General features: G+C 33.4%; 9 protein-coding genes and 1 long non-coding RNA gene across 18 annotated transcripts in view; 5 read left to right on the forward strand and 5 right to left on the reverse strand.

Annotated features, from left to right (window-relative positions):
* The window catches only part of LOC128165209 (probable methyltransferase-like protein 24), a 27761-nt gene extending 12166 nt beyond the window's left edge, over positions 1-15595 (reverse strand). For 2 of the 3 annotated variants that reach the window (XM_052829476.1, XM_052829477.1), the window contains exons 1-5: positions 15256-15595; positions 12199-12237; positions 9040-9173; positions 6916-7044; positions 5741-5815 (exon numbers count right to left, since the gene is read on the reverse strand). In XM_052829476.1, the coding sequence (XP_052685436.1) occupies positions 5741-5815; positions 6916-7044; positions 9040-9173; positions 12199-12237; positions 15256-15369 (491 nt within the window). In that variant the 5' untranslated portion in view covers positions 15370-15595. The remainder of the gene's footprint in view (positions 1-5740; positions 5816-6915; positions 7045-9039; positions 9174-12198; positions 12238-15255) is intronic. The other variant, XM_052829478.1, reaches the window with a different exon arrangement.
* An 8888-nt stretch (positions 15596-24483) lies between these two features.
* Positions 24484-31491, forward strand: LOC128168037 (collagen alpha-1(XIV) chain-like). The gene is made up of 3 exons (XM_052834107.1): positions 24484-24576; positions 30559-31114; positions 31359-31491. Exons 2-3 carry the CDS (start codon positions 30636-30638, stop codon positions 31396-31398), a joined length of 519 nt encoding a protein of 172 aa, XP_052690067.1. The 5' UTR covers positions 24484-24576; positions 30559-30635; the 3' UTR covers positions 31399-31491.
* A 16312-nt stretch (positions 31492-47803) lies between these two features.
* On the forward strand, positions 47804-49987 carry LOC128164525 (uncharacterized). Its single transcript, XR_008240957.1, has 3 exons — positions 47804-47932; positions 48047-48076; positions 49682-49987. It is a non-coding gene; the product is annotated as an uncharacterized LOC128164525 (long non-coding RNA).
* A 5725-nt stretch (positions 49988-55712) lies between these two features.
* LOC128167369 (uncharacterized) lies at positions 55713-73995 on the reverse strand. Its single transcript, XM_052833055.1, has 5 exons — positions 73848-73995; positions 73334-73468; positions 69418-69529; positions 56818-56882; positions 55713-56661 (listed from the first exon to the last, which is right to left on the reverse strand). Exons 1-5 carry the CDS (start codon positions 73858-73860, stop codon positions 56480-56482), a joined length of 507 nt encoding a protein of 168 aa, XP_052689015.1. The 5' UTR covers positions 73861-73995; the 3' UTR covers positions 55713-56479.
* Positions 65043-69263, forward strand: LOC128167368 (uncharacterized). The gene is made up of 4 exons (XM_052833053.1): positions 65043-67324; positions 67522-67672; positions 67935-68284; positions 68376-69263. The coding sequence occupies exons 1-4, from the start codon at positions 67178-67180 to the stop codon at positions 68589-68591; spliced, it is 864 nt and encodes a 287-aa protein (XP_052689013.1). The 5' UTR covers positions 65043-67177; the 3' UTR covers positions 68592-69263.
* A 1992-nt stretch (positions 73996-75987) lies between the features above and the next one.
* On the reverse strand, positions 75988-100476 carry LOC128165720 (protein FAM135A-like). Of its 6 annotated transcripts, none has more exons than XM_052830517.1 (24): positions 100362-100476; positions 96539-96618; positions 96327-96406; positions 95998-96137; positions 95323-95393; positions 94815-94991; positions 94341-94367; positions 91462-91564; positions 91077-91224; positions 90705-90754; positions 90080-90235; positions 89894-89967; positions 89444-89604; positions 88808-88915; positions 87217-87237; positions 84460-85360; positions 82915-82974; positions 82608-82714; positions 80823-80914; positions 80643-80737; positions 80375-80526; positions 79881-79991; positions 79419-79535; positions 75988-79089 (listed from the first exon to the last, which is right to left on the reverse strand). In XM_052830517.1, the coding sequence occupies exons 2-24, from the start codon at positions 96613-96615 to the stop codon at positions 78884-78886; spliced, it is 3234 nt and encodes a 1077-aa protein (XP_052686477.1). In that variant the 5' UTR covers positions 96616-96618; positions 100362-100476; the 3' UTR covers positions 75988-78883. The 6 variants fall into 6 exon arrangements, with proteins under 6 accessions (XP_052686477.1, XP_052686472.1, XP_052686474.1 ...); XM_052830512.1 differs by having other exon boundaries at positions 84097-85360; XM_052830514.1 differs by lacking the exon at positions 94341-94367 and having other exon boundaries at positions 84097-85360.
* Positions 100477-102302: 1826 nt separating this feature from the next.
* Positions 102303-112932, forward strand: LOC128167492 (probable E3 ubiquitin-protein ligase MID2). The gene is made up of 2 exons (XM_052833248.1): positions 102303-104170; positions 112764-112932. The coding sequence occupies exons 1-2, from the start codon at positions 102303-102305 to the stop codon at positions 112915-112917; spliced, it is 2022 nt and encodes a 673-aa protein (XP_052689208.1). The 3' UTR covers positions 112918-112932.
* LOC128167490 (uncharacterized) lies at positions 106109-111680 on the reverse strand. 2 transcript variants are annotated; one of them, XM_052833247.1, is made up of 6 exons: positions 111545-111680; positions 110217-110314; positions 109834-109969; positions 108923-109360; positions 108660-108835; positions 106109-108382 (listed from the first exon to the last, which is right to left on the reverse strand). In XM_052833247.1, exons 4-6 carry the CDS (start codon positions 109245-109247, stop codon positions 107240-107242), a joined length of 1644 nt encoding a protein of 547 aa, XP_052689207.1. In that variant the 5' UTR covers positions 109248-109360; positions 109834-109969; positions 110217-110314; positions 111545-111680; the 3' UTR covers positions 106109-107239. The 2 variants fall into 2 exon arrangements, with proteins under 2 accessions (XP_052689207.1, XP_052689206.1); XM_052833246.1 differs by having other exon boundaries at positions 110217-110280; positions 111545-111619.
* Positions 112933-118943: 6011 nt separating the features above from the next.
* LOC128167513 (uncharacterized) lies at positions 118944-121421 on the forward strand. The gene has a single exon (XM_052833271.1). It carries the CDS (start codon positions 118966-118968, stop codon positions 120967-120969), a length of 2004 nt encoding a protein of 667 aa, XP_052689231.1. The 5' UTR covers positions 118944-118965; the 3' UTR covers positions 120970-121421.
* A 3293-nt stretch (positions 121422-124714) lies between these two features.
* On the reverse strand, positions 124715-128555 carry LOC128168134 (carbohydrate sulfotransferase 15-like). The gene is made up of 7 exons (XM_052834240.1): positions 128340-128555; positions 127707-127908; positions 126650-126775; positions 126074-126230; positions 125520-125691; positions 125214-125361; positions 124715-125074 (listed from the first exon to the last, which is right to left on the reverse strand). Exons 1-7 carry the CDS (start codon positions 128553-128555, stop codon positions 124842-124844), a joined length of 1254 nt encoding a protein of 417 aa, XP_052690200.1. The 3' UTR covers positions 124715-124841.
* Positions 128556-136997: the final 8442 nt, after the last annotated feature.

Below are 136997 nucleotides of genomic sequence, written 5' to 3' on the forward strand. Positions count from 1 at the left end.
AAAATTTAGGCCCCTCCTTACCCCTAGGGGTTATGATTTAAACAAACTTGAATCTACATTACTTGAGGAAAAATACAGTTTTTCTGGCCAACTGGTATTTGAGAAGAAGAATTTTAAAGACTTTTTTTCTATATTTACTCCACTTTGAACAAACTTGTATCTATTCTACCTAAAGCTCCTTCCACACAAGATGCAGCTTTTCTGGTTAAATGGTTTTTGAGAGGAAGATTTTGAACAATTATTCCCTACATATTCCTATATAAAAATTTGACCCCTGACCCCCCCCCCCCCCCCCCATTTACCCTGCCTAAGGATGCTTCCCCATAAGTTTCAGCTTTTCTGGCCAACGGAATTTATAGAAGAAGATTTTTGAAAAATAAGAGCAAATTTTCAATAATTCAAACTATCTTCTTTATTAAGAGGGTGTGACCCTTAATATGAACAAACTTGTATTCCCCTTGTCCCATTTATGCATTGTGCTAAGTTTGGTAGAAATTGGCCAATTGATTTTGGAGAGGATGATGAAAAAAAGTCAATTTAAGACAACAACGACAATGATGACACCAATAGACAACGCACAAATTTTTATCAGAAAAGCTCAGGCGAGCTAGAAACAGATTGAGAAGTAAAAAACACCTAGAATACTGTACAGTTACACGTATGTCAGATTTTTGAAATGCTTTTTAATAATACAGATGAAACGTCTGGACTCCTTGAAGAAAATCGGTAATAAGGTCAAGGACAGTATGGCTTACTTAAATTGTTGGGTTTTTCTCCTTTTTTTTTGCTTATTAGATTTAAGAGTTTCCACTTAGGCAGGCTATCTAATTACAATGTACAACTGCTGAGTGTCATAATACTTAGATTTGATTTCAGTGTACCAGTATTACTGAGTAGTCCTTCCATTTCATTGATCAATTCATATCAACATCATACATGTATTTGCCAATTCACAGTCAAAAAATTTCAGAGGCTTGTCTTGTTACAGATTGCATGATAGAACACTATACACATAACCATGAAATAACTGCCTTTATACACAATAGCAAGACTTTCAGCAGCAATGTTTTATGTTTTTCATACAATTTTACAGCATTTTTGTTAGCTGATAATGTGGTTTAGAACTCTCACTGGTCACACAAAAATTGTGCACTCATACAGAAATAGCATCATAATAAACTTTTCAATACCAGTGAAAAATGTATGTAGTTAAATCATACTGAAACTTTAACTTTGAATCTGCAGATTTCAGTGCAGTTTTGAATAACTCAAGACTGCTCTGGTCTAGAAAACTTGAGCTACTGTGTTTTCATCAATATTTGTTGCACACCAATTTTCATGGATTTCATTCTTCAGTTGATGTTCATCTCAGTATGATGCGAATGGTAGAAAAGCTGCATGTCCTTAAATTTACATATCCTCAAAACTAAGAATTTAATCAAATATGGTTTTCACAGAATCTGTTTATAGTTAATTCCCTCTATTTTAATATGGGACAAGTTTAATTTTTTGAATTGAGCAAGCACGGGCCAATAATTTTTTTTCATTTTGAAGTTCAATTAAAGTTCACAATTTATACTCTCTACTTGAATTTATTACGGATATTTCCTGCTTTATATCTACATCAAAACCAGTGAATCAACTCATATTTAGTCATCAACTATAACATCTTATCCAAAAAGATGTACCGGTAGTCACCTAATGGTGAATGTTGGAAAACCCAAAAATATTTCATCGTTCTTGACTTCAAACTGAATCCGGGATCTAACTGATTTAGGGGCATTCTCTTCATACATGCAATGCATGTACTATCATAAGAAGACATGCACCTTGAATATGCTTTGGTTATTTTTTGTCTTTCCTGAGCTAGTAAGGATTGTAATTAATCTTTTGCTTACAATTCTACACTCCCTCTGTATATCCATCATCAGTGCCTCAAAATATTTTTGTTTTCTATATAATGACCATATTAAACAAAACAAAAATACGACTCAACTCTCTCAAGCGTAATACAGATGTTACGTGGATATTGGTGACACGACCATCCTAGGGCAAACAATCGACTATTCATTATTTAGTGGCTTCAGGATCACAGTGTCAATTTCATCATGGCTGTTTTTTTTTGTTGGTTATTAAAAGCTTACAGTAGACAATCCCAAAAGTTGATTGAGTGTAGCCATTTGTGCAACATATAAATTTGATTAATTCTACCAGAGGCTAAAAAGGTCACAAAAACCTACTGCTAAATGACAAATCAGTTACTGCTTCAAAGTAATCATACTTTTAATTCCTTGTTTTTCATTCAAAATTTGAAAAATTTGCCTACAGATGATGAATTCAAGACTCCATCCATGGTTGATTAGTTAGAAAACAAATTTTTGTTTATTTCCATATGCTGAACTATCCACTAACAAATTGTTAGAGTTGATCTACCTGGTCAATTTCCAACATTTCTACATGTACTTTTTAAACCATAAACACAAAAAAGGGTGTTTGTACTTGATCCGAATTTTGAATGAATAATGTCCATGAAACGGTCTATGAATTTGCCCAGCCTGTTGATAATTTGTATTGCTATGTACTTTCCTCTTTGTTCTGATCAGAGTTAGTAGAAAAATATGATGATCAAAACAGGTTTGATAGTCGTCAGTTTTGTAATGTTGGAGCAATCCCATCACATTATCATTTATTATATGAAAAAAGAAAAAACAAAATTTTACAGAAAGCTGTCTGCTGTGTAACTACATAACACTAAGCTAATCTTGCATATACATAAAATTTGATTTGTCAATACAAATACTCAATAATATTGAATATCATGTAAAACTTAATAAATAGCAGTTTACAGAATATATGTTTTTAAAAAAAAAGATTTTACCGCTAAGTTTGTGTACACTAACACCAACATACACATGCACAAATAGCAATGCTACATCCCCTCATGAGGGACAATACAAGAGGCCCAGAGGCCACATCGCTCACCTGAGCAACAATTGCCTTAATTCTGATCAAATTAGCATTATACAGTATCAAAATATCTTGACAACTGAGTACAGTAGATCTTGCTAAAAACCACTAGGGACTGTGATTTTGCAAACTTGAATTTACACTACCCGAGGATGCCTCTACACAAGTTTAAACCCTTTATGGCCAAAAATTCTTTAAAAAGAACATTTTTAAAGATTTTCTCTATATATTCCTAAGTAAAAATTCATCCCCCATTGTGGCCTCACCCTACCCCTGGACTATTATTTAAACAAACTTGAATCTATATGATCTGGGGATGCTTCCACTCAAATTTGGGCTTTCCTGGCCTAATAATTTTGAGAAGAAGACTTTTAAAGATTTTCTCTATCTATAAAAATTCATCCCCCATTGTGACCCCGCCCTACCCCCAGGGACCATGATTTGAACAAACTTGAATCTACACTTCCTAAGGATGGTTACATGCCAATTTGAGATTTCTTGGCCAAATATTTTTGAGAAGAAGATTTTTAAAAGATTTCCTCTATATATTCCTATATAAAACTTAATCCCCCAATTGTGGCCCCACCCTACCCCCGGGGACCATGATTTGAACAAATTTGAATCTACACTACCTGAGGATGCTTTCACTCAAATTTGAGCTTTTCTGGCCTAATAGTTTTTGAGAAGAAGATTTTTAAAGATTTTCTCAATATATTCCTATGTAAAACTTGATCTCCCAATTGTGGCCCCACCCTACCCCCGGGGATCATGATTTGAACAAACTTGAATCTACACTCCCTGAGGATGCTTCCATTTCAATTTGAGCTTTTCTGGCCTAATAGTTTTTGAGAAGAAGATTTTTAAAGATTTTCTCAATATATTCCTATGTAAAACTTGATCTCCCAATTGTGGCCCCACCCTACCCCCGGGGATCATGATTTGAACAAACTTGAATCTACACTACCTGAGGATGCTTCCATTTAAATTTGAGCTTTTCTGGCCTAATAGTTTTTGAGAAGATTTTTAAAGATTTTCTCTATATATTCTTATGTAAAACATGATCCCCCTATTGTGGCCCCATCCTACCCCCGGGGACCATGATTTGAACAAACTTGAATCTTCACTATCTGAGGATGCTTCCACTCAAATTTGAGCTTTCCTGGCCTAATAGTTTTTGAGAAGACTTTGGCTCAGGTGAGCTAAAAAAGGTTAAGTTTACAATATAATAAGTTGTTAAAGTTGGTTTCTGGAAGAAGAGACTTTAAAAATTTTCTTAATAAATATTGAAATTTTTTTAAGTTTTTTAATCTTTAGTTTTTAAGATCCGTGTACAAACATAGAATTGTGGGCAAATCTCTGTATCTTGCTTATAATTCGAAGCTTAACACTCAAATATGGTTAGTAAATAGAAATTGTAATAATTAAAACACAAGAAACATGCACTATAACAAATAAAGAACACAATTTATTTTTTCGAAATGAATCATATATATACATGTACATGTATATACCTACATATTTCCGACAGCGATATCAAACTCTATTTAAACTGAATAAACTCGAGAAAATGCCGAGCATCTCAACAAAACCTATTGCATTAATATACCATTACGCAAAATATAATGCCGAATTACCGATAGAATGAATTGTATTTCAGTACTTTTTTGATACATCAGATTTTGCTTAATTTGCGCAGGTAAACAGTTAACTGTTTGATTTACCGAAGTCTGTGTTTGATTTGATACGTAAAAATCACAAAATACAGACGATAGTTCCCAGGTTACAAAGCATAAATAATGAAAACGAAACGAAAATCAGAACAAGCTAACACCAACGTCATGTGTGAAAACTGTCGACGCATTGAAATATTTAGCCTCAATTTCATCACAAAATCGGCACCAATATATTTTGCATGTTTCAAAAATTTCCCTTCATTCGCGAACTGTTGCACAACAAGCAAATTCATCATAGTCAGATCGACCCTTTTCGTATAATGTCATGGCTGCTTTAAACAAAGAACCTCGTTTTAGATGTATGGAATACGAGTCTTGGTAAAATGGGTACGCAAACCCGGGCTGTGGCAAAATAAAAGCCGGGGCAGATCGGCAATCATCAATTCCAAATACGCATTATTTTGCAGCAATATTTACAGCAAATACAAATATACTGGTCCATCAAATATCCTGAAATTTTAATGAGATTGGCAGATTAATAACTGCCAATCTTTTGTTTTCCCCAGGCCAAGTCTTGTCTACCCATTTTACCGGATGCCGAATCCGAAGCTATTAAACTGATTGAAACACGCCTTTCCTTTATTATTATTTTCGTAATAACTCAGATTTGAAACAGAATTAGACCTTAATTTTTGCAATTTATATTTTCCTTCCCATAAGGATAATTAATGCTAAACTACGTTGAATTGGAATCAGTAGTTCTTGAGAAGAAGATTTTTTAAAATGCACCCCCCTTTTTCTACAGTTTCAAGGTTTTCTCCGCTTTGAATACAGATCGGACTTTTATTTCTGCAATTTATATTCGCCCTCCCATAAGGATGCTTTGTGCCAAATTTGGTTGAAATTGGATAAGCGGTTTTAGAGAAGAAGTTCAAAATGTAAAAAGTTTACAGACGGACAGACAGACGGACAGACGGACGGACGGACAGACGGACGACGGACAAATAGTGATCAGAATAGCTCACTTGAGCTTTCAGCTCAGGTGAGCTAAAAACTGACTTCACTGTAGGCATGAATTCATTATAAGTGAGTTTGCTAACCTGGGATCAAAGGAATGGACTTCACAATTATACTTTTTCACTATAGCGTCATCAAAGCTGAAATCAAACTGGATTCTGGAAAGACATATAATAAAGAATATGGTTTAAATTGCATTCCATTAAGCTGTGTTTGGAAGGACATTTAGAATAAAACAAGACCTTTAATCCAAAGAATCTTCAAGCATTTAATTGGCATATAATTCATCTTAATCAAATTTCACATTAAGTGCTAAGGATACGATTTTGTCAAATCCAGAACAAATTTTTCATGTGAAAAGAATAATCAATTTCACATAAAATTTTTATATCAAACTCATGCGAATGCTCTTCTCTTCACATTAAGATTTATAACTGGCTGCATGTTTACAGAAATCCTTGTGGTATATGTCTGTGGGTTAAGGCAGCTTCTTACTACCTTTAACATTACCCTATATAAACTATCCACCATAAACTTTTCATCAATCTTATCATTCACCCATACGTTTAATGGACAGTCTACTGGTAATTCAGTAAAAAATTCTCAGTATTTATTATCACATAACCAAATCATAGTATACCACAATGACTTAAGTGTCTTAGAATTCTTACATAGTATCAATAAAATGGCTGCCAATGAAATTAATTAAATCATTCAAAAATCCCCCTGGCAAAAGAAGTAAAATGAAGCTGAAATTTGATTTAATCTAATTATCTTTGTTCTCTCTTGATGTAATGTACTTTCTCCGTTAAAATGACCTCCAGAGTCCAATGAAATAGAACCATTTAAAAAAAAACCCTTGTAAAAGAAGTAAAATGTAGCTGAAATTTGATTTAATCCAATCATCTTTGTTCTCTCTAATTTCTCTGTTTCCTTCGCAGCTTCACTTACGTGTTGAGTGTGTGAGTGTGTGAGTGGACATTTTGAAAGTTCTGATTTAACAATATTAAATATAAGTAAGGGCACTGTAGCTGCACACTACTTTGTATGACTTGTCAATAGTCAAAGAAACTTTTGTCAACTACTATGAGTATTTGCTACAATAAATATTTGATAACATAGATTGTCCTTGAAAAAAATTGTTGCTCAACCTACTCAGTTTTGACTACACTAGCCGTTTTCTGGTGAATAGACTAAATTTCACTTTTTACCAAGAAAAAATAGACTAAAGCAACACATATAGCATCTATCTATTTACCCATATGAGTAGACTAGACAGTTGTTTCTTGGACGGAATCTGTAATCATCACAAAAGTCCCATCCGCCATCATCCAGCTTTCCTAGGCGGATGACTTTCCGGCAGAAAATCTGTAGACTGTTAATATATCTGAAAAAAATAGGTGCGATATGTAGGTTAGGTTTAACCTTATTAACATTTTATTTCATATTTTCCAGAGAAGTTTATATGATTTAAGTTTTTTTTCCAAATTCAATGAGCTCTGGAATTAGGTGTGCTCTCTCTTTCTCTCTCTCTCTCTCTCTCTCTCTCTCTCTCTCTCTCTCTCTCTCTCTCTCTCTGTACAAATGACTTTTTGTTCAAAATCACAAAATTAAAAAAAATCAATAAGCAAACACATTTTGTTCAAACAAAGAGGCATGGAATAATGACTGTCCAGCACACTTTGATAATTGATTTCCCTTCAATAGTTTGTCAATGGTTGTGCTTGTTTAGGTGTATCAAGTATCCACAAATATCCTATGGTTTTCAGTAGCTGTTTGCTAATCCTCACAAATACTAGAGTACATTTCAAACTCACAATACAACAGATTCCTTAAACACACCTAGATGATTGAAAGATGTTTAACACATTGACAGAGTTTGAAAGCTGGTATATTGTATAGTAGATAGGAATTCAATACATGTACTCAGTTTTATAGTTCAATAGTGCACATATTGCACTGCCATAGAACATTATTGACTTCATTACCATTAAGGCATTGTCTGGTACGTACTCGGAGACATTGGGGACATACATACAAAAACCCAATGTCTGATTGGGTAGAGTGCAAAAGACAAATGGCATATAATGTTTATTCTAACCAATGAAATTGAGTCAAAACTTTTTTGGTTAAGTGTAGAGAACTCGTTTCAAATAGCTAAAATAGATGCACGGATCCTAGCTCCCTTGACTAATAACAAAAAAGAACAATTTTTGTGAATGTTGCAGGATAATCTCCTCATGGTCTATAGAAATGTTGTTTTGAAATGTAAAAGCTTCATCTCTTAAATTGCCTCAGATTTTAAATCTCAAAACAACATTTGGAAGCCAAGAAGGTAAAAATGCTGCAACATCATGATAACAAGAACTTAATTCCAATTTTTTTTAATGTAAAATTTTAGTACAATTCATTTATTCAAAGAATATTTTAATAATATATTCAATTTTTCTAGGGTAATAAAACTACCAGGTATAATTACTGATATTAAACTTAAAGAAAAAAGCAGCGTTACAAATGAGTTTGGGAGATCTTTGGAACAGCATACAGGAACTCTTAGAAACATAATTGTTGCAATACTCAGTGTTATGACTGGTATTACCGTACATGTATCAATATGTGATGATATTGATATACCGGTACATGACATATTTCATAATAAATATTATTATCCAAAATTATATACCTAAATATCAGTATAAAATTGGTAAATGTATTTTTTATATCTGATAATCTTCTCATGACATTCATGATTTATTGGAGAATAACAGTCATATATTGTGGCATTTCTTGATCTTGGTCATACCTGTAGTGTAATGTATGATAATGTTAGAATAAATCATAACATAAATAACATAATCAATGAACCCCAAACGACTTTCTGTGAATGACTGACTGCATTTCTTGACCTTGGCTATAACTCTGCATGATATAATGTATAAAAATAAATCATATCACAACTATAACCGTACATGTATCAATATTTGATGATATTGATATACCGGTACATGACATATTTCATAATAAATATTATTATCCAAAATTATATACCTAAATATCAGTATAAAATTGGTAAATGTATTTTTTATATCTGATAATCTTCTCATGACATTCATGATTTATTGGAGAATAACAGTCATATATTGTGGCATTTCTTGATCTTGGTCATACCTGTAGTGTAATGTATGATAATGTTAGAATAAATCATAACATAAATAACATAATCAATGAACCCCAAACGACTTTCTGTGACTGACTGACTGCATTTCTTGACCTTGGCTATAACTCTGCATGATATAATGTATAAAAATAAATCATATCACAACATAATCAGTGACCCCCCCCCCCCCCCCCCCCCCCCCCCCCCGAACCCGTTGAAACTGACCGGTGATAAAGATCCCCCAGGGCTCCCTGGTCCATCTTCTGCATGGCTTCTTTGGACGGTAGAACCACTGTGTCATTGTGAGGGTCAGGGTATCCCTGGCGGTACTGGTCAAGTTTGGAAGGAGGCTTTGTTATCTGTTCATATGTAAAACAAAACAGAGGTGTCATTATTTGTTTTTATAAAGTGAAATTTTTATACATGCATATACATGTATTACAATATAGAGGTTACATGATACCAGTATGTTCATATAATAAAACAAAATAGATGTTTCATTATCTGTATATTATAAATTACATAAAATAAAATACAGGTAGATGTTTTATTATCTGTTTATATATATAAAACAATATTTACTAGCTATAACTTCAAAATGACAGAAAGAAATAATTCAGATTTTCTACATCAGACAGTTAGTGAAACAGAGAGAGCTTTATTTATATAAGAATTATTAACAAATATGAAAGTTTATTTTTATGACATAATGTATGGCTAAATAGTCAAATATAGTGTTTTCTTTTTATGTTCATATCTGCATTGACAGGAAATTTCAATAGCAAAACTGCATGCCTTCATATTTATTTTGAATTATAACCATTACCTACTTCTGTTGTTTAAACTTGAAACTGATGTACGCGTTTCTAATTTTACCTAGTTTAGTCATGACTTGACATGATCATCATTTTCGCTTTAGCATTTCATGTTACGAAATATTTTAAGTTTAGACAGTTATTTTTATTTCACAATGCAACCATAAATGCTAGCTAAAACTTTTAGTCCATGTTCAATCATTCCAAGTTCATTGTGTTCAATTAACAGTGTCAGAATTTCTGTATCACAAAAACTATTACATGTACAATGATTTCAATCAGATTCACTTGATACCAACTTCGACTTCTTTCACTTAAACATATTGACTCAAACTACATGTATGTCCTTATGTGAAGTTTATAATATTCGATTCCCCACATTCTACACATGTATATAAAAACCTCTACACTTGTAACACTCTACACATTTATAACTGCATGACTTAAACTTGAGCATCACTTGATACATAATAATAATCCGGATATGATTAAAAAAAAATCTCAAGGGCAACTATATAAAGTTGGTAAACAACCTCTTTTTAACCGAGATTTATAACCTTTTTCTCTATCTCATTTTATTTCGTCTTAACTCCACTATAAAGTATTCTTCCTTTAAAAGTAAGATTTGAAGAACAAACATGAGCCTGTCTACATTCTATTACCCCAGGGTCTTAATTCAGTTCCTCATGATCGACTACAGTGAGTTAATTGGTCTTGGTTGTAAATACACACCAAAGAATACTTATACATGAAGAAGAGGAAAATACTGGGTAAACACTTCAAAAGTTGAAAACTTGAGTGTTGTAATTCTGTAAAATCCACTCTGTATACACAAATACTTGTGGGATAACAAACCAAATTTATATACATGTAATACAGGAAAGAGAAAGAGAAGGTTGGGGGGGGGGGTGTTAATGATTGCGTCCCACAAATTTATGCCATCCTACACTATTTTACTTTACATTGAAACGTGCATTTTTTTTACACGAGTCTTTACACCATTGAAAATTGAAATGCCTCTTTGTATGATTTAACAAAGAAATGTTGTATATTTGTTCCTGACCCAATTTATAAGGTCAAAAGAAAGAACAACACTCCCTGTCTTTTTGTTACATACAAACATTGAAGTGTACGTTGCTGAGATCTGGTTTTAATATTTTCTGTCATTATACATGGATAGCATTAAACCTGAAGTAAATCAAAATTTAGATGTAAATGGTACAGTTAATATGTCAAAAGTTACAATCCAAACCCTAATCGAATAAAGCCAGAAGGGCTATATGATAGATTTGATCACGCCCCAACTGAAACTATCACCTCATAATATAAAAAAAATTATACCTTATTACTTCTATTTATATAATTCTCAGCAATTGTACAATTAAATATTTCAATATAAATAAGCAAACCCCACTTGCGCCCCAATTATACGTCATTTGGATTTATTGGACGTACTGCATAGTACAAAAATGATATGTACCCAGAAGTGTTATCAGAGGCAAAGACACTGAAAAATGTAAATATCTATACATGCATGTATATACCGGGTATTTATCTATATATTAAAGGTCTCAGTCAACATATTGCATGTTATTTCTTCAATACAATTAGTGACACTGACTCATTAGAATCATTTTAACAAGCGCATGGACTTTGTGTAGTTGCAAGTCTCAGCAGCAATGTTACGTACTACGTAGGCTTGTCTATTTCATTGCTGGCCACTCAGCCATGGCTCTTTTGAAATCAACAACAAGATTTGTCTGGCTTTTAAGCCAAGACTACCTAATCTTTGCATATTTCACTTGAAACCAAATTTAATATTTTAACTTGTTATGATGCAACAAATTGATAGCTACGCCCTACCCGAAGTCCAATTTCTTGTTAAGGTGGTTCTAAATATTTCTAGAAATAGAAGCTGCAAGATGCTTCCCGTAAAGTCAATGTCACCACCAATGTTAGACAGAAATTAGATTTATCTTAATTGGTACAATCTTCTGATAAATTTCAGTGAAATCAGCTTTGCGAATGCAATTCATTTTGCATCATCAAACCATATAATATATTATCAAGAAGTCTAGTTTAGTGATAGAAAATGCAGAGAATAAAGCAATTCGAGTGCAATACAGGAAAAGGATGTTCAGTAAAAAGTCAAAGTTATCGTATGCTGATGCATGTACAGGTACATGTATAAATACAGAACACAGTGTGTACCGGTATTTTAGAGAGAAAAAAATCTAAGGATGAATGGGAAACTTCAATACTCCTTTTAATAAACAGTTAAATTAAACCTTACTTTAAATTCTTTACCATAATTCTCAATTTTTGTTATCTATAACAATAAGTGTATAGTTCGATTAGCTAAGTCTCAAATTCAATACCGGCTGGGCCGGGTTTTTATACTTTTTAAATTTTAAAATTTATTTCATAAAGAAAGGTTTTATATTTTGAAAAAATGAATTCTGTGAGGATATCTCAATTTGCTGTACATTGTCATTCATCCATATATTAAATACATGTATCAAATATCTCAGTGTCCCATTCCACCTCACTTTAATCCCACGCAACTTACATGAACCTCATGTGCATGCACACTAAAGTCACGGTGATCCTATGGAATTGGAGAAAATCACCAAATAAACATGTGGATAAATATGGCATATACACATTCATACAATGGGAAAATATGTATATATAAGCATTAGTGCCCCTGCTCCCAAAATCACGCTAAGGTGGAAATTTTCCTTGATCAAAAAATATTTTTTAGAGTTACCCTATATTAAACAATTTTTATCAAATAAAATAATAAATTGAAAAAGCACAAATACCATATATATATTAACAGTTCAAATTAACTATGTGCCAAAGACACGTATTGTATAAAAAAAATTAACATATAAAAAAACATATAAAACACCATTACTGTGAATTATGGTAATCAGGAATCGCTAATGAGACAAAATGCTGAATATCTACACACGCGTACACAACTTTTCATTTTGATTCCAAACTGACAACTTTGCTTCAGAAAAGAAAGATTTATTTGCTTACACTTCCCTGAATAACCTAACAGAATATCATGACAATTAACACAGAATCATTATAAGACATTTTCTCATTATATTGTTGACTGATTTAATCTAATAACTGCAGGTAGACAATTGCCAAATTTCTGTTCACTTAGTACATTTTTTGTAATACATATAAACTTAAACTTGTTATGAAGTTCAGGTTTGATTAATTTATGAATAAACATAGAAATTGCAAATTCTCATCATATTTCATTTAAAACAAAATGCTTTTTATTTTGTATTTACCAAAACCTGTTGTGAGACATAAATACATGTGATCATAATACATATCACAAATTTAATTTGGTTGGGATACATGCAATGGTATATCAAACAAAATTTCAATTTCTTCTTTCTAACATGTTGTAAACCACAGCACTTTGTGTCAACAAGCACCTGCAAACCTAGTGAAGATTCAAAAGTTTCCTTTATACTTATATCGATAAATTGATCAAACTTATCATTCAGACTGCACTTTCAGCTAGTCTCTACCTCTGTTTCTATTCACTTTATAACTGCAGTATGTGGGAGTGAAATTATCTCCTCTCCTAATATTTTTTCTCTCGATTTTTTTATACATAATTGTTACAAGTGCATTTCAAATTATGATATATTGATTCTTCCACTTATCTTTATGTTTCTATTATTCATTTCTAATTTTCTATACATGTAAATTTGATACCTGCATGTCTAGTACACAGTAATGTTCGAACATACAGTGCATTGATCAAAATCATTCACAGTTAAACATGTACTCCTATTTCTCTTATTAAACTGCTAAACTTTTTGACATCCAATGCTATTTTTATTTTTTTTCCCTCGCGTTTTATCAGATGTAGAAAGAATTCTTTGAGATATTTCGACTGGTTATTTTAATTCATCGACCATTGACCTGGTTCATGTGCTATCTAGCTGCCAAAACATTTGGTAATTAAAACTGAACAACTGCAACATGTAATATTGAGACAATTCAGCAGCATATTGCTTTCAGGTCAATTACATTGTATACATGTGTATGTGTATTTATTATTTGACTCTAACCTGGTACATTCAGTTTGCATGTACCATGACGTGTATCTTTGTGACAGTCCAGCGCAGAAGAAAAAAACAGTAGTTCAGTCGGGAAGTACCATTTCTTGCCATTTAATGAAATAAATCATAACTACACAGAAAAACTTAATGGTGGCAAGGAAAGGGATTTGCCGACTTGGCCAGAATTGGTCTACAGTCAAATAGTCCTGCAAATTTCAGTAGAATTGCTTATCCACCAAACAACTATACAAAATATACTCATGCATATAACGTTAAACTGGATTAGAACATTTCTTCAAACTGTTTCATGGATGTAATTTAGTTCTTAAATTTGCATGTAAAGTGAAGGCATGAGGAAGGTTTTTTTTTCAAAAGATCAAATCTTGTAAATCCTTACATCTTTTAATCAGAAAAAAAGAAGAAGAAAATCTGTTATGATATCAAGTATCAAGTGAAAACAAGTAACCAGACTGAATGGGGGTTCGTTGGGAACCTACTAGCTATAGTTCAGCTTCAAATCTACCTGAATTTAATAAAATTTAATTTGTACATGTATATATAATTCCGATCAGGCAACATGGTTTTATTTCTTTAATATGTGATTTTATTCTGAAGTACTGTACACAACTTATAAGGTACAAAAGCAATGCAACGACAGGCAACAAAAAGATTCAAATCTAAAACATGTCAGTACAATACCTGTATCAATGATTCGCAATGAAAACACATTTCCCCCCTATTTTCTACCCTATGCATTATTTATTTAAAGACCTGCAGATTATTTATTTCTTTTCAATGCTGGTTTCATGAGGTTTTTTTTCTATACTATGTCAACTTGTCAAGACAATTTTACACTAACAGATCAAACGTTCTAGTTTTGAGGCATGAAATCTACTTATGAATAATTCTTTTATCAACCGAGGTCGGAGGAGCATGTAGAATTTTTTTTTTTACCACAATTTCCCTTTGGTCAATGTTGTTATCAATTTCTGCTTTCATGTGGACAGTGCATACTTCACAAATCAATGAGATAATTAATCGGTGGCATTGTATACAAATACGTGTCAATTTAAACGGGGTCACTGGAAATGCTAGCCCATTCAAATTTGTAGGGGAGAAAATTTAAATACAATTCCAACAATACCTTCAATTAGAAACATGATCCTGCAAGTTTAAAATATGAGATTTCAGAATAACTATTCAGGGACGTATTATATTGTGAAATTTTAATTCATAAAAAAAATCGACTTCAAATCAAGTTTCACCTAAAACTGAAAGAAATTATTAAAAGTAACAGTTCAGATCGAATTATTTTAAAGGTACAGTCCATATGTCTACAAATAATTCATACAATCTGCCATGCTAATCAATGACAATGAATGATTTATAAATAGACCATATTGTGCATTGTCAGTAAACATGCACAATGATGCAATGACCATACTGTTTCGTTTTTGTTTCAATGCGGCATGTTTGTTTGGTCAGCCAACAATAAATTGTAGCAATTATAAAATATTTGTTCTTACCGCTTCAGGCTGGTTAAGTCGTTGTAAAACATTTGGCCCCGAGCGTAGAATATAGACAATTGTGAAACTTGCCAAAAATAGCAAGATCAACAAAACTGTATTTCTGCCTCTCATGGTAGCAATAATACGCTCTTCCTATATATATATTTTTTTTCAATGTGTGTGAAATCGACACCCTCCGACACACAACTCCATACACACAATTCTAAATCATGGGCTATGGACTTTAAATCTCCAGTTAATCCGAACTAAATACACCAAGACCTACATGTTTTTCTTGAGAATTTACACGTGTGCTCTCTTCCTCTAGCTTTCGTACAATGAGTGTGAAAGCCAAACCGGTGACGATGCAATTCGGGCTACTGACAATTCGCTTCACAACAGCATGCATGCACACGTGTTCTTTTTATCACAACAATCTTAGATATGCAAGAAAATATCCATAGAATTAACCAAATGACAGAATTTTAAAAATATCTTAAGCAAATTTGATGAGGTGAATTTTGCATAATAAAGGAAAAATACTATAGGCTAACAAACATCCCGGCTGCAAACCATCAAATAAACAAGTTATGTATTCCATCAAGCAGGAAGAAAGTTGTTTTTTTAAATTCAAAAGTATCCATATAACGAAAATGCATTCTTAAAGTTAAATTCTTAAAGGAATTGAGGTTACGATAAACACTATATATAAGGTTCATGATCCAATCAACTGTGAAGAGAAATAGCAATGGTGAAAGTAGCCATCTTTGTGTTACCCCTTTGGCGTTTGGAAGGTTCTGTTATATAGTTGTCGTTAATGTATTATGCAGCTGTGCATTCCAGTGTTAGACAATATTTTGTTGATATTGCCTAAAATATCAAAATGCTATATAAAATGCCACATAGATGAACTAATAAGAAAGGCATAAAATGGTGACTTAGTTTCCTTGATTTTTCTAATTAATATATATATATATATATATATATATATATATATATATATATATATATATATATATATATATATATATATATGGTCCGCTTTGTCTGGACCCTGTTTAGTTATTTCAAAGTTTGGAATCCACAGCTGCCCCTAGTCGGTGAAGTGACGCTGCTAAACACTTTTCATGGAACAGATAGGAGCATTACCTATCTATAATTGTCCAAATACTAAGGTTTCCCTTTTTGGTTAGTTTAATTTTACAACATGTCTTCTTCCATTATGATGGTTCTTTCTCCATCTCCCATATTTTACCAAAGATGTCAAATTGCATATTGGCAACCGTGTCTCTGTCCGCTTTCAATGGATTCTACAGGGATGTTGTCTAATCCTGGGGTCCGTGTTACAACGCACTTTGAAAAAAAATTCAAAGTGCGTTAATTTTGGGACCAAGTCTTTAAAAAAAAAATATTCAAAGTGCGTTGATATCGACGATAATAACGCACTTTGAAAAAAAAATGTTCAGGGTTTAACCGAAATAATATATAATTTTAGAGACAATAAATAAATAAAATTTTTAAAAAATTGACAATTTACGTAAAGAACAACTCGGAAGATTTGAATTATCCAAATATGACATAAACTGCACCGCTTAGGAACTGCATTTTCCTTTTCTTGTGTATGCACCAAAATTACTAATTATTGGGTACATTGTGCGGTTCCGAAAACGAAAATTATTTAATTTATCTATAGTTAATGGAGATAACGTATAACATTTTTCAACTGTCTTCAATTGCATGTGCTTATAAACAAACATGATGTGAAAAAAGGATACGTTAGTTATGGTTATCAAAAACAATATAATCTTTTAGAGGATCAGTGGAGGAAAAAACTCACACTCTAATGCTTATTTTTAATTTTATGATAATTTAATGTTTCACGGTCAATGTATATGTAACCTTTTTTATAATGAAGGGATTTATTTTAATAGAATTTGAAAAGAGGGTCTATGTTTAAATAGCATTGGAGAAATTATTGTTTGACCAGCTCGTTTTCACTTAATTTACAACAAAGCGTATTTCTTTTTCCGATTTTATACATTAACCCTAGCTAAGTTGCTAAATATCATGTATGTTTTGGAAGGAAAATAGAGGGGTATGGGGACCTTCTTCCTGTAATCAATGAAAGGAAGTATTCTGGTAATTGACTTGTATCTTTGGTTAGCCCCCACCCATATTCCCGATTTTAAAGACGGTAAATAAGATTCATAGTGTTAACAAATCATCATACTATCAACAAATTAGGAATTTAATTCCAGAATTTGTGATTTATACATATTTTTTTTTTCAAAGTGCGTTAAGTGTCTCGATACTAAAAAATGTTGATGTACTTTGAAAAAAAAATTCAAAGTGGGTTAACTTGGTCCTAAATTAATTGAACGCACTTTGAAAATAATTTTCAAAGTGCGTTCATTTTGTCTAAAATTAAACGCACTTAAATTTTTTTTTCAAAGTGCGTTGCCACAGGCCCGTTTCACTAAAAGGCGTAAGTTACAACGAAACTTAAGTTAGATCTCAGGCCGTGCGCCAAAAAAAAAAATAAAGATAAAATAACTAACGATGACACGGTATAGCATCGCATCATCGCTGTCGCAGCATCGCGTCATCGCTATCGCACCACCGCGTTATCGCTACCATATCATCGCGCTATCGCACTATCGCGTCATCGCGCTATCGCTTCATCGGGCTATCGCACCATTGTCATCGCATTGTCGCGCCATCGCATCATTGTCATCAATATCGCATCATCGTCCTCGCACCATCGCTTTATCGTCATCGCACCATCGTACTATTGACGCATTTGTCGATGGTGCGATGATGCGATAGTGAAGTACATTTTCTATCCGGATTCCATACCTCCCCCCATTATTTGGTGATTATTTGCATTGGTAGGCATTAAGCTACAAATCTTATGGTAGTTTATGGCAGTTGCTCGGGAGTGCAGCGTGGTGCTGGACCCGTGAACATGTGAAAAGAGGGCAATTTTTCCAAATTTTTAGACCATCCCTGGCTATTCTATCTAGTGTTATATGTAAGTTGTACTTAATTTATTCTGAATTGTCTAATAAATTCCCAAGACCATGTGTCCCCTGCATGCAAACCAATTTTATCAAATTTAAAAATCCAGTAAAAAAATACGATAACAGATCTGATCACTATCTGCTGTACATTTCCACGATAAAAAATAAACTATCCTTTGGCACCAAATACCAATGCTTTGTAAAGTATCTAATGGAATAACTGCTGCGAACGCTAAAGCCAATTTCCCGCCTACATTTTACACCCAAATATTTCGGAGTTTTAGCAGATATTCAAAGACAAGGTTATCAACTAAAAAGTTAAATCAATTATATTAAAATAAAATTTGCAGTCAAATAATTATTTTTTTAAACGAAAGTTTTGCTTACGATGGGTCTTAAAAATTCTTCTTTGAAATCGCTCTCTATGAGTGAGTGAGGAAAACATTATTTAGCGGCCGATATGTGCATAAAAACTTCATAATCACATTTTTTTTTTTAGGTCTGTTGACATATGAACCCCCCCCCCCCCCCCTTGTTTTCTCTCAAACAATGGTACATGATGTAAAAAAACAGAACTATTTACAAAAGTACAAACGCAAGATCAAGTTGAGAAGAGTAGAACAATTATCATTTTTAAAACATTTCTTTTAATGATATTTCTTTTAAATGATAGAAATTTTCGATTGACAGAATATGAAACTGTATAACCCACAAACCACACACGCTCGTCTAAACAATCGCTCAGACTATGGCCACGTTGGGACAAATAATTTCGGTCACACTTGTTTTTGATGTTCTTATTAACTCCTAAGAATTTATCATCGACAAACAAATATTTTGCATATTTTGCATTGTGAGTTGATAGAATACTACAATGTATTTTAATATTTGGTTAAGAAAAAGGGCAAAAACTTCATCTGGATGTATAAATAAATATCTTTTAGAGTGTTTACTGTTTTAAATAAAAACAAGCGAAAAGCTGTCAATGTGACAGCAAACCGGGTTTTTTGTTACATGTATAACTGTATCCATAATCCATGTCAACCCGTATCCAGTGAAATGGAGTACCCTATATGCAACATTTTGCCAAAAATGAATAAGTTCAAAAGATATAGTATTTTTTCCAAAAATTATTGGAAATCAAAATCCTAGCAATATGCACACCTCTGATATATGTACAATTAATCTGCAAAAGAACAACTTCCTATCTTGAGAACTGTGAGAGGAGTTATCCGTACAATGAGGGTTCCCTGTATGCAACATTTTGCCAAAAAAATGACTAAGTTCAAAAGCTGGTATTTTTTCGATAAATTATCAGAAATCAAAATCCTATCAATATGCACACCTCTGATATATGTACAATTGATCTGCAAAAGAACAACTTCCGCTCTTGAGAACTGTAGGAGGAGTTATCCGTACAATGAGGGTACCTTTTGGCAGCCGCCCGCCCGCCATTTTCACCATTTTAATAACCGGATTTTTCCGTTGGAAAACCCGGTTAAAAATTGGTACGGATTGCTTCTCTTACATTTCAACATCAGTGTTCAATATATAGGATAAGGACAATGAAAACCATGAGAATCTTGTCTGATCTTAATAAAAATTGCAGAGGCACATCTTTAGATTGTGCTCAAAATCTGTACAAATTTTTAGACTAATAGTATTCCATGCTATGGTGGCATATCTCTGCCTCTTGGTTGCAATTTACAATTTATTTTCTATCAAATATGTCGACATGCAAGATAAATATGTTGACATGCAAGATAGTTATGTCAACATGCAACATAACTACGCTGACATGCCAGAAAATTGCTATCAAATGAGAATTATAAAAAATCCCCCAAAATCTCAAATATTGCCCACATGTGACATCCAAGATGCTAGATGCTACTTATTTATATCGAAATACAACTTATTTATGTTAACATGCAAGATAAATATGCTGACATGCAACTTATTTATGTCGACATGCAACTTAATTTGTTGACATGCAAATTAGTAATGTTCACATGCGACATAAATATGTTGACATGCAAGTTATAAATTGCATGTCAACATAACTAAAATGTAAGTTAACATATATAAGTTGCATGTCAACATATTTATCTTGCATGTTAACATAACTAAGTTACATGTACATGTCGACATAAATAAGTTGCATGTCAACGTCAATAAGTTGCTAGTCGACATTAATAAGTAGCATCCAGTATCTTGGATGTCACAAGTTGGTGACATTTGAGATTTTTTGATATTTTTTTTATAATTCTCTTTTGATTGCAATTTTCTTGCAAGTTAACTTAGTTATGTTGCATGTTGACATAACTATCTTGCATGTCAACATATTTATTTTGCATGTCGACATATTTGATGGAAAAATAACTTGCATACAACGGGGCAGATATATGCAACCACAATACCATGCAGTAGTAAAAAAGTGTATAAAAGGGGGAAGGGGCAAAGTTGTTTCTACAGATAGACGGACAGGAGGGTGATTCCAGTATAAATATCCCCTAAACTTCAATTGCGGTGATATAACTACGAATCTTAAGCCATGAGATTAATTGTCGTTGGGCTTTTATAATGTTTACCTTCTCAAACATTTTCATAACATACATTTTGGTCAAATACGTATTTTAAAATTTTAAAAAACTAAACCTGTGAAAGTATTTTGATTAAAATGAGCTTTTATCCACAATAATATCGACAGGTGTCACATACCACTTTAAAACTGGTCTTTCTTACCCTTGAGGAGAGGAACTAATAAGTTGCAAGAACTTGTTTCCAATTTTTTTTAGTTATTCAATAAAATATGTTCGAAACAATACGGTCAACGTGTATATATTCTTATAAAACATTTCTTCACGTTGAATCTAGAAAAAACAAACTTATTGAATTGTAAGGTTAAACGAGAGTGTCTCTTTTGAAAATTATAAAAATAATGAACAAATGGTCAGAGATTTTGATGTAAGGATGAAGATTTGCAGGGTGTTGTGAAGATGCGTTCTTTTAATACACATCCTGAATGTAAAAGCTTTAAGTAAATATCAAACTTATAATACTCAATTCAACAGCTGACGCTTATACCTATTGCGCTACGCTGCAATTCATGTAAATCGTGATGAAAAAAAATTCTTAACGTTATTGTTAATTTCAATGTGTTTTTTTTTTACAGTAAGCACGTCACAACATGAACGTGTACCACACCTCCATTAAACTTAATTTGATATTTTGTTTTCCTTTTTTCTTTTAAAAATTCATTCCTTGTTCGATAATTCTGTTATAATTTTGTCAAAAACATGTACATTGAATGAAAAGGGTTGCCATTCTTAAATTCTAAAAAAAACCTATCAAGATCGATTTTATTAAATTTCTTTTTAATCTCAAACCTTTATGAGATGAAGCTTAAAAAGTGCCTTTCAAAGATATTAATCAAGTTTAAAACAAGTTTATAACATATATAGTTATTCCCTTATGTTATATGAAATAAAAGTACTGAAAAGCGATAGCAAGCTTGTTTTGAATATTTGTATAAGGATTTAATATTGAGTTTATTTACAAGAATAGAAAAATATCAACAATTCCTCAATGAAAATCTATTATCTTTCCGTTCCTTTATACCAACGTTTATTTGCTATCAACAATATTTTTATGTTATTTTGTGCAAGAAAGTTCATTTAAAATGAAGTGTATTAAATTTAAACTCACATGGTGCCGAGTTAAGCATTCCTTTCGTCTTTCGCGTTGTTCGTGAATTTTAAAAAATTTTCAGAGCTATGATGTCAATCTAAACTTAAGTTGAGGCTAATAATTGTGTTTATGGTGTACACCACGGCCCTTAAACGAGTGAAAAAAACAAACATTTTTACCCGTTTATATCGTCCTCTCAATAAACTTTAAGCAAACTGAATGATCAACAATAAACCATTAGATTTTTGTGAAACGATAGATATGACATTTTTGGTCACAAACTATTATTTAGTAAAGGAAAAGTTACAATATTTTAGCCTGATAATTAAATCACTTTTCTTTATCTTTATACAGACATCTTCGTCTAAGGTAGGTGAAGATGGCAGCGATCATCAAGCCTTCTTTAATTGGTCTGGGCCATTTCAAAATATGGATACATTTACTATACATGAAATTGTTTTTAGCACTTTGAAACAGATTGTAAAGATACTACAATAGCGATTTTTCCACAAATTGTAATATGTGATAAATGATATCATTTTCTACCTTATGTAAAATAAACTACAATCTACCATCTGTTCTTTAATGTGGGTCTTTTCAAAGAATCAAAATGCAACAAACTTTGCTATTGGAGTTTTACAAATGTAGATTGGCACAATGGAATCATTCAAAAATTGAGAAAAATGATAGTAACGGTAACATAAATATGTGTGTAAGATTTTGGAGGCGCTCACTTTTTACATTTTCTTTTATGTTATTTCTGTTATTTCTAATAATGTACTCCTATAAAGCTTTATTGTAAAGCTTTATTTTACCACAACGTCAAAAAAGCATAATGGCATCGCTCACGTACTAAACATAGGAAAAATCGTTTCAAAAATGACACTTTAAAAATCTAAATACTTTATATGCATTTTGTTTACTGTGTTCAATTTTATAAATGATATCGAAAACAATTCTTACAAATAGGTATCATATATTACTAAACTACGGGGAAAAAATGGGCAATCAAAACTTAAGTCGGTCACCTTAAAATGAAAACAAGCTGATGCAGTCAAAGTTATGAAAATTTCTCGAATATGCCAATTTTAAGTATAATCAAAACCCGGAGTGCTTTATTTGGCTCCGACCTAACATGAAAGAGATGAAAAGATCTTGAAAAAAACTCAGTATTTTTGCGTTAAAATTAGTTTAAACCGTTTTTTTAAAAAATGCTGCGAGCCAATTTCTGGTTTTGCAAAGATCAACACCATAATGACAAGATTATAAAAAATATCTTTTATATTTATGTATATATTATATGTAGGCCTACCTAAATTTTCAAATCCCCAATATATACTAATGTCGGAACGTGACTTTTGCGTAATTTTAATTTCAAAAATGATGTTTAAGTGTTGTATTTAGTTGAATGCCTAATTAAAAACAGAAGTAGTGAATATTTCCTCTCTTTCTTACAATAAACACTCGTACTGGTTACACTAGTTTTGTTATTTGGAACTGTCCAGAGTTAAAATACCGAGTAATTTCTTTGATGACGGAAAGTCCAGTACATCTAAACCACGTCCGGGAATCTCCACGGCGGATCTCAAACTGACGCTTTAACACAACGCGCATCTTTAAATCAAACATACAATTGACACAAATTAAGTATTTACATCACTCTCACACCGGTGATTCTTTGATGACGGGATTGACACCAATCATAAGCAAAACAAACAACATCTACATCTATACTCTATAGCTCAGCCCAAGACCCTCGGGGACTTTGAAGAAAATGTTTTCAATTAACAGTCAATAAGGAAAAACATGAGATTTTTCATTTTAATTACAATGTGACAATTTTGTCATACATGTACAAATTTTGATTCTTAATCATCTAAATTTTGTAAGAACACAAGTACATGAAAAGTACTCTGAGTTTTATACTAAATGTGTCAATGTGTCCTTCTTTTACAATGAGCGCTCTGGGGACATATTATTCACAAATGTTGTGAATTTAACTAGTGGTATCTTAAAGATGTTTATGAATTGAAAGTAATTCAAACGTGTGCTTAACCTTGTATTGTATTTTGTCAAATAAACATGTATATTAAATTTCTACAAAAACAACCGCTTACTCTTTATTACAAAACACAGTTTTAGCCATCACGATTTATCAACAGACTGAAAGAAAATATAGGCAACCAATCATAAAAACACTACCAAATGAGCTAAGTTATTCACTATTAGATTCAAATTTCACGTAATCATGACATAAAATTCTGGTTTTTTCAATTCTACACTGAACTTCTTTTCAAATTTGAAAATAAGAAGCATAAAAATCGTTGCTAAACTGCTTATCTAATCAAGCTGTTGGCAAACAGATTTTTACAGACTTTGCTATAAATTACCATCTAATAGAGGTAAGAATTGAATAGATTGTCATGATGTCTGGACGTATTATCTGTCATGTCTTGGTACTGTTTAGTTTGATAGCTCTCCAGAATGGAGTAAAAGGTAATGATTTCTTCTTACATTCTTTGATGGAATTGATATAAATATATTTTACATCGTACGAGAAAATGTACATTGTATGTTTCTTTTTCATTTAAACAACGTTAAGGTTTTCAAAGAGATAAGAGCAGTGTACCAGGTAAGTTGTTGTTTTGTTTAATTAAATAAATCTAAAAAAAAAAAAAGGAAATCAATTAATACAAGGAATGGATTTTATTTGAAGAGCCTAGTTCCTTGTTCTTATAATGAAAATTAAAAATCTTTTGATCGGTTTCAAATACAAGGATAAACAAAAAATGCAATATCATCTTTCTTCCAATGCTTAAATTTTATGGTATTAAACAGGAATTCTTTTCTTTAGTGTGGTCACAATTCTAATTTGGAATTATTTAATCTAAAAATAAAAAATGGATCAATCATTTGAATTAAAACCATTTTATCTTAATAAAAAAATTGATCAACTATTGACTGTAAAAATATACCTGAAGTGATAATATCAATATTTTAGAAGGGTAAATTTTCATGAATTAGTACGGGGAGAGGACGTCATTTTGTGTAATATAGAACAATATTTGTCTCTTTTGTTTAGTCGTTTATTTGCACATTTGATTTATTTATTTTGGTAAATGTAAGGTAAAACTTTATTGGCTTATAATGAAATATGTTTATATTTGAACACTGTCATTTCTTCTACTTTATCAGACAGTCCTACGTTTGGTTTTTGAATTGTGCTTGAAGCACTTACAATTTAATTCGCAAAAATATTATTGCTCTTTTTATGATTTTCTTTCAATATGATTAGATCAATAATTATTTCTAATAGATGGTATTCTCAATATTTTAAAATATTCATAAAAGTAATTAAGAGAAAGAGATAAAAGATACACAGAAATGAATAAGTATTTTTGTTAATTTACTCGAAACTACGTTTATTTAAATTCTCACTTCTTTGTAACTACTCGTAACTTTGTGTCTATTTGTAGTTGGTTGGTTGTATAATTGTCAGATTTTCATTCATAGGTCGGAAATCTTCCTCTGGTAAATCTGATACGAAAGAGACTAGGGGTTGCCTGGTATTGGAGTATCGCTCAATTTCATGAACGTTATTATCTTAAATAAACGAAAAATTAATGTCGATAAGAAACAAAAAGAGATTTAGGAATTAGAATTTTAACCGTCCAATCATCTGTCTATCGATCTGTCTATCTTTACCGCTAAATCGACAATACCATCTTTATTTATCTCTCTAAACATATTTTCAATTCAATCATTTTCATCATTTCAATCGGATGCTGGCATTGCATGACTTGTTCAAAAATATTTTTCTGTACCCTTAAATAAAGTGTAAAGCATTGCTAGTTCGAATTTTAACAAGTAGGGTAGTATCAGATAGAAAATCGTCAAAATATCTTTGTTTTGGCGGAAATATTGAATGGAAAGTGCTTTAGGTGCCATTACGTACTATTTCTTCTACTGAGCCACAATTTTAAGCTATTGCAATTGGCTTTCATGCCAGTCTTACCGGCCAAATTCACAAAAATGAGCAAATCATGGTTTCACTAGGTTTAACGGTTGTAAACTATAGTTTACGGAAACGGACAGATAAATTCAGTTAACGACGTTCATCTATACTTTACATTTGTAAACCATAGTTACAATATGTAAGGGGGCTGTGCGGCAATCTTGTACATTTGAGGATAAGAATGTAAACATTTCTTGAACTGGCTTTATTCTGCCCGAAACTGATCAAAAACGTTGCAAAAAGATATAAAAGCAATAAATACCGTATGAAGTTCAACGTGTTATTTATTTGAAAAGTGTGCACACAAGAACAGGATAATGCTTTTTTTAAAAATCACTAAGAACAGCTGTAGAACTGCGCAACTACAGACTTATTTTGAAGATTTAAAAATCTGAAAAAAATATATCTGAAAAGATATTGATTACTCATTATAAATAGTGAAAAATACATCTCTTCCAAGAAAACAACTGACTTATCTTGAATTAGTTTTAGATAGGGAGGTTTCAAAAAGTGGAAAGGACTGTATTTAATATGGTCAAATATCTGCATCACCCCCCCCCCCCCCCCATTTGAACATATTTGTAAAGAGTATCGTATCAAAGTCTTTATATACCTTTGTATAGAGGATGTCACTCACATCAGACTTGATATGTCATCATTTTCAAATATCTGGTCACCAAAATGAAGTAATTCCCGCAAATTTGCAAACAAATGAAAATATTGCCATTTTTTCTTCATTTCTTTGAAAGTAAAGAGTACAGGTCTGCTCAAGTACGATTTTATATATATTTTTGTTCATATAATAATACACATCATAATTAAAAATGGTACTTAAGCAAGCATGCGCTTGATGTTTCCCAGTTGAAAAACCATCGAAAAACGCCCATATTTTGCTTCAAAACATTAATTTACCAAAACATAACAATCTTCATGACGTCCTTTCTCCATTATGACGTCTTAGATTATGAACATCTTTAAAGTCTACCTCTCTATTTCTAAATATTAAATAAGACAATAATTTTCGTCTTTTTCATTGGTTGAAAGTTCATCACGTGATATTCATCCTTTTCCAATACCGACGCGAAAGCGCGTCCGCGGAATAATAGAATCATTCATTATTACGAGTGTGGGATAGTAAAATTCCACAACGGGACAAGATTCAAAGTAAAGGACGAGGCTGTGCCGAGTCTTAGACTGTGAATCTTTGTCCCGGAGTAGAAATTTCACTATCCCACACGAGTATACAATAAATGATTATTTTTCTCGCATTATATTACCTTAAAAATGATGTTTGACAATTTCTGTTATGACGTTCAAAAGATTACTTTCGGTTTATCCCTCCACGTGCTTCAAATAGTGCAAGTCAAAATAACAGCATACGACAGGTTTTGGGTTTTTTTAAAATTAAAAATAGGATAAATTGTAATTAATTTAGCAAAACAATTACTTAATGGATAACCTCAATCCATCATATTGCATTTCCCTACAACAGAAACGTTTGTTTACGTTTTAAAACGGCATAGTAATACACAGTATAAGACAGAAAAATCTCACATTGCTGTCTCACACCGGACAAACCGATCTCACACCGGTGATAATGCGAGAATATGATATCGCACGACTCAACAGTATCAACAAAAATAGGTAATGTAAAGATAGTGTACCAAAGGGAATTTCAAATACAGAATACCAAAACAATATTTTGCGATTAATTTCCATATCATTCCCTTGATCTATAACCACTAATTTTCATTGTTTTTTTTTTAAAAACTGATATTGATAGTATAATCTCTGTTAGTCTCGTTTAACTAGACGCTCGGCTGTCTCTGTTAATATCCGACAAGCAAGAGAACCCCCTTTCTGCTAGTTGGAGATTTACGGAGACAGCCGAGCATCTGGTTGAACGAGACTAAATCTCTGTTAATATTGAGCGTCATCAAGAGGCAGATGACGTCATAGTAAGCTATGCAGCGAGATCGGCCTCTCGCTTGTTATATTTATATCACTGTAGGCTTTTAAAAAATATGACAGCGTTGTAAATAATGTCATAATTATGTCAGTAGTAATTATTAAAATAGGAATAGCTTGAATTGGCAAATGATGCTTTGAGTATTTAAAAGGATAGCAGATTATTTTGATATCGTATTGTACTGATTCCCTGAATCTTTTGTCTAAATTTTTGACAGCCATAACTGTGTGCGAGTTGTTATATGATATGACTATTATGGACTTCATTGCAGGGTGAATATTTGGCATATAGTTGGAACAATGTGTATTTTAAATTCCGATTCCATGATTTTTCAGATAATTTATGACCTTTTTTTTAACTTAAAATTCTGTAGTCGCGCAAACCATGCATGGACAATGTTTTGAATAAATAAATATTAACCCCTTCACGGTAACTGCGGTACTGCTCTTTTGCAGGGCAAAATGACATGGTTTGGTGAAATATGACTTAACGTCAATTGTTTTATTTACGTCATTTAATTATCCACCTACTGAAATTTCGGAAAAGTATATCATTTTGCCCTGCAAGAGAGCAGTACCGCAGTTATCGTGAAGGGGTCTATTGTTTTGCCTCGGACTAGAATGTATCGACGTCATTGGATGAATCACGTCACGTGATTGCCTTATAAATTTCTTTACACGGCAAGCGTAGAAAATTTACACGGCAACATGGCGGACGTAACGTTATTTGGGCTGATTTTTTACACAAACGTTCAACCATATATTTAATTTTTAAGCCCTAAAATATTTAGAGCACTTGACCCCCCACCCTTTGCCCGTGACGTTATATTATGATTCTACAATGCCATCAAGGTTTGCACAGACGACTGACGAGGAAGGTAGAGAATGAGAGAATTAAGATATGAATTTAATTGTTTTATATATTTTTTTTTCCATATCAAATTTTAGGTCCTTGACAAAACAAAACACTTATTAGGTTTGTTACTGACTGTTTAGAGAAATGTGTGGGGTCCGCCTCGCCTTCTATGGAAATTACCGACCCCACAAATTTCTGTAATAAGTCAGTAACAAACCTAATAAGTAATATTAGGGGCTTACGTGGCTTGTCCCTAAAACTGAAAGACTATCAGACCAATTCTCATTTACTAGTATCTCAAGACAAAGAAACATTACGTTATAACTTACAGAACCAAAAATATTGCAAATACCAAGACTTTTTAAAACGATATCAAGAGGTTAAAAGTGTTTTTCTAAATATCTCAGAAAACGATAAAGATTTTGTTTAACATTATCGAGGAAAAAGTGAAGTTTAACAACAATTTAACCATTAATATTGGTATGTTACGCAATAAACATCTTAAATGGCCACCAGCATTACATTTGAAAAAAGTTGTTAGGGTTTAATTCTGAACAACAATACCATCTTCAAAACTATCATAGCAACTCCCTTTAGGTAGCTACACATGACAGGCCATCTTAAACTACTTGTCTCATTCATTTCAAGACAAAGACATATTTTGTTATTATTTGTAAAACATTTTTTTTTCAAATACAAGACCTTTTTGAACGATATCAAAATATAGGAATCAGCACCATGGACCTATAGGGACCAACAGCAGGGATACTGAGGCATTTAAACAATATAAAGATAAATAAGCCAGCCCCATAGATGAGGGGACTTAAAGTCTTTTCTAGATATCTAATAAATGATTTACCTTTTGTTATGCATTATTCTAGAAAATATGTTATTCTTGACGTTTTTGAAGTGATTGGCGTTTTAGAAAATAAAATGTGTATATTGTTTTGTAGATATTAGACTTAAATTGACTTTTAAAAAGGACTGGCTGTGACAAAGAGATATAAATAGGGCATTAATCGACAATTTAATGTTGAAAATTTGATGGAAGATATGCTCGTTGCTTGCAACGGGATCACATTTCTAGTTATTTAATGACTTAGTGTTTTAAAGGACTACATATGGTTTGAGCCTTAAATGGCCCCCTCAAATGAACATCGTCATTTTACTGTAATTCTTTGTTTTATTTGTAAAGATATATATTTAAAGTTTTTTCATATTCTCATTTTGATTACGTGCTCATAATTTAAAAATATGACATCATAAAGGTTACCTTTCCCCGCCATTATTGCATTTATGGCCAAAACTGGATTGTTTTCAAGCAGTTTCTCTTTTAAAAAACATTGAGCAATTGCTTGAACAAACAGAATATTTTCATCAAAGATGTATCTCTTCGGTACTTATAAGTGACAAAAAGTTCGTTCTTGTTCAAAGAGTCGCTCTATATTTCTCATTGGAAAAAAGAAAAGAAAAATATCAATTTTTGATATTTATTAATTAGCAATAACTTGGGACAGACTATAAAATTTTTACGATATAAAGAGTTATACAAATAGCATAACTTCTGATAACAGATAATGGCAGTGAGTGCATATAAATCAAATAAATAGGTGAAGAACCTATTTTATGTCAACTCTACTAAAAAATAACACAACAAATTAATGTACCTGAAACAATTTTATAAATAGCGAATTATAGGGGCCAGATTTGACTAGTACCATATTTAGTTCTTTGTAATCAAATACTTTTGAATTTAAATCTGCCTTTGTTTATAGACCACTGGCCTGCAAAGGTGGACATATCATTTGTTTTGGATGCTTCTGAAAGCTTAAGTCTTGATAATTACGAAAAAATGAAAGGTTTCGTGAAAAGGCTCCTTGATGGAGCTGACATTGACAATGGAGATGTTCGAGTAGGCATTGTGTCATACAGCACAAAAGCCAATGTAGAATTCATGTTAAATTCTTACAACACCAAAGCTGACGTGTTTGATGCTGTGAATTCAATGTCTTGGAAGTATGGAAGTACAAATACAGCTGATGGCCTTCGAGCAATGCGTGAAGAGATCTTTAGTGAAGATAATGGAGATAGACACGGAGTTCCAAACACTTGCATCCTTATAACAGACGGTGTTTCCAACATCAATTCCAGGAGGACAATCCCCGAAGCTGAGTATGCAAAAGCAAGTGGTATTCATATCTTTGCTATTGGGATCGGTCTCAAAGACCAAAGTGAGATAAATGAAATGGTCAGCAAACCAGCAAGCACTAACGCTTTTGCAGTGAGAACATTTGATGAACTAGAGGATCTAGATGAAAAAGTCTTACTAAGGTAAAAAAAAATAATGTGCATTACTAATTAACGGGTTTGAAATTCCTTTCTTTAATTGTTTTGATATCTCTACATTTTCGTAGATGACTTTTTTAAACATTTTAAAAAATCTGATATATATTAGGGTTCATACGAAACTCAGAAATTTAAATTGAGAATGCAGAAATTCGATCATATTTAGGCAAACCAATTAAAAGAATATTCATATGCGTAGTTAAATTTTCACTTTGCTTCTTAACTGTAGAATGAACTTTCTGGAGAAAGCTGATACAACAGAGAATTGAGATGCGCCTTAAACTTTTGGGTTTTGTACACACATCACATTTCTGATAAGAATAAACTACAAATAAGCAAGATAAAAAATATTTCATTTTAATTCATTTTTAATTAACTGTATGTGTTAACAATCATTAGCGGATGATATTGTAAGTACTAGTATCATTATCTACTTATTGATCTACTTTAGACTTAAGACAGAGCATCATAAAATCGTTTTTATTTCTCAATAATCCCAGATGTGTCCCGGATAAGGTTGTCTACTACCAATGCATCTAAATTTGGTACATATTTCACAATATTTCCAAATGAATTAATAAATTAAATTGATCAATGCGATTTGAGATATTTATAAATCTAGTAAGTAGCTAATTAATGTTTAGTATTCGGACATTGATATTGCAAAATCGCGTTGCATTTCTGTTGTTTTTTTTCTTCAGAGCCATTGGAATTGGGAGACAATGGGAACAACGATATTAAGATTGTTTTAAAAACACTCTTAAGAACCCTCAACCCCCAACCCCATTCCACCCCCCAAAAAACATGTTAATTAAAATTTCTAAGTTATGATTCATGTAGGTTCAAATTAAAGCCCCCTTGCGTTTGAAAATGGAAATGGATAAGTCAAACAGATTAAAAGAAAACAAAGTCTGTCAGATTTTTGTAAGGCAAAGAAATGATCCTTTTGGTTTTGATGTTCGTTTATCCCTTAACTATTATGGTCGGAAAGGAAAGGAAAAGCAGGCAACATTTTTTTTGAAAAGTTAAATAGAAAATTGAATTTTAAAAGAGTTTGCCCTCCCTTTTTTATGGGAAGCATGACAAGTGACAGGGGCGTCGGAAAGTATTTGATAATGGGCGGCGAATTTCATCAATGTGATGGGGGGGGGGGGGGGGTTGACTTGAAATTAAGATATTCTATGATGTGTTCAATTATTCTATAATTCAATAAATTATATTGTCACTAATTTGATTATCTCATTATCTCTGCTACAAGAAGCTAAGCAAAATTGTACGTTATATTTATTTATTTAGTTTGACGACATAAAATGTGTTTCAGGTAACGCTACTCGCATTCATATGGGTGTATATACAAGCAACAATTTTCATTCAACTTATAAGGCTCTGTTGCACATCAAAAACGTCTAAAAATGGATATCCATGAATACGTCGCATGTACTGATCTAGAAATCCCCCACCCCGAAAATCCGCGCATGCTGCCCAGACACTGTATAAATTGTTTGCAAATATTGATTTTGTGATATTTACCTCTTTAAAATGAACCGTAACTAACCATGGGTAGCCAAAACGGATTGAAACATTTTTCTTGATTATTCAGTCTGGCTATCTCTATAGAGCTATGATTAACAATAAGTTATAGCCATATAATAGAGGGAATCATATTCGATATAGTCTGTCCAAGGATAGCGATGCATTGCTACACATTTGGACGATTTGTAATAAAAATATACATACATGTAAAAGAAATGCAATTGAAATTGATGAAAGGGATATGTTCCAAGATAACATCATTTTTTCTTCATAAAAAATTGTCAGGAACGAAAATATTCTTTATGGCTTGTCTTCTTTGTGCTTTGTCTTTGAAGCAATAGTCTTTTTTGGTTAACGCTTCCTTCATATGATTTTAACAATTTTCATAAAGGAATACAATTTTCAGTAAAAAAAAACGTTTAGCAAAGCTTCTTTACAACTAATTTGTTTTTTGTGCAAAAGTTTTTGTTTTTGTGCTGTACATTCATCAATACCTTTTAAACGCATGCGACTTACATAAAGAAAACCAAAAGTCGGTATATAATTTGCTCAAACGAATGGGATAGTAAATTCATCTTTTCTTTAAAATAGATGAAAACAAGTGGAAAGTTTTAAATGTAACTGCAAATCGGGTTTCCTTTTGAGTGAAGAGAATCTGTAGTCGATTTGTTGACCCTGAATTGATAAACACTACCTAAGTCCGACCCCGACCTTAAATCATCGTGGTTATAAATCTATTCCAGTATATTGTCATAGTTGTCAAAAAGTGCATATCTGTACAAATAACTACAAATAACTTCGCATCTTGAAAATTGCATTGGCGCTATCTGGACAAATAATGCACCCTGTCTGTAATAGCTATGGAAAACAGTTCAAAAGCTGTCATTTTTCTCTTAAATTTACAACAACAAAAATACTTATTGCATTTATGTACAATTGAACCTCGAAACAAAAAAATGTTTTTGTCTTGAAAACTGAATAAAGAGTTATCCGGAAAATAGAGAACCCTTTATGCAATATTATGCAAAGAAATGGCTATGTTCAACGGCTGGTATATTTTACATAAACTATCAAAAATTAAAATCAAAGTAATATGCACATTTCTAGTACAATTGATCTGCAAAACAAAAACTTCCTGTCTTGTAAACTGTAAAATGAGTTATTTGGATAATAGGGACCCTTGAGGCAGCAGCCCGCCAATTACCGAATTTTTCCTATATTTTTTAAAGCTACCACTTAAAACTGTACAAATTATATTTATACAAATCGTATTTGTTATTATAATTAGCCTAAGATTGTATGTTACCTATAAATCGTACCTATCAGGGCAGCGCAAGGGGGTTAGAAGGTTAACTAGAACTGTCATAAGGGGACGAATACCCCTTGCTAGGCAAATTAAATTTTTCAAAAATTAATAATATTTTTTAGGTAAACTTTATTGTAAATACACATGTAATACTTTTACAAGTTTCTGTCTCCGATGCTATATTTTAGTTTTTTATAAAATAATTCCTTTTGTAGTAAATGAAAATAGCCTTTCAAAGCTCCTGTGGAGAAAACCGTGCATATGTTTTATATCTAAGTCTTGACAGATGCAATAGGTCGTTTTTAAAATTTTCCTCTTTTTCTACTATGGTATAATGCATCTCTATAACTCAGAAAACTAACCACATATGACTATGCTTTTCATTGATTGGCTAGTTCACTTGGATAAACTTGCAAAACATTATCATAATTTGCATACTTTCAGTATTAAAATGTAAACAGGAGAATTTAAAATATAAACAATTTTTAAAATTGCCAAAATACTACAATCGTTGTGATCAATGTTTATAATTCAATTTACAAAAATGGCCTATATGTTCACTTCATCAATTTATGACTTCAAAGTTTAAACAGCTTCTAGGTATCATTTTGCAAAATAATTCATTTCTTTGAATGATACATTTCATTTCTTTATAATGATAGAGACTTTTGATTTATATGACACTACCCCTTTTATAGATTATCAATTTTCCCAAAACACATGTTCATCTAAACCATGGCTCAGAAAATGGCCCCGTTGGGATAAATGAGTTCGTCCCAAATGTTTTTGTTGTTAGCTCACCTGAGCTGAAAACTCAAGTGAGCTATTCTGATCACATTTTGTCCGTTGTCCGTCGTCCGTCTGTCCGTCCGTCTGTCCGCCTGTAAACTTTTTACATTTTGAACTTCTTCTGTAAAACCGCTTGGCATATTTCAACCAAATTTTGGCACAAAGCATCATTATGCTAGAGCAAATACAAATTGCAGAAATGAAAGACTGATCTTAATTCAAAGCGGAGAAAACCTCGAAACTGTAGAAAAGGGAGGTGCATTTTTAAAAATATTCTTCTAAAGAACTACTGAGTCAAATTCAACGTAATTTAAGATAAATGATTCTTATGGAAAGGAAATAATAAATTTCAAAAATTAAGGGCCAATTTTTTTCCGAATTTGAGTTATTACGAAAAAAATAATTGGAAGGGGTGGGCTTCGATCAGTTTATAACTTCGGGTTCGGTATTCCATATCTCAAAAACCTCTTTGAACGTATGGTCACATACCACTATTTTTACCCCGTGCTCATTGATCAGTCAAGTAGTTCTATTCTAAAACTGTATGTTTTTTTCCAAAAATTCCCAGGGGTGCTAAATGGGCGAATTTGGCGCCTTTTAGGGCATGGATGGAAAGAAGAAGGTTTGAAAAAAATACTAGCTAAAAATAATTGGGAAAATCGATCTTTAAAGGCGCAATAGGAAGGGTGTAAAGAGGCCAATGTTTACAAATATTCCGAAGTGAAAGTGGATATTGCAGGGTAGGGGTTATTGTAGGGGCCATATCTCAGCTCCCTCTCGATTGATTTTCCTGTCCTTTGGAAATGTTGTTGGACTAATGTTTGTCTGTCATTTTGCCAAATTTGAATAGATTTGAGCCGGTGGAATTTTTTATATGAATTTTTGTTTTATAAAGGAATAAGAGGGAAAAATAATTGTGGTCTGTGTCCTATCAGGTCAAAAGTGAAATTGCTTATTTAGGGTTTTATCCCCCATTTCTTAACAAATATCAATCGTTTAAGGTAATTTATGGAGAAATTGGGCCTTTTGTTCAATTATGAAAATTTAATTTCACCAAAATAGAGGAAAAATTGGGGGTGGGGGGTGGTTTTATTGTTGGGTGATTAGTATGACCCGCATATGCAAATGAGGTAAGTCGTATTTCTATGTAACCATGCGTCGGCACTATTTTTGTCGTCTGCAACTTTCATTTCGTGGCTATGGACGAATTTCTGACAAAATACAGAGAAAAAGTGCGCTCGGGCTCTGCTCCTAGTTTGAACGGTCAGTGTCGCATCTGGACTGGTGCTAGAAGCAGCAACAAAAAATATGGTGTTGTATGCTACAAGCATCCAGTAAAGAACAAGTGGGTAACCATGCATGTACATAGACTCAGTGTCATGCTACATCATGGTTATCATAAGTTGGATGCATCCATTGTTGCATCACACTTGTGCCACAACAGGCTGTGTGTTGTTCCGGAGCACATCACTCTGGAACCACATGGTATTAACAACCAGCGACAGACCTGCCGAGCTAGGGGCACCTGCCTGGGCCACTTTCCGTACCTGCCTTGCAGACTTGACCTCATTATTGACATGAATTGAGAAAACAAAGAATATAGGTAAGTTTATCATATTTATTAGAATGTTACACCGCTAAACATTGGAGAGTCATGCATTTCTCCTCACAATAATGGTTTTAGTATATGCCTGATGGCACATGATGGATTCAGTTCAATTAAGCTATAAGGTTAGTAAAAGTCAGTATCATTCATAAAATGGGTATAAAGTCATTCAGTCACATCCTGGGCGAGGCCTCAGATGATATTGGCATGCTCCTCTCCTGTGGTAGGGATGATCACGTGCTGCAGGTAGGTTCATATCCAATTGTCCCTTCCTGTAGTCTGACTTTGTCCGATGTTCCTGTCGATATAGATGGTGTTCCTCCATTTTCCTACCCTGCTGTTTGTTTCTTCTAGTCTTAATCTTTTCCTTTTTATGGTATTCTTGTCTGTAGAGGAACTGCTGGTCAATCCTGGCTAGTCGTCGCTTGCCGGAGTCTGAGTATTGGACACCGGCAGATTCACACTTGAGTCTGGTTGAGGTTCCTGGTAAGTTATTCCTCCTGTGAATCATGGAGTGCAGACGGCCTTCCATTGTTCTTGAGAATTTCACATTCTTGGGCATGTTAGCACTTGCAGATCTATGGTAGGACTCGTTGGCATTGGTGTCAGTCAGAAGTTTCATGGCAGAGATAGCCTCCACGCTCAACTTCATTTTCAGAACTTCTGTCACAATTCTTAGGTCGTTGTCATTCATTTGCAGGGCGGTGATCCTATAGATGGCAAAGTTGCGGCTAAAGTTCCACCAGTTGAAGACCACTCCCCCCTCACAGACCAAGGAATAGGCGGCACACATAGAACAGTCTCCGTCATAACATGCAACAGTTGCCTCCAGGACTTTGGGTAAGAAACTGCTCATTTTCTCCAGGTCTCTGTCATACTTGGTGAATAGCTTTTTCACTAACATGGAACATCTGGATTTTAAGTCATTGCTAAACACCCTTTGTAACTCTTTCTTTTCTTCTTTTGTCTTAGAATGGTACATTTCATCGCTGTATACTGCTCGGTTGCTGGCACGGAACTGTGATTGCCCAAGATGGACATGGTCTGCTAGGCGCTCTACTTTCCACAAGGGATGAAGAGCCCACATGGGATCGTCCACTCCTTAGCACCTTGGGCATCGCCGTCTGTGGTAACATACCGGACTAGAACATCTTGCAGGCCAAGCTGAGTGCCGATATCCTTTCCCATCTCGTATTCCGAGAACGGAGCAGCCGGAGACAGGTTTGCAGTACATTCCGCATGACCGCCAGGACAGTCCACCTCCATGCCTTTGCCGCGCAGCCATGCACCAGTCCAGCAGAGTTTGTTCTGTACAGTTCAGGCAAGTATGTACTTTCTATCTGTATTTGTTTCTACTGCCAGAGAAAAGGCTTGACTGGCATTCTGGCCGGGGGTCTTCCGACTAAACATGACGCTGCTGTTGTACCTTGCATCTGTTGAAATGTTGATGATATTTTCAGGGTGTCCTCGAGTAACGTTAACCTGTTTGACTTTTTGTATCTTGTCATTCATGTCCAGTTTGTTAAGTTCTGTCATTTTTCTGCTTGTTTTGCACAGGAGTGTCTGCATGAATGATTTGCTGGGAGCAGGTATGTCCAAACAGGTGAGGAGTTCAATTATCTTTTCGGCCCCGATGGCAGTGTCTTGAATGGCATATGCGAGAGCGATGTTGGTTGCTGATGGATTACGGCCTGGTCCCTCTTGATGAATCTCATGATACAGGTTGAATGTCGGAGAGGTAAACGGACAATTTGCGCATTTTATCTTGTACTTCCAAGAGATGCCTAGCTTTCTTGCCTCGAGTACAGCAAAATTTGGCATGGGGCAGGTGCTTGAAGTAGTCTGATGAATATGGGCTGTGCTCGTCATCATATCTATCATTTTCTCCTCACTCACTACACGTTGTCCCCCTTCATATTCATTGCTGTTGGCATTTTGTAGGTATCTGCAGCTTTCTGACCGTGGCCGAAGAATACACGAGGATCCACTCTCCCCATCACAGTCGGGAGTTATGTAGGATTGGCAGTCTAAACTTGGTCGTGTTACCAGGGCATGGTCCCCAGCGGATAGCCGGAGAAAGGAGCGTTTACGAGTTGTCTCTTTGTCCTCTGATGAAGCCTTGGATCTGTTAGTATTACCTTGCCGAAAAAACCTCCTGCTGGGCGGCTTCCTTTGGCGGAGTTCCCTGCCTTTGTTCCATGGCCGTTGGTTTTTCTGAAACATTTTGATAACTTCTGTAAGTACTTTCTGCTTGCTGTATCAAAGATGGTGTGATGGATTCCTTTATTTCTATCATATTTATAGTCTTGTATGTTTGACAGTACTTCAAATGGCATTTTATACCTATCCATGTCATCTAAACTGTACCCAGAGCTAATCCATTTTGACCTGTAAGTGCCACTTCCTCAAGTTGGTTGCAGTGGCCATGTTTGATTATCTGCTTACAACAAAGGGATTACTTGCTGTTTATTTACTAGCATGTCTGATTTCTATAGTATATTAAATGTAAAAATTTTACATATTTTTTCCAACTGAAAAATCTGTGTCTACATATTTTATTTTTGGGCTTTTCTGGGGATTTATAGCCTTATTTGGGGTATAATTTCAAAAAATTATTAAAATTGCATAATATTAATCTTGATGAGAAAAAATGTCAGATGTCTTTGGGCAATAAGTTGAAATATGACATATTAAAGTTTCAAGGAAATTGATTATAAAATAAGGTCATTGTGAGTACTTTAGTGAAGTGAATTTTGTGTGAGATGCTGGTGTTGGCATGCAATTTCAGCTATTCCTGTACCTTTTTTCAGGGGCCCATAACTCTAGTGTAAGGAGAAGGATTTCACCGAAACTTCTAGGAGACATTGGAAATACCCACAGGTGCCAACCTACCAAGTTTCATCTAAATCAATAAAGGTATGTGAAATTATTAGGTCACATACCACTATTTTTACCCCGTGCTCATTGATCAGTCAAGTAGTTCTATTCTAAAAATGTATGTTTTTTTCCAAAAATTCCCAGGGGTGCTAAATGGGCGAATTTGGCGCCTTTTAGGGCATGGATGGAAAGAAGAAGGTTTGAAAAAAATACTAGCTAAAATAATTGGGAAAATCGATCTTTAAAGGCGCAATAGGAAGGGTGTAAAGAGGCCAATGTTTACAAATATTCCGAAGTGAAAGTGGATATTGCAGGGTAGGGGTTATTGTAGGGGCCATATCTCAGCTCCCTCTCGATTGATTTTCCTGTCCTTTGGAAATGTTGTTGGACTAATGTTTGTCTGTCATTTTGCCAAATTTGAATAGATTTGAGCCGGTGGAATTTTTTATATGAATTTTTGTTTTATAAAGGAATAAGAGGGAAAAATAATTGTGGTCTGTGTCCGTAGTTAATGGGTCAATCTGACAAAGATGAATTTGGTTGTTATGGAACAGTTTGCGTGCGAAAAGAATATTTGAAACATGAAGGTACATTAATGCCGATTTTGTGAAGTAAATTGAGATTAAATATTCCAATGCGTTGACATTTTTACCTTTGACGGTGGTTTTAGCTTGTTTTGATTTGCGTTTCGTTTTCATGAATTACGGTTTGTAACTTAGGGGAACTATCGCCTATATTTTGTAATTTTTACGTATCAATCAAACATAGACATCGGTAAATAAGACAGCTGACTGTTACTTGCCGAAAAAAAGATACATTAACAGGTACAGTACTTTAACAACTAAAGTACAAATTCTTATGGTAATACGGTATGGCCTTTGCCTAATAGTTGATTACTGCAATGTGTTTTAGGCTAGTTGTCAGTATTTTCTCTAGTCTATTCAGTCTAAACGTAGATTTATTTCGATGATGGAAATACAAAATGTGTACATGTAGCAGAGACATAGATAATTGTTAGCTCATCTGAGGTGAAATATACCAGGGACGTATATACTAAGTATATAGTTAGTATATACGTCCCTGAATATACAGAGAAATATCTTTAAAAATATTCTTTTCAAAAATCAATTGACCAGAAAAGCTGTAACTTGTGTGGAAGTATCCTCAAATATAGTAGATTCAAGCTTGTCCAAACCACGATCCCGCTGGGGCCCCAATGGGGGATTAAATTTTTAGATACAAATGTATAGAGAAAAATCATTAAAAATCTTCTTCTTAAGAACCAGTTAGCCAGAAAAGCTGTAACTTGTGTGGAAGCATCTTCTAGTGGTGTTGATTCATATTTTTTTCAAATCATGATCCCCGGGGGTAAGGTTGGGCCACAATGGGGGGTCGAAATTTTTACATAGGAATACATAGAGAAAAATCTTCTCAACAAAAACCAGTGGGCCCGAAAAGCTGTAGCTTGTTTGGAAGCATCCTCAGGTAGTGTAGATTCAAATTTGTTCAAATCATGATTCCGGGGGTAGGGTGCGGCCACAATGGGTAGGTCGAATTTTACATAGGAATACATAGCGAAAAATCTTTAAGAAATTTTCTTCTCGAAAACCAATTGGCCAGAAAATCTGTAACTTGTGTGGAAGCAGCCTTAGGTAGTGTTGATTCATTCTAGTTTGTTTAAACCATGATTTCAGGGGGTAGGATGGGGCCATCATTTGGGGTCAAATTATGTTGGTGCGTGTATTTCGGTACGATCTCTACGTAATGGTTGATTAATGCAACATGTTCTATGAAGATGCTCAGCAATTTCAATTTAAACGGAGATTATTCTCGCTGCATGCTAGAAATATATAACTAAAGTATATATATGATGAAAAATAAATTAAGTTTTTTCTTTGTTTTAGTGCAGTTTTCTCTTGTTTATTTGTTTACATATTACTATAATTTTACTAACCTGAGAGTCAAACTTGAGTTATAAGCAAGATACAGAGCTTTGCGCACAATGCTACTATATGTTTGTACACAAAGCTGAGGTCATGCTTTAGTTTGTTTATATTTTAAATGCAACTATGCTGAATAGGAAATACCAAGTTTAAAAATCTTAAGTTGAATGTAATAAACTCATGTGAACAAAAACATGACTCAAACTAAGCTATGTATCTTGCTTATAATTCTACGATTGACGCTGAAATTTTGGTTGATCAATAGAAATGTCTTGCTAAAGGGATGATATGCTGTAACTACTTTCTGGTACCCCTTCTTCAACGATGAATTGCATAAAATCTACACAAATTTTTGATAGTTTTTTGAACACAAGTAAATGAAATTGACGCCCTTTTAAACAGTGTCCATAGTCCTGATACTTTATTATTATTATGAGGATAAAACATTTTCGGTGTTCTTAAAAAATTATTGCAACGGAAAATCATTTTTGTTTGTTCACATTTGTTGTTTTTTAATAAAGATAAAAATAATGGATGGGCCTTGGTACAATAGAGCGACATGCCTGCCAATACATTAATTTGAATTATAGGTTTAACATACGTGACAACATTTTTCAGTTATGTTTATTCTTCAATCAAGTGAGTAAGGATATGAAACGTCATACGAAATGAATTCATGCCTGGTAAATGACAATCGTCTATAATGCAGAAGGCCAATTAAATTGTTCAATGTTTTTTAATTTGAGGAATTGAGGGCATTCATTCTGGTGCATTGAGGTACTCATTTCTTCTTTCACATATAGGATTTTTTAAAATACAATAACTAGTAAATAGTGGAGGGAGAAAATGTACCTTTATGCACTCAGGTATTTTAATCGTTTTAAGCTCACCTGAGCTGAAATCTCAAGTGAGCTATTCTGAACACATTTTGTCCGTCGTCCGTCTGTCCGTCTCTCCGTCTGTAAACTTTTTACATTTGAACTTGTTCTCTAAAACCGCTTGACCAATTTCAACCAAATTTGGCGCAAAGCATCCTTATGCTAAGGTAAATATAAATTGCAGAAATATGATCCCCGGAGGTAGGGTGGAGCCACAATGGGGGGGGGGGGGGTCGAAATTGGAATACATAGAGAAAAATCAAATCGGTATGCCAGAAAAGCTGCAGCTTGTGTGGACGCATCCTCAGGTAGTGTAGATTCAAGTTTGTTGAAACCATGATCCCGGGGGTAGAGTGGGGTCACAGTGGGCGGGTCGAAATTTTACATAGGAATAAATAGCGAAAAACCAAATCTTTAAAAAATCTTCTTCTCAAAATCCAATTGGCCAGAAAAGCTGTAATATGTGTGGATGCATCCTCAGGTAGTGTTGATTCATTCTAGCTTGTTCAGACCATGAATTCAGGGGGTAGGGTGGGGCCACCATGGGGGTCGAATTTTTACATAGGAATGTAAAGAGTAATATCGTCTTTTCGGAAATCAATTAAGGAGGGAGGTATTGCTTGAGTGGAAGCATCTTCAGGTTGAGTAATATATATAGAGAAAATAAATTTGATCGTTCCTTAAAATATATAGTATATAGTATTACTAATATGCAAACATATTGATATTTGTGGCCCTGGATAATTTTTGGGCCACACAAAGGGTTCAAAGTTTGATGTGGTTTATATTTATATGAACAGTTGTTTAACTAAATATTTTTTGGACAATGGTAATGCTCAATATGTGATATAACTATGAAATCATCTAGTTACAAAAGGGGCATAAGAACATGGGTAGAAAATTTTGAAAATCTTTTAATACAGGATCTGTTTTACTCATTCATTGTCCCAATATTTTGGATATGACTTCATGAACCTGATTTTATTATGTCTAATGTTGCTCAGGGGAGCAATTTGGCCCATGGGCCTCTTGTTCTTATTAGCGCCTAAAAATTTATTATTTCCTAACAAATATTTTGCAATGTAAGTTGATAAAATACCTATAAAAAATATATTTGGTTCTGTAATTAGGACGCAAAAACATCTGGATGTAATAATAGAGTGTTTACTATTTTAAATTTACAAAATTGTTAGGGATTAGCTCCTTTTCTTTTCAGTGTTCAATATAGGATAAGGAAAATGAAAACTGTAATAAAATCATGAAATCTTTTCTGATCTGAATAAAAATTGCAAATCATCTGATTGTCAGGATATTAGAACCATTTTTACAAGAGCTTGGACTTTTGGTAGTTGTGTCAAACAGCAATGTGACGTAGGCCTGTCCGTTTCATTGCTGGCCACTCAGCAATTGTTCTTTGAAATCAACAAGATTTGTTTGGCTTATGAGCTAAGACTACGCAATCTATGTATATTTCACTTGAAACCAGCGTCATTTTAATTTGTTTTGACGCAAGAAATAGATAGTCACATCCTATCGAAAGTCCAAGGTCTTGTTAAAATGGTTCTACATGCAGGAGTTAAAAAAATAATAGGTAGGACAAAGGTGGGTCTGCAAACAGACGGTAGACAGACAGGGTAATTAACTCACCTTAACTTCGTTTGCGAGGGGGGGGGGGGGTTATAACAACGAATTTATAAGTAATGAGTTAAAATCCCAAATTTTTCAAATTTTAAATTTTCAAATTCTTACCTGTCCATAAAATTTTAAAATTTCAAAGTTTTAATCCGGTGAAAGTATTTTGATTATAATGTGCTTTTATCCAAATTCAGGTATCTGATTCATAATAGCCCAAGATACAATGAATCTGGATGTATAACAGATGTTTATGGGGTTAATCCTCTATATTTAGGAATGGTATGTATGTTTAATTAAGTATCAGTATCAAAGAGCAAAATGTGACCTAATAACTTACATTTTCAAATTCTTGAATAGCCCCTCCCCCGTTTTGCTTTTAATCTATATAAATTCAATACAATCTATACAGTGTAATATTTGTGTTCAATATTTTTTCTATTCCAAATAAATGTATCTTCCCAGCAAAGCATTTATTAATATTTTTAGTATTTACTTTTTTCATTTTCCAAAATTTGCTTCCCCCCCCCCCCATACACCTTAATGCAATCTGCGTATGTATTAACATTTTTTAACATTTCTCTAAGTAAATCCGTTTCGACTCTAAAATGCTTCGAAAAATACATGCATTGGAGTATTTAAAGGGACTTGGGCATGAGATCAAAATTTTTTTGTTTTGTTTTTTCATATATAAAATGGATTATTTGCGCATTTTTAACTATTGACCGAAATTTAAATGTTAGAGTTCAAGTTAAAAGAGAAAATTTTATACAGAATCAAAAATTTATTGATATGTAAATAAAGCTCTAGTATAATATTTGTTTACAAACAATGTAAAGTAGGGAATAACCATGCATTTTTAGCTCACCTGAACCGAAGGTTCAAGTGAGCTTTTCTGATCACCTGTTGTCTCGTCCGTCCGTCCGTCTGTCCGTCCGTCTGTAAACTTTTCACAGTTTTTACTTCTTCTCTAGAACCACTCAGCCAAATTTAACCAAACTTGATACAGAGCATCCTTATGGGAAGGGGATTCTAAATTTTTAAAATAAAGGGCACAACCCTTTTTAAAAGGGAGATAATTGCGAAACTGCGAAAATTTTGGTGGGTGTCTTAAAAAATCTTCGTCTTAAGAACCACTGCACCAGATATGCCAATATTTACACCAAAGCTTGTATATATAGTAAAGATTCCAAATTGTAAAAATCGCGGTCCCTGGGTCAATACTGGGGTCCCAAGAGGGGTTCAAAGTTGATTAAAAAAGACACAAATTTAACATAGAAATATATCGGGATCCAAGTGATCGGGATCAAAGATCATAAATTCAAACAACTTCAAAAAGGTGTGGATCTTAGTTTTTACGAAGTTTTGATTTAGGAAAAATAAAGGAACAAAAGATTAAAAATGGTTATGGAAAAAAAGTAGGGATCATTGATAGACTTTATCAACTATATATAGACTTTCCATGTTTTTTGAGTTTAGTCAAAACGACAGATGATCGATGAGAATGCAAAATCTAACATGCCTAATGTCCTCATTACACCTGCAATATTTTTATTTGATGAATCGATAAAAAAGCCTTTAATGATTGAAATACAAAACAGATGCCAATATCATCTTTTAATTATTTAACGAATATTTTTCAATTTTTTCAGTGAAATGGGATTTTTTTTTACTGCAAATGGGTATTTTAGAGCTTAAAATTCAGTCTCATTTGATGTGAAAAATAACTATGAATAAAAACATGCCAAAGATAAAATTGTTTCTTCTTTTTATGTAGTGTTTAATATATGGCAAAATCTTGAAATATATGAGTTTTACAATATTTATTCAGAGTTCACTTCATAATAAAACCTTTCGAAATAAAATGATACAAGGACTATTGTTCAGGTGAGCGATTTGTGGCCCATGGGCCTCTTGTTTCGACAATGTGACTCCTGGAAAACAAGGTTAACTGATTCAATATGTTCATAGAAAATATTATCAACAAAAGAAAGCAGGATTTGAATGAAACTTACACTAAAAAAATACATACAATTGCAAGATTTGTTTACAAAACAAAAAAATGCAAACTCTATTTTTTGCTTATAACTCAATATTTGACTTTAAATTTTTCACAAAGCATTAGAAATATCCATAATTACCATTCGAAACATTAGAAATGGAAATACAAATTTTCAAATTTTTAAGCTCAAATTGTGTCTCAGTCTCTTTCATTCGTGATCAATACTCAAGGTTAGAAAGTTAGGTCCTAATATGGATCGGATATATTACTACTAACAGTTGTCCCATACAACCATTAAAACTCAAGATCTGATTTACCGTTGAGGAGAAGAACTCGTACGTTGCAATTTAAAAAAAATTAAATATATTTAAAACAATGCAGTTCACTCGAATTTTTTTTTCTAAAACCTTTTTTTACTGTGCTTCAAGAAAAATTGCCAGTGCATGGTAAGGTTAAATGATAGTGTCTCTTGTGAAAACTATGAAACTAGTGACCAAATGGTAAGAGATTCGGATTTGAGGGTAAAGCTCTGAAGGTTGTTGTGAATATGAATCCTTTTAATACGCACTGGCTTCAGCAGATATCAAACATACAATCAGCGGCTGATGCTCATACCTTTTTGCGCTACGCTGTTATACATGAAAATCGTGATGAAAAGAATCCATGCTGTTATAGTTCATTGTAATGTTTACTTTGAAAGTAAACATTTCAAAACATCAAGATGTTTATATTACACACCCTAATGAAATTGATTTTATATTTAGTTTTCCGTTAGTCTTTTAAAACAAAATCCTTCTTAGTTTGATAATTCTATTACGATTTTTATCATTAAATGAAAAATAATATGATTATTGTCAGATTAAAAAAAGCGATCGAGGTTGATTTTATTTACCAATTAATTTCTTTTTACTCGAATGCCTTTATAAGTTGAATTCAAAAAAGTGCATTTTAAAAGATATATATCAAGTTTAAAGGATGTTTCTAACATACATTTTTTGTAATATAAAAAATTAGTACTTGAAAGCGGTTAGCATTGGCGACCTTGTTTGGATTAGTTGCATGAAGTTTTCATACAGTGTTATGGTTGAGTTCATTTGCAATATACGTATATTTCCGTTCCCTTAATAGCAGCGTTTATTTGCAATCAGCAATTCGTATGCCGATCATGTGCAAAAAAGTAGGATACATATCATGTTTAAACTAACAAAGTGCCTAGTAAAGCAAACTTTCGTCCTCATGAGGGTTTGCAAGCTACATTGTGTGTCGGTCGTGACTTTCATTCATAATATTTTCAGAGCTGTGATGCTAGTCGTAACTTGAAGTTAGCTATTGTGTTGATGGTTTACGCTCTGGCTCTAAAACATTGACGGCACATGGGTGAAATAAAAAAATATTTTAATCTTTTAATATCGTCTTCTTTATAAACTCTTTGGTTGCTGGATGGCCAGTAAATTAACCATCAGCAACAAACACAATTATAATGACTATTGACAAGGTAACTAGTAAATCGCCTCCTTCGCGACCATTCTACAAATTAGTTTTAAACATCTTTAAAAAGTTTTTTACGACACCGGTATATCATATGTATATATTATACATTGTATGTAGATATACTAGTATCTAAATCTTCAAGTCCCCAATCAATACAGTACTAGTACATAAGACGTACTCTAGTTGAATCCTATGCTAAATATAAATGGGTTTAAGTGTCCCTCATTTACAATGACGCTCTAGAGACATATTATTTACAAATTATTAATGTTGCAAATTTTACCAGTGATATTTTGAAGGTCATTTAAATGTGTGCTTAGCTTTGCATCGTATTTTGTCAGATACGCATGTATTTGATACATGAATACTAGTAAATGCTTACTCTTTTTTATGCATCACGAGTTATGAACATATTGAAAGGAAATATAAAAAGCCAATTATAAAAACTACAATTAAATGAGCCAAATTATTCAATATTGGATATAATTTCACGAAATCGTGACTAAAAATCTCGTTTTTAAAATAAAAAACTAACTACTTTCCAAATTTTAACTAAAATGCGCAAAAATGGCTGCAGTAAAGCTTATCTAATCAAGCAGTAGACAAACATCGGTTTTTACAGACTATCCTATAAATTACCATCGACTACAGGCAAGAATTGAACAGGATTGACAAGATGTCTGGACGTATTTTCTGCCTTGTCTTGGTACTATTTAGTTTGATAGCTCTCCAGGATGAAGTTAAAGGTAATGATTCATTTCCTTTCACGTACTTTGATGGAATTTATATTAATGTATTTTATCTTCAATGAAAAAGATATACAGTGTATATAAGTAATGCTTATTTTTCTCAATGTTAAGGTTTAAAAAGAGATGAACGGAATATACCAGGTAAGTTGTTGTTAGTGTTTTGTTTTCATTTAAAAAAAAAAATCTTTTTAAAATAAATGCCTTAATCAATCAATTATACCAGAAATTTGTTTTATTGGAAGAACTAGATTTCTCGTTCTTCTGTAAACATTTCAAAATCTTTTAATCGGGTTCAAATTAAAAATACAAAAATTGCATTAATCCTTCTTCCAATTTGATTTTTTTATTTGAGATACTTAGAAAGGATTATATCTGTGTTATCTTAATAATTTCCAAACAACCCTCGTAGTAGGTGGGGATTGGGTTTTTTCAGTGTGATCAAAATTTAAATTAGAATCATTAAATATTGATCTGAATAAAAAATGGATCAAATATCGATTGTAAAAAAAATACTTGAAGTGATAATGTCAATTTTTCGAAAGGTAAATTTTCATCAGTTAATTAAGGAAGGGGGACTGTTGTTTATTGCAAGACGAACCAATATTTTTCTGCTTTGTCTCGTCATTTATTTGCATATTAAGTGGCTGTATGAGGTTAAAGAACATGGGTGAATAAGGCGTGTAAACTGCCTATATAAGGATAGATAAGATAGTATAAAAGTAAAATATGAACAAATCTCATAATTTCTTTCTAAATTATTGAAAACAATGTATATTTACCACAATATAGATTTATAACCTTAAAATATGTTAAATATTTGGAATAGGTTGATTTAAACTGGCGTATGCGTGTCAAAACCTCCAAATAGTGCCAATTTTAGAACTTCAATGCCTTTTCTTTTATAGAATGGGTCTGAGCTCCATATTTTTGTCATAGTCTATAAAAGGTTTAAAGGAAATCAAACCGATTTGAATCAACAAAAACGTGGAGAGATGACCCACTATACTTTAGAAAAGTCATTTTGTATCCCAAAAATTTATCGTTTTAGAGAAAATACTACAAGTCCGTAAAATCGTGGCTGAAGTTGCCTTTAGCATTTAACAATGAACTGTGTTTTGAATGAAATGGCTCAGTGGTTAGAGCACCAGACATTAGGTAAAATTATATAGCTAGGGTTTTTAGGTTGTGGTCTTCGATACCACCAAAACTTTAGAATTTACTTTTTTTTCTTATCTTTTTTTATATTTAAAACTGAATGTAGTTAGAAATTGTGCTTTTGTAAACTTGTAATATAACATCATTTAGTGTATTTAATTGGAAAAAAATAAATTTGAATTTTTTTTTACGACAAAACCAAATGGGCATTTGCACTATCTTGTTCCCCCATCTCCTTTGTTGGCTCATAATCAAATCTGCTTATTTTTTAGATGGTTTTAGATGTTTCTGCGTTGGGTTTTTGAATTGTGATTGAAACACTTAACACTTTAGATCAGAAAAAATATTAATGCAGTTTTAAATGTTTTTTTAGCATGCTTGGATCTATAATCAATTGTTATACAAGTAGATGGTATTCTCAATACTTTGAAAAATCAATGAAAGTATTAATGAGAAAGAAAAAATGCAAGGAAATATACATACAAATGAACAATAACTTTTGTTACTATTATATTATTATAAATTGTTAGTTTGAATATTGTCGCTTTTTGTAGTTGGTTGGTTGTATTATTGTCAGATTTTCATTTACAGATCAGAAATCTTCCTCTGGAAAACCTGATACAAAAGAGACTCGGCAAGTGCCTGGTATCAGAGGTATCGCTGGATTGAAGAGACGCTATTATTCTACATAAACGAAAAAAATTGATGGCGATCAGAAATAAAAAGAGCTGAGAGAAATAAGTTTTAGAATTTTGACAATTCAATCATCTATCTGTTTATCTGTACCGTTAGAACGACAAAAGGTGTCATCCATCTCTTTACCTATCTAAACTTATTTTCAATTCATCCATTTTATCATTTCAATCGAATGCTGGCATTGCATTGCTCATTCAAGAAATAGTTGTCTGTACCTTTATATAAAGTGTAAAACATTTGTTTATTCTATCCAGTCGTCAAAATTATCTCTTTTTTTAGGGGGGGGGCGGAAATATTGAATAGAATCCGCTTTAATTAGCCACCTAAGTTGTACATTTTTCATTTCAACTTGTTAACTTGTTAGTTTTAAGCAATTGGCTTCCATGTCAGTTGAACCGGTCATCTGCTAAAGGTACATGCATATGTGGCGTATTTTTTCATGCTAACAAATATTTGATTGATTGATTTATTTAAATAAGTTATATAAAGATATAGTATTTATCTTTTATAGAGTTTATATCATTCGGGTTAAAAAGATATAGAAATAAATAATTTTTATAATTATTATGGAGTAGATAGTAAATCCAGCATTTGAACCCCGCCTTAAATCGGTCACGTGATACCACGCTCAGTTTATCACAACAACAATGGCGACGACAAGAAAGATAAATGTACCGTAAGGTTTGACAGATTTGGCAAAAATCAAAGAAAGAGACAGACCATGTTGAAAGATGGAATAGGAATTACAGCCGAATTAAACTTAAGTTTATGATGAAGTTGTAGGGGTTTTGCTAGTCAGTTTCGTACGTACTCCACGTGTTCCATGTCTTAACGTTATAAGTTATAAACCATAAGTAGAGGAATTTTTTTAAATCAGTAAAAAATAAACACTCTCAGTACATGCATTCCTCAGGGAGAAGGGGGGGGGGGGGTAAATCACTCATTTTACCGTGTCGTTGATGATAAAATCGTATTTCATCTTTATTACAAATAATAAGCAATTTATATCGTTCTACATTAATGAAGAACGATATAATAATGCTTCAGGTATCATCTGATATAAGAATTATCTAATTCAAGACATGAAAAACGTGATTCTAATTTGTAAACAAACTGTTCAAATGCTAGGTTTTCCCGCACTCATGCGCAGTGGCGTTACAAATGGCGGATCACATTAATATTCATCAGATGTGTAGCAAAGTTTCCAGACAAATAACAAAAGAAAGAACATGTTTTATGGGCCTAGAGTTTGTGAAACGTCTAATAATAAGAAGCACGATGTATATTTTTACTCAAACACATGTCAAAATTTTTACTCCAAATACGCCACATATACCTTTAACAAATTTATAGCTCGACGGAAGTGGTTGGTATTGCATTACGAAATTCAAATGACACAGTATCTTGTGTATGTAGAAAGATATCCAGTAAAGAATGTAAGTTTCAAATATTACAGTCTATCTCAGTCTACTTCTGACCATGCATATCTATCTTCCATCAATTTTTGATGATTTTTAATAAAAATAAACATACCTGTAAAAGAAATACAATTGAAATCGATTAAAAGGGAATATATCCAAGATATCTTCATTGAACAATTATCCCTTTTCACTCATAAAATTTCACTGGAACAAAAACAATTTTCTTACGGAGATTTATAATGGGATATGTTTACATCTTTTCTCCATTCGGGAGTACTCGGGATACCTCGCGCAATTTTTTAACGTTATCATCCGGGCTTCTTAATGGCTGATGCAATGCAAAATCTCCGTAGACTTTCAATTTTGGGATGTATATTGAAACCTGAAGCGGTAGAGGGGGCGTTTCAAAATAGATAATCTGGACATTTCTCATATTAGTGGATGAACGTAGTTTGAGCACAAAAGTATTTACTATTATTGAAATATCAAGCAAAAAGTGGTGGAAGCAAAAAATCGGGACAGAGTATAGTGAAATTTTTGTTACATTGATATGATCAAGTGGATAAATTTTGATTCGAGATTCTGAAAATGTGAGTACCTTTTACCAATTTTTATCACATGCAAGATTATTGCGAGTTTTGCGAGTAGCTTGTTGACGCGAATATATCTCGCCCCGTACTAGTCTTACCCAAACAGATGTAGATAACAAATCGGATGTAAATCTCGAAATCCAGTCACAAACCAGGTTTTCTGTGAAAAATCGCGAAATAAAGTTGTCGCAATTAAAAGGCGGTTTACATTAGATTGATATACATCAAATTGGATTAATTTCTAATGTGTTAGTGTTTCTTTGCTGTATTACGCTCTCTGTTACATTCTCAGGGTGTTAAATATTCAAAGTCTGTCCCAAGATATTTATGCTGCAAATTTTGACGATTTTTAATAGAAATACACATACCTGTGAAAGAAGTGCAATTGAAATCGAAGAAAGGGAAAATTTCAAACATATCTTCATTGACACATTATCGTTTTTCAGTCGGAAAAATTCACAGAAACGAAAACTTTGTTACGGAGATTTATAATGGGGAATGTTGACATCTTTTCTCCATTCGGAAGTCACTCAAAATACCTCGCACAATTTTTCCTCGTTATCATCCGGGCTAAATGGCTGATGCAATGCAAAATCCTCGTAGACTTTCTATTTTAAGCCGTGTATTGAAACCTGACAAGCTAGAGGGGTGTTTCAAAAGGGAAATCTTGGGATGTTTTCACACTGTTGAATGGAAATCGTCTGAATCAAGAGGTATTTATAAATATCGAATAATCTAAGAAAAAATGCAGTAAAAATATCTTGGGACAGACTATAATACTACGTGTAGTATGTTTTTTGGGTTTTTTTTTTGGGGGGGGGGATATCAGTGGCTATCCAAAAGGTTAACTGCATTACCCCTTTCCGGCTATTTTTGAGAATGGACAGCTTTTCCATCCATTATTTTTTTTAAATGGATACCTACAAGTAAATGTATTGTATTGCTTTTCAGTCTAGTATTTTATCCTGTATAAAATCCGGAAAGAACAAAGAATTACTAATCAAAAATGTTTTCGCAACATCAATTCACAATGGGGAAGGCCCACTGCACTTTTTCATCTTTCTAGAAGTTTTATATCAGCGCAGTGAGGTACATTTTGTTCCTTTCCCATAGGGAAAGGTTTTGACAAGATACATTGACCAACTGAATAAAAATGTACAAAATGCGCTTGAGTATTTTTCAAATGCGGGGCTGAGCTAAATGTATATGGGTATTGAACATAAACAGTGCCCGATACCATTAATAATCATTGTGATGTGTTATATATCTCCCGTGATTGGTTTATCTTGGATGAAAAAAAAAGATTCTGTAAGATTACATATACATGTAACAAATAACAAGTACGACGCGAAATAAAAAAAATTCCGGTATTTATTTTTTATTTTTATTTTTTATTTTGCCAAATGACTAAGGGTCGTATTTCACATAATCCATGATTCTGGTGTTGAAGCAGAGCTCTGTAGGTCATCTTGTAAAGATGTATTCTTTTGATGAACATTCTGCGATGTGAAAGCTTCAGCAGATATCAAACTAATGACATACAGCTCAGTGGCTGACGATTTATATATCTATTGTACTACGTTATACATGGAAATCGTGGTGAAAAGAATATATATACAGTTATTGTTAATTTTTATGTTTCTTTCGAAAGTTAGCACGTCCCAACATCAAGATGTACCACATCTCCTAATAACCTTGATTTGATATTTAGTTTGCCGTTGGTCGGTCTTTTTAAAAAATGCTGTTACGATTTTTTTTGTCAGAAACATGAATGAAAAATTTTGCCATTGTTTAATTCTAAAAACCTATCAAGATTGATTTTATTAATTAGCTAGTTGTTTTTCAACCTTAATAAGCTGAATTAAAAAAAAACAACAACTTTAAAAGATATTTATGAAGTTTAAAACAACATACTTGGATGGAATAAAAGTACTGAAAGTACTGGGAAGCTGTGATCAAGCTTGTTTTTAAGAAATCTGCATAAAGATGACATTTAGTTACGGTTACCGTCGGGTTCATTTACAAGATTAGAAAATAAAACAATTTTGTATAATAAACCAATATATCGTTGTTCATTTAATACAATCGTTTATGCACCAAATTTTGCTATATATCTGGAGTATTACAAATGTAGATAAGGACAATAGATTTATTAAAACATTTAGAAAATTAACCATAAGGATGGCATTATTCTGTTCGTGAAATTATGAAGGCGTATACTTTTAACATTTTCTTTTATATTTTTTCTTAAAACATACTCCAACAAAACTTCATCTGAGTAAACAATAAAACTTTCCTTTAAAAATCTAAAATTAATTTTATAATTATTATTATTATAATTTATAAAGCGCACAATTTTACAAATAAAAATGCAATCAATGGTGCTGTACACACAAATAAAATACATAGATTTGTTATACATGCAGAATTTAAAAATGTTGTCTATGAAGAGTTCACAGTTTTGTTGGGGTTTTTTGGGTTTTTTTTTTTTATATATGTATTTTGTTTAATGTGTTCAATTTCATAAATGGTATCAGAAAATAATCTTCGAAGGACGAACACACCGTATAAGTAGCAAATCTCTCTCTCTCTCTCTCTCTCTCTCTCTCTCTCTCTCTCTCTCTCTCTCTCTTCAATTCAATATATACATTTTAGTACAGTAGCTATTTATTATCTAAACATATTTTCAATTCAACAATTCTTATCATTTTCATCTGATGCTGGCATTGCTTGGCTCGTCTATGAAATATTTTCTATATATTTAAACAAACTCTTATTCTCAAGGGGATTTAGTCCAAAAATAGCAACGACCATCAAGGCTCTTAAAAGTTTCGTAAATGATGATTTTCTGACGAAGGCAAAGACAGCCGCTAAGGCAGCAACGTCCATGGTTTGAACTCTATCCAAAAACGGGTAAAATGTTGTATAAACTGTCTTTCTTTCGGTGGAAATATTGAAAGAGAAATGTTTTAAGGAGTCTCCGGGGAGAACGTTTCAAACATACGATTTCCTTTTATTTTTTTTATTTACAGTGAAAGGTCAACTTCTGAGAAATTTTAACTATGTGCAAAATATAAAGTAGGTTGACTGGATATGTTATCTGTTTGCCGCGCTCAAATTTTGGTCGTATATCCGAATCTCATTCTACATGTATATAGGATTATATCGGAAAAAGGGGGTTTTCATTTTCAATTTCTTTTGTAAAAAATTACAAACATACGATTTCTTTTAATTTTCAACGATGGAACCGCCCCCATAGTTTGGTCCTATAAATTTGTCGTGTCAGCCAGTTTACATATAAAATAAACGGATCAAAATTAGCTAAAATTTAAGGTTAAGACCTAGTAAACGATTTCAGAGTGTATATTGTGCTTGAACCATTATGGCGTCAAAATTGATTTGAAGAGTCTTTTCCCCGTACTTTACGGCTTTAAAGGAATTATGCAGAAAAGTAAACAATTTCTTGACATTCTATATTAAATCATGGAAAAAGTAATCCCGATACCTATTTTAAATTTAACATCATTTTAAAGAGGTCAAGAGCTTATTCAATTCCGTTTTTTGGAGAGACTGTAAGCATTCTAGATATATTTTATTAGTAAAAAATGGACAAAACTCCGAAATTTGTTCCTTATTTCCTTCATATTTCATTGAAAATGACAGTTCAAAACATGATCTTTCATTGTGTACCAAACATTTTAGCCCCGGTACACTCTATCCAACAAAGCTATTGTTATGAAGCATTCTTCTAACCCTGAAGGCGCCTTTCATTTACTAGATCTTAACCTTAATTTTATTTGCAATAGATTTAAAAGTTCCTAATTTCCATTCACACAGAACAGGAAAGAATCGTGCACATGTTTTTATTTTGCAAATTATATTTTAAAATTATTGACGCTGCAATAAAAAATGCACGACGTTTATCTTAGTCTCGTTCAACCAGACGCTCGGCTGTCTCCGTAAATCTCCGACGGCTATTATGGCGTCATCATAGTATGACGTCATGGTAACGTTACAATAATATTATGTTTATGTTCAAATCAGTCTAGATAAACCAGTCAAAGTGTTCAGACGTGTTTTCATTTCTATCTGACTCAAAGACCACTATACAATCGCGACATTTTGGTGCCGTGACCAGGATTCGTCGGAGTTTTACGGAGACAGCCGAGCGTCTGGTTGAATGAGACTACGTTTATTTTTGTCAATTGTTACATCAAAGTCTCAACTGACGTCATCGTAAGGCGTTGACTCCGATGTGGATAACGTCGATTTTGAAGAAGCGGCCAAATGACTAAAATACTTCTCAACATTATTCTAACGATACTTTTCATAATAATTAAAAACAATTTTATGATCAATATTCTTTTGATAAAAACGATACATGATAACCTGTAAATTTGAACAATTATTTTGCATTTGCGTTTTTCGACAGTAATGCGCAATATCATGCGCAGAGGGCGCAAAATTTTAAACCCGCAACCGGCCTTAAATGTTCAATCCATCCAAACTGTATTCTTTTTTATTGCGGCTCATTTTAAGCTATTGGCTTTCATGTAAGTTTCACTGTGTCTGTAAACTGGACGGGAGTGATAGATATTTCTACACAAAACTTAAATGACAAAGTATCTTCATGTGTATAGAAAGGTTTTCAGTCATGTCATTTTCCGCACTTGCAGTTTCGTCTAATGTTTCGGAGATGTCCAGTCTTTTTCATAGTTGCTATTACCAGCATACGTCATGTTTGGAATCGTATAGTGGGATGAGTCTCTATGACTGCCATCGTCCGAGTCGTCCAACGATTGTGTAATATTTTCGAGTTGATCCGGAATTTGTTGATAGTTCTCCAAAGGTATATATCGATTGTCTGAAAAGATCCCGGTATGATTGGATAAGATTATGTGACTAAAGAGCTAAACATAATAATTATATGAAAGTCGCACGCGTTAATGTTGTTAGTTTTAAGTTTTCATACGGGTTTGCATTATATAAAAGAAGTGCTTTTTATAAAACATGTGCTTACCGCTTTCCTTTTCGATCAATTGTTTTCCAGGAAGCTCATAACTCCTTCGTCTTGTTTTATTTTTGCTGAGAAAAGATAAACAATGATAATAATAATTCATGATAATGAAGGTAATGATGTCTTATATTTTAAAATAACGTTCGAGAAATATTTTTACACAGAAAAGAGCTAAAGCCACGAAAGGTCAAAATCAGCCTAATTTTTTCATGAAAAATGAAACAAGCCAAGGAGGAAAATAATAATAAAAATATTACTTATAAGTAATGAGCTCTAAATCTGTAGTACACAAAAATTATTGTATGACGTCACAACTGCACTGTACACGTCTAAACACGCGCTCGTTGCTGCTTTTCATTAAAAAAGTATCAGTTTTTTCGTCTTTACTTCAAATTTTCGTGATGGCCACACCCTTCGAACAAAATAAAGAATATGTCATTTTAAAGGACATTTAAAAAGGCATAAATAATGCCTACTTTTATTTTGTTCGATAGGTGTGGCCACGTCGAAAATCGACTTTTCTTTCAGCGTCAAAATCCTCAGAACGATAAAATCCCGGGGAAACCCTATTGTTTTATATATAATAACGGTGTTACAATGTTGGTCTAATTGAAAAACGGTTTTTATTGCAAATACATGTAAATAAAATGTTTGGGATTGCTTTATTTCTTAGTTTTATTGGGAATAATAATATATTAATGAAATATGGTCGTTCCATTCATAACAGGCCCTATATATAGCGTTATAGCGAGCGCAGCTTGCTGGCGCGCAGCGCCGGCGAGCGAAGCGAGCTCTAAGAACCAGTGTGCGCGGGAAAAAGAACGAGCAAAACCTACAGTTCATCAAACAAAATTTTTTGTCTACGTCCCATAATGCTCTCTAATGTTTTCACCCGTGGTGCTATGCCAAAAATGGCAGACTTTTAACTCGTAATTTACAGTAACTTAAAGTTTGAAGACACGTTTTGAGTACCGCATATGCTTTGGCGAGACTCAAAAGATTTGTTACATGCTTCCATATCTTCGTATTGAGTCGAGAAACGTAAACAAAGACGAACAAAGTCATGGATGACGTCACAATGCACTCGCGCTTTATTTCCCGCGATAAATTTAGAGGTGGATCAAACATCTGTAATGCCTGTACTAGCTATTTCAGTATAGACTGCGATACCTGCCTCATTGACATATGATTTGTTTTTAATCTTTTTTTTAATATAGAGATTTTATATATATAAACTAGCAAGAGCCATACTTTACTGTCATAGCGATCCATTTTTAAGCTTATTGTGCATGCATGTACAGTAGGCAGGTAAGTATATGAGAAGGGAGGAAATAAACAATAGAACATTTTGAACTAAATAAAAAGGAATAAAATGAAAAAATAAACAGGTAAAAAAAAATATGTATATATTGCATATAGTCAGACTTTTGAATTTAAAAGTGGGAAATCACACACCTACAAACAGGTACCGGTCTCTCTCTCTCTCTCTCTCTCTCTCTCTCTCTCTCTCTCTGGGTAGGGGGTTGCGCTGTATGTATCATAACCATTAAAATTAGAACCTTTGACATACTTTTTGTAGAGCAATACTCTCTCAAAAATTCATTGACGTTGGTTGATACCTAAATAAAACTATAAGTTGACAATGACGCAAGGTATGTGTAATTCTTGCTGCGCTCGCCAGAACGGTAGCACCGTAAAACATATTAGCGAGCGCAGCTCGCCGGCGCGCAGCGCCGGCGCGAAGCGAGCTCTACCGGCAAGGCGTGTGTGAATAGAAAATTCGGACTATTTGCACATTCATTCAACGGATTTTTTTGGCGTCAGTAAATCGGACCAGTAATGCATCGTTTTAATCGTCCCAGTAGTTCCCTGTAATCATGGCAATTTTTATCACTTCACACTCTCACGAGAATCAGCAAGACAAATTTAGACAGTAAAAACAATAACGATGTAAGCGACATACAGTCAATGTTACCTCTAAAGTTCACCTCAGTACACTTTCAATCAAAAATAATCGTGTGACGTCACAAACGTTTACACATTGATCCGATATATTTTTTCGGAGTCAGTAAATTTTGACCCACAATTCATAGTACCAATGGTTTCCAACCTCACGTTCCAACATCACGTTCTCCCGAGAATCAAAGTAAAACCTTTGAAAAGCTTATAAGATGTGTAATTTTAAGAACCTCATGCTTTTTAAGTAAATAAAACAGTATACTTCGCATACTTTTATTTCTCAAGGGAATTTTAAAGAGTAAGACGACACTTAACCAACGTCAGCTTTGACGTCACAATAAGCACTGATAAGGGGAAATTACTCTAATTGAAGTTATTGTAAATCTGCTGAAATGACCAAAATCCTCTCAAAATCTTGCAAAGGCTAAGATAAAGAACAGCTGACGAATAAGGACATTTCTTCAGATACAGGAAACAGTTGTAAATTGCACTTATTTGGATGAATGCTCACAAATATTTTATTCACTATAATTACGGTAATTTCCTGAAACGTAACGTTATACGTAGCAGCGCCTTTTTTTAAAGGGGTGGGTGGGTGGATGGCAGCCTCATCCAAAAAATCTTTGCAAGCAAAAAGAAAAATAAATCATGAAAATTCTAATCCTTCAGCTCTTTAGCAGTTCAATGGTTTCTTTATTTTCACTTCCATTTATTACATGCGAGGGGGGGACAACACCATGTTCTTTTAACATGATAAGCAAATATTTTAAAGCGTAAACTAAAAATAAAATTAAACATTAATTATTTTTTTTAAGTGGAGGGGCAAATCCATGGTAAGTCGATTTTCTATGTATAAATTGACAAAAATGAAAAAAATTTTAGCATGGGGGGAGCTCTATGATGAGTCAAGTTTTATATGTAAGTTTAAGGAAAAATGTCTACTGCAAAAAAAAAGGGGGAAATCAATCATAACCACAATCACTTTAAAAGAGGAGATGCAGTGCAATGAATATTTATATATTAAAATCTTTATTATTTAACAACATTGTATCTGAGATTAAACTATTGTTCTACATATAAATAAATAAATTATAACAAATTTTATAAACTATGAATAATGAAAATTTACTGAAAAATAGGTATGTTTTATTTTTTGGCATTCAAATTTCACGTTGTTAATTTTATTTTATTAATTTATTATAATTCATTGTTTGATCACATGCTGTGCTCGCCCCAACGGTCGCACCGTAAAACATATTATATTTTTTTTTTTTTTTTTTTTTTTTTTTTTTTTTTTTTTATTGTAAACAAAGATTAAATATATAAATCATTTTATGAAACATTTACTCTCTCACTTCTCACATACTCACATTTTCATCCCATATTGTAATATAAAATAAAGAGTAGGGTAGTTGCTTGTGATAGTTATGCCTATGCAGTAAAACTGCAATCCATGTGAAAAAAACCAGACAAACAAACCAAAGAAAGAAACAAAAAACAAAAAACATAAAAATATTAAATTGATGCATTATTGTACACATGTTAATTCTAAACTGCCAGATGATTAATAAAATCAATCCAAGGAGACCATGCTTTTTCAAATTCGTCAATTTCTGATTTCTGAATATAAATATACTTTTCAGTCTTGTATCTTTGATTTAAATAGTGTAAAAGCCCTAAAAAATGTGGCGTCTTACTTTGTTTTAAACATAAAAATATATAATGTTTTGTATATAGGATTACAAAGTTTAGAATTCTGTTCTCCCAAACAAGGGGATAAACACCAAATAATACATTACAAACATCAAAATTAACATTTTTGTTGCATTTCTCGTATATAAGTATACTAAGTGCATTCCATAGAGGCTGGATTTTCTTGCAAGTTGCAAAAACATGTTTTATAGTTTCAGGCATATCATTACAGAACGTACAGCAGTCAGAGGTAGTAATTCTGATTTTCTTAAGATAATATTTAACAGGAAGAATTCTATGGAGAATTCTATATTGTAACCAATTAATAGTTGAATCATTGGTAGTTCTAAAACATATTTTAAACACATCATGTACACAGAGATCATTTGGCAAAATATCACATAGCTCAGCATTCCATTTGCTGATAGCTGTAGGTACACAATCATTTAAGGTTAAACATATGTATATATGCTTTGTTACTTTTTCTTTCAAAAAAATAGACTCATAATAAAATGGCATAAATGTAGTGCAGTCTCTCTTCAAAGTAGACTTATCAATAGACAAATATGTCAAGTATTTTGATATTGCACATATAACACTATTGTTTTCCCTTGGACTGAAATGTCACATTTTCATTGGTTTAAACATAGCACGTGATTGCCTCATATATCTCTATATTTGTTCTGTGAGAAATAATATTAGGCAATATGGCCGTTATTGGTTGACGCTTCGCTTACTCATTTCGACATTTCATAGTATTTTATACACAAACTGCATGCCGTAAGTTCTTAAAGTATTTGGAGTAGTTGCCCTTTAAAATTCTTTAAAATTAGAGTAGTTGCCCTTAGAATATTGACGTCACATTGTTTTGTCTGGAGCAGAACAAAATGGCAGCGTCGAAATTTGCTCAAATCTCTGCAGGAAAGAGAGAAAACATTTAAAATTGAATAGCAACAACACATTGTAAGTAAACATGGGTGAAGGAAAGATTTTGAAAGAGTATTTGAAAGGTGAGATTGAAAATTTTGAAGAGTTTAAATGAGTTAAATTGGACGAGATGTAAGGCATCTTGTACATGGCTTTGCGCAGATCATCGCTATTTGTGAATAAATATGTAGCTTGATAGTCCTCGAGAAAACAAAACACTTATTAGGTTAGTTACTGACTCACTACGGAAATATATTGGGTTGATCAATCTCATAGAAGGCTCGGCTTCGCCTCGCCATCTATGAGATTAATCAACCCAATATATTTCCGTAGTGAGTCAGTAACTAACCTAATAAGTAATATTATATAACATTGGAGGTATATATGAAAAATGGAATCTTTCAGTAAAATCTATTCTTGACAATATGTTTCCATTTTCATTCATAAAATCTCCAATGATTTTAACCCCTTTCATATACCAATCTTTGATAAATACATATTTACATGCAATTTTTATATTTGGGTTGTACCACACAGGAATATTGAAAACATTCTTGGTATTTAATGAGCTTTTAATCATTTTCTTAGTATAGCATAGCCAAGAATTAAAAACATCTTGCCAAAAAATATTGTTTCTTTGAACAACCATGCATGATAGAAAATCATCACCAAAATCAATAAGTTTTTTTGCAAAATCATTACCATTTATTGATAAAAAAAAGTCCATCCATGGTTTGTAGCCTTGAGTTAATTTCTTAATCCATGAACATTTAAGAGATGCCATGAAATTAGAAATGTTAACCATTTTTAAACCACCCTTTAGGTAATCGAGAGTAACAATTTCTCTCTTAACTTTATCACACTTTGAATTCCAAATGAATTCGAACAGGCTCTTACTAAGAGATAGAATGACATCTTGTATTGGATTTGGAAGTGAAATAAACAGGTGGTTAAGTTTTGGAATAATCAAACTTTTTACAACCGTGATGCGCCCAATGGGAGTTAAAATTCTCCTCCTCCATTGTTGAATTAGAGAAAAAACTTTTGGCAGTTGTTTATTATAATTTAGTGATGTCATTTTATCTAAGTCGACAGAAAATTCTATTCCAAGTAAATTAAAAGAAGTGGAGCCCCAATCAAGTTTCCAACGTGAATGGTGAAAAACTTCATTAGAAAATTTTTTAGAACCTATCCATACAATTTTTGTTTTAGAGCTGTTTATCTTCAAACCTGAAATGTGTGAAAAAAATTCTAAAGTATCAAGAGCTGCGAAAAGTGACATTGGTGAACCATCTAAGATGAGTGAGGTATCATCTGCATACTGAGAAATCTTATGTTCATTGCCATTAACAATTATACCTCTAATATCAAAGTTTTGTTTTATGAGAATAGATAAAATTTCTGCACATATCAAAAATAAGTAAGGAGCTACTGGGTCACCCTGTCTACATCCTCTTTGGATTTTGAACTGTTCTGACAGGAAGCCACATTGTAATACAGAAGCCTTAAAATCTTTGTTGAGAATCTTTATCCAATTTATAATATTATTTCCAAATCCAAAGTATTCTAGAGCTTTGTATATAAAGGACCATGAAACAGAATCGAAGGCTTTCTCAAAGTCGATAAGAACTAAAAGACCTGGTATGTTTTCATTTTCAGTGAATGACATTAAATCATAAATAATTCTAGTATTTTCTCCAATATATCTTCCTTTAAGAAAGCCTGTTTGTGTATCAGATATAATATAGTCTAGTGTAGACTTAATTCGATAACTAATACATCCTGATATAAGCTTATAGAGAACATTCAGAAGAGTGATGGGTCTCCAGTTTTTCAAATACTGTCTTGGTTTGTCACCTTTTGGTAAACATGATATAATTCCCAATCTCTGGGAAATAGGAAGTTCCTTTTTCAGAAAAATAAAGTTGATTGCATTTAAGATAAAAAGTTTTAGATCCTTCCAAAAGAATTTAAAGAATTCAACTGTAAAACCATCACTACCTGGTGATTTGTTATTTTTCATATTTTTTAGAACCTCAAGAACTTCTTTTTCAGAGATTTCAGCTTCTAACGAGCTAGATATATCTGGTTCTAACTTAGGAATATCTACTTTAATAATTTCTTCAAGGTTAATATTTATTAAATCTGAATCAGCACATGTATATAGATTTTCATAGAATTCTTTGACGTGATTCAATATATTCGATTGCTTGTATATAATCTCCCCTTCTTCAAGTTCTACTTTTTTGATAGTTTTGTTCAGAAAATTCCTAGACTCCAAATTTAGAAAATATTTTGTTGGTTTTTCTCCCTGCTCGATCCATCTTGCTCGAGATCTTATGAAATGGCCTTGAAGTTTATGTTTTCTTAAATTTTCAAGATTTGATTTTTTTTGTTCTATTAGTTCAAAATTAATGTGTTCTTGAGATTCTAAGGATGTTATTTCATTAACTAGGGAGATTTCAATCTCGGTCGCACCGTAAAACATATTATATTAGCCAGTGTTCTGACCGATATTTTTTTCTATTAAATTGTGGAACTTCACTTATTAATATGATGATGCTTGAAATAAAAAAAAATATATCATATAGGCATATTGTAAACTTTCGATTGATGCTTTTCCGAATTCCTACCATCGGCACCGTGTCGCCATGGTCACTGTTTACTCAACGGGAGATAACTCGATAACTCGTAGGCTACTAGATTTCACATAGCCAAAATTCTGTTCAAGATTGCGAAAAACACAAGCTTAGAAGATGGAGGACACATAGATATAGATATACCATGATATACACATAGATATACCATGGATACAACGACTTGAATGTACGTATCAATTTACACAGATCATATAGGCCTAACCACTTTACATTAACTGTAATAACATGGTTCATGCACATTCATGACGTCTGCATCTACAATACGTAGTGTAGGTCTATTTATCGAAGTCGTCATTTAGAGTAATGTTAAAGCAAACATCCCATATTAAAAGTTAGTGTTATCATTTTAAGTCAACGATAATCTATGAAATCAATGTGTAAACGAAATCAGATCTCAGACAACGAAATGTACTTACAATTGAACATAGGAAATTCGAATTATAGCCTATATAACAAATATTTACATGATCTGCATCTAAAGTTCTGTACCGTTATGTTTGTAATTTTACAATACAAAATCAATAAAAGTTACCATCAAAGGTGTAAATCTGGTAACTCCATGCGTTATCTAGTGATTTTAATTAACCAGATCGATCATCGTCTGCAATTCATCACCTACACTGTTTACATAGGAAACGAAAATGAAAATACAAAGGGAGTGTACTAGGTTTTTTTCCCTTTGAGTTACGCCTCTTGAGAGAGAGAGAGAGAGAGAGAGAGAGAGAGAGAGAGAGAGAGAGAGAGAGAGAGAGAGAGAGAGAGATATTCTTAGCATATAGTGAGTTTACAGCGTATAATGCATGATATTATTTGCACGTTTTATCTATCAACTGCTTTCCTATGATTGTATAACAGGGTAGTGGCAGGGTGGGAAGGGGGAGGGAGGGGGTGCTCTCCCATTTTCTCACGCAGTAAATATTTATTTCCAAAATATTACAAATTGTAAATTTAATTTTAAAATTGCCTTAAATACTCTGGGAGCATGTAGAAAATTGTAGTGAAATTGATGGAACTAAAATTACCTGAATCCAGACTTTTTTTCTGGAGATTTCTTTGTTTTTAGCGGGTGGGGTTGAAGGGGCCTGACACCTATTTTTGATAATTTCCCTTTATGTGAAATCAATACATTTGAATTTCCAGGGGAGGGTCCGGACCATCCCACTCTAGATACGCGAATGCATCAATGTATTTAAAGTTTTATGAACCAACTAGTATTGCAGCCACCAACAACCACCCCCCCCCCCTTCCCCGGTGATTCGGATTTTGTTGATTAGTGATTTTTTAAAATTTATTTTAATGTTTATTTGCTTGTCAAATAATTTGCCTCTTCAAAAAAAAAAAGATGACATGTCTGACAAACATGAATAAAATAACAAGCACAAAACTAATAAACCACTCACTCTATTTGATATTGTGATAATTAGTTTATTTACCTTAAACGACAGTGTAAGTCTGTCCTGATATAAAGCTAGAAATGTTACACAATGTTTTGTGATTATCTAGTAATGATTCCATAATGATGAATCATAATAATAGATAAATGTAATTTAATATACTATGTGTCGCTGATGTAAAATTTTAAATAGCATTACTTGAAGTCTTATACTTGATATTTTTTATCGATGAATAATATTTATTTTATTTTTTATACTTGGCCTCTAAATATTGGCGAAATGATGACATCTATATGTATCAGTATTTTTTTTTTGGTTCATAAAGTAATGTCATTATTGAAAAAAAATGTGGTATAATCTTTTTCTGCCATTCAGTTTTATTTGTGGCTTTAACAGCATAATTCCGATAATTTTCGACGCTCATACACATACTCAGTAATAAAATGGTGTTTTCTCAGTCAGAAGTTTTTGCATAGTCTTAAGATTAAATACTTTACGACCGAAACTTCACGACTTTCCTTTACAGAATGCCCGGTGGTGGACCAAAGTTTTTTCCATGTGTACTGTGTAACAAACGGACAAAGCCACGAAAGAGACGTAAAATAACAACACAGGAAACTCATTTCCTTCAGAAAACCTTTCTTATTACAGTCAAAGATACTAATGACACATTGTGCAACAGATGTAGGCATAAATACTATGCTGCAGAAAGACAGAAAATTCAAGTTGTCGCTAAAAATGATGAAAGCAACGATGAATACATTCCCACACCAAAACGTCCAAAATCCAGCGCTCTATCAAGTCCACCCTCTATCTCTTTGTCGATCCCCTCTACCCCTAAAAGTCATGCACAGTGCTTTTTGTGTAAGCGTCCGGGACCAAAGCTGGTGGTGGTACCATCAAACACGAGATTTGATGTGTTCATGAACTGTGAGATTATTGTACCAGCGGGTAGTCGATGTTGTCCCAATCATTTGGAAAATGGTGAATTTAAAGCCGATATGTTGCATAGCATAAAGACAGCAAATAGCTCACTCCTTAGCAGGACGTCTATTACTGAACTGATCAAAAGTTTACGAACAGCTGCACAGCAAAACGAAAATCGCAGAATTGATTTTGAAACATCGTCCAACCTGACAAATAATGATTATTTGAATCTGACTGGAATATGCAAAGACGCTTTCGATGAAATCTGTGCATCAGCTTTAAAAGATCTTAGAAACACACCCGCTAGGACCACACGAACATCTTTGGGCATTTTCTTATTCAAACTGAAATCTGGACTTTCCAATAAAATACTTTCAACCATCTTCAACATTTCTAAATCTAGTTTGCGTCGAGCCATAGCATCTGTAAGAAAGTCTCTCGTTGCATCTTTTGTTCCACAGAACTTGGGTCTTCAGCATATATCACGTGAAGAGGTAATTGAAAAGCATACGAAACCTCTAGCGCAGACATTGTTTGGAGATATTGGGAATTCACAAGTGATTTTAGTATTAGATGGTACTTATATCTATATCCAAAAAAGTAACAATTTCCATTTCCAGAGACGTTCGTACAGTGTCCACAAAGGAAGACCGTTAGTGAAAGCGATGGTGGTCGTAACGACAACAGGCCATTTTGTAACAGCGGTTGGACCTTACCTCGCAGATAATAAGAACAATGATGCAAACATCCTTACCCATATGCTAAAGTCAAACTTGGAAGACATTAAACACTGGGTGCAAGAAAATGACATATGTTGTCGACCGGGGTTTTAGAGATGCAATAAGTCTACTGGAGGATATGGGGATAAAATCAGAAATGCCATGCTTCATGAAACGAGGGGATAAGCAACTGTCGACAGAGGATGCTAATGCTAGTCGTTTGGTTACAAAGGTAACTGAAGTTTTTATGTTTAAAACTGCTCTAATTAGATTATTCTAGTATCAAAATTCAGCTTGGTAGATTTTGATTCTTACATCCATGACAATATTTTTCTTAATCAATGAAATATTTAATTAAAACTGTTAAAATATCTGATCATAATTATTAAACAGTTATATAGTAATATTTTTTTATGTTTTCAACTAAAGGTGCGATGGGTAGTGGAGTCGGCGAATGCCCGAATAAAGAGGTGGAAGTACCTTGACAAAGTTCTCCCAACAAACCAAGTCCCTTACATTGGAGACTACATAAGAATTGTCTGCGCCATCTCTAACAAATTCTTACCTCCACTATCACCAGGTATTTAAAATAACATATGCATTATGCACGACGCGGAACTAGAATTGTCTTGTAAAAATTCAGACTTGTTCAATGCAACCAATAAAGTACAAGTAACAGAATTGGCCATGTATCCCTCCCCCCCTCCTCCCCTGGTAAACCCCCCCCCTTCCCGGTAACAATTTCTGGTTTCGCGCATATGCATAAAGCTTTTTACAGGAACTTTTCCACCGTTGTAATAAAGTGACATTTCAGTTAAATTATTTTGATTGTTTCTAAATAGCCCATGACGACGATGTTGCAGTGGCGGCTAAAATGTTGCATCTTAGTCGTCAGGTCAATGTGCTGAAAGAGCGAGTGGAGGCAGAGAGCTTGCACAGTAGGAAATCCTCGATGTGGAGAGATGCTTCAACCATCGATGATTTCCCGAAAATGACCGAGGAACAGCTACGTGAGATGACATGTGGGTCCTACCAGCTTAAACTCTCAAGGTGCTACATCCAAGAGCACCTTGACGGAAACCACGACATCCTCGTTCATAGAGAAGATCCACAACTTCTAAAAGTTAAGATGCAGAGCAGACACGTGTCTTCAAAAGCACATGTCTTGTGGATATCCTACAACGAAGTTGAGGTATGGTGTGAACTGTTTATTTGTTAGTAAAGTAATTAGAATCACAAAAAGTTTTAAAACCTATTAACTGTTTGTTTTTCCTTTGATTCAGGTCACAGCATGGTATTGTCTGTGTAAGACCGGGGCGAGAGTGGTTGGTGTGTGTGCACACGTTGCGTCCGTCCTGTGGTATCTCGGGTATGCCAGACACAAACAGGACTCTTTGAATATTGGGGTTAGGAACTGGGGGGTCTATGTCGAAGACGCAGCCAGCCTTCCAGAACCAATAGACGCATCTGACAGCGAGGACAGCACCATAGAAGAATGAACACTTTAAAATTTACTTTTGCACATACTTTGTATTGGTAACGTGGTCTCTCAGTTTTCTCATTATAGATGTTTAACTATTTAAGCAACATTGGTTTTTTTTCCCAATTTATGAACAATAGTGAACATATTTGATGGCAAAAAACAGATAATGATAATATATAATATTTAGCTATGATATTCTTATTTACGTAATTGCATTTTTTACCCATATAGTAACAATTTTATTTCATTGCGCTAGACTTATTGCTTAAAAGTTATTGTGCACACATAATAGTACTATAGTATATGTTTCTCTTGAAAAGATGGACATTTTAAAGTGTTGCATTGGATATCCGTGAGATAAACGGGTATATGATCTTAATGATGCATTCATTTATTAATTATACCACATGCAATGTATATTCATGTTGAATGGTTTCTAGTTTGTTGAAATTGGTGCAAAAGTGTTATTGTTATATTGATGTTAGTTGTAGTATCATTGATATTTATTATCAACTCTGACATGTAATAAATGTGACGTCAGTCACGTCATTGAACGTTTGTAATTTTAACATTAAACAAGCGCTCTTTCCATGCGTCGTTCAGCATGGATAGGGACCAAACCAAACCAAGACTTTTATTTTTGTGAAGTATATTGACCTGAGATTGTTTCCTGGTTATATCGTAAAATTCGGAGACTAGGCTGATTCTGACCCTTCGTGGCTCTAGCTTTTAATTGAACTAGTATGATCATGAAAATTCTCTCTGCTCGAAGTCCCCATTGAAATTTCAGAGGCGTCGGATGGTGATTGAAATATTTCATATTGAATACAATAAGGACATACCTCTGTATTTGTCTGTGTAATTCTACAGAAACCAACAGGAGCAGAACCAACGTCACAGCCAAAAAACCAGAGAGTAAAAGTGTGGACAGGGGGTAGGGTTCCAACTCCACGGCTACAACATTCTGTACAGTCAACTCAAAGACTTAAACAATCTATACAATCAATTTAACAGCTTGAACAATCGGTTGCATCAATTCAATAACTTGAACAATCCATAAAATCAATTCAGCAACTTAAGGATTACGTTTACTCAGGGGCGCAAAAAAAATCCACTAATAGGAACGAAAAACTACTTATTCTACATTGTAGCCCCACTATTGTGGTGCTATTTTTCACTTTCAAATAAATAGGTCAATGACCTACTTTTTCTGCTAGTGACCTCTGAATGTTTTTTGAAAAAATTGTCAAAATTGTCCACCATTTTCAAGGTTTTCTTTATTTTGTAATTATTAGAAATAATAAAACAATTTGTAGGTTGGGAAATGATAAAATACGAATAGCTTTACTAATTTTATATTTGACTGAATCGTTTTAAGCTCATATTTTAAGTTTAATTTAGTCCGAATTTCCAAAACTGTATACCCATTTTTGATCAAGTTTTACAAAAAACTGACTAATAGGAGCTCTAAACCATTGATTGTCTAAAACTGTTTTTGTTGTCTGTATTCTGTTGACATTAACATTATATATTTACATTCTACTGTGTTTTTCCATTAAATTCCCTGATGTTTAAATGCCTCTAAATGCAACCCCTGTTCACTGCGTATGAATTTACGAGTAATTTACATAAGTAGTTCTCAAACAGTGATTTCTATGTTATCGGTTAAAAAATGTATTTCATGAATGTTGTCAAAACACCATGTTTTATAATTATTCAACAAAAAGTTGACTTTATTGTTAACAGCAACATTTCAAGAGTTATTTATCATGGATTATATTTTCATGCTCGTCGATCTCATCTCAATAGTCTATGTGAAAACCAGTTTAAACCGGTTTTACAAAACAGCTGTTCTTGCTGTTACTTATTCACTCCCTCCGTGATCTGCACTTTATATCGATTTATATAAGTAAACAATTGATTTCTTCAGTAAGGGAATGTAAATATAAGCATTGGATGATTTATTTTTGACGTCGTCGTGTCAATAACTGCCGTCAGGTGAGCAGACAAATTATCATAACGCGCTAACGCGCGTTATTCAATTTGTCTGCTCACCTGACGGCAGTTATTGACACGACGACGTCAAAAATAAATCATTCAATGCTATAATAAGGTCAATGATCAAAATTTCGAGATATTTTATCTTGAATCGATTTTATGTATTTGAAACGGTTGAAAGAGTTATCTTCCCTTGTTTGTATTTTTGCTATTAGTAATTAATGTAAATAGTGTAATTAAAATGTCAAATGATTAAAAGAGTTATTCAAGTATTATAACTATATAAAAACAAAACAACAAAAACAGTTATTGAAGTTTCTTATTAGTCAAATAGACTTATAAATTGAGAAAGTATGTTTGGCTGTCGTTAAACACTTCTGTGAGATATAATACAATTGATTTAAGAGTCAGATGGTGTCGATACCATTTAGTTGTTAATATTGTAAAGTCTGTACAGATGACTCATACGAGAAATAATCCCTATATGCGACATACTGCATAGGAGAAAATCACGTCGGTGAATTCTGTAAAGATGAAACTTTGGATAATTAAAGTTGATTAAGTTGGGTTCTTTATCAAGTAACAAATTGATAGGCCTACTTGCATTACCAAGTGGCTGAGCGACAAGTTGCATTGCCAGGTGGCAAGGGCGGTTGGCAAACATAGAAATAGCCACAAGGCAGTGGCTTATATATATCTGTATATATTGAGAATTACCACAAGGCAGTGGTTAACCTATATCTGTATATTTTGAATTAAAGCTTTTCCGTACATCATAGAGGCACTTGGCAAGTGTCATTTTACTCTTCGTTTGCATTCCCTATAAAACTCGGGTGAACCGGGTACGGACTGAGACGCTTGGTCGAGGCCGCGACACGTTACATATTTTAAAGATTTTTCCAATCGCGTGCCAGCCAGTGATATAAATTTATAGACGAGTAAATACTACCATAAAATATGTAAAATGATACGAAAATACATATTGAAACTTAACTTTTGCAATTACATTGCAAAAGAAAGTTTTTAAGAGAAAAAAAGAAAATGAAAAAATTAGTCCGAATTTCCTCTGTTTTAATATAAATCTACCTTTGTCGGAGCATATCTTCCTCAAATAAACAAATCATGGATATCAATATCGATATTTGTTAATAACGTTGTTATTTTGTTTTTTTAATTCAACTTTGGACTTCAGATATTGAACTTTGTAAAAACATTTTTTTTGAAAATCTCAAACCCTGAGTAAACGTAATCCTTAAACAATCTAGCCCCGCCGTCACCAAACTTTTTATATCTTTTAAATCAATCAACTCAGTCCTCAACTCAAATCCCTCATAAGAAAAAGTGCATATATTTGAGGTCAAAACTTAGACTTGAGACTGAATATTGGCTTTGGGATGCTGATGACAGCAAGGCCTGTACAATTGACTCCACGGCTAAAACAAATCAACAACTAAACAATTTGTGCAATTACCGCAATGGCAAAAACAAATCAACAGTTTAAGGAAACAATCAGTACAGTTAAGTCAACAGCAAAAAAGAATCAACAACTTAAAAATCTGTACAATAAACTAAACAGCCAAAACAATACAATGGCTAAACACTCTGTACATTTAATTCTACGGCTAAAACAAATAAACAGCTAAACAGTTTGTACAATTAACTCAACGGCTAAAACAAATCAACAACTAAACATTCTGTACAGTTTAATCCACGGCTAAATAAAACAATACCTAAATATCATGTACAGTTTAATCCACGGTGAAAACAAATCAACAGCTAAGGTAAAACAAATTAACAACCCAACAATCTGTACAACAATTTACTCCATGGCGAAAACAAAACAATAGCTAACATCCTGTACAGTTAACTCATCGGCTAAAACAAATCAACAGCTAAAAAATCTGTACAATAAACTCCATGGCTAATACAAATTACCGGCTAAACAATCTGTACAATTTACTCCCCGGCTGTTACAAATCAACAAACATTCTGTACAATAAACTCCACGGCCAAAATAAATCATGAGTTAATCATCCAGTACAGTTAACTCCATTGCTAAAACAAATCAACAGCTAAACAATCTGTACAAAAACTCCACGGCAAAAACAAAACAATAGCTAAACATCCTGTACAGTTAACTCCACGGCTAAAACAAATAAACAGCTAAACAATCTGTACAAAAACTCCACGGCAAAAACAAAACAATAGCTAAACATCATGTACAGTTAACTCCACGGCTCAAACAAATCAATAGCTAAACATCATGTACAGATAAATCCACGGCTAAAACAAATAAACAGCTAAACAGTCTGTACAATAAACTCCACGGCCAAAACAATGCAATAGCTAAACATCCTGTACAATTAACTCGACGGCTACAACAATACTAGTATTATGAAACATCAATTCAAGTCCACAACCTAAAAGTAGGTATGATCATCTCCAAAGCTGAGAAAATCCAAACATTCATTCAAAAGCTAAACAATATGTACAATTATCTCCAAATATAAAGGAAACTAGACGATTATGCAAGTTATCTAAAAACAAAAAAATATGAATCTTTTCATATTTTTGGGGGCGGTCGTTACAACCATATTTTTTCTTCCCTATATCGATTGATAAGATCTGCAGTAAAAAAATTATGTTCATTTTATTATAAGAAAAGAGAGTTTATGTTTGTTCACTGATAAGCATGTTGCAATACAAATTTCCTTTTCAAATGTATTCCTAGAATAAAAGTTCAAACTTCGAATCCTCTACCTTCTAAACATTTAGATCCCTTCCATCCCAACTGACACCCGGATGTACAAAGTCCCGTGGAGTCACATGTGATGTTGACTTTGCAGTTTCCACATTTCTGAGAACAATTTTGGCCGTACATCCAGAAACCACAAACTATAACAAATATTTTGTAAAAAAAAATAACAAAAAATCATGAATCAAGATGAAAATTTGCTTTTCATAATTTTGCAGGATTCAATTAGGAAAAAAATTTGCATGACCTCTTCGGTATCATGAAAGAACCTTAATCGCTCATCATGATTATCTATATCATTTTGTTAATATCACAATGGAATGTTATCATCAAATTCACGTCGTACGTCTTTTGAACCGTATATTTTAGTACTTGTCCTTAGTTTTTTTAATATCACCCGTAATTGTGATAAACAAAAAATTACTCTGCATGTCTATTATAAAAAAAAGGATATATAAAGTTCTCAAAAATTCATTTATCAGACAACTAACGCATTTAAACCTTTAACAAATACAGTACCTTGTATTGCCATATCAAACAATCTTTAATCAAATGCCGGAATCACTTCCCAAAAATACACTAGGAAGGAAGTGAATAATGTGCTCTTATTTGGATGATAAAGTGTGTATGTATTCTGTTCTAACTTCTTCCGTTTTTGTTTAGTTTCCCCCAAAGCTGCATTCCTGTTTATACGGCAAAAAGTTCAAAAGCAATAACATTTAAGTATGTTAGTGTTACCAAAAAAAATTCCAAATGTAATGCAACACGTTTTTTCCCCATATTTGTCTTGTTTACAAAGGCTATTGAAAACTGAGACCCAAAGACACTTATACCCGGGGTAATTTTTCCACAGCTTGAAAAAGTTTGGGGTGTTTTTTTTGGTAATCTCTGATGACCTCAACCCGTTTAAAATTGATCTTGATGAAAATTGACCCCAACCACAGAGTTTTGTTTTTTTAACTGTCTTTAAACCGGAACTTGCTATTAAGCCGACATGACTTATTTTTTTTATGATGATCTGTACGATTTATGATCATACACCATTAAGAGTAAGAACTCGGTATCCTGTTATTAAACTGTGTAACTCTAAACTGAGGGGTTGGGATGAAGTCTGACTAACACTTTTTTCTGGAAATAGAATTCTTTTTTATTCCTTCTTGCATTTGGGCCAAAATTCTTATTTTAAGTTGACCATGAAATGTGACACTCGCAGAAAGTTTGATGTCTTTACGGTCAGATTTTCTAAAAATCTGTTATTTAAATGTACCAGAACGGAATACAAAAATAAAATGTATTTATTTTAAAACACTGACAGCCCAAACACTTCCTCGATCGAGATACACAGATTGTCATCTTCCCCAATGTAAACTTGACATTATGTAACATCTTAAAATTATTATTTATGTTCTCCTTCGTTTCACTCATCCGAACATAAAGTATTTCTATTCTAAGTATTTTATAAATAACAACAACACAGGTGTTAGAGTGAGTGAGCTATCAACCAGTTCGAAATCTGACAGCATAATAAATAATAAATGACCAGTTTTCATGTTTTCCTTTACATCTCTCCAGCATATGTAAAAACGTATTTCTGAACTACATGTTGCATATTGTGTAACGATGTATACCAATATTTTTATTAAAAATGGAATTTTTGAAATATAAATACATGTATCACACAAAACATAGCGATTGTACGTGAAAACTTCACTTTGAAAAAAAATAACCCTGTAGCTACATATTTTTAGGTTTAATTAATATAATAATTCTGGAAGACCTAATCATTAAAATACTTCATGTTTTCGGCAGATTGTTTTTAATTAAAATTGAAGCCGCTCGTGTAAACAGGTAACTCTATAGAGAATATCTATGAATGAGCTGTAATCTTTTAAAGGAATAAATTAATATAAGATGGTCGGTGTAACAAACAATTTTGACCCGGGGGTCATTATTTCAACGTTGAATATTGAAACCAAAGGTATTGAATAAAGAGCCTAGTCTGTTGAAAATTGAAACCGGTTCCAAATTCAATTGTTGTTTGTTGTTAAATTTGGAACCGGTTTCATAATCAAAATTCTACGATGTGGGTCAATTTGTATCTTTTGACAACAGTTTTGGTCAGTTTTTCGCGTGGACAAGTCAATTCAAGAAATGTTTATAAACAATTTTGGTCCACACATGTACAAGATGGTCGGACACTCCCCTTAAATTAATTTTAAGAAAACTGTGCACGCATCCAGACTTTTTCACAGGCTTTGGCGTATTATATTGAGTATGACTTCGTACTAAACGGAGTACGTCTTCGTACTATACCGAGCATGTCTTCAACATACGGACATCGTGCTAGTTCATGATAAATCCTTGGAGATTGTCTGAACACCTTGGAATTGTATTGAGAGCTAAAGAAAATCTCGCGATAAATGTAAAAGAGCTGCTCTTGCATTCCAACAATAAATACGATTAATTACATGTAGTATGATCGAACTTTTGCCCAAGTGTCTAAAACAAATGTGTATCTGGGGTTTTCTCTCTCTCTCAACCAGCAGGAGAATGATGGGGAACAAACTAGCCTTTACATAAATGTTTACCGATTTTGTTACGCTTACACATCCAACAACTGAAACGGTAATTGTTAACTGCAGACAAGAAAACTGTGTTCTTAGTTTGCTTTTTTCCTCAATATATTTATTAAAATGTGTAATAGTATAATTATGCGATTTTTCAGATCAAATTTTTTTTCTACATGAACAATATACATATTCTCTAGTGTCTAAAAATATGATCAACCAAAAAAAAAAAACCAATATAGATCCAGGCAAACTGTAACTTTGCACAAACTTAAGAGTTATGCAAAAATCACTCTCACTCCAAAAGATAAGCAATAAATAGTAGAGTGAACAAAAGCCTATCTTATACAAGAGCTTAAAACAAAGATTTTTGGTGTGAAAGTTTAGTAGAAAAAATGTGCATTTTCTTTAAATAGGAAAATGAAGGTTATATAATAGAAAACAAAAAAGCATAAGGAATGTTCCATTCACACCCACAACACAATAAAATAACAAAGAATATCTGATATGAAAGTAATGGACTTTGTGACGGCTCGAAAAAAGTTGTGCATAAAAAATGGACTTATAAAGGACATATTTAAAGAATGACAAAGAATTCCTGAATTGACAATAAAAAAATCAAAATGGATAACACAAATGTACATTACTTACATATCCTAGTATATCTCTACAGATGTACATGTACATTTCATCCAAGAACAGATACTCATATGACAACAAAATGCCTTGCATTGCCCGTTATAATTAATATCTCTATGTACAATCATGAATTTGTTGTACATGCCTATAAAAATACACACTACCAAGATCCCAAAGATACACAAATAAATATAGCAGATTTCGATCACTCAAATTGCAAGTCTATACACATAATATTACAGCTATATAATCACAACTGGTGGCACATATCACAGGCTTCATACAGGACTCAGTGCAAAAAAAATTTAAAATCTTATTTTATAAGACAAAAACACTTAATTCTATACAACAATGCAATTCCACTTTCAGCACTAAATGCCCCTTAGTTCCCCTGGACTAGAACATATATACAATGCCATAGAAGTACCATCAGGTTATTGTGAAAATACTGTGCTATCCATGAGGAATGGAGATTAGCTAAGCTTGTGACCCCTGCATGCAGTTAGACACTTCTTAGACTTTGCAGAACATGGCAAAAAAAATTATATGCCCCTTAACTCAAAAACTTTACAGTTTTAAAAACTGTATAACAATTCATTTTTTAAATCCCTTTTTTTAATAAAGAATGCAATTCCTAATGTTTAAAAAAACCCAGAGTAAGTTCAAAAAACAAAATTTACAATGCCTGAATTACATGCAATATGGTTCAAATACCACTACACATTGAATAAAGTTTCAACCCCATATTGAGCAAAACTTGCATCTAAAATATATATATATGTAGCATATGTGTCATTCATAAACAGACTGTAAAAGACAGACATTTTGTTGATTCCAATAACGGGTATGCATGTCCCATTTAGATAATTATGCAGTTAAGGCACATTGCACAATAGAGTGTATGGGCATGTATGTCTGATGATATTAATTTCATATGTAAAATATTGCAAAAATAAATAGTGTCACTTTTATTAACAAGTGAATTTGAAAAACTGTATTTGTATGTTTTACATATATCAATGTTTGCAACAATGATCAAAATGTTTTACATTAAAGCTGATGAAAAACCTATGTACCAGTAGTTCATATGAATTTGCTATATTGAATTTTGTAACTGTGTCTGAAATAAAACCCAATGAATACAGGATTTAAAAAAATATACCTATATATGTATTCAGATATTTAAAAAATTTGAATGGCTTTCTATTCCTTAGTAATTTATATGTGAATAAATACACAAAAGATGTTTATTTTGAAAATTTTTTTTTGAAATGACCTTGTGTGAAACAAAATGATAAAAACCAATTTTCTTTGAAATGCACAGACCCTTAGCTAGTGCTGCATACGCTTATAACCTGCTGATTTTTTTTCTCTCATAAATAATTCGTGCCCCATCCAGATTGGCTCCTTCATTCTTATATAAAAGAAATCTCATCAAGTACATGAATGCAAACACATGTTCACATACAGTACCATACTGTAAATTCCTAATTAAACGTGAGGTTTTAATATTCGCGATAAATAGCCTGTCTCTCGAATTTTAAAATCTCGCTTTTAATTTTGGGACACATTTCGGCATTCGCGATTTTATGTTCTTGCGATTTGATGGTAAATCGTTGAATCGCGGAATTAAGTACTCGCATAAAAAAAGGAATCTACAGTATTTGTTTCACTCCAAAATAAAAAGAGTTTCACTTTCTCATTGGCAGACAGAAAATAATTAATATATTCGCGAAACATAAAAAAGTTCAATGAGTTTTTAGTCATTGAGTCTAGGGGAGAATGACAAATTAAAAGTATGATAATAGTAAACTTTAAAACTCTGTGTTTACACTTTACACTCGGACATACTATTGGCGTATACATACATTCCATAATACAGTTATACTGTTTCTAGAATACTAGAGATACCAGACTTTACTGATGGTTAGAAAATCATATCACTGTAAACTGCAAATCATTGTCAAAATGTACAATATCTCATATTATTCTTTGTTACCTTTAGAACCATTGTAATAATTCATACTGAATCAATATCTATACCATCCTTATAGATGTACACAAAATATGCAAACAAACACTCAACATGACACAAACACACCAGAAACCTCATATGTTTAGTTATAGAATAATACTTGAATTGTTTCGTTTTTCATTAAGTAAATTTTAGAAAGAAAAAAATTGAAGCTGAAAAGCTATGTAACATCAATAAAATTGGCGCAAATATGAAAAATATTCATATCACAGACATAAATACAAAATTCTGGGACTTGAGTAACAGTGTTTCTATTCAAATAATGCACAGAAACTTAATTAAAATCAAAAGATTAATTGAAATCAACACAGCATTCATTTGAAATATCTTAAACCAGCAACAGTCAGGAACTTCTCTATAAATAGTTCTGAGTCGAGAACGGCAATGTGAGCTGCACGTCCAATGATTGTGTTGGCAGTGTTCGGTAGAGCATGAAATACGTCGTAGCGGACCAGTTTACACCTGGGGCTATTGACTACTGGGGTCAAGATGTTGGCCACCATTTCACTATATATTGCACCTAAATAAAGGTCAGAGTCATTTAGTTAATCCAATGGAAAGCAAAAGGATTCAAGAGTCTGACATTCTTCTTCCAATTACAATATTTTAATAAAAGTTGGTTTCAAAATTTTAATCTTAACATTTCAACTTTTTTGTTTTACAATTCTTACTGAATCAATTTCACATATTACTGATCTAATTCACATTTAGCTGATTAATAAAGAATAAAATAAGTCAATAAATAAAAATTGTTGATAAGGCAGTCAAAGCCAATCAAACTATTGCATTGAACCAGGGTTTGTTTAACAGACATAGTTGATTTCAAACATTTTTATTAAGAAAACATACCCATTACAGAACTATCTCGTTGAGCTGACTTGCACATCTCGATTCTTGACGAATGGTACGGAACATAACGGTCCTGAGATGATCCAACTAATAGGACATGGCGGAACAACTCTAAACCTGTGAAGATAGTATGCCATCAAATTTGTTATTGATATAATAACGGCCTCAGGGAGATTGAAAGACGAGTTCATCCAGGCACTGATTAATTATCAGAATGAATGCAACATCTTAAACCTACATGTATATAAACAGCTAGTGGTATTAACTCTATGAATTCAATCAATCATATGAAAACTACCGTTTTAAAAAGAATTAAATTCACAACATTAAGAAACATTATCAAACCATTTTGAACTTGAGTTGCTCTACTCTGCATTATGTATTCACTGATTTAATTGACCAATGTAACATGACCTCATTTCAATGACAAATGTCACATGACCTAGTTTCTTTGACCCTGACCTTGTTTTTGGCTGAGTTTGTACAGGAAGGTTTGGCGGGGATCTTGGTGATCTTTGAGTGACAGCTGCAGTAGAGACCCAGACTTTTTCCACTTCTGCATAAACCACATCCCTGAAAAAAAAATAACATCACTTGGTTAATTTATTTAGGTGAAAATTTTTTAAATACTAGGACGATAATTTTGTTGCATCTATACTTAGGCCATCCAACATGCAAAAGTATTTTCCTTTTTCAAATCATTATCTAACCACTCCATTCATGCTTTAATTCGCCATATATACATTTTCATTGAAGTTAAGTTATCTGATAAACATCTGAACTGCAAAACTACTAAACAGTTGCCTTCTGACATATCTTGCATGATAGTTTTAGTTTGCTAAAAAAAATTAAAGCCATTAAAATTGATTGTTTTTGTAGCTTTAAGTCTCTCATCCATACTTTAGACCTCCAAATAAACGGACTACCTTCATCTGTCCTCATTGAGTGAGACTCACCCATGTTAACCAGCCCACTGTTGTTGTACAGAGTCCCCAGGTGAGGCCCAGAGAGGGACAGGAATGTATACAGTTTAGGAATCAGGTGACTAAGCTTGGGTAGAGTTATCACAGATCGTATAATCAGGTTTCCGAGAGAATGTCCCACAAAACTGGAACAAACAACACTTCAATCAGAATACATATGATGATTTTTTTCCTTCTCTATACTCTTTTTTTGAAATATATTATGTTTGCAAAAGTCAAAATTCGTTTCGGTATCATTTACCTCACACGTGTTGGTGTAAACCCGTATAATTCGATAAAACTATTAATCTCATTGGCTAGTCGATCAGTCATCAAGTCAAAGTCAGCAAAAGTATCCTATAAATATAAAAAGATTCAAATGTACTGTATGGACACACTTGTACACAAAGCTTCCATTTGAATGGCTACTACCTGCACCCACCTGGTTACGCTCCGACATCAAGAATTCTATTCTATGACCTGGCAATGCCATTTCTATGTACGTCCTTACTAATCTTAAATCAGCACTATTTCCTAAAACAAATGAATATATATATGAATATGTATAAATACAATACAGCAAACTGGCCCTAATACTGTTACATGTAGCCTAAATTGATAGTGATGGCACTGGCTTTGTCTGCCATTAATCTATCCTCTAGGAATGCATATCTATCAAACTCTCTCCAGGGCTCATCTAAAAATTTCTGACTAACTTTTTGATAGCAATAAAGCTATTTGAAAACATTTTCTATCTTTTACTAATTAAAGATTGCCATGCTGTTTAGTCTCACATTATTAAACACAAGATACACTACATAATCATCTACATGTATTCATGCAGTATCAATATTTTTAAGTCTTTAGAAGAAATTCAGCAAAGTATCTGCTTTCATTTCATTTGGAAAAGAAATCAGTTCCTTCAATAAATTTACAGACATTTACAGACATTATAAATCAATGGAGATCCTATAGATTTAACAAATCTTGGAGTCTGATCCTAGCCATGTAATCTGTGAACACATATTATTGAATGTGCCCCATCCTTACCAACTAATCCATGAACACACACCACTAAATGTACCCCATCCAAGTTCTCCTTACCATCTAGTCCATGAACACACACCACTAAATGTATCTCATCCTTACCATCTAATCCATGAACACAAACCACTTAATGTATCCCATCCAAGTTCTTACCATCTAATCCATGAACACACATCACTTAATGTACTCAAACCTAAACAACTAATCCATGAACACACACCACTAAATGTACCTCATCCTTACCATCTAATCCATGAACACACATCATTTAATGTACCTCATCCTTACCAGTAAATCCATGAACACACCACTAAATGTACCCAAATCTTACATTCTAATCCATGAACACACACCACTAAATGTACCCGATCTAAGTTCTCCTTATCATCTAATCCATGAACACACACCACTAAATGCACCCCATTCTTACCATCTAATCCATGAACACACACTACTAAATGTACCCCATTCTTACCATCTAATCTATGAACACACACCACTAAGTGTACCCAAATCTTACCATCTATTCCATGAACACACACCACTAAATGTACCCCATCCAAGTCCTTACCATCTAATCCATGAACACACACCACTAAATGTACCTCATCCTCACCATCTAATCCATGAACACACACCACTAAATGCACCCCATTCTTACCATCTAATCCATGAACACACACTACTAAATGTACCCCATCCTTACCATCTAATCCATGAACACACATCATTTAATGTACCCCATCCTTACCAACTAATCCATGAACACATACCACTAAATGTACCCCATCCAAGTCCTTACCATCTAATCCATGAACACACACTACTAAATGTACCCAATCCTTACCATCTAATCCATGAACACACATCATTTAATGTACCCCATCCAAGTCCTTACCATCTAATCCATGAACACACACCACTAAATGTACCCCATCCAAGTCCTTACCATCTAATCCATGAACACACACCACTAAATGTACCCAATCCTTACCATCTAATCCATGAACACACACCACTAAATGTACCTCATCCTTACCATCTAATCCATGAACACACACCACTAAATGTATCTCATCTTTACCATCTAATCCATGAACACACACCACTAAATGTACCCCATTCAAGTCCTTACCATCTAATCCATGAACACACACCACTAAATGTATCTCATCCTTACCATCTAATCCATGAACACACACCACTAAATGTACCCCATCCCCATCGTCTCCACTCTCCTCATTGACATGAAAGTACGGGTGCACTGATGCCAGGGATGAAAACTCACTATAAGACATAGAAGACAGTTATTTATAACAATTAACATCTGTTTACAGTTTATAACTGTGTGGATGTATAGTAAAACACTAATATAGTGAAGCAACAAGAACAAGCAATTTTGATTCATTTAAAATTGTCTGATCCAAAATTTTAAAATACAATTTTTAAAGATGATGGAGACAAAAGTAATTTGGCTGCCAGCATACCTGTAGAGTTGTCCATGATACTGCATCTCTGTTTTCAGCTGTTCTCTTAACTTGACAAAACTGCAACACAATAGCTCCCATCATAAACATAATCCATGAAGGAACAAATCAAGTCATTTTCATAGATGGTAAGCATACCGTGCTGTAAGACCAAACTCAAGCAAGGAAAACTTGCTGCAGTATAAATAAGTGCATTTTGCTGTACCAAGGAAAAAGAGACATAAATTTTCAGTAAAGAAATTATTTTTTTCCAAAATACAAGAAAGTGTATAAAATCTGACTTCTAAAGACACCACATTTTCAATGTATAAGAAAATTGTTTAATATTACATCAGCAAATTAAAAGGAGAAAGGCCTTTTTATTCTTCATGCTTTGATTTAAACCTTTAGGGATTACAACAATATTACCAAAAGGAAAAGATTCAGAGAAATAAGGATTTATAAATGCACACAAGTAAAGTTCACTTAGAGAGCCATGCTTGAATAGGAAACCTTTGAACCAGTGATTATCTCAAATAAATATACCAATACAGGTACTCATCATCTCACATATATCATGCCACTATATTAATCTCCTTGTAGAATCTATATTCATCTATATCCTCATTGACTTCATTCTATGAGAGCCAGGAGATGCTTGCACGGATTTAAAGATGGGAATGAAAATTTGGGGACCAGCCACCTGCAGTGCTCTTGGAATTACAAAGAAACTGCACAATGAGATGCAATGACGACATGAGGGGTGGGAAAACTGTAGGATCTGGTGAAGCAAATGGAAAAATAGGGAGAATTTGGAGAAGTTAGTACAGGCAAATGTTAAGCTTTTAAAAATGCTTGGATCACCAATATTTGTTTGCTGTATTTCTCTCAAAAATTCCATATACAATAATCAAATAGGTGCATATCTTTAACGTAGTATACAGTGTTTATAACTATATTGTTAGGAAACATTAACAACTATTCAATTTTTGTGCTACCTTCTGAATTCTAATTGTGAGTTAAAACTAAATTAATTAAACATTGCAAGAAAAAGTTCTTGCAGAAAGTATATGCATATATTGAAAAGCAAGCTTATTAAGAGAAATACTACAGATAACTCCATAGACATCAGAAAAGTTAGCATGCAGAAGTTTAAAAGAAGACAAAACCAAATATTGGTGATCACAAGCCATTGAGTTGTACCTTAGAGTACTGTGGCCGATCTGAGTGACCAGCTTGGGTCTATCGTGATCCGAGTATTTGGAAAGTTCAGGATATGAGAATGAGGATGACACTCGAGTTTTGTGGCTGCTATATGCCGACTCGGAATCATGGGATTGCATTGAATCTGGGGGTGATGAGACCCTATCAATGCTGGATATAAGATTGGTATCACTGGCTGCTCGATGTTGAAATAATGATTTCTCCTTCAATTTACCTTCAACAGACATCATCTTACCCAATGGCCTTTTAGACGGGCTACCACCATGTGGCCCTATTGAAGACTTAGGAATTCTGTCATATTCTTGCTTAAGAAATTCTATGACTGTTAACTTTTTGTCATACCCTGGTTCCTCGTGATTCGATCCCTGAACGACGATGCCACTATCCCTTGAAAGACTTTGGGTATATCTGTTCGAACCGTTCACCGCTTTGTTGCCTGGTGGTGACACTTCCTTCTGCGGTGAATCAGGCTCCTCCCCATCCTTATGTGTATCTACCACAGCATCATGACCATTAGGCACATGTCTATCGTCATCACTCACATTATCATTGTTTTTCTCCTTTTTATTTACGTACCACTCTTCATCTTCATGTGCCTCCACTGGTAAATGGTCATTAACAGTGCACTTAACATCGTTAAGTCCAAGTTTCTCCATCACCTGCTCCTCACTGAGGAGACTTGAGGTCTCTTCCCCTGAATTTAAATTAGAATCACTCTTTATTCCTGAATCCCTATCATCTGACTTCCCATCTCCTCCCAAACTCTCCGACGTGAGATCATTTTTGGAGTCTTTCCCATGAGGCCTGAGATCGTCCTGAATCTGTTGGAGTTCTTTAGCAAGCAGAGCAGACTTCACTTGTCTCCGTCTGCTGTAGGGAGATTCTACAAAGTCTGGTAGAGAGGTGATGCTAGTTCTACTCCAGGAATTCCTAACAAACAGGGATGGCATAGAAGAGGAGGATGAAAGGTGATCCATTTTGTGCGCTTCATCACACAGAGTCCCGAGCTCCACCGAGTGATCCACCACAGACCCCGGCGAGTCTGACCCAGTTTCCTTTTTCCTGTAGCCAATCAGAGCACAGTCTTTGTGGGCGTCTTTCTGCGTCAGGGCGTCGACCTCTGACATGGAGTATGAGGAGGGCCTCTTGAAGGCGTCGGGACGGATGCTCTTGATCAGTTTCTTCCTCTGCTTCTGTTTGGAGTCCCCTGGTTTGGCAAACTTTTCTCTCCCTTTCTGTCTCTCTGTAAACATGAAGTAAGAATACAATCAATGAAACAATGCAGCATTTGTTCTAGTACATTACATTTAAATAAAAAAAAAAAGAAAAACACTGATTCAATTTCTCTCTTTTTCTCTCTATTGGGTACTTGCATTTATATTAAACCAATATTTTCCACTCATCCTTAGAATTTGTAACATGTGTCTACTTCTTTAAAATAAAAAGGTTACAACTCAATTCAATGTTTAACCAATGGTGGCAAAAGATGTCTAATATTTGCAAAAGGATTAAATGTGTACACCTAGTACATGTACACATAGGGAGCAAGTAAAACTTTACACACAGTAATAAACTTCTAACCTGAGCTACAGCTATCTAGCAGTGTATACATACAATTTCACTAACAACAGGCCCATGGGCCTTCGTTGCCACATTCCTATGGGATTGTGGGATCACTGACCATAAATGGGATTATGGGATTGGTGACCATGAATGAGATTATGGGATCAGGTACCTTATAATATTTACATTCTACTGTGTTTTTCCATTAAATTCCGTGATGTTTAAATGCCTCTAAATGCAACACCTATTCACTGCGTATGAATTTACGAGTAATTTACATAAGTAGTTCTCAAACAGTGATTCCTATGTTATCTGTTAAAAATGCATTGCATGAATGTTGTCAAAACACCATGTTTTATAATTATTCAACAAAAAAGTTGACTTTATTATTAAAAACAACATTTCAAGAGTTATTTATCATGGATTATATTTTCATGCTCGTCGATCACATCTCAACAGTCTATGTGAAAACCAGTTTGAACCGGTTTTGCAAAACAGCTGTTCTTGCTGTTACTTACTCCCTCCCTCCGTGATCTGCACTTTATATCGATTTATTTAAGTAAACAATTGATTTCTTCAGTAAGGGAATGTAAATATAAGCATTAAATGATTTATTTTTGACGTCGTCGTGTCAATAACTGCCGTCAGGTGAGCAAACAAATTATCATAACGCGCTAACGCGCGTTATTCAATTTGTTTGCTCACCTGACGGCAGTTATTGACACGACGACGTCAAAAATAAATCATTCAATGCTATAGAAACTACTGGCATGTAAGAGAAGAATTTTAAAGTCAATGTAGCATGTTTCATCCAAATCTTTACTAACATTTATTAATTAATTTTGTTATTTTAGTTTTAATTATGCATCCATTTTGATAAAAGATTACCAACAGGGAGAGAATTTTTTTTTTTAGTGCAATTTCATAATTCAGCTGGTAAAGGCCAAGCAGTGCTTGCTTGTTATGATTAAGTGCACAGTCTCAAAAATGTCCTAATGTAGATCTGGATATGCAGTTATATACTTTGCTTTATACAGCCCTTTCCTGACACCCAAAGTTTTTCCTATGGGCATGAATTATACATATCCCAGTACTTTTCCATGAATCATAGTTTGATTAACTTTGAACACTGCACTATTTCAAGCAGTTTTCTGCTCCTATCCCTGTGCAATATAGGGCAAAACAGAGATTTACAAAATATATTCTTCTAGTATTCCAAAGTGTTCCTATTTTACATGTAAAATTTTGGTTGTAGATTTGTCTCGTAGCTTCCAAATTGTTAATATTCTTAGACAGTTCACAATTGATGGATGATGGATGAATAGCAGACAAAGAAAGCAAGTCGGAGTCACAATCGCGCGATTTGGTAACTCAGGTGACCTAAAATTGTCTGCTTACATAAGTCTATGATTAAAAGGAAAATGAAATATATATGTACTCTATTGACTCATTTACACTGGCTTTAAAGCTTCTCTAGATCAGCGAGGTAATCTGACACTTGTCAAGCATTTGTTGCCAAGCATTGCTTCCACTAACCTGTTGTTGCAAAATTCTCCTCTGTTAATGGAAGGCAAAAATAGAAGAAAAATACAATTGTAATATCTCTTTTTAAAAAATCAACTATAGATATTGTTGCCCTTTCACTGCTTATGAATTATTACATAAATCCCCAAATTTTACAAATTCAATTCTATATTATATACACATGCTCCACAAAGTAAAGGTAAGAAAAAAAAACTCAGACCATCACAGCATGCACATTTAGGCATTCTCTCCAAAGAGTGTGTGGTGATTGTGAACCCACAACTGCACAGTGGACCACTACATCTTAATGGCGACCATTATCACAAGACTCATACTGAGAAAAAGCCCAATTTACATAATAATTCTTAAGATTTGTATCAAAGTCTTCCTATGTTTCTTTGGGACTGCTACTTTTTTTTTTAAACAGACTGACATTTTAAAAAAAAAATGAAAGAAACAGCTCTTATACCCAATCCTCTCATTTTGCTTGACAGTGCTACACATTATAAGTGGCAAGGTATGCATTAAATACACAAAATAATTTAATTAAGGGCTTACTTGCAAAAAAATCATCAGATCAAACTTCCGGCATAATTATATGGACATCTATTTCTTTATCTTTAATATCCCAACAAATTGTTCAACACTATATTCAATTGCCCAAAACTTGAAGTTCAAAGGGCCAAAATTCCCAGAAAAAAATCGGAATCAGTAGTACTTGGTAAAATGCACATCTACACATTGTGTCCTAAACACCTACAAAGTTTTTTGATATTCTGATCAACTGTGTAAGAGTAGTTTCACTTAAAAACTGTTCAATAACGTATTCAACATAAGGCCAAAATTCCAAGTTCAAACGGCAGAAATTCCAAATAACAAACCGGAATTGGAATACGCATATCTACACATTGTGTCCTAAATACCTATACATAGATTTACACTATTCCATGCAACAGTGAAAGAGGAGTTGTGCTTATATAAAATAAGAATGACAAACTGACTGACAGATAAATGGTCAACAACGACAGTCAAAAACATTTTACCCCTTAAACTTTGTTTTAAATGGGGTAAAATAACAGTTTTCATAACCAAAAAAAGGCTAAAATACAATTTTTATTTCCATCAAGAAATGAAAAAATCTCAAGCATCTATCCTGCATTATACATTTCTCTTTATTCTTTGCTGTACCAGAATTGCTTTTTCCTATCCTAAACTTAAATCGCTGATAGATTTGTAAAATTCCTTTGACACAGCATTAATGCAAGTCTAAAGACCTGCCTTAATCTATAAACTTAAATTAATCACGACTGAGTGACAGTCAAGCATTCTAAAAATGTGAAAATAGTGTACCTGGTGCTTTCTTAATTAAAAATTACAGGTAAATTTTCTCCTTCTAAAAATGAACTAATCACTATCAACATATAAATACATGGGTAAGATTTAGTCACACACATAAGGCAGTGAAACAGCACAAAACAAAACAACAGACAACAACACCAACAACAGAAGAAAAATAAAACTAGGATGCATGCATGTTATTCTTGGGAGAGGCAGTTACCATAGTAACCAAAGCAAACAATAGATCCACTTCCTGTTTACTCACCGACCAATCGCACTTCCCCTAAGTCGACAGCCATATTGGTGTCGACTGAGTCGTGCGATGGCGTAGGCACCTGAAAAAGTTCCACAATGGAACGCGCCGAGGGGGGATCTAAGGATTAACAGATAACATGTTATGGGAGTGGATGTAACAATATGAGTGGTGGCAATGCGGTTTACATAAAATGCAAATTAAAAAAACAAAAAAAGCTGCAGATTTCTCTTCTTTTCTTTTTTTTTCTTTTTTATACATATATCCATTCAAAAATCTACAGAAATTCATACTGCTATAGTTGAAATAAAATGTTCATGATATAAACAAATAGAAAAGAATCAAAAAATACGTGTTGATGTTCATTATGAAAAGGATGATTTTCAAGTCAAAATAAAAAATTTCATGATGTGAATAAATTAAAAAATCTTAAAGATATTGGTGTTCGTTATGAAAAGGATGATCAAATTTAATCACTATTCAGTATTCTCTAGCTGAATCATATAAATTAACAATAGCAGTCTTGTGTAGCTAATTCAGGATTTTAACAAAATTTATGAACAAGGAACAAAAAACAAATACGTTAGAAACATATAATGCAGTTAGTAGTAAATGTGAGCATGGTTATTGCTGCGCTGTGATACACACCTGATGTCGGGGGAGCATGGTCACAGTAAATGTCCTCAAAGATGATTGGTAGGGAGGTGTAGTCCCCGTCCAGCTCGACACACTCCACCCTCAGGGGTGGCAGACTCTGCATGCAGCCTGAACTCTTCACAATGTTGGCAAACTCTGCATGTCCATGAAAACTGATAAACACAGAAAACCATTTAAACTTAATGCACATGCATGAACTCACAATGTACAAATTTTAATTTAATTTTTGATACCCCCGAAAAAGAAAAGGGGGGGGGAGGTGATGATCAAGATGTGCTTCTGACACATAAATGACCCAAAACTAAACATGTATCAACTTTTTTAAAAGAGGCACACATGTTCCTCAACCTTGAAATACTACTTCCAACATGCAACATTTGATATCAACAATTCATTTGACCAGTTTTTTGTCTCCAAACCAATGATTTCCAAATAAAATACCTTGGTTCATAACAGGACAAGCACTCTGGTTTGGCGTACTCGTGGGTGAAAAAGGCCTCCGCCAATCTCTTCACCTACAATCAACAACAACAAATCCAGTATCAGTAATTAGTTGTTTTGACCGATATGGAAAAGAGATTTTTTTTTAAAATCCTTCAGGGATGACAGAGATTCCTATAAACATACTCTTCCAGTGTGATGTTCTTGAGCTAGCTGTACCAAGACGTTCTTGTCAAGGGAGACAACTTCTATGAACTGGGTCCACAGGATGACGTTTTCGGCACACAGCTGTGTGATATCCGTGGTGGCGGTCTGTAGGAGATCCTCTTCATTCTCAAAGTTCTACAACACAGTTAAAATACTAAATCATACACGAGTTCTATTAATTTTTAACCTTATTTTCAATTTTGTTGAGAGGAAAAAGTTTAATTTGGGTTGGATGCAACCCTCTGGTTTTACTAACACATGAATTTATATGATATTCTCTTTTCTTCTTTTTTATACATAATTATAACATTTTCTGAAATACAAATCTCTATTACATTTTTATGTTACATGTATATTGAACATATTTCCCTATACATGTATTTATTTTTTTTAATTCCATCTTATCAAATAAAAAAAAAAACAGTGTAATGACACAAATGCCCGCCACCACACAAGCTTTCAGAGAAGTGCGTGTCTCAGGAAATCACACAGGAAACAACACTGTGAATCAATGAGGTCAGCTACATGTAGATTCTGAATACTTGAAAATAAAAATCAGCTGTTTCATGGATGAAGTAAACACACTGCTGAAACACGCCTTTACCTGTAAGTGGTTCACAACAGTCTCTAGTCGCTTGTGACAGTCTTTGGTATCTAATAAATATCAACCAATTAAAATTAAGAAGTTACGATGATTCAAATACACATGCACTTTACAGGTCATTTGTTACGGTGAAGTATCATAACATTTTCAAAACTCTAAAGAATCATTAAAATTTGAAGTGACCTATTCTCATCGATTGTCAATTTTTAAAAAGATCCTTAGGATTTAAATTCCTCAATGAAATAAAGTGAAATTCATAAAAATTAAGCCCTTACAAAAACTAATGAATTCAAAGTTAATTTAGCTGGATTTAAAAAAAATGAACCAGATCCTTGAATAAGTTCAAAAGTAAATGCACAAATAAATACAAACCTAAAGAAAAATCTGTTCCTGGCATCTGTGTTAGGAAGTTGGAAAACATCGTTTGTAAACTCTCATATGATGACAGCAAGATTTTACACAAGCGGCGATGAATGTTCATTGCATAGTGCAACTTCTTGTCAAAATTATTGATGGGCTCCTATAAAAAGAACAAGTTCTTAACATCAGTTACATAATTGTGGTTAACTAAGAGGTGTGAGAGAGAGAGAGAGAGAGAGAGAGAGAGTCAGAAGAGACAGACACACACACACACACACAAAGGAGAGAGACAGAGAGAGAGAGAGGCACAGACAGACAGACAGACAGACACAGATAGACAGACAGACAGAGAGACAGACAGAGCAAGCACTGTCCCAGATACAGACACTGGCCGTACCCCTGATACTGTTCGCGTTCCGAAGTAGACGGACTCCAGGGTGGACTGCTGCTGGTCAGGGCTCTGTTTGTTGGACCAGGCTGACTTGGGGGGCTTAGGGACACTGAAATCAGACCGGAGAAGGAAAGTTACACAACAGTTTACTCACCTGAGACCACTCAATTCAACAAAGATACAAGTTATCCTGGACACTGTAGCAACCAATCAAAATCAAACAACAAGGTGATGGATAAAATATGAAACTTTTGATTTTAATCTTAAATATTTCAACACTTTCATCTTGTGAAATAAGACAAGCCTTTAAATAAATCTACTTAAATCAATCTCACGAGAAGTCTAATTATTATATAATACTGGTAAATGTCAGAACTATAGATATGATATATGTACATATTGTACTTGTAAATATTTATCTGGGGAAAGTGTTAACATACCAAAAGTTACATGGGCCAAAGTGCCTAACTATATATAAGGCTGTTATTCTTTATTATATTACTGTACATAATAAGTAAACATGGATATATAATATATGGCAGTCAATATTTTTTAGTTAAATTGACAAATTAAAAAAAAAAATGCTTTTCAGTATGATAAATCAGATATTTGAGAAGATGTAATCTTCATAGGATTAGTTCAATATTTACAAATCGAAAAAATTTATCACAGATTTTGAAATGATGGTCGTAGGACAGAGAGGCAGTATAACAGCTCAGGATCTCACTGTAAACCATAATCAATAACTGTGATCTTCAGAATATTAAGTGTATACATCTTGACTACTACCATAGTTTTAATGATGAATCACCTTTATAAAGGTTTTAATCACTATTATATAACATCTTATCTCTCAACAATATACAGTCATAGAAACATTATAAACCTTAATAATCTCAAACTACACCAAACATCTGCCTACCAGTATATATAGATTCCTTGATCTTGTTAATAAGTGACCCAAATCTGTCAATCGATACAGATTTTCATCCTTAATTCCTAATAACATGAGTTTGCACATTTTCATCTTAAGTCTTGAACAATAATCCCCATGTTTCTTGTGGTAGATGACCTTCTGTAGTAACGGTAATCATCAAAGTCGCCACACCCACAGTTTCTGTCATTGCCCTTCTTAACTGACCCTCATCACAACATGCAACCTCTGTATCGCCAGGGACGTACATGCAAAAACACCGTCCAATGACGGGTCAACAACCTGATCCTTGTTAGCTTGATTTAACTCCTCGTCATATCAGATTACACCAACCCCGAAACATCCACGTAATACTGATTCCTTGTATGTGAACCCTGCTTTTTGTTTATCAGTCCAAAGAAAATCATTTTCTCAACCACTTGGGTTTATACATTTGAACCCTGCTTTTTGTTTATCAGTCCAAAGAAAATCATTTGATCTGGGTTTATACATTTGATACCTTATTATGCATGAATTTAAGATTTTTTAAAATAGTTACTACTTATCACAGAGTTCACATACAATGGTTATACATTCACTTTGAAAATTATAAAAATTACTATAATATGCAGAATATTCCTGACTAGATATGGATATGAATTATCAGTAACAGTTGCTCCAATGTCTTACACAACTTTTGTTTTCTTCCCTCGTACACTCCATCTTCTTCGCAAGTATCTAGGTTGTACAGATTAAAAACACATACATTCAACAATTCTTAGTCTCTTTCATCAATATCCTGAACAAGAGTCACAGAAAAGTAAATTGCAGACTGAAAAAAATCTTAAGGTCAAGATCTAGAAAATGAAAGGTGCCTACAGCTTTATGAAATTCAAGATACCAATTCTTTTAATGGTGCTTCATACCAATAGCTTTGTTTGATAAGGTGTATCGGGGCTTAATAATTAAGATTTGGGTAAACACATGAAAAATCATATTTTAGACTGTCATTTTCTATGTAATATGTAGGAAATAAGTAAATAATCAATGAGTTTTGTCCATATTTGAGTAATGAGATATATCTAGAATGCCTACAGTCTCTCCAAAAATGGCATTAAAGAAGCTCTAGACCTCCTCTTTAAAATGATGTCAAATTTAATACATTGTATAGGGATCAGGATTACTTTTTCTTGACCTCAAACTGAAAACCCATCAAGATATATCAGAGGCTAATAATAATTTTTAAACTCCAAATACAGATTTAAAATAAACTGTGTTACCTCATTTTGAAAAAGAGACTTTGCAGCAATGAGACATTAAATAAAAACTATCAAATCCTAATTCTGATAATTTTGACAATGTCCTTCTGATGATGCAATTTACAACAAAAAAATTTAAGTCCCCCCATCATGGCTACCAATTTTGATTGGGTGATGAGATAAATTAATGCCTATGCAACAGAAAACTGATCATACCACCATACTGATTTTGTAAAAAAAAAAAAAAAAAAAAAAACTGTCATTCAGTTTAAAATTTTGTCTCAGTTTCAATTCACTCTTATCGCTTATTGGACAGCATAAATAAATAAAATGTATCATGACAAATGAAAAAAGAAAATGAAAGATCAAATCAATTAAAATTGAAACAAATATTAGACTATGTAGAAGATTTTGATGAATGGAATTATATTACCTTTTTTCTTAAATAAAAACCCAATGAACACTAACATTTCAGAACTATTGGGGTTATGGTGCGGGTTGACAGAAAGTAAAAATTTCAATAAGTAGAATTCCAGTGAATGGGGTGACATGCAAGGAAAATTATTCTCAGAGTGCTCATAAAGTTACCAACATTTACACATCACATAAAAAATTCAATTTAACTAAAAAAAGTGGAATCATTTTAATATGTGGGGTTTTGTTTTTTTAAACAATGACAGGTGAGCAAATAATAAAAAACAACACTTTGTCACCTGTTAGCAGGCTTCAAATCCCAAAATCTGAAAGTCAATGCACTCAATTGATTCTAATTTTTATCTTTCTTTTGTTGCTAAATCAGCATTAAAATTTCATACATTCAACTATAATTGCTACCGTTAAATTAGAATCTGCACAGCAAATAGGTACCAATATCCTCATCATATAATGTTTATTAGATCCTCATCATATAATGTTTATTAGCTATATCAATCCTAGAAATAAAATGTGTTGTGACAAAAATTCCAATTATCATCTAAAAAATTCATTCTCAAGTTGCCCAACAAAACTAATTTGTTCATTTGACATTCTCTAGCTACTATAATTAAGCTACCTGGAAAACTAATTTGTTTGTCTGACAAGTCCTTCTTCAAATACACCTGACTAACCATCAAATATCTTCACACCTAGAATTATTTCTAAAACAGTGTTTAGAATTAATGAAAAGAGCGACCGTCCCTGACACCTACCTGATGTATGGCTGATGTATGGCTATCAGGCTCCCGTGGACCACCACCTCTACAGCACACAGGTGGAAGTAGTCGAACAGCACAGGGACGTAGTGGTGCAGCCCCTTGGTGGCGCTGAAGTGGAGCTGGAGAGTCCGTGAACTCACATTCTCCATCTTGTCCTGTAGTCCTTGAGGACTGGAGGAGAATAAAGAAAAAGATGAAAATCTTACCCACCCACTCCCCCTACCCCTATCCATAATAATTCACTCTTTGTAAATATCATACAATTTAGAAATACATATAAATGAACATTCTTCTATATATATAGAAGAGGTAATAGATATTTATGTAGAAAAAGATAAAAGATAACTGTTGTCTAAATATGTGTAGGATATACATTTGAAGACCTTTTTTTTAAATGATGCAACATTTTTTATTTAATCATATCTTGGAACAAATAAATGGGTGTTATTCTTTATACAGTCAATATTTCTTCCTTGCTCATCTTGATTAAATCACTACCAACCCTCCATCTTCCTCAGAAAACCAAAGCTCCAAGACAACTTGTATATCGGCTTTGTCCAGACAATCCTCGATCTACAGGGGAAATAACAACTTTAGGACAATGTCAAAAGAACATGAGCACACGAACGTAATATGAATGATGGGCAACGTTTGAATAAATGATTTTTAGACAGACAGGTAAATCCCTTCGAAAAATCTACCGTTTAAATGTTTTCTTTACAATAAATTGTCTCATCAAATGTCAAATAAAATTTCTCGGACATCACTGCATAATATCAAACAATAATCTTATCGACATATTAAATACGACAAATATCGTTTTTCATTTTGAAGTAATTGGAATGAGAAAATCAATTTATTTTCACTTTAAAATCGATTTATTTTCCCTTTAAAATCTTGCATTATACTGTAGATTCCTTATTTTATGCAAGTACTTAATTCCACAATTCCATCAATTCACACCAAATCGTGAGAATATAAAATCGCAAACGTCAAATTGTTAGCATAGTTTCATTTAGTTTACAAAGTTCCAAAAAAATAAAGTGAGATTTTAAAATCCACAAGATGTGTTTCTTGCAATTTTATGTGAATATTAGTTCCTCACATTTAATTAGAATTCTACAGTATTTTAGAGAAACTATAAAGATTTATTTTCTTTCAGCTTTAACTCCTCTACCTTATTAGCATCCACCAAGGTATGGAGTCTGTACATGACAAGGTCATTGATGGCCACATCTTCGTTTCTGTACAGAATCTGGAATGTTTTGCTTATAGCTGTGCCGTTTACAACGCAGGAAGGTAGTACGTAGCTTTCATCTATTAACAAATGAAAAATTTAACAGAACTATAATACAAGCTCTTGCATCTTTGTATAACAGATGTAATATGAACATCATGCATTTTTTTCAAATTGTTTATTGTTGTGATGCATTTAAATTCATACTTCAATGGTTATGTGTACATATTTCCTTTACCATACAATCAATGCACATATAAACCCATTACCTGAAGCTTTTGGCAACGTAACTTCAATTTTAGCAGGCAATTTTGGGGAAGTCTTTAGTGTGGCTCGCACTTGATAATACCTGAGCAATAGGAAAAATTGAGAAGAAATTTTTATTTTTTTTCTTTCACACATTTAACAAAGCACAACATAAGCAAATTTATGACCCAAAAGACAACAATTCATTGTATAAGCCCACAAAAAAACAACTCACCCTCGCTGAAACAAGTCCACATTAAAAAACTTGTTGAATTCTATGGAGAACTCGAGTGTGGCTTGCAGCTCACACATTCTCTGTAAAATAAAACACTCCATGAACAACCCTCTCAATCTACTCACATTTCTCTCTATAAATTACAAATACTGTCTCTTGACAGAAAAAAAGAAGGATTATCTCCAACTTGTTAAAACTGTCACTGTATTAGCTCAATCCATATCTAACATCTATGTAGACTTCCAAGTATCACCTTCATATGATGTGAAGCAGACTTTAGAAATTAAACAGGTCAATAAATATTCAGAGCACTGTAGGTTTGGTTAATACGTCAACATCAATCAAACAATAATTATTGCTGCAGAAATGACTGCAAGTCATTATGCAACTGTATTTTTTTTTCTCTCCCTCACAAATTAGTATCATACTCTTGAAGTCAAAATGAAAATATGAGACCTTTTAAGAAATAGGGGAAGTTAAAATCAATATGGTTTCTGGTATTTAGAGCATCACTTTGATAAACTTGTAGCAATGGTTGACAATAATGTCTTTGAAGCCTGTAATTGAACTCAAATCCAAAATTACCAATTTATAGAGTAGAACTATTTTTATTCAATATTGAAAATATTTGCTAGCTATGCATATAAACACATTCATGTTACAGAAATTGAAAATTCTGGAGAGCAGTGGGAAAGTATAAATTGAAACTAATTGAAACATCATAACACGCTGTGTACGTAAGTCACATACTAATATCGCAATGCTTTCCTTGCTAATGTGTCATTTACCACCATCCCTTACTTTGGAAAAAAAATTTGTATATTGCAGGCAATATAGGAAGCCTAAAGTATCAAAAATCAATCAACGTTTGTGACAATAACAATTCCTCATATGTCTAGCACCTTACTGTGACAGCTTTTCCTGGAACAAACGTGACTATTAAACTCATCAGCTGATTGTGCTACCCTATAGGTATATAAAAGTTCTAATGAGAATCCTTCCTCTAAGGAACCTGTAACCTTTTTAGAAATAATTAAAGGACACTTTCACATACTAGTACCTTTAGTGGCACAGTTCTAGTCATTTCAAATTAAGTTACAGTAACAAGGAAGCAATATGTGACTCTTTAATATTCCTTGGCTCACATTAAGCACCTATACCATTATATCACTCCTTGATATATTTAACACCTATTTCTCTGAACCAAAAGTGGGTTAAATCTGCAACATATCCTATGCTGGGGTTACTGTGACATTGGGTCTCTTTATACATGTACCTTCAACTTTTTATCAATAAACCTTTCTTCCGATAATTTCCTCCTGAGTAAACTATATGGACATTATGCAGCCTACCTCATCTACTAGTTTATAGTTAACTGTCATATCCAACTACATCTCCAGTTATCTTACTTTTTTTTCTTCAAAAGAACCCCCACCACCCCATTTTACTTATGATTCCCTTGCCCTTGCACTGAACGGTAGGGTCTACTTGTTAACAAAATTAAAATGAGAAATAAATTAAATCTATATTTCAACAGAAATTCAAAAGTCGATAAAAACCAATACATTTATAAATACATATGTGTACATACATGTATTTGACAGTATGCACAAGAAATTAAAAAGCCTGAAGAGCTAATGTATATGCCATACTTTTTTCCAAAATCAAGAAGGTATTCTATTTCTATAATACACTTGATGTATATGATAAAATATAAAATTTTACATTTAAGAGGCCCATGGGCTACATCACTCACATAAGCAATGACAGCCATGAAAAAATCAGCTTTATGGGGTCATATTCATAATATCTGAACTTGTAGTAAATAAGATCCTGTATAAAGAGATATGAAAAGATTTTCTAATTTTTTTCATGATGCCATGAGGCAGGGTGTGGCCACAATGGGGTCAACTTTTTACATAAGAATATATAGAGAAAAATCTTTTTAAAAACCAATTGGCCAGACAAGCTGTAATTTGTGTGGAAGGATCCTCGGGTAATGAGGATTCATGTTTGTTTAAATCAGGATGCCCGAAATTTCGGTGGGGCCACAATGGCGGGTCAAGTTTTTTACATAAAAATATATAGAGAAAAATCTTCTCAAAAACTAAAACTTGTGTAGAAGCATCCTTAGGAAGTATAATTTCAAGTTTGTTCAAATAATGATCTCTGAGGGTATAATTAGGCCACAATGGGGTTGAAAATCATGTTACATTGGAAATCAATTGGGTTATTTCATTGGAAATCAATTGGATTATTCTCAAAAACTCAAATGTTATATAATTCTGTAACATATAGTAATACTTACAAGCAAGCGTCTTAATTGACATTTGTTATTTCTCAGTTGTTAGACTGTGGCCCCTGGACAATTCTAGGTCCACAAAAGGGGTTTAAAGTTTGATGCAAGTTTATGTTTTAATGTGAGATTGATGGATATAAAAGTCAACAAATGAGGGATAGTTTTAAAAGTAAATGAAAATAATTGCAAGAAATGCATTTTAAAATAATTTTTATGAATCGGACAAAATGAACAAAATAGAGTATATTCAGCATGGCGATATAGTTATCAGAGACATAAATAACAGAGACTGGCAACTCTGCCATTAGCATGTTTTGTTGTTGAAAAATGTTATAGCTAGGACCAACCTTACTTTGAGAACTACTTACATATTAGTAAATTGATATATTGATCTTTAACAAAAAGTATATTGTTTTCATGAAAAATGTGCTAAGGATTTAGAAGCTTTTTGAAACAATAGATTAATATATAGAAAATATATAGGCCAGCTGTAAAACTTTGACGAAATCTTGGATGACGGATCGCCAACTGCCACCTGAAACTGCTCTTTTAATATTGTTTATAAGACACAAACTCATGAATATATAATATTTTGAATGTTTTAATAATAAGATTTAGCTGTTTTATTTCGATATATTTGTTTATTAGAACGATATACTGATTTAAACTGTGAATACTTTATAACAGTGACTGTGGGATTTCGTGGGATTTTAATCAGTTGCCAAACTCTGTTAATTTAAATATTTTTTTGCATTTTTGTGGTTCATCAGGTTTACCTCAAGAACAAAGAAATCATAATGTCTTTGTTCATATCAAAAATGAAGTTCCTTATTCCAATAATTATCATAGCTTAAACTTAATTGCAAGGCATTGCAGATAATAGCTATAACATTTAACAGATAAACAGCTATATGTCAAAGTAAAAGTCAAAGATATATATTGTAAACCAATAACCCACATACTGAGTGACCATTAAAATGATGAAATATAAACATCTTGATTTAACTCACAGATAATATATATATATATATATATATATATATATATATATATATATATATATTGCATAAGGCAAAGCTTGTGAAAGTTTCAGAAACAGGCGTCATTTCTAACATCTTTGATCATAGATGCCATTACAGGAGAATAGGATGTAATGTGTTAAATTGAGAACCACAATCTTAACATTCGTTCAAAGCAACTGTTCTAATAAGTATGAGTTTTATCACAAATACAGCACCAATTCAGCAAGAAATGTTACATGGTTATGAACGAACGTGGATGATGGTTATAGAAACACAAAAATGTACTAGATTGGCCGATTAAAAAACACAAGTTGAACAGCCAGCAGTTGCCTTATTTTCATATCAACAAGCAAACTAAACTAGGTATTAAATTTGACAGCACCTCAGGATACTTCAGCTGTAGCCTACTTGTTGACAAAGTGGTTACTATATTAGGTTTGACCCATTTCACCAGTAATAAGGGCGTCATTTAACAGTTATAAACAATCTCATATCAACTTACTACTGTTTAAAGAAACTCTCTCAAAGTTTAACTTCTGATCTTGCATTTATGAAATGTCAACTATGTTTTTAGTCACTTCGTAACAACATATCTGCACTTCCTCCATACGCATGCGTCATAAGGGTTGACATTCTGAATGTCGATCCCAATCTAAAATCGTACCAAAGGCCTTGAGGAGTGCAAAGCTAACATACCACATACTTCTTTAAAACCAGGAGGAAACATAGTAAAAACAGGGACGTACATAATATCTATATAGTATATACGTCCCTGGTAAAAAAAACAGAAGTGATGGCTTAAAAAATTATTCAAGTCCTTATGAACACTCGTGATATTTTCTTCTGGAGTAATTTACATGAAAATGATTGACTTGCCGCGGGTGTGTAACAGAACAACGTGTCAAGATAACCTCGGATATCATATGTTCTCGAAGACAAAATTATAAAAACTAATGCATGTTTCTGTAAATTACAATAAGTTTAACATCTGGCACTACATAATTGTATGCTGTGTATAATACTTTTATTTTAATATTTATGTACACAACATGCAATTTAAATTCGGAACACAGACTTGCTTAATTTACAAAACCCATTTTATAAACCTGAAAGGGGGTAGGTTGGTTCCCTAGTGGTCACTTGGCAAAAATGTTCGCTTATCCATTCAATAAAATGTTACCTATCACAATAGCATTTGAGTTGCCCTTGCCAGCTTACCCACCTCCCCAAACTATGCCCTTATATATATGCAGACAACTGTATATGGGCATAATGAATAGTTTGAAAGTTGCATGCACTTTGCTGCATTTTGTAGTACATGTACTAGTACTTCATATTATCTCTACTTGAACCAAACACCCTTAAAAAGTCAACAAACTATCTAAAAGTTCCCAGTTATCTTAAAATAATTAAAACTGATGTATTGTCAGCATATACATGACTCATTGCACGAAGATGCTGAGTAATCACAAACCGGGGAAGGCAAAACCAGCACATGGGGTAAACACACCGAAATACTTGAGAGACAAAACAGTGGCCATAATTATTTTTTATTTATTTTTTTTTGGCAAATAGCTGGGATGGTTCACATTGAGCAAATACTAGTAAAGGAAACCCATGCGGAATCTAGAGGAAAACAAAAATGGAAAAGAGTTAAAATGAAAATTTAAACATGGTGCTGTTCTTAAAATAGTTTGAAGGTTATAATCAAAAGTTACAAACATTCTTTACTGTACCCCCCTGACCCCTACTGTAACTTGTAACTACGTCTATTCGAGACAAGTAGTATCCTTTTTCTAAAGCGTAAGGCTTTTTTCAACCGCTTTCCATTGTGAATGGCGTGATTTATTGAAACCATGAAACAGTTTTAAAAATACCCCGCATATTAAACATGATAAGGTGCCTCACTACACCTTGAAATAGTTTCTCCAATCGGCAGAAAATTACTTGATTATGATAGAAAGCATTATGGATAAGAAGTATATATGTCAGATAGGCGAAAAAATGTCCAATTTTAGATAAAAAATGACATTTTTAAAAAATTCATTTCGTAAACATAAACAAAAGCCCCAGGTGGATTCGAACTCATGACCTGCGGTTCACAAGCATGATACTTTAACCAATGAGCTATGACGATGCACATCTGAATCGATTGATACAAACAGTTTAACAAAACATTTAAATCGCCATCTTGTGACATAGTATCTTAAGAAGTATTAAGTCTCGGTGTAGTGAAGTGCCTTAAGCACAGGTACCAACTTTTTCAAATGTAAGGGTAATATCTACATCATATAAAAAAACTCTACATTTTAGGATCTAATGAGCTAGAAATGAAGTTACAACACTACCAATATTTAAAGACTTATTGGTAGCTCCGTAACATTTAATTTTAAATGTTGTAGTTATAACGCTCCATACTTTCTTATACGAAATCTTTTCTAAAATGGCCACCTCTGCAGTCTCTGGGAACAAACCTCTTACCAACAGGGCGTCAGGTGACACCTTCCGCTGTCCAATATGTCTGGAAGAGGTCAGGAATCCAAAGTACCTGTCATGCCTTCATACTTTTTGTGAATCGTGTATTCAAACATATATATCGAGCACTGCAACGTGCCATGACAGCCTGAATACAAAGACAATAAACTGTCCGGTATGTCGAAAGCGCATCGATGCTCCCAGAAAGGACATTTCAGACGAAGAGTGGGCATCTTCCTTACCCCAAAATAAACTTATTGTAAGCATGTGGCTGAATTCGAACCCCGACAAGGAACTGTGTAAGTTCTGCGAGCGAAAGGAGAAAAAAGTGTCTGCTACACATTGGTGTAAAGCGTGCATGGAAACCATCTGCGACGAATGTAAGGCTTTTCATGACCTCGTACCAAGTCTTCAAAATCATAAAATTGTCAACATGGCTGATACTCAGGCTTATGGAAATGATGTTGAGGTTGAAGAATTATGTCTTGAACACAAAGGCAAGGTGGTTGATGCGTTTTGCCACTATCACCAGAAGTTATGTTGTTGCATTTGCCTTGCTAGTCACCATATATCGTGTCAGCGGGTACAGGTTATAGCAGACATGGAAGTAGAACAAGAAAGAACTCATGTCCAAAATATCGTTTCGACATTCTCTGATTTGGAGGAAAGTATTAAGAATATGCAGCAAAAAAGTCGTGAGAAAATAGATCATCTCAATTCAAAGAAACAAGAAATTTGTATGCAAATAGACAAAGCCATCACAGAGCTTAAGACTTTAATTGACGATGCCCATACAGCATTGATTAAACAGTTTGATCAGACACACTCAGATTCTATCGGAAACTTGGAAATTGCTTTTGACGAATTGAAACGGTTTTCTACCACAGTATGTGAAACCAAAGTACTTTTGCAGTTAATGCTAGAGAAAGGTTCTCCCAAACAACTGTTTGTCACCAAACAAAATCAGCTTGCTCGAATCAATGATCATATTTCTTGTTTGAAATCTTTGGATGTTTGGACTTTTCCTGAAGACTATACCCTACCAGACTCTAACTTCCTTGATCAACTATTTAATAAGAAGAAGCTGGAAGGTGTAAAAATGTCAAAAACTCCATCTGGAACGATTGAGACAATTCTACAGACTGTTCAAAAAGCTACTAGCAGCGATATCATGCGAAGAAAACATGATGCCTCAAAAAAGGACTGGATGAAAGTTACCTTTAAATTAGTATCCCAAGTGACTGAGTTGTTAAATTGGACATTTTATGGTATATTCACCCATGACACAAAAATTCTTTTTCTATCGCAAATGCCTCCATCGCTAAACATTTTCGATATCAGTGAGCCTATTGGAAAATGTGTTCACACTGAAGAGTGCCAGTACACGCCGTATGGCCTGTGCCACTCCAGGGTAAACGAGAGCTTGAATGAGGTCTACGTGTCTTTCCAAAACAATGTCGTACTTTATTTGATTGATATTAGAGACAAGGTTACATTTACAAAACTCCGAACAATACAGTTAAATAAACCCATGCTAGCAATTTCATGTGGAATGACCACCATGTTCTCTGCAAATAACTCAAAAGCATTTATTTGTTCTCAGGATTTCACCATAGAACATGAAACACCGTATAAGAGGGGCACCGCCGATGTCCCGCTTTTAGCTTCGTCGTCGGAGTCTGATTTTCATTGTTTCACGGCAGATGGACGCGTGGTCGTTTCGGATCGAAATAAAAGAAATGTTTTTCAGACTGAAAAAATTCAAGGAGAGCTTCGCGGAATGACTTTTGATTTGCATGACAACATATTTATTTGTAATAAAAAAAATAAGATAAAGCAGCAATCTCTCACCAGAGGGCGTATTACGCTGTGCTTCAACACCTCTGTTATCGTCTAAATTACAAGAATCTTGTAAAAACTAAAGTATTTTATTTTATTCACTAACTTTGTTAATTTTGAAAAGTAAAAATAAGAATGTAGATTTGATGAACATTTTTTGCATCTTAAACGTGGTATATATTTATTAAACCTCAAAAAATTAATGGACTATTTTGTTTTGATTCGGTATTTACTTTCACTTTCACTTCTGAACATGGAGGCAAAGTTAAAAGACATAGTTGCTGCATACGATCCCGATATTAAGCTACGAAAAGAACAAGAACAGGCTCTATTGTTTTTAATGAAAGAAAAAGGTGATTTGTTAGTAAACTTACCCGTGGGTTTTGGAAAAAGCCTAATATACCATCTTTTACCGCAGGCCCTAGCAACCCACAGAATATCCCCCGTTGTGATAGTAGTGTCCCCTTTAAATATTATTCATAAAGACCAGATGGAAGACTTGAAAAAACATGGCATTTCTGCGTGTAGACTAAACATCTGTTCGAAAGTTGAGGAGACTACGGATGATGAAGATATGGGATCATTTGAATTGGACTCGACGGGGGTTGATCTAGATAATGTTATACATGGCCGATATTCCGTATTATTGTGTCACCCAGAGGCCCTTCTTAACACTAAGAAAGGGTACTCTCTATTAATCGACCCTGCTTTTAAGAAAAACGTAGTTGGCGTTGTGATAGATGAATGCCACATAATAGAAAAATGGTATGCAATTCATTTCACAATAAATACATGTAATGTACAGTACCGATTAGACCCAACCTAACAGAAAATAAACCCAAACTAAACCCTGGGTTTACTTCGGGTTTACTAGAGTGGACCCAGAGTAAACCCAGAGTGGACACAGAGGGTAAACCCAGTCAGAAGTATACCCCTGAAAGCAGACGCTAACTGTGTATTCGGAATATACAGAGGGTAGGAATTGCAGGCAGTAAGATGGTAAGATAAAATACTTGTCTGCTTCACACTTCAGTGCATACAGTTGACCTCAAAAGCAATTTCAAAGTAAACCCAAAGTAAACCCCGAGTGGACCCAAATTTTCAAAAAAGTAAACCCCAAGTAAACCAAAAAAGTAAACCCGGGGTTTAGTTGGGGTTTACTCTGGTGTTAGGTTTGGTCTGATCGGTACTGTAGCTGTCATGACAATTTTAATTATCTAAATAGACTTTTCATTATTACCTATTTTTTGGATTCTGTTGTTATTTAATGTACAACTCACCATCATCTTATTAATCTAACAATATTAACAGTCTTTTAATTGTATTTAAAATACTATTGTTTGTTTCACAATTAAGGGGAGAAGAATTCAGAACTGCATTTAAGAGGTTAGGAACCCTCAAAGTCTTCTTCCCTGATGTTCCTTTTGTTGCCCTTAGTGGTACTCTCACTAGAGAACAAAAGATTACTATTCCAAAACATCTGTGTTTAGTGAAACATGAAATAATAGAAACAACACCAGATAGACCAAATATATTTCTTGAGAAAAAGCAAAAACAGTCTGGTATAGATGTTCTTGGTCAGTACGAGCAGATAATATATCAAGTATGTGATGAGCTGTACAAGAAGCGAGAGTTGTATCCTGTGACATTACTTTTTATTCCAATATTCTATATGAGTGAAGCACTGAGATACCTATTTAAAATAGCATATTTGGCATTCAAAATATTTACAGTTCCATATACAGTGCCTTATGTACTGGACAGGATAATGAAGTCATTGATGCAACAATTAATGAATTAAAAAAAGAAAACCCGAGAATTCGTTTGGTGCTAACCACCTCTATATCGGGCATGGGTTTTGACCCCAGTAATGTTACCCAAGTTATCCATGCCTGTCCTCCAAGAGATTTATCTCAGTATTTTTAGGAAGTGGGAAGAGCTGGCCGCCGAGGACAGCAATCACATGCAGTTCTTTACTACAACAATCAGGACATTGCTCGCAATTTACCAGGAATCCATGAAAATATTATTAATTACTGCAAAAATAACTCCATGTGTTTAAGAGATCAGCTTTTATCTACATTTGGTTTTACAAAAGACAAAACCATCACTGGTTGTGAATGCTGTTCATGCTGCATTACACAATGTCAATGTACAAAGTGTTCTGAGAAAGATGCCATATGAACAAATTAAATATGAACTTTAATTCCTTAATTTTTTTTTTTAGCTTTTTGATACTTGTCTATACATATATTGAAAAATATATATACATGCAAACAATTATAATATACATCCATCCATCCAGACAAACATCAAGTATTATACATGTACATGTAATACCAGACATATTCAATTATGATATTTCAGCTAAATTCATTACACACAAAAAAACATCCATTCAAGCTTCCAGTAGCATTACATACATATCCAAAATTAATGTTGGCTAGAAATTTAGTAAAGGTGCCAAAACTTCTAAATATCTTTCTATATGAAAAACCAAGCTTATGAAATGACTGTATGATGTATAATTCAACCTTTGAAAAAAGAGAAAACTTCAATAATATAAAGCAAATGATAGAGATGAGGAAGAAAAATGATTATCTGCAATGAACTGAAATGTTCATATGATCCATGGTATAAAACAGAAAACAAATATTTGTGAACTCTTTGATCACTTTGACAGTGATGACAATGCATTACATGTATCTGTGTATCACAGGTGATTTAATCAAGGGAGTGTAAGGTATACACACTACATACAAACATCAATATACAAACATTAATTTAACATTATATGCATTATATGCATATACCATAATAACTGTATTATACCACTGACTATTTTTACAGACACACAAGCTATAAAATACCAACTGAAAAGAAAAATCACTAAAAATTAAAATTGGTCAAAATGTACATACATGTATATTAATTAAAACTGCATGCTTTATCAATAAATGAAATAGTTCGTAATAAAAATTCAGATAGAATATTCCCCCCAAAAGTGTTTTATGAAAATCCCCTATTAAATCGAAATGGAAAAAAATGATCATAAACTTAATAAAGTTAGTCTTCTTCCCAATCATCTTGCTCCTCTTCATCCTCCTCTTCCTCCACGGGAACTACCTGTCCACGAGTAAGTCTCCTTATAAGGTGATTTACCCAATCTTTCATGTTTGGCACATTTTCAGTTGTAACAGGAATTGGATGGAGAGATGAAAATCCTTGACACTTTCGTCCAGGTATGTATTGAAATGGGCGAATTTTTCGAAGTTCCCTGCTAACGATAATTTGATCATTCACGGAAACCGTCTTGGAATGACGACCACTTTTGGGCTTAATTTGCAAGCAGTTGTCCATTTGGGAACAAATCTCTGCAATAGCATCTGCTGATGCTGTGGCTCTTGAAATGGATTTCTCAGTCTTGTTAGCGCCAAGACTTCTTATAAGGCTCTTTTGGTTGCACACGGAATGTTCCTGCACTAAATCACTCTCAACACATTTACCCTTCCCACCAATGGTGTTAACAAATGATCCCTCTAGCACTCGCAAACTTTGCAGAGGAGATAATAAGTGTTCTGTTTGGAGGACATAATTGACATTTTCCACCAAGTATTTACTTAGTTTAGAATGAGAATAAAAAAATGGGATGGCATACTTGCAGTTAAGTACTGCTCTGTGGATATCTCCCTCTTTAGCAGTGTCATGCATTTCAATAACATGCAGGTACCAGTGACATAGAAGCATGCAGTAATTGTATACTTCATCCTCTTCTTTGTAGCATGTTTTCTCTTCGGATGTCTGAATGATGAACTGTTGCCCATTCACAAGTATGGTGCTTCTTTTCTCCACTCTTTCTTGATATTCATTTCTTCTGGGTATCAAATGTGGTGTCTCCAACAATCCATAACCAAAGTATTTCATAAATTTTTGGATGATATCCAAAAGAAAAGATTTCTGTTGATCTTTTGGTTGATGACTCAAATCGTCAAAGTCTCGATGCTGAGGCTTACTGTCCATGTCCTCCATGTTGAAGAATTCCATGAACTGCTCTGTGATCATTCCCTCACCAACTGTCATCAAAAGGTCAAAATGAGGCTGAAACCTTCCTTTAACTTTGCCATTCACATTGGAGCGTTGCAGCAGAGTCTTGAAGTATGCCAGAGTTGGAGGAGTATTGCTTGTCTTGTATAGTGCTTTAAAGCATTTCTAAAGTACAGATAACAAAAAAAAAACTGTATAGTGAGATTATCTAGTAAGATTTTTAATCAATGCCAAATAATTTATATTTTTGAATATTTAAATCATATTTTGCATACAAGAAAAATTAAGGTACACGTATCTTCACTACAGTCTGCAAATCTCTCACCAAATGGCGTATTACATGTATCTAAGGATATCATTCTTACTTGCAACATACTGTAGTTACTGGTACACTTAACATGGTATACATATTGAAATTTATCTGCAATTCAATTTAGTTTACCTCAAGAAAGTCTTGCTTATTGTGCCACATTTCACAAACAATAGGATGTAGGTCATCCAGTCTCCTCTCAGGAGTAACAGAGAGACATCTGATGTTCTTTGCTTCCTGTAGTCTGACTCTGGTCAGCTGGTCGCCACCAACTGGTACACCAAACTTCCTCAAGACATCTGTGTTACCTGTTGATAATTAAAAGATGCATAAAAACATCTGCTATTTATATGTAAATGTAAACACTATCTGCAGTTGTTAGTCTTAACACTTACCAAAAGCTTCTGTGAACATTTTGATCAGCTGGTCTTCATATGTGTCCATTATACACAGGCAGTCCTCGTGTTTGGCTTCATTCCTAAACTGGATAGGAAGTGGGTACACCAAAGACTTGGCTTCCATCTTCTTAGAATACTCATGGGGCAAATGCTCAGGAATAAGTTTCTTGTAGCTCTGGAATGCAGGCAGCTTACACAGGATTCTTGCCAGTAAAACGCTATATGCATATGCAAGTCTCTCTTGTTTCAGACTTCCTGATGTCAACAGCACATCATCAGCTGTGAGCTTGTTTGCTTCAACATTTGGCTTTATGTTCGACATGTCTGTGGTTGCAATTCGGCTGAATATTACATTCGATGTAAACAGATGAAGGTCTTGGTTTCTTTTTTCTGATGTAAGTTTTGAGGTTTTCACATATATATCAAGGTTATCACCTACCAAAAAAAAAAAATGTCCCATATTCAAAATTCTGCCACATGCTGTCATTATTGTTATTAAAGAAACACAGCAGCCATGAAAGGGGATGATCATCCACACATACACAAAAACAACATACCAACCATGTCCTTATAATAAGCATACTTTCAAAATGTATTTCAAATCCATTATCAACAAAGGTTGTTTTTTTTTTATTCATTAACAATGATCAACAAGCTTTCTATAATCCTTTTTAAATAACCTAGAGCAGATATCTTCATTGACCTCTTTCATTGTTTTTAAAATGAGGAAGCAATCAGCTACAATTCTGAGTTAAAAGAAAAATATTTGATCATGGTCAATCATAGATGTTGCAAAATAATTTTTAACCTCCTAATCTTGAATGTTTTGAAAATTACAAATCTCAATTTTTAACTTAATGCATGTTATAAATAAGGTATTTTAAAAGTTATCAATAAATATTAATAACCTGTTATCTTGACTAGTGGATTTGATTTTAGACTCTCTGTAATCAGCTTCAAAGAACAGTCGTGCACACTTTCTTGGAACCTTATTCTATTTGAAGTTGATAATGTCAGTCCAAGATGGTTCAACCTTGTCTGTGCCTAAAATTCAAAGAATGCATATCTTCAATGGTCTAAAGTGAAAGTGATTGTGATATAAATTTAATTTTTTTTTTTAATTTTAAAATTATGTTTGGAAATTACTACCGGTATATATTTTTACATTAGAATTATCACCCTACATTTTCTTTATAAATTACCAATAAATTGGAAAAGTCAATATAAATATAATTATAAGTAACCTTGAAATAATTAATTTGAAACAAAAAATATATTTCACATTTCTTACCGTACAGTCCACAAGAATTCTGAACGGTAAAACAAATCAACTCGAGCTTTCCCAAGAAACAGTTCTAAAAGAACAACAGGCAACAAAACTGAACAAATCTAAAAATCAAACGGAGATAAAACAAATAGACATGAATAAAATTTATTCATTTCACTTCATTCAACTTGTTTCATCTCTTTTTCAGAAACAAGTGTTAGTGTGTGACCGGTATATATTGTTTAATAAATAGATGCAGTAATTTATTACATGCATATCATACCTAACTTCAGTACACTTTAATATTATATGTTGAATGAAACTTTGATACAAAAAAAAAGTAAACAAGAAAAATGTCACATGTATATTATATGTATATTATATGTGTATATATATATATAAATATAGGATCTAATGTGTGGTATGATACTATATCATAATGATTTGTATTCATTAAGTTGTGTGGTTTTTTTCCCCTGAGCCTTCGCAAAGGGATAAAAAAAACCCACAAAACTCATTGAATACAAATCGTATACCACTACAAATCATGAAAGATTCTTTTTATCACATGTTTTTGTAAATTTCTTATTTTCTTACATTTCATGTTGGAAAGAGGAAAAAGTTCCTTACAAAACAAACAAAAAATTATTTTAAGTGTATTTAAATTTTTTCCAAAAACAAGTTTACAAAAATGTGTATAATATGTAATAATTATAAGTAATTCTGCTCTTGACATATTTTTAAACAAACTAATGACACACATATTGTTGTGTTCAATGTGTTGTGTTATATTATGGCGTCGTGCCACGTAAGGACACTTGGAATATGAAAAAAATATGTAATGGATGATATCCAAGGCTACAAACATGTGATAAATTTATATATCTATATATATATATAAAATTATAAAGCATAAATGATCAAAATTTCAAATAATGCAAATTCTGTACATCTCTCAATATTGTTCAGTGTATTAATTAAATCAAATTAAAATAAGCCACTGTAGATTTCTAATTATTTCATTCTGTTAATGCAAAATATTGACATATAATTTGATAGGAATTTAAGGGCTAATTTTAATTACCGTAAACTAAATATGTTTCACTGTAAGGTTGAAAAAATTAATAGAATTCATAAATGTAATGTCTTATGAGCATAAATTTGAATAAATTACTAGTATAAAACCAATCAAAAAGCTTATTTGTAGACAAAATATAAATTGAGAGATAAGCAAGCCAATAACAATAAATTTAAATGAATGTTAGTATTTAACAATTGGAAAATAATTAATTATGAACTTGAAATGCCCATGCAGAGCCAACTTAAGTTACATTTCAATAAATGGTAGATACCCTATCATCTAGTCCTCCTTTGATGGCAATGGCAGTAGTAAGCCTCTGAAATGCTGAGAGGTTATGAAACCTGTGTTTCATTAATATGGCGTAGGAAGCTGCAAGGATGGGAATCAAAGATGGGGCCACTTTTCCATTTGCAGGAATGGCAGCACAACAGAGTACCTCCAGTAACAACGGAACTCTACAATAATAATGATAATTGTGTTACTTACAGCCTTAATCAAGTAAATATAATAGAGATCTTTACAATAAATCTGTAATGTAGATATTTAGTTACTATAAATACTGGTGTGATTTTTTTATCAACTGAATAATCCTTAACTGAACCAAAGAAAGAAAACTGAGAATTTTCTTCAAATAAATAAATGGTTTTTATATTAAGTGTCAGTTTATGTATAATATTATACTATTTCTGTCTTAATTTTACCTTTTCCTCATTTCCAAAATGATGTCTTGCAGAAAATGTTCCGTGTTGTCTAACAAATCTGTAATTCCTCTGTATTTCTGCAACACTGATGAAAATACTGCAGTTCTTGATGTCAAACTCTGACACTGGCTTCTCAAGTCTAGCATTGCCTCCTCATTTTTCTCTTTCATTTCCTTGAAAACGTCAGAGATGACATCAAGAACTACATTATTCTCCGTCTCCGTCTCAGTCTGGGATAGAGGCTTGGACACATAATCATGTTCAATGACTGGGGAAACGCTGGGATTCACAGCACTGACACAATCAACAGTAACAGAATCAAGTTTCAACATTTTCCTCGATTTAGGCAATACAGGAAGTTGAATGTTTGACGCAGAACGAGGTGTCAAAGGAGAGAGAGCACCTCGTTTACACACGGATACGTTTAAAAAAGACTGTGTTGAATGTTTACATTTCTCAATGAAATCATTAACACTGATAACACGAGAATAACAATTCCTACAAACCATTGCATCTCTGCGCATTAGTTCATGCTGATATGTCTGTCCAATTACGTTGTTCAACTTTTCCTGAAAGTTTTCTTTTATCGCTTTTCTTCCAGAAAGTTTAAAACAAGTCGCATTTTTTGTAAAACACAAAAAACAGTCAATAGCCACACTCTTAGTTGGCGTCGAGGCCGCCATTTTGTTCCCAGCAAAACAATGTGATATTCACGTGATAAGCCGGACTATTTTTTAGACGATAACAGAGGTGTTAGTGAAGCTTGCGGAACGCGCCCTCTGGTGAGAGATTGATAAAGCAGATCAAATTTGGAGGAAGCGAAAGTAGAGAAATAGAACTGGACGGCATTAGTGCAGCGTACAATGTCGCCCTCCACCCTACAGGCGAGAAGATGTTAGTTTTGGACTTCGGTAAAAAATGTTGTGTTTACCAAATAATGTAGACAATTTCATCGATCATAAATGTGAAAGGAGTGACGGACATAGAGAGTATAATTACGATTTGAATACTGCTGCAAGAAACCAATTCACATCAAGGTCCACTGGGTAACGAGGAAACTGGTTACGTGAACAAGCTATAGCTATTTCGAATGTGAACAATATATATTATCAATATCAAATAAATCATTGATTTGTTAATGCTTTTGAATGCTGAATTTCCAATTTTCAGTCTTTTATGACAAATATTTAAGAATAAAAGCTTATATTTTACTTGAGCACCGCGTCTTTTTTTTTAACTAGGTAGTTTTTTTTTCTTTTTAGATGTATGGACTTTAACAAATATAGCAGCATCAATATTGGGTAGTCATTCCCTAAATTCCTCAGAAAATCCACGTGTTTTCATACAGCGGTAAAAGCATTATTAAGCTTTTCACACTGGATATATATCCGTTTAAAACTAGATAAAAGTAATATGTAAACAGCATGACATGACCAAATATGATGAAGTGGCAAAGGTCAATTTCATCTGTGTAACATACCTATCGATAATGTTTCAGGAAAGCATTTGCTTACACGGCTGTGTATTATTCTGTAGTTTCCAACCGTTATTCCCAGGCAATGCACAAAGAAAGCATTTCATTGTATAAAGAAAATTGGCATCTCCTATGTACATTTGGTTTTCCTTAGGTTTATTTAATAAACTTGAGGTATATGGGAATTTAAATTTTATTTTAATTGAAAGTGGTAGGCAAGGGTCATATGAATCCGGGTTAGAGCAATATTCAATATATTGCTGATATAAAGAAATTTAATTTGAATGTTAAATGATATACTAGTAATCTGCCATTTGAGTAGTATCATTGACAGGTTGTATTACTTAAATTTTGCATTAACTTTAAGTTATGTACATGGAAACATAATGAACGAATGCAATTTATTTCATTTGGAAAAATATGAAAGAATATGGATGTACATTGTACGCATGCATGTAAACAATGTACGTAGTCGCTGGAAACATTGTAATTCTTAGGAATACTTGGATAATCCATAGGTAGCCGATCAACATGCATACTTTCCAACAAATCAAAAGGGCGTATTTATTCCAATGCCCGATTTTTGCTGGCACCTAGTTTTCTGTTTGATGTATATTTAAAGAGTGTTTTATCTCGTTACATCTACTATATATTGCTTAAAGATGCTTACATGTAATTTGTACAAATTTCTTATTTTGATATGATATTTATAGATTCGCAAATGAACCCGAATTAGACATATTGAAACAACATATTATTACTTGCATGTATAAGGAGTTCGACGTCATGGTTTATGTGTCTGGTATGGTGAGGGGTCAAATACCAGGGCTCCCTCAGCGCCTTGTTCTGTTTGATCATCAGCTAAAATCCCACATATCCATCAAAACTCCGTCCTCAGAATACCCAGTTAATAACATTAAAGTACCTGTACTAAAGGTAAATATGAATTTTATTTACAGAACTTCCAAGCCAATCGTGTATAAAATGTTAACTAATTATTTTATGTAAAATGCGTGTATTAATTTGAGCATTTAGACCAGATAGCCATTTTTATTCATGTACATGTAGATTAGTCTCGTTCAACCAGACGCTCGGTTGTCTCCGTAAATCCCCGACGAGCAGAGATTTACGGAGACAGCCGAGCGTCTGGTTGAACGAGATTAACATGTAGATTAGTTGGATTTTAGGTATTAAGTATTAAACCAATCCCCCCTTTTGTTCCGAATTAGAAATTTTAATAGAGAAAGGAATTTTTAACAAACTGACCCTACCCCACCCCCACCCCTTCAAAAAAAAAAGGAGACTTTGTTAATAATCATCGAGAAAATTAACATATACAAATATTTAAGAGGAACTACAGCCCACCCGCCCCAGGATTAAGTGTTATATATATATATATATATATATATATATATATATATATATATATATATATATATATATATATATATATATATATATATATATATATATATATATATATATATATATATATATATATATATATATATGTACTTATCTTTTTCTTATTGTATTAATATTTACACCCACTTCGTATTATAAACGAACAGTGCCGACGATTTTTCATAAAAAATTTCGAAAAATCTCGTTTTAAGACTAACAATCTGTTATTTTTTAAGGAGTCTAAATTAATGGAGGGCCTTTCGTTTTTTGCGTAAAAACTACAATAGAAAAACTCTTTATTTTTAACAGGTCGAGACCACTATATTTTGTGACGTCGGCATAAATTTGCATACCAAATTAGGCACCTGTTTACTTTTATCGACAAACCAATCAGGTGAATGAGTTGCAAGGCATTGTGGGCTACTACAAGTTTCAGTGTATACAAAGCGTATGGAAAATATATACCATTTTGAATTGTCCTTTGGAAACTCATTTTGAATGATTTTTCAGAATTTATGAAAGTAATATGGACAATTATGTCTGAACTTCAATTTCTATGCTCACATTAAAAAAATATTGCATATGAGGACTTATATCAACCTATTTAAATACCCCATTGTCAATGTTCAAAAGAGAGGTACGTCCTATTGAATTAAAAGCAGTGAGTACTATTTTTTTTCACGTGATACCCCATATTTGGGTCAACATTAGTAGAACCACGCGTTGATATTTTCTTCAGGGACATTCATCAGAATGCTTAACGGACAAAATACTTTATGCTGCATATAGCTTGTGTTTCCACGTTTGTATATTTGTGCATTTCTACTACCGTGGCTACTAGTATTCACGTATGTTAAAAAATGTACAGTTACCGTATTTATTTCTAGTGCACAATGATAAAGTCACCAACAGAGGCGGATCCAGCAATTTGGAAAAGGGGGGGTTCCATTTGATAAAAACCAATATTTGCAAAATTCATCATTTGTCAATAAACAAGGACGTTTTGAACATTCTCGTGCAAATACAACCGTATTTAATAAACATTTATCTCATCACTATCTATTTTACATCTATTTCAACAGCATTATTGAGTGTTTTGGTTTAGGTAAGGAAGATTTACATAATATCTAGCCTCAAGAAACCCATGTCTCAAGCAATGAGAAAGTGCGTCTATGCTTGATAGAAAAGAAACACTAAGAAACAAAATATAACTCAGACTAATTACGACAAACTATTATGAAAATGGATATTTTGGTAATTCTTTATGTCTTTGATGTTTTTTAAGCTATTCTGAACTATATATCGATTTTGATTTCTATCGATTGCCTTCTTAAATAAAGGTCTAAATGATAGGATATGACAAACGAACGGGGATAATTTATCTGCTGAATAGATGGTACGTGTGTAATACAATGGTAAAAGCAATTGTCGTCCCAGGGAACTTGATGTGACCTCTTAAATGGGTGCGCTACATCATCCGGCACTAGTACAGATGCGATCATATTTAGAAAAGTTTTGAAAAATTGGGCATTTTCATAGTGGTTAACATATAAACCCTTTACGCGGTATTTTTGTAACAGAATTTCCGATTCTTGGAAACAAAACAAAAAAAGCCTTTTTTTGTGTTTCATGTGTGTATGAAGGTAGCTAGCATTCCAGAAAAATAGCATATAAGTATATTATAAGTATATAACCCGCATAAGCGGGTCTTGTAATTTCCTTTGTATATTTTTCGTATGAAACGAAGTAAAACTCATCTCTTATAATTACTTTAGTTAGTTAATTAAACAATACTTTTAAACTTGAGTAAAACGAATGCGTGTACTTGTACTTGAACGTCGTTTTACTCGATGGCATGTCAGTTCAAAACTGTATGAACTATAATCATTTTTTTTTAAATAGAGTAAAAAATACATTGTAGATGTTATTATAAATCTGCGTTTTGAGCGATACTGCTTAATTTCATGTATTTTTTCTTTAATTTTCCACATGTTTACTCAGTGTAGTAAACACCGGATGTTGAAGGGGAGTACAGTGTACTTTATTTTGATAAAAATCGATAGGGTTTTTTCAAATAAGAACAAAATTATGGAACGTATTACGAAATTCTTTAAATAAGCAATTTTAAAAGCATTTATTTGAAATAATTACAGTATTTCTATTATAAATGGGAAAAATTGTCTTTAAATAGGCATTAAACGTTTTCAAAAAATTCATATGTCCCAGAGAAAGGGGGGGGGGGCCGACCCCCGGAATACCCCCTCTGGATCCGCCAATGACCAATACACAAATGTGATGTTTTTTTCTTATCAAAATATGTTTGTACTTGTACGCGTATGTTTGTCAGTCGTTTGATACTGATCATTTTTGAAGCAACAATTAATCAACTAAAACAACAGTATTTTTTAATGTGAGCATGGAACAAAGTTAATGGTACGTAATCTTTAATTTTTTACCTTCTAAAGTAAAAATCAAGATGTACAAACATTCCGGCAAGCAATTAAATATTGTGTATAAAACAGACAAATACCACGTGCGTTTGTTGAATCGTAAACACGTTATAGACCGTCATGCATTGCAACTCATTCACTGGATTGGAGAATCTGTTTGCCAAAAATACTGTCACGTGTTAAATAATGCTATCCATATAAGGTAGTGTACCCGACCTGTTTAATTGTAGCTTAAACTATTTTAGTTTTAAAATTTTAAGCGTAGTTTATTTCATACAATTCTCTTGATATACTAAGCCCCTCTACGTCTTTATGTTATTGTTTTTAAGATTATGCAACAGTTATGCAATTATCACTGTCCATTGGTCATAAGTTATAGGTCACGTGACCCCTTATCTTTCGATGGTCCCGGACAGCGGCAGTACTATTCCGAATCTTCATACTTTTGTTTTGTATTGTAAATAAATCATGTGTAATATACAACGACTTTAGTGCACCTGCGATTTTTTTTTTTAATCTACTGTCTGGTTATTTTTAGGGGCAATCACATAACACTTGTGTATGTAATAATTATAGTAATGTATAAGAAGTTTCAGTTTTCAGCACTTCGAAGCAAATTATAAAATACTACAATATACATTTTCCTCATTTTATCATATTAACGTCATAAAATCACAATAACAGCGCCAACCTAGCAAGCATTGGAAAATTTGTTAAAAAATAATGTTCACTTTCAAAACTCCTACTATTTTATCTTTATTTTGTTAACTGTGTTCAATTTCATAAATGATGTCAAAAAAATTTCTTAAAAGGTGTAAATTTACGGTATTGGCATGCATTAGCAAAAGCATGCGCAATAAAAATTAAATTGTTATATGGTACTTAGTACATGTGCTATTAGCTTTCCCTGATCAAGGATTGGTTTTACCGTATGAACTTGACTTCATATAAAAATTCAGGATTTTGAACTAAAATTAAATACACAAAATCTTTTAACTATCTAATTACAAGTAACTCCGTCATTTACTTACGTAACTATATATTTTATCGAACTTATGTATTTAACATTGCATATTTGAAAATAAATTTTCTACTCTAGATGTACATGTATAGTATATGTCTCAACCTTCAATATCCCTAATCACCAATGAAGTCATCCATTCAGTAAACAGTGCGCTATTTGTATCTTTTTTAAAAGATGGCTATGATAAGATGCTTATGCAAACAAATACTGAAATATCTTTTGCCAAGAATTCACAATGCTATAAGTTGTATTTTCTACAATTTGTTGAATGAAAACACAAGATTCTATGCTGCTAATTATCATTTTTACAAATTTTATATCTAAATATTTTAAGCAACAGATACATATACTAAGTATGTAATAAATGCACACGATTGTCTTCATAGAAATAATGAGAAAAACGCCACATACTTCTTTCACACTGCGCTGTGTTTGCATGAAGGCATAAAGAATGTCCATAAATAGATCTTTCTACTGATTCACATAAAGTATAAATTATGAATATGGTGCTTACGATGTATGATTTCAACCCCGCGTCACTAACACACTTGCAATTTTTGGTATTTATAGTGTTCCATACTTTTTTAAAACGAAAGTTGCTCTACATTTGAATGATTTGAACGAGATTTTCTTTCTAAAATGGCCACTTCTGGGAACAAACCTCTCACAACTTGTTCGTCAGGTGACACCTTCCGCTGTCCAATATGTCTGGAAGAGGTAAGAAATCCAAAGTATCTGCTATGTCTTCATACTTTCTGTGAATCGTGTATTCAAACGTATATATCGAGCACTGCAAAATGTCTAGACAGCATGGATTCAAAATCAATTGATTGTCCGGTATGTCGAAAGCGCATTGATGCTCCGAGGAAGGACATTACAGACGAAGAGTGGGCAACTTTTTTACCCCAAAATAAACTCATTGTAAGCATTTGGCCTAATACAAAAATTGCCAACAAGCAATTGTGCAAGTTTTGCGAGCAAAAGGAGAAAAGTGTTCCTGCTAAATATTGGTGTAAACCATGCAGAGCAACCATCTGCGACGAATGTAAGGCTTTGCACGAATTCGTACCAATTCTTCAAAACCATAAAATCGTTAACATGACTGATACTAAAGTTTGTGAAAATGATGTTGAAGTTGAAGAGTTCTGTTCAGAACACCAAGGAAAGATAATTGATGCGTTTTGTCACCAACACCAAAAGCTTTGTTGTTGTATTTGCCTTGTCAAACATCACAGATTGTGTGCAAAGGTAGAAGCTTTAGCTGACATCGGAATAGAAACAGAACAGCATGATGTACATAAAATAATTTCATCATTCTCTGAGTTGGAGAAATGTATTGAGAATATGCAGGAACAAAATAAGACAAAAATTGTAGACCTTTCTGTAATGAAACAAGAAATCTGTACGGACACAGAAAAAGCAATCCATGAGATTACGACATTAATTAACAATGCTCATTCAGGTTGGATTAAAGTATTTGAACAAACCCATGCAGATTCGGTCGGGATATTGGAAACTGCTTCTGATGAATTGAAACGATTTTCAACCACAGTACGTGAAACCAAAATTCTTTTACAGTCAATTCTTGAAAGTGGTTCCCCAAAACAACTGTTTATCACCAAACAGAATCAGATCGCACGAATCGTTGACCACATTAATCGTTTAATATCTTTGGATATTTGGAACTTTCCTGAACAGTACACCAAACCAGACTCTAATTTTCTGAAACAACTTTTAAATAGAAAGAAGTTTGAAGATGTGAAATTGTCAAAAACTCCCTCTGGAACGATTCAGGCTATTCTACAAACAGTCCAAAAATTCGTCGGCAAAGATATTGTGCAAAAAAAGCATGAAAATTCACAAAAGGACTGGATGAAAATAAACCTCAAATTAGTATCCGATATAACTTTGTCAGCGTTTGTTTATTATGGTTTATTCATCCATGACACAATAATTATTTTACCGTTTAAAAATTCATCGTCACTCAAACTTTTCGATATCCGCGACTGTAAGGGAAAATGTATTCACACTGAAGAATGTCCGAGCAAACCGTCCGGTCTGTGCCACTCTAGGGAAAACGAGAGCTTGAGTGAGATCTTCGTGTCTTTCGAAAACTTTGTCGTCCTTTATTGGATTGATATCGAGAACGGTGCCAAATTTTTAAAACTGCAGACAATACAATTAAATGAACCCATGCTATCAATTTCATGTGGACTGGCCACTATTTTCTCAGCAAATAACGATAATGTATTTATTTGTTCTCGGGATTTCAATGTTGAATACAAAGCAACGTTAAGAAATACATTGTTTGAGGTCCCGTTTCTTTCTTCGTCTTCGAAGTCCGATTACCACTGCTTTTCTAAAAATAACCGTGTTGTGGTTGCAGATCGAAACAATACCACTATATTCCAGAGTGATAAATTACTAGGCAATATTCGCGGACTGACATTTGATTTGCACGACAACATACTTCTATGTACTAGAACAAGTAAACTAAAACAGATCAGATGTGGAGAAAGACGAAGCAGAGACATAGAACTGGACGGCATTAGTGACTCATACAATGTCGTTCTTCACCCGACAGGCGAGAAAATAATGGTTTTTGACTATAATGACAAATGTTGTGTTTACCAAGTCTTGTAGAATCTTTATTATGCTTGTAAGATGCTTGCATATATTTTTTTATTACGGTAAAAATGTCAATAAAAATGGCAAACCATATGATTTTTGAAAATTTTAATTTAATAAAATTAAAATGTTTTTAACAACTTTTTATTCTGTATAGTGTACTACTATAAGGTGTATAACTCACCTTATATGCACAAAACTTCTTAAACTTATATCCAACTTGGACCGAACTTCTATGTCACAATGTAAAAATAGAATACAGGTATGCGAGGAACTGGTCGGTACGATTCGTATCAAATTTGATTTTGCTTATGCACATCTTTCGATTATCCTAAGACATTTTTGCAATTAAGAAGATGATGGGATAAGATAGCACAAATGCCCTTCGGTTCGGTCGTAAAAAACAATTTTGATTTTTCCCCAATGAAATCCATTCAAGTATATTATAATACAAGTTTGCAAATGCACAATTAACTATATTCATTTTTTAATAGCGAGCGCAGCGAGGCGGCGCGAAGCGCCGCTCGCGTAGCGAGCTCCATAGACAACGTGTACGAACGGAGGAAATTCGAGTTGAAATCTGCACATTGTTCAAAGAAAATTTTATGAGGCCAACGTGAAAATGTTCTACTATCCCAGTGATCCTTTGCGGTGCATAGCAACATGGTGGAACAGAAAGTGTTTCTACGGAAAATTCTTACCTCTACATCGCATACATCATTTTCATTTAACAATAAAAAAATTCCTTCTAAAAACATTACAGTAAACAACACATAAGCTTACGTAAAAAAACTGAACTTTTGTTGACATATGACGTCATTTCCTTCTCCGAATTTGTCCGACAATTTACGAAAACTGTCGAGCGCAAAAGAATGTTAACTATGACGTCACAAAGATCTCGCGTTTTAATTTCCCGCGATACATTTAGAGGTGGATCAAGCACATGTACTGGATCATGTAGGAAGTACTCAGTATCGGTGTTAACGGTGACTCTTTGGCTGATTAGTTTTGTTTTGATGATTTTTTTTTTTTGCTTAGTAAATACATATGCAAGTTCCATGCTAAATTTATTGTCATATTGATCCAATCATATATGCATACGTTAGGTAGGTGACAAAAAATTATTAAGAAAGAAAAGTCTAATCATTATTAGATCTACGTGCAGCCACGTCATTTTGTAATGAATAGATAAATGAAAAGAATTAAACTGTTAAAATATCTACCGGTACATGTATTTGTTATATAGTTGCATATGTGGTCAAATAATATTGGATATCACACACTAAAAAAGGGGTGAGGGCACATGTCTACAACGCTTATATAGCGTACAAAAATTAAAAAGATTTAAAACAAAATTAATGTCACTGAGGAAAATAATTAAAACACGGGTTACAACAAGGAACAAAATGAGAAATAACAAACAAAATTTATTTTTACTGATTTTAATGATCATTATTAAAAGGTAAAGAAAAGATAAAACATAATTGTATCTACATAAAAAAAAACCGGCGTTGTGTTTATCAAAATATTTTAATACAATGTAAGTCTGTTTAACATTTTATTAATGCTCAGTGGTAGTTTGTTTAAGTGTATAAGACTAGGAAGGGGCCATTGGAATAAAAGTTTGATAATTTCGGGTTCCTTGCGGTGGTAAAAGTTTTCGAGACAAAGCCAAAGTTTTTTGGTTAGGGCAAGTCCACGGGTTGCATTTAACAATGATGACAGATGTGTGGTTCCTTCTGCGCTCGCCCCAACGGTCACACCGTAAAACATATTATAATTTTCAAACTACATGTATATTGATAAGAAAAAAATATTGCCTTAAATTATATTGGTATTGACCCTATAACATAAAAACCCCTAGCTATATAAGGTTAGCTTATGTCAGGTGCTCTGACCACTGAGCCATATCAGACATTATTATACCTTCTGTCAGTTTGTCACTATATATTCAATACTCATCTATTTTCGCATAGTATCAAACGATTTATATAGCGTAAGCATACTATGCCGAAATAGAACACGGCAAATGTTTTCGACGAAAATCTTTCAAGCGCCGACAGCGGGATTCGAACTCACGTCGCTAAAATCATACCAGCTTGAAGCCCAACGCGTTACCGCTACGCTAAAGTAGCCGTCATTACCAATAATGGTATTTATATATATATAACGTAGATATGTACGACTGACATCAAGCAATTAAAATTATTCATTTTTCCAAAAACACTTCATTATTGACGGTGATTTTAAAGTTAAAAGTTTTTTATAAACTTTTGAACAAATTAATTGAACATTTTACAAAGAAATTCTACATGAGAATCACAAAAACGCTTTTTTAAATGACGCTTGATAAAGAATGTACAAGAAAAAAATTCAATGAGATTTCGTCTGCTAAACATTTCGAGTTTTCTCGGTAAGGTAAATTCGTAAAACGTCTCTCATTTCTTGAAAAGAACATAAACCTTTGTTGACTTTTCATTGTACAACAGCTTGTTGATTAAATAAACAATCAAATCAATTGATTAATTTGACAAAAAAAACAAACGCTTGCTTTTCCCGATGATTTTTTTTAGGGACTTGTCAACACTCGAACGTCACAGCTACTAGCAAAGCACGTCAGTATATTCAACAGTCGGCATAATAATAACAATAGTGTTGTGTTGAGCATGTACTATGCCTAAATAGTAGTCAGGGTTTGATACATAGTGCACTCGCCTCCGGCTCGTGCACTATGTATCAAACCCCGACTACTATTTAGGCATAGTACATGCACAAAACAACACTATTATATAACAAGAAAGTATGCTGTTTAAATACTATGTGTAACTTGGGTTACGAATTTACGGTCGTATTATTTTTCAAAACGTTCAACTGTTGGGATACAACATGATATTTTAAGTGTATACTGGGTCATCTCTCCACGTTTTTGTTGACCGAAATCAATTTGTTTTCCATTATACCTTATTTAGACTATTAAAAAAATATGGAGCACAGACCCTCTCTATGGAAAAAAAAATGTCTTGAAGTTCTAAAAATGACACTATTTGCAGGTTTTGATACATATACGCCTGTTTGAGTCAACATATTCCAAGTATTGAAAATATTTATAGGTTACAAATCAATATGTTAAATATATATTGTTTTAAATGATTTTTTAAACAAAATATCAAATTTATTGATATTTTAATTTTTCAGTAGCTCGTCCGACAAAGTATGGGCATTTTACACGCCTTATCCACCCACCTTCTTTGTGAATTTGAGAATTTGATCATCTAATGCATGCATTGATAGAAACATGCATTAAACATGATTGAGACCCCCTCCCCCCCCCAAAAAAAAAACCCCAGTGTTTCACCCTTTTGATCTGTGGATTTTCCTGCAGAGGAACGGCTCAAAAGATTTTTGCTTTAGGACTACTAGATATCACAAACGAACCATACATATGTTCATCAATTCTATTTTTTTCCATGGAAAATAATGTTTAGAGACTTTAGACCAATCCATTTAAAATGAGAAATATTCAGTAATATACAGTGATATAAACTATAAAGAGATGGTGGAAGTACGGTATTCCTCTGGAATAAACATCTCGGAAGTTTAACTGAATATGCATCCAAATCGTTTGTTCTAAAGCTACTATCTCCAAATGCCGTTCTCTTTTCCTCGTTCGATGCTCAATTTCACTGTAGACATATCATGCCAGTCCAGTTGTGACAAAGGGTAACATCTCGTTACAACTCATTAACTTCCATGGGTCTTGGACGTTGTGTTCAACATTCATTCGATTGCCTTTCCGGATTATTTTCTTTTGGGATGGGTAGTGACTGACATTCAGTCCAACATCTCAGTGTACATGTAGATGGAGGAGTTTATATGCGGTGCTCTGTTCATCTGTACAGTTTTTTTTCAACCATTCCACTTTTGCTGTCCCTGGATATCCACAGAAAGCGTTTGTCTTTCAGTAACCGACCCAGCTCCTCTGTGTCAGCGCGATAAAGGTTTTCTAGCATTACCCTAGTTTTTGTCATCATGGGTTGTTTTCCTAATTTGTGTTTTGTAACATACTCTCGTTTTGATGTCGTTATTTTGAATTTTGTAAGTTCTACTTCTTTTAACGACTCTGAAAAAAAATATGTAAAATTACTTTTTATTGTAACTGATTGATAGAAGAACACAAAGATTTATTGATAATCATCTAAAAATATCATAAAATAAAATAATTGACATGATATTAAATAGAGAAGCTAAATTTTACTGACTCAGTTGGAGAAAATCGAATACGCGTTTCATCATTGATTTGGTGTTCGCGGAGTAATCCTCAGTACGCATGATTAGAATCTGATCACGTGGAAACACCGAGAGCCATTCTCGTAAAAACACTGCGTAAAAACCAAGGTGAATTCTTGTCTAAAATAAAGAAGAATTAGTGAATACACGTAAACTCTAAAAATTATTCGACTTTGAGTTGTTATAATTTATTTCCGCATGAAACTTGTAGGAATTGCAATTAACTAAAAATGGATGCAAAATTAAATTCAAGTCATCAAGTAAAAAAAGTTTCCTACTTTATGTTTCACGAGTTTTGCATTGAGGTTAAAGTCAAACAAACAGCTCCGGAGACTTCTTTGTTCCTGACAGTTCTTCAGGACATCGATGGCCTTCACGACAGCCTGGTGGAACGTGGTCCGATTCTTGCTGCGTTCTCCATTATCAATGAAATAATAATCAGAGTATAGTCTGTGAAGATAAACGTACAATGTTAGTTATAACAGTACAATGATTAAATAAGAAGGAGTTGCATGAAGAAATCGCATGCTTGTATCTCTCTTTCCTTACGGTATTTGCACTGATTCATATTCCCAGTCGAAAACGTAAATCATTTTCATTTTCTTTTAATTAATCTTTATTGTTATTTGGTTACATCTAAGTTTTGAATTCTAGCCTTTTTCAGACAGGTTTTCCAAATTTTGACATGGAATTCTCATCTACTTATGGAAAGATGTCCATTTGATCTGGGGGGGGGGGGGGGGGGGGGTTATAATGGAGAAACCATCACACTTAAGCACTTAAGATCATCATTCATTACTATTGTTTTACTTATATAGGTATTAGTTCTTACCTGTCTACAGGATTTCTGAGCAGTATGAGGAGTTTGACGTCACGGTTTACATGTCGGATGAGGTGAGGGGTCAAATACTGGGGCTCCTTCAGCCCTTTATTCTGTGGGATCATCTTCCATCCCCGAAAATCCCACATATCCATAGGAGTTCCATCTCCTGATGGGAAAAACACAAGTTGAACACAAGAATAATAGTAACTTCGTGTGACTTGCATGTAATAAGCCCAGACTTGCCAACCACCTCGGAATAGAAGGGGAATACGGATCAAAAACTTGTGACAGGTAAATACATAGGGTTTTCGGTGAACGTTACCATGGCACCTAAGAAATATGATGTTACTCGGTCAAAGTGATGAAATTAACATCGAAGAATATTTTGAATTGCAAAAACCAAACCGTACTCAAGTTCTTCTGTTTAGTTTAAAACAAAAATATACGTGTACATGTTGAGAGGAGGGGGGGGGGGAGGGGAGGGGTGTGGAGGAGCGTCTCACTTTGGTGATTTTCTTTGAGAAATAGTTGAAAACAGCTCTCCGGGTATATCAATATATCAATGTATAATTCAATATCCCTTACCGGTAACCAGTTGAGTTTTTCCTTTCTTTCGTGAAATGTTGTTCAACCGTAAAGCTAAGTTATCGAAATAATGAATATAATTGGATAAATATGTTCGCCTTGCGTTTAAGGACCACAGCCAATAACCTATGAATATAAAAAAAATATCCGTTTTAGAATAAGTGATGAGAGGCGCTTATTACTTTTGGGTTTTTATTCCATTTTGGTTTTTTTCACGTTTATCTTAATTTTTTTTCAAAAGGTTGTTACAAATGATAAAAACACAGAACACAATTGAAACCCCTCCAACCTGTAACACCAGGTTAGCCATACAGTTTAACTACAAATAGAGAATAATACATGGCAAAATCTGTGTCGTATCCCATATCAACCCTCGACCAAGTTCAGCCCTTTGGCCTTTGGCTTTCGCGCTGATGGGGAGTCTAGGGTTGATATGGGATGTGATATACATGTAGATTTTGCTATATATTATTCTCTGTTTGTCTATTTTTCTATTTATTCTCTATCTATAAGTAAAATTCTAGATTAACTGTCCATCAAATATTGCAAAAGACTGTCCACAATTGATTAAACTTACTTTTTTTCAATTACTAGTAATAATTTTAATGGATAATTAATCGTTTTATATTTTAATTCTAATTCCTTAGTATCACCGTGAATAGATAATTCAAATTACACAAAAACGATGTCTCTTTCTTCAGATAAACCCAAAATTTATAGCATGAGTCATAAGACAATTAATTATTTCAGGTTTTCCACTTGAATTTGTTTTAAGTACAGTAAAATAAATTCAAGTAAAGAATCTGAAAAAAGAATCACTGTAGTATGACTTCATGAAAATACCAGCTGAATGATTGATTCCAAATTCCGAAAAAAAGCTACAAATGCAGATCTCTGTTTCTTTTCTTTCACCCGATGTGGAAATATTTGTCTGTGTTTGTTTACTATAAAACAACATCGAATTCTAGTGGTCCACAGGTCTGTCTCAAAGTCTGGTCACCGATATATCGTAACAAGAGGAAACTTCTACTGTGTCACTGCATCACAGAGGACTCACCATACCGCTCCCATGACCACCACATCGTCTCCTTGTTTTTGATATTGTGCACTACATCCGGGTGTCTAGAGATGCGTGCAAAAAGGTCAGTTGTTCCGCATTTATCCATCCCTATGACTTGAAAATACGGGAGACATTTTAATTTCCCGGTGACTGACGTCCAGCAGGGGTTTTTGTGTGATGAATTAAAAGTAAACGGTGCCTGAAAGAAATTGTGCTAATAATATTTCATTTCAAAAGTTAATTATTTTTGCTGATTATAGACAATAGCTTAAACAGTTAGCGCGTCAGTGGCGTCGGAAGAAAATTGAGAGTGGGGGGGGGGGGGGGCTAGACTAATCCTCAGAAATCTTGACAAGGGGCTAGTCTACCCATGACTTCAATCTTTTCAAGGTAAATGGTAAATTAAGGAACAATTTTCTTTCCTGCGAGAAAAAGTGGGGTGGGGGGGGGGCTGAACCCTCTATGATGCTATGTGTCTAATGGTTAGGTCTAACTTTGCAAAAAAAGTGGGGCGGCAAAGCCCCCCCTAGTCCCCCCCCCCCCCCCCCCCGGTTCCGACGCCTATGTAGCCCGTCAACTTTGTATTGGATTTCTTTTATTCGAATAGAGTAAAAATAGAGACATGAATACCATACAGAGGATGTCATCTATAGTCGGCTTAGGTCTGCCCTGTGGACACAGAGTGGTGTTGGGTTCTTTGACGGGGGTGGGGATATGGCTTGGTACATAGGGCAGCAGCTTTGTCCGAGATATCCTGGTTTGTTCTTTTACGTAGAGCTGTAGTGATGTCAGTAAAACTATACAAATCATGGAGGCGCAGAGCTGGATATATCTGGTTTCCATCATGTCGCTGAAGGTATGGTAACCTTGAAGATACATTGTATACTATGTTTTTTTATTTATATTGAAAAGAAATATAAAATTGAAAGTTAATGACAGAGTTATATCAAATCAATTATTAAAGACCCGGGTAACGAGAAGGGGGTTTCGACATGTAAAAGAAGTGAGAATGCTTCGATATATCACCTACCCGATATCTTCGATATCTTATTCAATAAAACATTTTCCGTTTGCTGCGAAAGGCATCACAAGTCATCAGATGACTAAAATAAAAGATTCAAAATAATTTACTTTAGTTATCTTTACTTACTCTTTATGATCAATTCATTTTATGTAAATATAGAAAAATGAAATGCTTTCTCAAATGATTAATGCCTGTTATGAAATTTACGTAACCAGCTACCGCGGGTTTTATATTTTTCTGCAATGTCGCTACCTCCATATCCCACATGAATCGCTAAACAGAACATTTTATTGTCTAAGTATTACTTAACTTTACAAAAAAAATATTGGATATTTTACCTTTTTAAAGTTCTCTTCTTTTCCACGAGATAAAACTACATATAATCAAAAATGCTTGGCTGGTGGAAAAAAAAAAGTTTACAATAACATAATCAGTATCACTTATTTTTGGTATAGTACATAGATTTAAGGAGAAATCATTACGTTTGTACATTGATATTTCTTTAGTGTGTAAATTTTCCTAAACTGATACATGTACTCGTACATTCAATATATATGTATAGAATGTTTCCTGGACAGACAGTTACATATTTTAGCTATAATTGAACACCCTCCCCTCCCCCAATATAGAGGTTAAAAAGAATTGTACCCCTTTATTACTTTGATAACCAGGGTGTGGTTTCGCGAGGCTTCATTTTAGGTTTCTTTAAAACTTTGACCAAAGTATCGTATAAATGCATGTTTTTAGATTTAAGTTCTCGAACATCTCTCAAAATTGACAACTTTTGGTCTTCCAAAAAAAAAATACAATATATCCATAGAATATTTCACACGTGTGTATTATGACATGAAAATAGCCAATCAAACTATCGAAAAAAAACCCATAAAATTGCTATATTTTTCATACGATTTGAACATAAATCGGAGATAAACAATAGCTATATATAATGATCAAAATACTTACGTGTCATAATCCCTCCATTATAAAATACAGATCAAATGGCCATCTTTCCATAAGTAGATGACATCCACGTGAGCGAGTCATCGCTTCCAGGCACACGGTGTAAGGTAATTCTGACATCGTCCTGTAATTGTCATTCCGTATACTACAAGCAATGAATGCACGTGTGGTCAGACGGTCAGAGAATGTTCGGCATTTTATCAGCCAGTTTTGTTTTTTCTTTCTACCAAAATACTCACCAGGAATCGGGGGTAGCGATTCATTTTAAGCTCTTTTTTAGATAATAAACATAAAATTTGCTGGTTAAAATCAAAATAAAGAAAGTTAAATCTCTCTCTTTCTCTCTCTCACACTCTCTCTCTCTCTCTCTCTCTCTCTCTCTCTCTCTCTCTCTCATGTGCTTTAAAAATCGAAAAAAAGAATTGTGCTTTCAATTTTAGATTCATTTCAGATGTAAACTATCAATCAATTTAAGCTTCATTTAAGGTTTCATCTCAAATTACAACGTAGCCTAATTCCCTTTTTGTTTCAAATTGGATGCATAGTAATATATTCAGGGTTTTTTTTAGGTCAGTATTTCAACACGTTGTCCCGAGCGCTTCACGTAATATTTGCCTTCTTGAGTCAGTACAACATTGGTTGAATGTCAAGGTCACCCCTGTACCTTTCAAACCCCAGATGGGATCAAATCCATACCTTTTCAAGGTGTTGACAAATATACTATCACAGTACCCTAACCTTGATTCAAGTTCATATCCACATACAGGCAAAGGAATTTTACTTGTTTTATGGTTGTTGTTTTTTTCAATTACTCCAACATGAAGGATATGCGTATGTTGATCAGGGCGATGTACCATGTTTTAATAGAATGGTCATCTCAGTGTAGAATTGAGGATCTTAAGAAAAGCTTACGAATCAGAAGTAGTGCAGCAACTACAATGTGGGCCCCACATTTTTAGCATACATACATTTCAACTATAATACTTTCTATATATCGTGGATAAATGTGGATATAACAATTTGAGAAATCAATATTTTATCAAGCTTACCTATTACAGCGAAATGATTTTATGAAGAAATGGGACATTGTAAAACGTTGGTCACTAGAAACTATACATGTATATCTTTTCCTCCTCATTCTTCATATGTAATACATGTAATATCTATTATAGATAAATTCATATACACAAATTCCGTTTTAAAGAACTATAGGTCTATTTGCATAAAACGTCTTTTGAAGCAAGTTTCATCATATTAAGAATGTCCTCTCTTTTTCCCAAACATGACCTGGTAGAGAAAAGAGGTCTTTACTTGTAGGTCTAATTTTATATTAAACTTTGTTTTAATAATTTTTGGCAGGATATAATGAATTCTTGAAGAAAATTATTTAAGTATGAGGATTATGAAAAAAAAAAAACCACTCCGGTGCTCTGTGTTGTAGTTGATTCGTTAAGCGTTCTGGATCAAAGGGAAGGCCGTAACTGTTGGCCATTGATTCTCGGGTGAGCAATATGGCACCTCTGCCTCTTGTTTTAACCCTTCTATGTAACAGCGCTCAGAAAACGATCTTGCTAATTTTAGCTACTTTTGAATCTTTTAGGGAATGTTTATTTCAAACTCTTCCGAATAACTATCTATTTATGAACGAAGATTGCTTTTTTTTGTGATGCAAGATTAATTTTTCTCCCCCTTAAGCAAACGACTTAATGGAATCTGCCACCTGTCTACGAAATTCTTTTGGACACCCATCGTGCGTTGTGTGGAGGTGATGTGTGAATGTTATGAACAAAAAAGATTTACAAACTTTTTATAAGTGCAAGAGAGCACATGGTCCAAACCCTGCCATTAAACTTTGACAATTCAGAGAGAAATAATATGGCAAAAGAAAAAATACACACAATCACCGATATAATAATATTAATAAACTGTATTGACACAGGTAAACAATATACATTTATTACATGATGGTGAGGGAAATATGATGATTTATTCCCCCAAGAAAAATCATTTTTCCCGAGGGCTTTCAAATTTTCAAATTTTGCTATACATTTGGAGTATTACAAATGTAGATTTAATACTACAATAGATTCATTCAAAAAACAGAAAAATAACAACGAGAATGGCATTTCTGTATGTAAAATGTAATGACAAATGCATTCACTATTGCTTTTTATTTGAAGCTACTTTTATAACGTACTTCTACAAAGCTTCATTTTATCATAACGCCATAATATTTTTTTTTAAAGCCTACCTACCTATCAACGGAAAAATTATATATATATATATATATATATATATATATATATTATATTGTTATTTTTTACAGTGTTTAATTCCTTAAGTAATATCGAAAAAATATTAGAAAAAAGTATTTTTATAAACATGCGCAATGAAAACTAAAGTCGGCAACCTAACACCAAATTAAGAATGCTGCTGCTGATGTTAATAATGACCTAGCATCATCGACGTATAATAACCGATGACTTTGGGAAGATAAGTCATTTATAATTTCATTTGTTAATTTATTCATTGTGCTTTCGAGATCAAAATTAGTCGTTCTAAAAGTAAGAGTTATCTTTCGTAGACTTACTATAGTACATGTACATTGCATGTGTGTATATTTTAATTTGTTCTTTCTTTCTTCTTTTTTTTTCTTTTTACTAATGATAATACTTAATTCTAAAAATCAAGATCTGAAATTAATATCAAACTTCCATTAATTATTTTCAATGAGTAGTTATTCAATAAACGTATAAATCTTAATTAATGTCCTGAATCAAAAACACACACAAACATAAAATACTTTTTGAAATGAGCAATCGTTGTTAAATTTGCAGTTTTTTTTTCATGTATATTGCAAGAATAACATAATATTATAACAATAACATGATGATGTATATACGATAATGAAATGTGCTTTTTTAAAGCAAGTTTTTTTTTATTTCTCTAAAGAGTTACTGCCCTTTGAACACAAAATCACAACGTATTTTGAAAACGATTCTTGAGAGGTAAAAAAAAAACATGCTTGTGTCCAGCAAGCCAATCAGAAAATTATGCCCTACATATATAAATGATCCCAAGTCCTTGAACGCATTTGGAGCTCTTTTTTTTTTATCAAAGACCAGGGTTTGATTATTATGGACTTTCGTAGACATCTTGAGATACAAAAAGGAGAGAGAGAGAAAGAGAGAGAGAGAGTTTTCTCGAAAAATTTATCGAATTGGCGTTTTCCTTCCAATTAAGTACACCCAATCTATCTTTGCTAATCGGCATTAAAAATAACCACTGAGCACATATATGCTTGGATCTAGCCTACAAATTAATTTCCTAGAAATGGAATTAAAGTGCACGCGGGATTGATTTAAAAGTCATTTCTGACATTGGTTACACAGGAAATGTCCACGGCAGCAGGGGTAAATTTCATTTCGGTTGTAACTAAAATTAATGAGATTCGTATTAATCACGTTTAATTAGTTGGACGGACTGATGGTCAGTGCATGTGTGGCTGGCTTAGCACCGGTTCCACATCGATACTTTAATTCAACAAGTATGATTGACCTTTACATACTGATCATGGTCAATATCCAGAGATGAATCGAGGCAAAAATACAATATAAGCTACATTGTCAATTTGTGTGTATGTTGAGTGTTTTTGTGGATCTTTATTGGGGGATACTTTTTTTATTTTTTCCTTAGCGAATAGGCGGTGTAGCTGAGACCATTTTTTTAGGGGGTATAACTATTTGGATTTTTTCTTTTGGGGATAGGGGGCGTAGCTGAGACCATACCCCCCCCCCCCCCAACACTCAGAACAATGCTTTGTTTCAGACCCAACCACATTTCAGGTTGACTTCTAACTTTCTATAACAATGTACATTGGTCAAATCCGGAGTATTTTTCCGATCAATTATCTTGCCAGTAGTTTACATATAAAAAAAAACCCTATCCCTTCTTTGCCTGTACTGGTCCTCGACACACTTCAACCATCACCAATGTTCTTCAAATTTCTTTGCCCAATGCGCAAACAAATCTGTGTTATTCTTCTTTTTGGGGTGGGTTGAGGGAGGGGTGGGATAGCACGTACAAGCGCGTCTTGCTTCATCGGATTAAACACGTAACAAAATCTTATAAGAAGAAGGTCTGTTGAATTATATCACCATCCTTGTTTTCATACCTAAAACTACACCATTTATTACAGGTGCCAAGCAACGCATATATTTAAAATTTCAAACCAACGTCACTGATTGGACGAGAGTACTGACGTATATTCTATTGATTTTTTTCCTTTATCGTTTTTTATGTGGGCTTATCTAGATTTTGTTGTTATTTATTTTATATTTTATTTCATCCGTCAAGTAGGTTTGGTGTTGTATGCGCGTTCCCGTTTTTGTGTCGGGGCAGAGCATTCATTAATCATTTCCACTGAATCACTTGTTAGTTAATTTGCTGACCACGTCATGACGGTCATTAAAATTTTGAACTCATTTAATCAACTTCCACATGGAAATGACAAAGTTTTATGCGTTCCGTGTGGAAATGACAAAAGTTTACGTGCTGGCCACGTCGATTAGAGAACCAACCAGAAACAGAAAAAATGGCAGGAGAACATGGTATAAAAAGATTATAAAATTGATATGAAGTACGAGAAATCATCTGTAAAATATGTGTATATATATATATATCAGGCGTGCATGTTCAATCCATGACAGGGGCTTCCAGAAATGTTTTAATGGCGGTCAATAAAAAAAGATGAAACAAACGAGCCGCCGGTCAATCCTTGAAAAAAAGAGACTAAGACGGGTGACCAAAGTCTAGAATTATGTTAAAAGACAAGAAAAGTCCAGCAAAACGTGAAAGATTTCATTTCCTCGGTTGAAGATGACTCATAGCTTGAGCGCATTGCAATGGTCAACCACGAATTTGGAAGGTCATTAATGAGCAGTGGTAAAAAGTCCAAAATGTTGTCTCGTTGATATATGGGAAAGTACTGAATTTATGTAGCTCCATCTTTAGTGTTATATGTATATCAATTTTAGTATAAATATTTGACAGTCGCTACATGATAAAAGACAGGCGCAGGGAAAAAAACCTTGTGAACACGAAATTTTATCGTCCGCAATAATTATATTGTAATGGCCTTGTTTTTTACCTCTGGATATGGTTTGACTTTTTTGTGTGCGTCCGAATGCCCGATTTGCGCACCTAAGCGGCCTCAATGTTACTTCAATTCTGTATTGTTCCACATTTTTTATTTTTTGAAATATTATCGCCTGACACCGATTCTAAGATGAAACTAAATGACAATGGTTTTAATGAACAAAAAAAATCAATTAAATAAACAAATCTTGCGATCTGAAGTGTTGGAACCCAAGCACATTAACATGGTTGATGAATTACAGCCCGAAGACACCTCCGATTACCTTTTTTTCCCTTGCTCCAAACAAAAAATTAAATTGCTTCCGTTTTAAAAGCAAATTCATCAACAGTTTGACAACCTTTTTTTTATTATTCACGCTTTAATCAAATGAAATTCAAATTTAGAGAATAGACCAAAAATAGATTCCCGAAATGTACCGATAATAAATCGATGTCTAGTGCCTTATCGTATAGTGGCTACGGCCGAACATCCTTAAATCAAATATTCAAAATAGTCAACATGAATGTTTACTAAATTTCATGTGAAAATGGCATTACTCATTGCCGTCGCCATGGAAACCGGACATAATGGATGATAATCAGTAATAAAACTGAAATATAATTTAAGGCTGGAGCGAAAATCAGAATAGGGTTAATTTAAATCAATATTATCCCGATCGATGGTGTAATGTCCAGTCTTGGAGATTCACGGCCTCTTTCTTTTGGACTTTAAAGAAGATGGGATCGACAAAATTAATATTTTTTATGCCAAGACAATAGAACGCTTCCCGTTCTTAATGGTTACTTCTACCTCGACAAACTGTCGTCAGATTTAAAAGATATAGAGAGAGAAAAAAAAGAAGTATTTGATTGATGATTTTGAAAAATTTTCAACTTCCGGTTGTTCTTGCTCAACTGAATATTGATTAACTACAAATGGGCCACAAGCTATTATCTTTTCTTTAGTTTTGAAAATTTAACTTCCGTTTTGGCTCCTTGAATTATTTTGTTTAATATTGATTTGTGAATTATTTTCAATTAAACCATTGCGATTTGTGTTCACTGGTGTGTATGAAAACAAATTAAATGAAAAAAAGGAGAGAAAAAATGGACTTGATTGCTTTAAAGATAAGAATTTTCGATCTTCATGAATTATAAATCTATAAAAGCATCGAAAGAAAGAAAAGAAAATACATAATGACCGATCCCTTTTCCGCGCCTCGTGAAACTGACAAACTACCTTTTTGGGTTTGATATTGTTTCTTAGTTTTGTGTTTGAATTTAATCGATGCCTTTCCTTTTCGTTTGTCTGAGCTCCCTAACTTTTGGGACTTATCTCTATATTTTATATGTCTGACCTTTCCAGTTTTTCATTCCCAACATGGCAGGATTTAGTATTGATCTGCAGACGATCTTCTTGAAATTGACCACTTGAATCAAATAAACACTCGCAGTCGGCAGGAAATGATAACATAGCATTCACAGAATAAATCTTCAATTTAATGACCATTCAGCAGAATTCATAATTCTGGGTTTTCGTCGATGATTTAAGCGATGTGTACGTCTGGTATTAAAAAGGCCCCGGATTTATTACAGGAAGCAAGCCTTATTTTCGTAGTCAATTCGTTGTCCTTTCAACAAAGTCATTATCAGGTTATTAGCAAGAGAAAAGTGGAAATTATCAAATTTACAGCTTTTTTGTTGAACTTGATTGTTCCCAACTCTTCACTTGTTTTGTTCATTTGTCTACTTGTTCAAATTGGTTGTCACCTTTGTGTCATTATTAAAACAAATCTGGTAAAAACACCATCTTTACTAGATCGAATTTTCACTACATTCATTGAAAGTGTGTTCGGTGAATAAGCTGTTGGGTATTGAATAAACGTTTAGAACAATGTGAATAAAAAACATATTTGTGATGGGTTCCTACGTTGTGAATGCGTAGAATATAGTTGCACAACTGTCAAATGAATTGACTAGCCGCTTATGAAGAACACTGACAGTAGACAAAATGTCCGAATATGATCGATTTATTATTGTCCCTCTGAACATAAAGAAGGCATTTGTCCACTGAATTCTTTAATGACAGCGGTCAGTAAAAGGGTCTACATGTTAAGTATGGTGCTTAAAATTTCCGATTTGATTAATCATCATGGCCAGGATTTCGA

This window comes from Crassostrea angulata, chromosome 10 (assembly GCF_025612915.1).
Source record: "Crassostrea angulata isolate pt1a10 chromosome 10, ASM2561291v2, whole genome shotgun sequence".
Lineage (NCBI taxonomy): Eukaryota > Metazoa > Mollusca > Bivalvia > Ostreida > Ostreidae > Magallana > Magallana angulata.

Excerpts from the sequence above, each read along its gene's own strand:
- LOC128168037 (XM_052834107.1), top strand. The coding sequence starts at position 30,636 with ATGAAAGGTTTCGTGAAAAGGCTCCTTGATGGAGCTGACATTGACAAT. Across the intron at positions 31,115-31,358 it reads GATGAAAAAGTCTTACTAAG|AATGAACTTTCTGGAGAAAG; the intron begins GTAAAAAAAAAT and ends TCTTAACTGTAG.
- LOC128167368 (XM_052833053.1), top strand. The coding sequence starts at position 67,178 with ATGACATATGTTGTCGACCGGGGTTTTAGAGATGCAATAAGTCTACTG. Across the intron at positions 67,325-67,521 it reads CTAGTCGTTTGGTTACAAAG|GTGCGATGGGTAGTGGAGTC; the intron begins GTAACTGAAGTT and ends TTTCAACTAAAG. Across the intron at positions 67,673-67,934 it reads CTTACCTCCACTATCACCAG|CCCATGACGACGATGTTGCA; the intron begins GTATTTAAAATA and ends GTTTCTAAATAG.
- LOC128167369 (XM_052833055.1), bottom strand. Across the intron at positions 69,530-73,333 it reads GGGATCTAAATGTTTAGAAG|CCGTGGAGTTGGAACCCTAC; the intron begins GTAGAGGATTCG and ends AGAATGTTGTAG. Across the intron at positions 56,883-69,417 it reads TTACACAGACAAATACAGAG|CAAAAATAAAACAAGACGAA; the intron begins GTATGTCCTTAT and ends ATCTTTTCTCAG.
- LOC128165720 (XM_052830512.1), bottom strand. The coding sequence starts at position 96,615 with ATGTGTGAGCTGCAAGCCACACTCGAGTTCTCCATAGAATTCAACAAG. Across the intron at positions 89,605-89,893 it reads TTGTCCTGTTATGAACCAAG|TTTTCATGGACATGCAGAGT; the intron begins GTATTTTATTTG and ends TGTGTTTATCAG. Across the intron at positions 80,527-80,642 it reads TTTACACCAACACGTGTGAG|TTTTGTGGGACATTCTCTCG; the intron begins GTAAATGATACC and ends TGTTTGTTCCAG.
- LOC128167492 (XM_052833248.1), top strand. The coding sequence starts at position 102,303 with ATGGCCACCTCTGCAGTCTCTGGGAACAAACCTCTTACCAACAGGGCG. Across the intron at positions 104,171-112,763 it reads AATAAAAAAAATAAGATAAA|ATTGATAAAGCAGATCAAAT; the intron begins GCAGCAATCTCT and ends CTCTGGTGAGAG.
- LOC128167490 (XM_052833247.1), bottom strand. The coding sequence starts at position 109,247 with ATGTCGAACATAAAGCCAAATGTTGAAGCAAACAAGCTCACAGCTGAT. Across the intron at positions 108,836-108,922 it reads AATGTTCACAGAAGCTTTTG|GTAACACAGATGTCTTGAGG; the intron begins GTAAGTGTTAAG and ends AATTATCAACAG. Across the intron at positions 108,383-108,659 it reads ATAAGCAAGACTTTCTTGAG|AAATGCTTTAAAGCACTATA; the intron begins GTAAACTAAATT and ends TCTGTACTTTAG.
- LOC128167513 (XM_052833271.1), top strand. The coding sequence starts at position 118,966 with ATGGCCACTTCTGGGAACAAACCTCTCACAACTTGTTCGTCAGGTGAC.
- LOC128168134 (XM_052834240.1), bottom strand. The coding sequence starts at position 128,555 with ATGATGGAAACCAGATATATCCAGCTCTGCGCCTCCATGATTTGTATA. Across the intron at positions 125,692-126,073 it reads CTCAGAAATCCTGTAGACAG|ACTATACTCTGATTATTATT; the intron begins GTAAGAACTAAT and ends TTATCTTCACAG. Across the intron at positions 125,362-125,519 it reads CAAAACTCGTGAAACATAAA|ACAAGAATTCACCTTGGTTT; the intron begins GTAGGAAACTTT and ends TCTTTATTTTAG.